Source organism: Patiria miniata, unplaced genomic scaffold (assembly GCF_015706575.1).
Source record: "Patiria miniata isolate m_02_andy unplaced genomic scaffold, ASM1570657v1 HiC_scaffold_16, whole genome shotgun sequence".
In the NCBI taxonomy this organism is placed as follows: Eukaryota; Metazoa; Echinodermata; class Asteroidea; order Valvatida; family Asterinidae; genus Patiria; species Patiria miniata.
The window spans coordinates 10884135-10987628 of record NW_024037054.1 but is presented as its reverse complement, the minus strand read 5'-3'; the positions used below and the strand labels follow the sequence as shown (position 1 = coordinate 10987628).

The following is a 103494-nucleotide window of genomic DNA, read 5'->3' as shown; positions in this document are numbered from 1 at the left end:
TTTTTTCAAAAATGTTCCGCGGTAGCTCCAACAGCACCCTCTATTGCCGCACCTCCTCAATTTTTTTTACCAAAGAGCACCAAGGAATGGGATATTGCACCAAGGCAAATGATCGAGAGCACCAAGGCAAATTATGGAGGAAACCAATGTACAGGAGGACACCAAAAAAGCAATATAGTACCCACCTTGTCTGTACAATCCAAGCTTGAAGAAAAAAAAAAGAAAAGCCGCATCGCCGCGTCAATTCCGTAACTTTGGTCTGACCAGAGACCGAATATTTTTTTGTTGGCCTTATCTACAGTTTGCTTATAAAAATGTCACAAACCAAATGCAGCCCTATTCATTAACCCATTTTAATAATTTGAATTTCCGTGGCCCTTGCAAGCATATTACGAGTGACTTATCAAACAAGCCTTTGGTTTTGTTCACTTTTTTATTGACCCTTTAACTACCAAAACTATTTTTTTTTCACTGAAACATGCCGGTATTCTGGAGGTAATGACAAATAAACAGAACAACCAAATAAATAACTCCATGAACAACACCTGATGTTCAAATACATGTATTGCACCTTAAACTATCAATCTGCAGCAACAAATTCTAGAAAAGTAAGTACGGTAAATCATTTGAATGCAGTCAAAGAACGTCAACAACTTCAATTCTACATAAACTCTTCAGTTAGGGCTTACATATATAATTGGAGATGTTAATCAAAGGTAAAAAGCTCACAAATGTTCAACATTCCATATATAAAAGTTAAAACAGAGGGGAAAATGCATGGAACTTTACACAGATGTAATTTCGCAAAGCTCATTAACAAATGCAATTTTTTATTTAATGAGAAAGTCATAAATTGGCTAACGGCCTCATTTCAAGTAACAAAATGTAATTTCCTGGAACAGAGGACTGAAAATATTTTCCATGCAAACACTGAAAACATTTGGAGACTTTGCAAGTTTTAAGAGTAGATAAATTATCTGCAAATCCACACTGCAACCACTTTCGAAGTCATAATCTGCTATTTGGAGGGGGAGGGGTGACTAAAGTTAAAGGCATAGTCCATCATTTGTAATTTGTGCATTTTGTTCGTTTGAAGCAACAACAGTGTTCAAAATGTAATGAAGGATACTGAACAACTAACCTGATGAAGTTTCAGCTCAGCTTCAGCTGTATATTCCCAGAAAAACAGCATTCTAGGATCTCAATTTCAAATCAAAAGTTGCTAAATCATGTTTTGAATTGTTTTGAATTGCAGCTATACGCGATGTCGCGCACTGATCCGACGAATTATAGCAACCGCGTGCGCCTGTGCGTCATGCCAATGCTTGCGCGCACTGCGCCGAATAACAAAACGAACTACTAATTTAAATTTTCCTACGGTGCAACTTAAGACGCACCGTTGGAAAGGCCTTCTTTCGTTGATCACTTCAAAATGATAGCTTGCCAGAAAGATTAATTTCACATGGAGTTTAGTACACTTACTATCTTTCAACCTAGTATGTTTTTCAACAATAATACGCCAGTTACTTTTTCGGATGGCTGCAAATGATGGACTATAGCTTTAACATAATTTATGCTAAGGTAATTACCATAATAGTCTCTCTCAAATGACGTCACTACCTACAGATTTTCACCCGCATTGGCATTTTTGTCATCGAATTCGTGACACTCATATGCTGCACCGTATCTAAATGGAAATTGCGAGTAAAATGCGTGTGTGTTTAGAACATTTTACACTACACGTACACTGCTCATGCCATATTAAGGTGCGTGAACACGTAGTTGATATTTTCCTTAAAGATATTGCTGTCTTGACACACAAATGATGTCATTATCATGGGGAAAGATATGCATTCAACATCAGAAATTCTTGAAATGTTTTCTCATGTGGCCACTCAGTTTTCTTTATGAATTGTTTTTTAACAAGATATTAATGTGACTTCTTCAAAAACTGAATCAGCCATTTTGTAAAAAAAAAAGAGTAAAATGCCTCTTAAATGACCTTCATAAATTTTTGGTTTATTTCAAAAAAAGTAATAAAAGATATCAATGCCAAAGTTAATATACAACATTTGCAAACATCAAAACAATACTTCAAAACTACCAAATTAGTATTAAATGCCTTTACTTTTGTAGTGAATAATAGTCTCAAGAATCCTGAGAAATAGTGGCACCTGGTATGCTGTCATCTTCAACTAAAAAAGTGGAATTTTTGAATCAATTTTCAACGATGGTCGTTTGAAAAACTGACTCTTTTGAAAAGTACTGCCCCCAAGTGTTATTTAGTTAGTCCACATTCTGTTTGCAATCCGTTTCACATCCCATGGGTGCCAAAACTGCTCCATTTCGTCTGAAGTAGGGTAAGGGAACCAGACTACAAGAACAGCATATTTGTTCTTGGCTTTCCCAGCATCTATAATTATATTTCCTATCTGAAATATTAATACTCCAGACTTGTGCAAAGTGAGTGGCCAAAGTTGAATGAGAACATGTTGGGTTTTCAGGTGCTTTTACTGGTTCCAATGCTAATTCCTAACATGCAAATTCTTCATAGGTTTACTACCAGGCATTTTATAGTACAGGTTTATACATATTGTAACAAGATAAATACAATAGCAGGTATCTTCACAGTTGATCTAAGAAGCACATAACTTTATTGTTTGATGGCTTGTATCTCTTGGATGACTCCCTCTACCACATCTGATGTAGCTGCGCTGCCTCCCAGATCGGCCGTATGTACCTGTTCGAAGGACAACAATACTCCATTACACAAAGTAATAAGCCATTAGCGAGAGACCTATCCCCTCCGTTCACAAGTACCCCCTCACTGGCAAAGAAAGTACAGTTGGGGGTGACCGACTGACGCCATCTTGCCTGACTGCATTTGCCGCGAAGCACGGCCACTGCGTGTACATAGTACAAATCCCCTGGTGTACATGCGTCACACACAAGGAACGGTGCGCGTCAACCAGCAAAATGTCTCGCCCATGGGACGTCGTTGCTAGGTAAAAGGGCGCCCTCTTTTGTCGGTGCACAGAGCCTATACACTTTGGGATTTACATTTGAAAAACATCTTTACACTGACTTGCTCAGAATGCTTGGCACATTTTAACTATCAATTCTCCAGACCAAAGATGCCGTTGCTAATCACATGATTCGGGGCAAGCTCTTGCATAGTTACGTAAGAGACGCTCAGCACCAATACATTGTACAGTGGGTGAGAATGGCAGCAAGACACCAGACCATGCCGGAGCCGGGGGTTGCTAGCATAAGGCTTGCCCCGAATCACGTGATATAGCAACAGTCTCTTTGGTCAGCGGAATGAAAAATAAAACGTGCAAAGCATTGGATTAAGTCAGTGTCCAGATTTTATAGAAATTTAACTCGCAAATGGCTTATTGACCCAAGTTGGATTTGAACTAGCGACTACCAAAACAATTCCAAGTGCTTTACTTCGGTCAGGCGCAGCTGTTTTTTCCTCGCCTTCCACTTCTATTGCGCGGGTTCGATTCCTGCCCTGGTCCACATGTGGATTGGGTTTTCAGTCCCTGCCTGCTTCCGTGGGTTTTCCCCGGAATATTCTTCTGGGGTTTTCCTCCCACCTCTAAAACTGAAACATCTTCTCATTGTTTTCTCACTACATGTTTCTTCAGCCTTGCGACCTACAGTACCATAGGCGCTTTGGAAGAATCCTTGGTTTTCACTACCAGAAATAAATATTCCTAGCGAACACACCTTGTTCTGTGTGACTGTTTTCATGACGGCAGCACTGATGAGTTCGGCGTGTTGGTTCAGGCCTAGATGTCTCAGGAGCAAGCAACCAGCCAGCAGCGTGGCAGTGGGATTGGCCACATTCTTTCCAGCGATGGTCTTCCCTGTGTTTCTAGTTGCCTTGTGGTTGATAACAGAAAACAAAATAACGTTAAGGCCCAAAAAAAAATCTCCGGTTTCTGGTATGCGCGCGCGTCGGCAAAATGAAAAAGTTTTTTTTTCAATGAAAGATGATGTCTCAAAACCACCAAACTCACTGGTTTGACTGGAATCCTGCTGCTGCTCAATTTTAACGTGTTTTTAGATGCGGTTATGATCGAGAATAAGCTTTATGTGGCCTCTCTGGTCTCCAATATATTTGCACTTAGTTTAGTCGGGCACCATTTGCAGTCATCAGCCGACATTTGAAGCAAAAAAATCAGGTAAAAAAAAAAAAAAAAAGCCGCGTCGCCGCACCACTTTTTGGGCAAGCACCATACCAGAAATCGGAGACTTTTTTTTTGGGCCTAAAGGAGTACTGTCCAATGCTCTTCAACAAATTCATTTTGTTTTCCTGACCATTTTTCAAATTAAATGTTTATAATGAAAACTACTATTTTGCACCCATATGAAAAAGGCTTGTTTTCCAGGCTGCTTTTGTGCACACACAGATCGAACCTGTGAGTAGACTGGTTCCTGGTACATACACTATCTATTCAGATAGGAGGCGGAAACCAGTCTATCCTGCTAGAACTGAATCATCACTGGGCTGCAATATATGTACATGTGTAAAAAGTTGAAATTATTCCAAACCGTCTTTTGTTCTTTTGTATTGCTAGAAAAAACTTTGAAAGTAAAATTTATTTTGCAGGGTGAAACACAAAAATAGCAAGGACAGTACGTGTACATCTTTAATCTAAGGTACCGCAACCATAAATTCGACAAGACTCTAAACAGACTACGTTTTGGCTGTCATGGTCACACAGTTATGATGAGCAGTTCAAGTTAACAAGACAGCTGTACATGTTCATGTATCAAACATAATAGAGGTTAAGTTAGAAGATTTTTCAAGAATGTGAACATCTTGTGTAAGTGACAGGTTGAGTGCGCGCGGGCTAACCTTTAAGCTTGCGCGCGGGCTTGCCTTCAAATATGCGCGCAGGTTGTTTTACGATGCGCACACTGAGCATTCTATATGATGCGCGTTCGTGTACGTTACTTTCACTTTCACTTCATAATCCTACATAAGAGTGTTACATAATCGCTAGCTGCTTATTTCTTCATCTAATCGACTGCGTTAGGTAAGAAAATGTTCCTTTCTGTTATGTTATACAAATGAGCCATATACCTTACGTTACTTCTTATTATTTCTTAGTCCTTTGCTGTTATAATAGATCTAGGACATTTAAGAGTTTTGTATTTGTATTCTCATTCAGCTTGGGCCACAGAGAGTCTCCTGCCGATTTACCACGGCCTCATATGCATGTAGTTAAGCTGGTCTGAAGGCGTAAACGGTACGATATTTGCTATTTCAATCATTTTATATTAGCTACTTTATATTAATGCCTTTCTCAGTATTTTGTTAGAGCGCAGACACGTCGTACTGGTTAAGAGAGTATATGCGCTCACATTTATTCATTTCATACGAGTGGTTGTTTATATAGTCAATTGATCTCATTGTTATTCTCTAATTAATTGGTGCTCATTGAACTCTATATCTGTATCTATCTTCTTTCAGTTTTCACGGTGATTCAAGATCAATAAATGCCTGTAATCATCAGTAAGAATCGTACGTCCGTTGCATCATTCATGACCAGCCCCCTAGAGCGCTTCAGCGCACCTACATCTAGGACTAACTTTATGATTTGGCTACGCCACAAAATGTATTGGCTACAACTGCTCAATCGCTGTGCGCAATATACATGTAGTGGTGTGCCCTAACGTGGCGCACTTCGACGTTTCCCCTGACTTTCCTCATGCAGTGTACTTTTTTATTCCTCACTGGTACTTTTATCTTACCCTTCTCTAGGATACTACAAAATACTACTGAGTAGTAACCTGTAGTATGCATTTCTGTCCATACAAGTGTGCACAGCACATGTGGTGCTTGCTGTTGAACCTTTGTGAACAATATCCGTGTCATGAAATTAAGTCCGAAATTCAAAAATGGTGGCGTCCGAAAATTGGGCACAAATCGGCTGAGTGCTCCCTAACGTGGCGCACTTGAAGAATGTCTTTAAAGTTGAAAATTCTTATAAACCATTATTATCTCTACTCACATACCCAACCAGAAGTTTGTCAGAAAACTATTTTCTTATTTTTTGGCGCATTTTTAAAGAGTTCACTTTGCAATTCAAAATAAAATTGTAAAATCACACCAAAATAAATGTCTCTGCTCACTTTGTTATGGGTGGATAAACTCACGATTTATGAACCAGACAGTTTAGAGTCTGATGAAATTTCTTTTTTAATACTGTGAAATTTCAGATAAACGTTTCCCTCTGGCAAGAGTTTAAAAATCAATGTACACACGTTAGGGGCCGCGCAACGTTAAGGTACATCAACAATACAGAAAGAGCGATGTTGCAGTTTCTTGTAAATTCAACAGAGGGGAAAACCTCATTTCTCACGCATTCAAAATGTTAAAATTTCCAATCCTTAGTTATTGTTCATTTCCTGTTGCTTGTTGCTGGACTTGTGGTTTACTTGTGACTTAAGTTGTAAACTGACTTTTTTATTTTATTGTGACGGGACCTGTGATGGACTACAGTCGTTTTCCTAGTTCCGGATAGCAAACATCATTCAGGCTGCATTCAGCTCAACTACTCCACGAATTCAAGTGAAATTGATTAAAAAGTTTACCTTGAGTGATGGAGAGACCAAATAATTTTCAAAACTTAAGCGCTTTTTATTTTGATTTTACGACGTCAAAAGTACCGATGTCACTTTTCCTAGTTCCGAATCGGTTCAATCAGTTCCGAATCGTTCAAAACTGCTTCACGCGAAAAAGCCAGCCAGAACCAACCAAATCAAGCATATTTTCTGATAAAGTATTATTTCATTTTCCAAAAATAGTTCATTCAAGAGAATTCCAGCAAATTTTAAAAAGAGAAAAAAACGTAAATGATTTTGAAACTTTTGTCTGCAGCGCAACAGCTCGAACTCACGCACGGACCGAAAATCTTTGACCCAGCACAGAAAACATCACACAAAATCGATTAACGCGCGTGCAGTTGGGTCATAAGTGCACGCACTATCCGGAACTAGGCAAAAGCATACGGTCATTCGTTGGCGAATTTTCTAAAATTAGAGACTTACAACTTATTTTGATTCAACAAGCATTCGATGGAAGAGTTTTAAGGACTGTAGTGTATGAACAAAATATTCGAAATCACACGGTACAAGTGATATACCGAAGAGAAAATTTATCGTCGATTCGCAGCTCCCGCGATTTTCTACAAACCATCGAAGTGCGAGTCGGAAATCTGTCCAAAATTCCTCTTCTAAAGATTTTATCGGAAAAATCTTTGTGTATCAAGGAGCTTACATTTTCCTTTTCAAAATGCACGTCATCCGAAAAAAATTTATTGGAGACTAATCCAAAAGAGGTAGGTTTTTATTTGAATCTCTCTGGAACTAGGAAAAATCCGGAACTAGGAAAACGACTGTACAACACTGAAATCTGATAAAGCTTCTCACCGTTTCAAAGACAGCGAATTCCTCTCCAATGTTCTGGCCTGGCACAATCCCCGGTCCCCCGACCAGACCGGCCCCGATGTTGCTGATGATGTTGCCATAGAGATTGGGCATCACCATGACGTCAAATTGATTGGGGTTGGACACGAGCTGTGTTGAATGAGACATAAAATGTTCAGAAATGTACGGTTAATGTTTCATTGAGAAAAAAATTAGAAAAAAATGCTAAAATGGGCATTTCCTGTCGGTGAGTCAGATTTGAATAATTATCCGCCAGCAAGTTTTGTGGTTGCATTACTTTAACCACCTACACATTCATTTTGTTTGATTATTTGTTCTGTTTCAGAATCAGAAGTACTTTTAACCCCTTAAGCACGGGTTATAATGGGGACATTCCTCCACACATAGAGCAAGTGGCCCGCATGACTGCACAGCCTTTGTGTGGTAGCGGGACTGCACAAAAGCAGCAGCTGTGGAACTACCCACTAGCCGTGTGCCACGGCATACCACAGCTGGCAACTGCATTCCAATGAGGATTAGCGGCTGCGGCCATGACCGCTTCCCAAGCGCATGGGGTTAAAAAGCATTACAGTTTGACCAGCATTCACAAAGGAACCAAAATCTTTACATAGGTTATATTTCAATCCACAGAAATCCTTGAATTTTAGCCATGGATTCTCAAAAGTAAAAAATAAGTTCCGATCCTAATTTTGACGTCAAAGCACCACGCGACCATCCAGTCTCCCCGTGAACGCCACCATTATAGTAGGCAAGCATTTGGTTAGCCATCACGTCATGTGTTGTCAACTGGACAGTAGGGCGTATTTTCGCCGAAAATAATTGCAATTTTTTAATCAAATGGCATAATGGTCACTACCTGTGCCGTGCACGGTTGTCATAAGCGTGCCGGCCCAGCACTGGGTGTTGGCTCTGCGTTTTTCTAACGGTTCTTGCCATCCATCACAGCCTTGAAGGCTTGATTACTACCTACTGCACGCGGTCCTAAATGATCTTTGCCTACTACAACGTGCAATGCTGACTTTCCGACACCCCCATGTAGTAAGACAGCCCTGTACTAATGACGCGATCAAGCTACATGTAAATGAGTCGTTTGTCGTCAATTTTGATTTTAAGATACAGCCCAATATAGGTCAGTGGGGGTGAACATTTCAAAATCGACTTTTTTGTAAAATCGGAAGGCTACATATGTCCCCTTTCTTGTCAATGATTTTTTTCTGAGAAAAACTCACGATTAAGACAAAGTAGTTAAAATGTGACATTTTTGCTGAGGAATTAATATTCAATAACCATGTTTATTGTTGCTCAATAAACACTTCAATTTTGAATTGTTGATTTCTCTGTTTGATTTCTCTATTTCTTCTTTCTGATCTGCCTGTGTTTAAGTCCCATAACTTCTGAACGGATGGTCGTATTGACATGAGGTTTTCACCAAATAAAAACTGAAAGATAGCTCTATTCACAAATGTAATAAACACCAAAATTTGATAAGGGCCAACAAACGACTCATTTAGCTTGATCGCATCACATATATCTCTCTTAACTTTTTTAAAGCATTAGAAAGAGCAGATTGAACCCTAAATTTATGTCAGTTCATATCGTGATGACTATCTGTGGGTGAAAATGTTGATAGTTGCTCAAAAAATAGTCTCATTTCTAAAATATCACTGTTTGGTATGAAGTATGTCATTGTCTCTTTGCTCAACACGTACCTGCATACAGCAATTGTCCACTATCATGTCATTGAATTCAATCTTTGGATATAGCTTAGACATGCTATGACAACTCTCCAGGAACAGACCATCGCCGAGTTTCCTGCAAGAAAAAGTATTGATGTAGTAAAGTCCTTTTCCAAATCCTTACATAAACTGAAATAAAAAGTTTTAACCCTAACTCCCTAGGCCTTTTTGCTAGGATGTAGCCTCAATCCTGCAAAATCCTCCAATTGGCCTCATGGAAAAATAGCATATAGCCTCAATCCTGCAAATTCCTCCATTATTTCTAAAATATGGTCCATGGAGGGGTGACCACTGCCTGAATCCTGCAAAATCCTCCGGCTATGACTGTCAATAGGCTGAGGCAGAGGCAGTGACATCCTGGAGCAGTGCTGAGGATGTCAAGTATAATCAAGGACTAAATTTATGCACGGCTGAGCATAAACAACACAAGGTCCGGTCCAAGACCTTGACACAGTGCGTACTCCGAAATCAGCAACGTACTTTGGCCATGTAACCTCAATCCTGCACATTCCTCCAATTTGCAAAAAGGATTTTGGAGGATTCAGGGCCGTTAGGGTTAAAATAGGAATCAAGCCAAGGTGCTAAGGCTGTGCTGGCTCAATATTTTGGAGGGTAGGAATGTGAATGTTTGGACATACAGCTAGCATACACATGCAAGAAGTCCATGAATATTTGTAAAGATGCTGCACTTTCAACTCATAATGAAATGCCCAAACACTCCAATCAATGCGACTAGTTACTCAGATTTAATTTTAACAGCACCAGCTTATATGTGACCTGTCATCACAAAATGAGCTTCAAGTCAGACTTTTTAAGAATTGAGATTTTTATATATCTGGATTCTGCAGGACAAGAGCTTTTCAATGGTATACAACATTAAGAGGTATCGAGTTCAGTAACGGAAATATAGACCACCAAGTTACTGGAAGTGGTGAAACTGAATCTTGAGAAAATGGCATTTAAATATCTTGCACAGTCAATGTAAAACAGGATGAAATAGGTTTTAACCCTAACCGCCCTGAATCCTTCAAAATCGTCTTTTGCCAAAGTGGAGGAATTTGGAGGATTGGGGTTACATGGCAAAAGTGTGTTACTGATTTCGTAGGATGCACTTTGTCAAAGGTGTTGGGCCGGACCTTGTGTTGTTTTTGCTCAGCCATGCATATATATAGGCCTGGATTATGCTTGAAATCCTCCGTACTGCTCCAGGATGTCACTGGCCAAGCCTCAACATATTGACAGTCACTGCCGCAGGATGTTGCAGGATTCAGGCAGTGGTCACACCTCCACAGACCATAGGCATGAAATAGTGGAGGAATTTGTAGGATTGAGGCTATATGCTATTTTTCCATGAGGCCAATTGGAGGATTTTGCAGGATTGAGGCTACATCCTAGCAAAAAGGCCTAGGGAGTTAAGGTAACAGATCTTTGACAGAACAACAACAAAAAATGGAGAAAGGTCGCACAGGACTTACAGATTAAGGTTCACCCAAAAAATTGATCACCCTTTCAAATTGTGGCTTTTCCCCACTGTACTGCAAAATGGCAATTTCCAACTTTAACCCTAACAACCCTGAGCCCATCAAGCTCCAACAGCGGGTTTTGCTTGATTTTGGCAGGGTTAGTACCGAACACTGGCCAGCTGGTGTTGGACTTTGATTGACTGGGTACCAAAGGCCCAGGGAGACCCTGTTGAATTTTGTGAGGTTCGGGGCAGAAGGGCATGAGATTTGTGAACACGTTGGAGTTTGAGGGAGTTCACTGGCACTTCTTCGTGGGTATGCTCACCCACGGTCCTCAGCACAGTTTGTGGTCAAATGTGCATGTACATGGGAGTTCACAGGCATTTCTTCGTGGGTACGCTCACCCACGGTCCCCAGTACAGTTCCTGGTCAAATATATTGCTTTATTTTGTTAGGTTTGGTACCATCCCTATCCAATCACTCGACAATGCATAGGCCCATCCATACCAAGTCAATCAAACTCCAACAGTTGGAGTTTGGCAGGTTTAGTACTGTTCCCCGTACAAGGCCTGTTGGAGTTTGGCAGTTTTGGTACCAGTGCTTACAGACCTGTATGCAGCTGTTGAAATTTGTTAGGTTTGGTATCCTTTCTAGTGCAAGAGCCTAGGGGGTTAGGGTTAAGCTCATTTCGTGACGACAGGTCACATATTTCAGTATTTGTGTCTGACTCATGAAGGACTTGACTGTTACATAGATCAAACACATTCACAAACATGAATTTGTTATGCCACAGCAAGAATTCGCATTACAAATTCACAAAAAAGGGAGCAAAATTATAAAGCTTGGCAAATTTCACTGCATGCTAACACTTATTACGTCAAATTCACATTGCATCACAAAGCGTGAGAGGGCCTTAAACCCTTTAAACTCAGCCCTAATTTTGAGGTTTTTTTGACTAAGTTAAATTCTTGGACTATTTTCATTAGTATTCTTTATTATGTCTGGGTAAGTTACCGGTATATGCCAACTGAAAGCTTGTCAGCTAGGCAATAACACATTGTGAAAAAAATATCAAAATATGACACCCCCCTCTCAATGGCGGCCATTTTGAAAAGTGAAATTTTGGGTTGTTTTAATCTTTTTTTGAAAGCGTAACGTTCAGATACAAAAACGAATGACACCACTGGGTAGCCAGTCAATAAAGCTAAAAAATGGTATCAAACATGAGTCAAAAGAGGGCGGCAAACACAAAATACAATACTCTGAAATTTTCGGTTGTCGGCGATCAATTTTACACAGGGCTGAGTTGATAGGGCTAACATGGCTAAGGCTGAACATCAATAACTTCCTTGTTGATTTTACATAAAGAATGCATAGCTGCCAACTTTTCAAAATCCAAATTAGTAATCCTCCCGCGCGGTCATTTTCAACTGCGCGTACACTAATAACAGTGTATGTACCAGCTTTACCAACATCGAGTATAGGTTCATGGTTTACATGTACACATACATGTGCATACCCTTCTTGTTGTGATTAACAATGTACTGTAGGCCATAGGATAATTAAAAAAAAAATAATTTAGTAATAAAAAAAAATCTTGTTTTACTGTCTAAGGTATTTGTTTGTTGAAGTCAAATAAATAATAACAATAATAACGTGTACTCATATTTTTCTGAGATGCATGCTATGAGTTTCGAGTTTGTATGTTTGTACACACATTGATTTAGGGCCACCGTATGCAATAGAATTTAAAAATATCCCGCCAACATACCTTGCAAACGCATGCTGATTTATCTTTTCTGGACGTTGAGATAAACTTAAACTCTATTACCAATTCTTCCAACCATACTGTTATTAAATTCCATGATCAAAATCTTGCACTGATAGGTCTTATCCCGGTAAATAAGCGACCAATGTGCTCACGACCATCACTGAAAAGTAGTCAGTACACACATCCACACATCCACGAAGTGCACACAAAATGACACACCACTGAAAAATATTTTTAGTCTGGTCCTCAAGTACTCCACTGCGCACATAGCAATGGTGTCTATCAGGTGCTTGACTGCATTGCTTATTAGACTTGTCACCAGTCAATCCATTATCGAAGCATTTCGCCAGAAGTTTTCGGGCAAAAACGATACATTACACATATTTTTTTTTGTTAGGTAGAAAGTGGGAAATTCGTAATTTTTTAGTGGCAATTCGTATTTTCGTAATTTAACAAAATATTCGTAATAATTACGAAAAATTCTTAATAGTTGGCAGCTATGAGAATGAACTAAATACGGTAAAGAAAGGAACATTTTCTCACATGATATTGGCCTTGTGAATGGCAGTCACCTTCTTACGATTGTGCCTGGTTGCGTAGTCAAATGCATACTTGGCGATGCGCTCTGACCGTTCGGCTGTTATGATCTTGAGGCTTTCCACCACACCATTTGCACTCTGCCCAAAAAAACCAAACCAAACAAACAAACAAAATAAGGAGTTAAACACTTTTTATGTGTTTATAAACCATCTAATGAGCAAACTAAAACAAACTTAAATGGATTCAGGGATGTAAAAGACATATTTTGAAAAGAAAATGCTTGTAACTGATCGATTTAACAAACAGAAATGAAACTTGTATCGTTTCGGTTTGCGGTAACACCATGTGGTAATAACTACTGCTTAGAAGATATTAGTTCTGAAAAGAACTTGTCCTGCTTAGTATCAACTTTCGCTAAGTACTTTTTGTTCTGATAAGAACAGTCCTGCTTTGAGTTCTAAAAGACTGAAATAAAACCCTTCTGCAAAAGTCTTTCAAAATTATACTTTGAATGTGTATTTTAGAACTATGACGAATATACCGAATATTCGATCATCATTCAAATGGCATTTTCCATTTTGAACATTCATCCCCTTATAGGGGATTTTGGCTAGAATGCCTGCTAAACGCAACAACATACAACACTTGTCAAAGCAAGAATCCTGCCCAATTAAGCAAGATCCATCAGGTTAAAAAAGTCTCAAGGCCAAACTGCCTCAGAGTCTGTGGTCACCAACTGCAGCAGTATACAACTGTGGCATTGTTCAATGGGACTAGCTCTCATCATCTCAGAATTGGCCATTTATGCACTGGTGTTGATGGCTCTATGCAGCAAGGCTCCACAGACTTTTACATCTGATGCACTGTGTTGCGTCTGGCAGGATAAGGGCTCGAACCCTGACAGGGAGCATTGTGCTTGTGTTCTTGGGCATGACATTTCACTACAATTGCCTCTCTCCACCCAGGAGAATACATGGCTACCTGTGAGGGTAGAGACCTAATTGCGCTGACCTCAAGCTGCTGCAGAAAAATGATCTCATGGCCTGATGAACAGGGATAATTGTTTTTAATAGTGCTTTGTTTCCTTTGGCAAAAGTAGTTTTGTAGATACCACCCTCCTACTGATATAACTGTCACAAACCGTCAAAAAATATACCCACTTCCTCTCCCATAGCTTTTGTACAGGCTGGTCACCACCTACCAGATCCCCTATGGATTAAAGATAAAGTCCATCATTTGCAATTTGTGCATTTTGTTCGTTTGGAGCAACAAAAGTGTTCAAAATCTAATGAAGGATACTGAACAACTAACCTGATGAAGTTTCAGCTTAGCTTCAGCTGTATATTCCGAGAAAAACAGCATTCTAGGATCTCAATTTCAAATCAAAAGTTGCTGAATCATGTTTTGAATTCGTTTTGAATTGTAGCTATACGCGATGTCGCGAACTGATCGGACGAATGATAGCAACCGCGCGCACCTGTGCGTCGTGCCCATGCTTGCGCGTGCTGCGCCGAATAACAAAACGAACTACTAATTTAAATTTTCCTACGGTGCGTCTTAAGACGCACCGTTGGAAAGGCCTTCTTTCGTTGATTACTTCAAAATGACAGCTTGCCAGAAAGAATAATTTCACAGGGAGTTTAGTCCCCTTGCTATCTTTCAACCAAGTATGTTTTTCAACAATAATTATGCCAGTTACTTTTCGGATAGCTGCAAATGATGGACTATAGCTTAAAACCGTATATTTGTCAAAGCCTGTTGAAGGGGTTTGATAGATAGGGTGACCATTAATACTTGTTTAGCAGCCATTTCACAGGCATGCAAATGGACTTTAGAAAAAACAAGGAAATTCTAAACCACACAAGACTTTGTACAGTGATTTTCAATTTGTAATGGCATTCATGAGAAGTGAAAAACGAGGAAATTAGCGGATCCGAGGAAAAAATGTATGCCTGATTTTAAAGGCCGATGCCTTTGTTAGGCTGGAATGCATTAGCGAACCTTTTGTGCCTTCATGGTTACTGAGCTAAATCCATCATTGACGGGCACTCACCACCACTGACCCACCACACGTATCAATGTCAGTCAAGGCATGGTACCTTCAGTTAACATACCTACCACAGCCTGTCAATTGTACCAATATGAGGCCAGTTTACAGACCTGTTAAAACCTGTCAAATGATAGCGTTTGACGTACAAAGATTGTCACTGAGAGAGAGGGGGGGGGTGTAAGAATTGCTCAGTGTGTTTCAGACCTCGTGTTCCAAGCTGGAGTATTCACCCTCCGTGTTTTCTCTGATAATGGTGATGTCAATGTTGCTGTGTTTGGTCTTCAGGCCCGGCAGGCTCTTGCAGTGGATCACGTTGGCAAACAGGTCCAGCCCAACCCTGTGAATCATCAACACAAATGTCGTAACAAGAGGTGGTACCAGGAACGTACTGGTAAACTCAACTAGGCTTGTGCAGTATTGGATTCCCAGAGTCTATGGTATAACGTCACAGAAATATCGAGCAGTGTTCGGTATTATCAGGTACTTTTCTGGACGGACTATTATGTCGTCGCGTCAGTGCAACAAGGTCGTAACTTCATTCTGCAACAAAGTCGTATCTCGCGCGAATACGCTCAGTGCAACAAGGTCGTATCTCGACGTCCATTGACTTTGCGTGTACATCCGGGTTATTTTAAGCGAGATACGACCTTTTGACATTCTAAAACTCGCGTTTTCGTCGTTCATGCCATTTTAGGAGATAACGACCTTGTTGCACTGACGCGACGATGTTATTAAAATACAATCACACAGGTGGTATTAGGAAACTGCAAATAGGCAGCACGGGCAGAAATCCAAAGGCCCTGCTGGATGACTAGTGAGCACAATTTCCAATTTATCTAGATACCGTGGTCACAAGAATTTATACAATTGTGACCTGTTCTGTCAAAAGCAGACGCTTCTGGGCAGAGGTTGAAATTGAGATAGGGCCAAAAAACGCTGTGGGGTGATTTTTATCGATTTTCAAATGTTTGCATATTTGTAATCCTGAACATGTCTAAAATATATTATAAAAGTTTGAAACCCTAATTTGAACTCTACATATACTATTTTTGATGATTTTGATAAGGTATATCAGTTAAAGAAATAACTGTTTTGTGACGTACGTGGCCATTTTCTCCGTTTTCTACTTTTCGACACAATGAACTTCAAAATAGCATAACTCTGCCCAGAAATGACCAGTTTCAAAAATTAAACCACCTATTAAAAGGAAAAAGAACATATGTTAACAATATGTAAAAATATCATTTTTGACCTTACGCCCAGAAAAGTCTGATTTTGACAGAACAGGTCACAATTATCCATATACATGTAGTGCAGGCCCGACCAAGTTATTTCCGTCACTTTTTGTTTAATGGGATTTTGCAAGCATGTGGTCACATTCAAGAAGGAAACCCATGGTAATGAGATTCCATAAGGAGGTCGTACGCATTTCGGTATATTGACATCATTTGGTTTTGCTTGGTATAAAAAAACAATTATCACTATACAACATTATTGATATAAAGTCCAAACCTACACCAGGCATGCAACTGAGATTTTAGAAAAAACAAGGAAATTCGAAACCACACAAGACTTTGTACAGTGTTTTTCAATTTGTAATGGCATTCACGAGAAGTAAAAAAACGAGGAAATCAGCGGATCCGAGGAAAAGTTGCATGCCTGCTACACGCATAGCTTGTTTGGCCAGTAGGATCGATGTTGACAAACTTGCCCAAATGTACGCACCTGAGACGAACGTTGTCCGATTTACAGACAGCAAATCGGTTGACATCCGTGTGGATGTTTCCTTTCAGCGCCGTCCCGTTCCTCTTGATGGCTACTATTGCGTCTTCTACTCCTTCTCCTTCGACTGATTCTCTCTCCCCACTCAACGTGAACTCCTCAAAATCAATCGGAGCATCGGCATGCCTAGAAAAACAGTCAATCAAAAGGAAAACCGACCATGTTGACTTTAATCAACCCATTAGCACCCGTTAAAGCTATAGTCCACCATTTGCAGCCATCCGAAAAAGTATCTGGAGTATTATTGTTGAAAAACATACTTGGTTGAAAGATAGTAAGAGGACTAAACTCCCTGTGAAATTAATCTTTCTGGCAAGCTATCATTTTGAAGTAATCAACGAAAGAAGGCCTTTCCAACGGTGCGTCTTAAGACGCACCGTAGGAAAATTTAAATTAGTTCGTTTTGTTATTCGGCGCAGCGCGCGCAAGCATTGGAACGACGCACAGGCGCGCGCGGTTGCTATAATTCGTCGGATCAGTGTGCGACATCGCGTATAGCTGCAATTCAAAACATGATTCAGCAACTTTTGATTTGAAATTGAGATCCTAGAATGCTGTTTTTCTCGGAATATACAGCTGAAGCTGAGCTGAAACTTCATCAGGTTAGTTGTTCAGTATCCTTCATTAGATTTTGAACACTTTTGTTGCTTCAAACGAACAAAATGCACAAATTACAAATGATGGACTATATCTTTAAACATTGTATTATGTTGTATTTGTTGGGCGCAATTGGTGGATCTGGGGTATCGTCCAATTGGCATGATCAGTTGATCGTGCCACCACTGGCTGATTATGCTGCTATGGGCCTTATGCACGAGTCGGTAAAATATACGAAAACGAGGTAAAATCTTAATATTTGGAACTTGCGAAGAGAAACGAAAGCACGTTAATTACTAATTAATTCCAGTCTGCTTCAATTAATAATTTAAAATTTGTAATAAACATTCCCTTATGTTTAAAGCCAGATTTTAAAAAAAAATGACAGAAAAATAAGGCTGCATTATGCCTGCATAAATAGTCTGGCGCCATCCCATTCAACAGTTAACAATTAAAGAAATACATTTAGGGAACTCGACAAAAAAAACCAACTCGTGCATAAGACCCATTGATCGATCACACTTTCTGTCAATATCACAGCTCTGGAGATTGGTTTAAAAGAAGGGAAGTAATTAAAGTCTGAGATTTTGTACAAGATCGACCGAATCACATTTCTACACAAGCGATAGCACAAATCAAGCAAAAGCGCAAATCCACTGATCGCAGCCAACATATCTACTTCCCGATGAAACTATAGGAACAGTACAGTGCTAGGGCTGTTTGGGATGGTACAGGGAGTAACAGGCAGGACAGATGGGGACAGTACAGTGACTAACATGACTAATGGGTTAATATAAAGAAATTGTTTGGGATAGGATTTGAACCTGTGACCTCTGCTGCCGAGTGTTTCTGGTAGCTGTCCGTGGTAGTTATTTGGGGTTTTTTGGGGGGAGGGGGCATGTTAGCCTTCCACTTTTGGGGTCCAGGTTCAAATCCCACCATGGTAAACATGTGGATGATTTGCTACATCTGTGGATTTCTTTTGAGCATTATTCAGACTTTTCCTTTCACCTAGAAAAACTGACCATTTTAACAAATTCTCTCTTTGGTATTTTTCATAAAGCTTTTTAGCTACAGTGTCTAAAGTGTACTTTTGAGGAATCCTTCGTTGAGAACTAGATCACAACGACTGCACTGACAATACTCACCTGAAAACCTCCTTCACGTGAGACATTAACTCTGGGCCGATTCCATCGCCAGGAATTAACGTCACGGTGTGCCAACCCCCATACCGAGCTGGTATGTGCTGTCAAAAAGAAGCACAAAATCCCTCAATTAAAGGGAATATACAACATTTGCAAACATCGAACAATAAAACTACCAAGTTTTTACGAAATACCTTACTAGGATGTTGGTAAATGACAGTCTGAAGCATCCTGTCAAATTATGGCACCAGGTGTGAAGTCATTTTTAAGAAAATTGTATTTTTGTATACATTTCCAACGGTGGTCGGCCGATCACCGTTGGAAAAACCTAACTATTTTTCAACTACTGCTCCAAATTTACCTTTATTTTCCCAGTCCAAATTGTGTTTGCTATTAGTTACATGTTCATGAACGGGTGCAGGCCGGCTAGACTGGTTCCCTTACTTCCCTTACCTTACAATTTTCTGGCATCTATAAATTGATCCATTTTATGTTTAGTGGAGTCAGGGAACCAGACTACTTGATTTTTTTTGTTTTTCTTGGTTTTTCCAGCATTTTCGAACACAACATTTCAAACATGTCAGTGTAACAATATTTGATCTATGACACTAACCCCTCAAATACATGTAGTTCATTTCTGAAAATTACAGCAAAAGCCAATGATGTACATTCCCTTTAACTATATGCTGACTGGATAGAACATGGCCATTACACCGTACAGTAAGTTATGTCGCTTTTTGACCACAGAGCCCCCGGTCTTCAAACTATGGCAGCCAATATATGAACGTTCTATGAGTACAATAAAGAAAGCACTGTTTCAAGATTTGGCGCACGCTGTATCAAGATTTGACACCCATTTTTGTATTATGATGCTCTGAAAAAGGACAATTTTTCCAACGTGATTATATTTAAAATCGTTGAAAAAGGTGAATTTATGTGATACCCAAAAGTGAACCTTGACATATGAAACACTGTAAACCGTCGCAGACAAAAGGTAAAGAAAAAAACCCACCAGATCTACGACAGCAAGCTTTCCTTTTCATTTGTAACCGACACAGTCTTCCTTATATGGCTTCAACCGACCTTGACTAGCCAGATACTGTACAGAGATCCAAAAGCAGAAAACCCACTGGAAGTGGGTGCAACTAATGCAATGCTTTCATTTTGTACTGGTTGCTAGCCTTTTGCTTAATAATGAAAGGTTTGCGGAAACACCATGTGCGAATAATTTCTCAACTAAGAGAATGGTTCTGAAAAGAACCAGAGATATAAACACGACGTTCCGGTCAGTATGCTCTGACCGTCTTCAGGAGAGTGCCTAAGGGTTCTTCAGTGATCTAGTTCTTCAGGAGAGTGCCTTCCTGAAGACGGTCAGAGCATACTGACCAGAACGTCGAGTTTATACCTCTGGTTCTTTTCAGAACCATTCTCTTAGTTGAGAAATTATTCGCACATGGTGTTTCCGCAAACCTTTCATTATTTAGTATCTCCACCATGCAAAGCCTCAAATCTTACTTAGCCTTTTGCTTGCAGATTCCCGTGTGGCAGGTATTTGGAGTAGTTATGAAACGATTCCGTTCTTTGAATCAAGCCTAGGCGGACTAGGGCTATGAAAAAACTCAAAGCTCCTATATGCAAAACTCAATGGCATCATTTGCTTACATTTGCCCCCCCCCCCCAAAAAAACCCCACTTAACAAGGGTTCTAATCAGTTTTAAACAACTTTCCTGAACCTATTTCAACTTCTCATTCATGTCCAAAAACAGGATATGATTGCTGCACTTTGTCAATTGAAATACACCAACAAAAGTGTATCTCCAAAATTGCTGCACTTTGTCAATTGAAATACACCAACAAAACTGTCCCCAAAACGGGATATGATTACTGCACGCTGTCAATCAAAATACCGGTACAACAACAAAAGCTAGAAAAGCGCCAAATAAAATTGAAAGACTTGATCAAGTTAGAATTGAAATACTCACACCAGATGACTGATGTCGTCTTGTGCAACTTGTCTGCAGTCCAGCTATGAGCAGAGGCTGTCAATAAAGGAAAAATGAGGTTAAAAGGGTGATTGTGTAGCTATGGCCCCTCTTGCATGTTAATAGTTCTAAAACATAGTTTTGATTTATATGGCAGTGTATATTTGCAATTATAACACCTCACCCGCAGATTCTGTGTCTTGATTGGCCGAGAGCGAGTCACATGATACTTTCTATTTTTGCTATCTTTCTGTGCACGGCCAAAAGTACTATACCCGTAGCAACCAAAGTACTATACCATTAGCAACCAAAGTACTATTTCCACGGCGCGGCATTTGTGTGCAAATGCATGCTGGTGTGCGCGTTTTGTTCCAAAGAGAGCGCGCCACAGAGTTGGGTTCAAACATTTCGCGAAGGGGTAGTTTGGAAGAGAGAAATACATTTTCCACCAATTTTGTATTGAAATTGAAGTTTATTTCAACTGTGTTCAGATTTAAATAATTTAAAATATTATAACCAAGCAGAATCTGTGGGTGAAGTGTTATAAAACAAATATTGAATGCTTTATCTCGTGGTGAAGTAAAACTAGCCTCCCTCGGTGATCCATGGAGCATTCTATTTTCCCTCGGCTTCGCCTCGGGAAAATAGAATGTCTATGGATCACCTCTGGAGGCTAGTTTTACTACACCAACCGAAGCAGTCAATATTTGTATACTGTGAATCGGTGTCCAATTTAAAAAACTTATTTTACCGGCACGACACTGAAGATGTACAGCGACTATTTCTTGGGACTTTTTTTACTGCGACAAGATCTGGTTTGTCCATGGTTTCATTGTCGTTGTAACTTCAATCATACAAACAGTTCAAATTGTCCTCTGGGCAATTCCACGGTAACTCACATTACATTTTCGTAACGTGAGTACGTCTTGTTTATCATACATAACACATTTTTCTGGAAGTCATCTTTGGTGCTTAGGTAGGTCTAGGTCTACTGCATTTATCGTCTGGGGGCCACGTGCACTGATCTCTATTCAGGATCTATGGCACAGGAAACAGCCGTCGTATTTGCAACTCGCGCCCTCGCTCGACAAGCAATTTGCATAAACGCGACGTCACAGCTTGAGGTCATCTCTTGTCACATTCAAAATGGCTGCCATCACCGAACGTTTCACGAGTGCATATGGGCTCCAGAAAGATTCAAGAATATCTCGGAAAATTGAACATCATTACAGTACACCTAAGCATCCCAGAAGTGATAGATGGGACATCGTAGAATACAACCATATGTAAGAAATTCCCTGCAATTTTTATGAAAACGTCCTCAGTAGTGCGCGGACCACGGTGTGTGGCCTTAGGTTCAGCGCAGCATTATGCATACCGACGGCCACACTAGTCATGCTAGTGGGGCTAGCTAGCACTCAGCTCAAACCAAAAAGTAAGTCAGTTAACATTGGCCAGCGCCGGCAAATTCCAAACCATGACCATGTCTTGCAGTGTTGTCTACTCGACTTACCTTTTTAACTGCATCGGGAATTCTGGACTCTCCATATAACCAAAACTGAATCTTCAAAAACTGTGGGATTCTTCGAAGTAACATGGGCGCAGCCATCTTGTTATATTGCAGTCTGGCGCATGCGCATCATAGCCGCGCTACGTTTGAAACACGAACTACACGGCATTTTGTTTTCGAACAAGTACGTTACTTTTTTATTTCCAACCGTGTAGTTGATGTTCTCCCTTAGAACACGTACTTCAAGTATTGTGTAGTTGGTGGTTTTGTATTTTCAAATGTGCATTTGGCATTATTTTAGAAGCGTAGATCGTGTTTTTCTTTCAAACAGGTTGTATGGCAGTTTGTAGTGTTACTCTGCACATGCGCGTGCACATCCTGAGACTAAAACATTTTAGGTAAAAAAATATCAGTTGATTTTCCGGATTTTCATCAAAAAGGACGAAGATGAGGGGCTCGCAGGGGGTGCATACCTATTTTACCCAATACCGATGTTCCCCAATACCGAAGTTTGCATGATAAAAAAAATAGCTTTTTGAGGCGAGAAAAAAAATGAAAGGATGCGGCGTCGAAAAAGGATGCAGGCGGTAACGATCGACAGGCCTTTTTTTTTTACTGGGCCTTATTCACCTTCTCCCCCCCCCCGATTACATCCATATATTTATTTAAGTTAGATCGTATTGCAAGAGAGCTGATCTTTCAATTTTGTTGGGAACACACCACAATAAACAGATTTTGTTCAAGCACTGAAGAATTGATCGATACAGACAAACACAATGTGAAGTCAACGTACATTAGTGGTTTTAATTTCAATACTGAAAGAAACATCATTGATAAAATGGTAAATTATCCCCCTGTATTCTCAACAGCCTGGATTAACTTTGGTAATCATGAAACAGTGGTCGTGCATGGAAAAAGTACAGAACTTCACTGAAAGTATCTAGTCAGATGTGAAGCAGTAATACCAAGATTTTCTAGCAATATTTTCTGGGTGTGTACAAACTGAAAATGCAAGGTATTTGACAATGAAAGAATGCAAACCATATTCCACAGTAGAAACCCGTTTTAGAAAACAAAAAAGTAGTAAGAATGCTGAGGTAAATAAACTACATACAATACGATAAAAGATTTAACTTCAATAAATACAAGAGTATCGGAAATGCCTACCAAGCACTTCTGATTATAGAGTAAACGTAAAACTTTAAAGACTGATATACCAACTGTCAATATACAAAATATAGTACTTAATACAAGAGTATAAGTTGATTAATTGACTAGATTATTAGTACTGGGTACTCATTAACAAAAAAAAGACGTTTTTCTTTGGGTTTCTATAAGTACTTAACTTGGCTTTCAAAGACGTTCATGAAAATCGGTTCCCTATGGATACTGAATAGCCAGCTTTTCAATGATACTCTATCAGCTGCTGCCTAATTGTTCAATCTGCCAGTTACAACATTCAATGGGATTTTGTGTCAACTGAAAACCCATTAATTTCACATCCTGCTTTTAATTCATCGTGGAAACTATTCCCTGAAACCCTGTGGGCAATAATTAGAAGAAGAAAAAAAAGTACAAATCTAGCGTTTAATTCTAACATGGCACATCGATTACATCATCTATACATTTGACACGATCTACATGCATAAAAAACAAACTGGTCTACGAGTACATTTACATAGTCTACATGTTTATCTGGTGATTTTTTTTTTTATCCGATTAAAAATGCTAGATCTTCATCACAGTGTTGTCTGGCTAAACTAACACAGCACCTATGTAAGTAACTACATCTCACCGACGTCACAACAATCATGTGTACAATGTACAATTTTCGAAACCCTTACAAATTTCCCGACGAGAAAACAGTCAATGGGGTGGGGTGTAGTCCTATGAGAACATGGAGAAATTAAGGTGCAATATTGTATTGCTCATGATTTTGGTCATCGCTCGACTCCAATAGACCAACCCACTAATCTCCGCCTACTGCAACAACGCATGCTCTTCTCCAATGTCAAACTACATGATGTGCATCATGTACAAGTGAATGCATGTCGGACATAAATCACAGCTTGGATTGCTCAGAGCATTAGGGGGAGGTCCATTGGCAACTAGGTCAACTACTTCCTACTAATGTGTACATTCGTTCGAACCCTAGCACTACCGATGAAATTTAAAGACAGTGTGCAACTAGAAACATCCGATTCTACAATCTCCATGCTACAAGAGTACTCAGAAATTTGTCATAAAAAGGACACATGAAAAACCACCAATGTCACGCAGTGCACCTATAGTGCTGGATTACTCCTTGGTTCGTGTACTACCTCCATAACACAATCTGGAATTCAAAGCAATAATGCTACACCCGTCTACTTATAGTGGTGCTGGACTCTGATCTCCTCCGTGTGTGCAAAAAGTGCCTTCAAACTGTGCCTACCACTCAGAAGATTATTTGTCTTCAACTATTACTCACTGTCCCTGGTGCAGCTAGGTATACTTCGATTGGCTGCAGGGCTAAGGTACCTCACTCGTGCTGAGTACAAATGTATTGCTTTTCAATCATTCTGATCCCGTAACCCCCCCTCCCCCAATGAAACTTTGAAACATGCTTGTATTTCATACCCTTGCAATTGTTCATACCACATATCACTTTGACTAATTCTACTCACTACAACGACACTACAAGACATCTATCAACAGACACCACTCTTTTTGTTTTTTTTACAACCAACTAATATTTTACAAGTCCTTTCACAAGAAGATTCTACTAAACTCAGGAAATGTACCCTGTCACTGGTGTCCACTTTGGCAACTACATGTATTTGGCTTCATGTACTAACCGGTAACCAGACAAACAAAACCCTGTCAAGCTAGCTGCCTTATTTTGTTAAAAGTTGGCCCTCAGCAGCAGCAAGGAAATGGCAGGCAAAAGTGACCCAAGTTAAAGCCGGAGTCCATCATTTGCAGCTATCCAAAAAAGTAACTGGCGTAACTATTGTTGAAAAACATACTGGTTGAAAGATAGTAAGGGGACTAAACTCCCTGTGAAATGATTCTTTCTGGCAAGCTGTCATTTTGAAGAAATCAATGAAAGAAGGCATTTCCAATGGTGCGTCTTAAGAAGCACCGTAGGAAAATTTAAATTAGTAGTTCGTTTTGTTATTCGGCGCAGCGCACGCAAGCATTGGCACGACGCACAGGCGCGCGCGGTTGCTATAATTCGACAGATCAGTGCGCGACATCGCGTAAAGCTGCAATTCAAAACAAGATTTAGTAACTTTTGATTTGAAATTGAGATCCTAGAATGCTGTTTTTCTCAGAATTTACAGCTGAAGCTGAGCTGAAACTTCATCAGGTTAGCTGTTCAGTATCCTTCATCAGATTTTGAACACTTTTGTTGCTTCAAACGAACAAAATGCACAAATTACAAATGATGGACTATGTCTTTAAGGATCACACACCTGTTCTGTTCAGGATTTGTCTGTTTACATCTGCGATCTGTTCTTATGACTAGAATGACAACAACCAGACACTAAATAATCTTCATATCACTACCCAATGATTTCACAATCTATTTTATGTCGAGTACACATTTAAATAAAAAAGCCTCTTTCTGAACAGTCACAAAACAATTTCAAGCAGATTTTTTTTCTTCAAACCTTTGTACAAATGTAGCAGTTTGTTAATCCATTAATAGGATGGTGCTTTGATTAGCAACATACACCTTCAACACTGTGAGGGAAAGGGAACCAGACGACACAAGTGTCTGTAAATATTTTTCAATATCATTTGTGACATTGGGAGTTACGCCGTTCAGTTGCTGAAATCCTTTTTGAAATTGTTTTTCACTGTACATGTCATCAAGGCCTGGAAACGCAAGAGTTTAAAGATTAAATTGCATAACTTGAGACATTCAACAGATGCTACTTTTGACAATACTGTTAAAATTAAAAAAGCCTCAATAAACACTTCACTTTTACATGTATAGCAGCAGCCATTAATACAATCAAAACTAGCCTCTGTCTCAGCCTGACCATGGCCAATTTCGCTCTAGAATAAGCAGCCAGTAATAATTTTCAATAGTCTAAACTTCGGCATCAATAAGTCTCGATGTTTGGAAAGTGATTTTGAAGTCCCCCAACTCAGGGATACTAAAATCATGAAGATGTAGGCCTAGGATTGGAAATCCATTTTGAAACTGTTTTCCCATTTTTACTTGGTAATCTTGAAAATCTTGGGATATCTTTATTACTGCATGCATAGAACGGCAGACCAACTAGTATCACAATGTTGAATGTAAATATCAAATTCTTGTTTGTGAAGATCTGGCCAATTTCATCGACTGCCTCAGAGTGAAAAGCCAAACCACGTGATTTTTTTGTGTTTATTCGTTTGTGTACAATCATCTCTTTAGTTATTTAATTCCATTGCTTGAAACGTGAAATTGTTACGATTGAAAATTACATCTGAGCTACCATAGGTCGAGACAGAGGTACACATCACACGCAATGATACATTTTTTTTTTTTTCTTAAATACAAAACACAGGAAGTTTACATATTAATATTCACAAACTCATAAAAAAGTAAAAATGTCTCTCTGGTAATACACGAAAAGGGAATTTTTTTAAGAATAAAATGTAATTTACACAAAAAAAAGCATGTCAGTAACGGTGGTACTTGTAACATTTAAAAATAAAAAGACATACTTCTCTGAAAGTACAGCTTTTTTTTAAGCATGTGAGCAGAAATTTGAGTATGGAAGAAAGCACACAAATTCAAACATCTTACACAAGTGCTAAGAGTTGAAGTCTTTGAACAATCATTTGTCAAAATTGCAAGTACGTTCTAGTACTTTTAGGCCACAAATTGATGGAATCACACCACTTGCAACTTGGCACCACAAACTGAGTTCAGTTTGGAAAGCTCACTTCACGATAACCTCCAAATATACTTTCAAAGAAAATCACTCCAGAGAAACATTATCGATATATCGATTAATTCTAAACACAGATGACCTCGTGCAGCACAGACGGGCTAATGTCAAAAAAACAACGTGTATACAGTACACATGATCTCTGTGGTCCAGAAAAGACACTGGGCGGTACCACTTCAATGTAGGTGAAAGGCAATGAGGAGGGGGAGGAGTATAACCAGAGCAGACTGTGCGACGATTGATGATGCACCACCCTCATCGCCACGTGCTGACGGCTCGCCTTCGGCACCTACACACACGAACAAAATACAAGCTTAGTAAGTACAGGTATTGACAGACATTTTACATACAGTAAACTCCGGCTGAACTGGCACTCTTGGGACCCGAGAATTTGAGACGACTTACGCGATTGCCGATATCTGCTGTAAGTCGTCATTTTGCCGACTTACATGAATGGTCTTTTGCACACATGATCCATTGCACTAATTGGCTTCGATTTACCCTGGATTATCTCCGAAGTGCTTGAGTTGAATCCAGCAAATTAATCCTCGAATTGTATCATCACGTTTGGGGTACTGATAGTGGAGACCACGATACATATGTGGTGTACAGTAACAAATTAAATGCGTGCGTGGTCCAGTATATACCACGCACGTGAGTAACCGATTTTGTACGTCTTGTTTATCATACATAACACATTTTTCTGGATGTCATCTTTGGTGCTTAGGTACATGTAGGTCTAGGTCTACTCTATCTACCAGGGGGATAACAGTTATTAAAATCTTTTCAGTAAGGTAATTACAGCCCAAGGAAACTCAAAAGTACATCAAAAATGTAACGTCAGTAACCGTGGAATTGCCCAACACGATCTCTCCTGTTTAAAATGAAAAAGTCGTGCAATTTTCAAAAATAGTTTTGTTTGTGCTAGCCTGGCATGCCAGTATGAAGCGAGTGTTACAGTTTTATGTGTGAAAAAAGTCAACACAACTACACCAATTCTATGAAGATAAATAATAATAATAATAATAATCGGCATTTAAGAACGCTCTTATTAGTAAACTAAATCACAGCGCTTACAGTATTATTATTACCCCTGATCATTGGGCCAATTAAACATTCCAAATACCATCTCAGCTCCCCGGGGAGTACACAGCTCGATGCTGCCTGTTAGGCGCAAGCAAGCTTATTCAATCACAATAACCATCTCTGCTCTCACAGGTACCCATTTACTCCTGTGTGGAGAGAAGCAATGTGTGACAAAGTGCCTTGCCCAAGGGCACACGCACCATGACCCTTTGCTGGACTCGAACCCACAACCCGCAGCATTACCCACAGACCACGAATCCAGTGCCCTTAACCACGAGGCCACAGCACTCGTGGTTAAACCTCTTCTTCTGAATACTTTCGGGAAGAAAAGCTTGTAAGGATGTTTAAACATTGCCCTATGAACAGTAGTATTTGTAGCCAATGCCCACAGGTACTAGGTCATGCTGTCACTTTTTTTTGGTCATAATCAAAGTTTGATCTTTATCTTACCTATTTCGATGGACTGTTGTTGACTGGTCACACCGTCGCCCCCTGAACTATAACCCATGACCTTGACGTAGTACGTAGTGCCCTTCGTCAGGCCCTCGATGGTGATCGTGTTGGTGTTCTTGTCAACCTGCTTATCAGAGGCTTCGGCTTCAAATTCTCCCTGCTTCCAGTACAGGATCTAAAAAGTCAAAGAAAAGCAAAAAACAGATTTTTGTTAACAAAATTTGGTACGCTTTAATTTTCCCTTTTGCAGAAAAGCAACCCGTGTTTTTACTGGAATCTTACAAATCAAGGACCTAAAATCGGGAAGCTTAGAGGAAATATACAACATTTGCTTTTGCTGTTATTTCCAGAAACGGATGGATTTGGGGGTTGAGTATTTTATAGCAAATATTGTTACGTTGACTTGTTTGAAGTTTTGTGTTCGTAGATGCTGGAAAAACCAAGAAAAACAATCATGTTCTCGTAGTCTGGTTCCCTGACCCAACTTTAGATGAAACAGAGCATTTAATAGAGGTCGGGGAATCATAAGGTCAGGGAACTAGCCTAGCTGACTTGTACCCGTTCAAACAAAATGCGGACTAACTAAATGTGATAAATTTGGGGCAGTATTTGAAGAAAAAAAACCCAGTTTATTCCCAATGCTCAGCATTGGAAATTGATAAAAATTAAAACAACACTTTTCTGGAAAATGTCAGCACACCAGGTGCCATGATTTTAAATGCTTTAGACTGTTATTTACTAACAGTCCAATAAGGTTTTTCACAATAATTTGGCAGTTTTGTTTTTTTGATGTTTGCAAATGTTGCATACATTTATTCCCTTAAAGCCGTTAGCCGAACCTGGAGAAGAATCCTATGTTTCAGAAATGGAACTAGGAATGCAACTTATGGGAAAACGGATCTTAAAGGGGCACCCCATTACCTTGTATCCTGTCAAGGGCTCCTCATTATCAGATGTGGTGATGCCATCCCACGTGATTGTCATGCCAGTGGTTCCTTTAAGCGCGACCTTGACATTTCCTGGTGCCTGTTGGGGTGCTGTTGCCAAAAAAAAATCAGAAGACAATTTTTTTTTTACAAAGCTTCTTTTATTTTTGTGTTACCATGGATGCATGGCGTCACTTGCCTTAGGATAATGTTAACACTGATGCGTGGAAAGAAGGTGTTCGGGTTTCTGAAAATGTTTAAGTTAAAACAAAAAAATGTGAAATTCTGTTGTTATTATCACACTTGAAAATGATATCGTGCAAATGCATGAGATAGTGAAAACAATTCATCTTGAGCAATAATCTGTGTCTTTTTAAGAACCTTTTATTAATGACTTTTTTGGATGAAAAAAAGGAAAAGAAAAAAAGAAACCTCTAAGAAAATGAAAATAAGTATAATGACATAAATTAGAATGAGAAAATAAACAAAATAATGGTTCCTGCGTTAGTGACCGTTGAGGTACAAAAATTCAGGTTTTTCTTTAACAGAAGCTATGCACATGCATTTTGTGGTCAAAGCAATTCTTGCGCTTTTCGAGAAATTTTCAAGCAGTAGTGTCATACCTTGAAAAGCAAGCAAAAGCTACAATCCTGGCCAAATCTCGCTGGGCCCCCAACCCCTCCGGCCCCCGCTCAATGTTGTCTCTCACTGCGCGGTGTGTGCTCCATCAGCTGGAGAGAACAACATTGACCGGGGGAGTGGGGGAGCGGGTGACCATGGGAGGCTAAGGAAGTGTCCCAACCATTTTGGCCGGGACTGTAGTTTTCACATTATTTTTTTTAAAATTTGGTACTCAAAAGTAAAGTAAAATAACTCAAATTAATAAAATGCAAAAATAATCATGTCTGCTGTTTAAATGCAAGAGATGTCTCAATGTTGTACTTGCAATGTGGAAATCATTTCGTAAAATGAGGTTAGAATACAGGAAGAGGCTTGTGTGTTCTTGAGCAAGCTACTTTATCACAATTACTTCTCTCCACCCAGGAGAGATAAGGGAACCGGTTTAGGGAACAGTCAATCGTTGTGTTACATTGTGATGCGAGTTGTTTTCTGACTTGTATCTATTTTGCTCTCCAAAGGATTTGGATGTATCCAAGATTATACGCTTGCCAATCAGGGGTAACGGTAGCTGCGATACCATGTACATGTAAACGCTTCATTCCTCCCGTACGCAAATGACTACATGTATTATCAATCATTTGATAAATTTAAAACGTTCACAATCGAGAAACAATGGTGAAATGTTTACATTTTAAACTTTTCTTTCAATCTAGCAAAAGCAGTAACCTTACAGGAGACCTGTTTCCATGGAAACCCAGAAAAAGTCTGGAGTTCAGAAGTTGTTCATCTCATAAACCTGCACTGTCCGGTAACTTGAGGTCGAGCATTGCTTTAAATACAAAAGCAACTTGTTCAAAAGCTCAAAACAATGGATGTAACATTCACAGGCCATTTTCCAGGTTTTTTTTAATGAAAACTGGTCTCGTGAAACGTTTTTTTTTTAAAATATGTTCTGTCAAATATTTGTTCCGTGAGAATTGAGCAATCTGTGAGGCGTTTTGGCAAAAGGAGACCAAACAGGGTACAGGCCTTAGTGGAGAAAAATGCAAAAAAAAAAAAACCCCAAAAACAATGAAATTATATAAAAATCATAGATTAAAAGTGTTTTTAAGAAAAAAAAACAACTGGCATCTTTCACTTTGACGAGTACAAAACTCAAGACTTTTTTGCAAGTATTTTGCCGTTTTGACGTGTCAATAAATTTGAACTTTATTAAACAGCGATAACTTGTCCATGGAAAGTCCGATCGAAGTGCAACAAACAGTATTGTAAGGAGAATTTTATTCTCTTTCCTAATACCCGCAAACTCTTATTTAACTCCAGCCCAGTTTTGTCTCATTTTGTGAGAACGCCTCACATTTAAGAGACACACTTAATTAAAGACGTAGACTGTCGGCTATCGATGACAACAGTCATTCCTGAAATGAAACACAAGGCACTTGCGGTAATGGTACATGAAAGTGGGTTGCGGGAGGGGGTAGCATGGATCATTCAGTAAGAAGGGGGGGGGTGGGGTTGGGTGGGGGGAACAGAACACAGTGCGAGCATGAGGAATGGGAGTGACATCAACAAAACAAAAGCATTCTCCGGTTATTTTTAACGTTGTCTGGGCATGCTGGACACTTGCAAAAACATTTTTTTTAAGTGTTGGGATTTAGACCTGCCATCTGTGGCAGCGTAAATCCTTTTTAAAAAAAAATTATTTTAAACAAAAAGGTTAAAAACCAAATCTTTTTAAGCCCCTGATTTGTGAATGGCTCATGCATCAGAAACCATCGATGATTTGAAATGTTTTCAAAACAAATGCTTCAAAAAGGTAACAGAAAAACAAACAAAATAGTTTTGAAAGCCTGTTTACAGTCACATTTCAGGAGGTTAATAATAGTTCCTTTTTTCCCCCATTCTTTTCAAACAAAAATCAACTCAAACGAAAGCTGTTAGAAATCATCGTTGTGCCGTGATGTGCATTTTTTTTTTATTAATTGGTTCCATTTTTTTCCTGGAGATTGGGATGTTATCCATGTCATTTTTACAACTCACATTGCCTTCTTTTTAAGTTCTCTTTTGTTTTATAGTTAAGGTAAACATTCAGAAATTTGGGAATTTTCCAAATTTTGAATATTGGCAGCTCCTATTTTGTAACACAAATTGTTCTCAGTTAAGTCTAAAGCCTGGTTCATACTTCATGCAAAAGCGAATGCGAAGCGAATTTTACGTCATGAAACATTCGCTGCGAAATTCGCCCGAGTTGAAATGTGTTCAACTTTTACGAATTCGCATCGCGAATACTCTCCATGACGTCACAAATTCACGTTCGCTTTCGCGCCGAGTATGAATTGGGCTTAACAATGTAGCAAGGCTTGATTTGACTCATGCTGGAAGCCAGGGGAAACATGACCAAACTGCTAATTGATTGAATTCCCTGTAAGGCTGTTACTGAAAGCAGTCAAGAAGTGACATGGACCCACCCCATAGGTGACCTTAAAGCTTATTTACATTAGATGACTTGTCAAAAAAAGCAGGTGAAAAAGCAGGGCCATGCAGTCAAAACGGTCCAGAAAGATTCTCTTTTTGCGGCTTTTAACTTTTCAGTCATCTCAAAACGAATGACATTTGTTATAAAAAGGAAAAGGCAACACAGCTCCTTTCTTTTAACCAGTTCGCGCCGGGTGACGTGTGTTTACGCGAAGGTTTTGCGGTATTCAGAATGGATGATGGATAAACACGCAGGGAGCGTGGCTGGAAATATCTGTCAGCGACCCACTCGCAGCGAGCGAGGCCGGAAATATGAGTGTGCTGCCCGAGGGTGATGGCTTCAACCCTGCCTAGCATTGAGGTCGAGTGAAAAGTCATCCTGCGCCTCGTTCCGTTCTTGTCAAAATATTCCCGGCGCGAACTGGTTAATAAGAAGCCGTTCCATCTTAGCATAACCAGTCAAAATTATTGACTTGATTTGAGTTTCCAAAAAAAAAAAAAAATATGAGTAAACCCTGTTTCAAAAAAATTACACTGAGATGTACAAGAAGGAAGAAAGCAAATTTTAATCAAAAGAAAATTTGCTGGAGTCTGGTTGACAGTGATCTGTGTCAATCTGTCGATTGTTTTTTTTTTTCCTTTTTCGTTTTTTTTCCCCCCCAAGAAAATCTCTCTGGACGCAAGGAGGGAGGCAAATAGGGAGAAATATACTGTACTACCAATCAGCATTGTACTTGGAGTTTGCGTCGGCATCTCGACTGTGGTCACTTGATAATAACAGGGAGGAGAACAATTATAATGAAAACAACATCGGTCAAACTATCGCTACCGACGCACACATTGCTACCGTACTCGGTTGGACAAGTGCAGGCAAGCCTGGGCATATATGGAGACTCTGAGGAGCAGCAGAGAAGGCCAACAGTTTCATTAGACATTGGTGGCCTGCAAGTTTGTTGCTGCCACTTGTGCAGTAAGGCCATTCATTCCATGTGGCCACCTCAAGATTGTGGCCACCTCTAGTTTGCGGCCACCAGTTTTGTAGTGTCCGCCAGTCATTTTAACATTGTAAGTTTTTCTTTAATTAAGGTCATTTCACTGTGGCCACTCTTCTTTTGTGGCCAATTTTGGCCACTAAGTTATATTTGCCTCATATCCCATACGACCACCAGTTTATTGTCATTGTGGCCGCCAGTTCAATGTGGCCAAGATTTCATTGTGGCAACCAGTTCATATAGTGATAAGGTTATCCATTAATGTTGGCCACTTCCCCATTGTGGCAACCAGTTCATATAGTGCTAAGGTTATCCATTAATGTTGGCCACTTCCCAATTTCGACCACCTCTCCACTGTGACAACTACCAGTCAAAGTGGCCACCATCAGTTCAGTTTGGCCACCTCCATCCTGGCCACCAGATCAATGTGGCCACCATTTCACTATGGCCACCGACAAATTTAGGTATGTATATATTGTGGCCAACTGCCCATTTTGGCCACTACTTTCTAGTAGCCAACTCTGTGTTTTGGATTGGACTGCCCCCTCTTAGCGCCCTGCTAGCTTGACTGCACTTGTGAAACCCTGGCACATACACATACATGTCATTGTACAATCTAGATGTAGCTCAGCACTCTAATCAAGCTGCCTACATGTACGCATACACAGCACATAAAAAAGCAGACACCACACAATCATTATTCTACACATCAATTCACAACTCGATAAAAAATGATTACTAAAACATGGTTTTCTAATCTGAGTGAAACAAATATGCCACCGTACAAACTAAAACAACAGGGGACTCAACACACACTGGTACCTGGATTAATTGGTAAGGGCGTACATTTGATTGAAAACCAGACAAATTTGCTCATGATGAGCACCTACGTGTACAGGCAAAACAGACCTGTCACCTTTTCCCATTTCAAGTTGAGTAATGCTGTACTGATCTACGAAAGCAACCCAACGTTGGTCTGGGGGAGCGGGGAAGTTGGAGACCCAATCTGAGCACCGAATCACTGTACAACACTCACAGACGCCACCGGTAATAGCAAAAGAACTGCGCCATCTATTGAACAAAACAAGTACCCCATGATGGTAATTGACCTGTCGCAGTAGAATCGCGTTAGAATCGCGCCAACGCAGCTTGTGAAATATTGTCCAATTACATGATATACAAATGGACGCGAAACGCGCACAATCTGAGACAAACAAAACTTAGCGTTCAAAAACTCCACATGGTTGTCTAAGGGGCGTGGCTAACTCGCAAACGGCAATAGGTCAATTTACAATGCTTCCGCCATTACAGGAGGCCTCCATGAGTGTACAGTGATTGCTTTGCTGGACTGGTCTGTGAAAAAGCAGAAGTCTGCTTAACCTAACCCCCACGGGGTATTCTCGAGGCACCCTGCCAAATGCAACAGAATGCAGTGCTAGCCTTGGTACCAAGTACCTACCCTGCCAAATGCAACGGAATGCAGGGGTGCACTGCATCAGATCAGGAGACTGCTAAATGCAATAACTTTGTACCACTGGTGCATTTTGTTGCATTTAGCAGGGTTATTCTCTAGGCACCCTGCCAAATGCAACAGAATGCAGTGAACTAATACACACCAGCCTTGGTACCAAGTACCTACTGGTACCCTGCCAAATGCAACGGGATGCAGGGGTGCACTGCATCAGATCAGGAGACTGCTAAATGCAACAACTTTTTACCACTGGTGCATTTTGTTGCATTTAGCAGGGTTATTCTCTAGGCACCCTGCCAAATACAACAGTATGCAGTGAACTAATACATACCAGCCTTGGTACCGGTACCAAGTACCTACCCTGCCAAATGCAACGGAATGCAGGGGTGCAACGCATCAGATCAGGAGACTGCTAAATGCAACAACTTTTTACCACCGTTGCATTCTGTTGCATTTTATAGCAGGGTTAGGATTAATCAAGAAATAACTGGCATTTTAAAGGGCTATGGGAAAACCTATACGATCTTCAAAACAACAAATGCCAAGATATTTGAAAGGTACAATTAGCTTGAGTGTATAAGAGCAAGAGGAATTTAAAACAAGTAAATAAAATATTGGAAAGAGATTCTTTTAATGATTTTAATAAATTTCCCAGAATTTCAAATTGCCAAATGACTCTCCCGTTGAAAATCAAAATTGAAAATCAATATGAAGGGTTTGGTTCCAAAACGCGATATATCCGTTTAAAAAAAAAAGTGAAAAATTGTGCACGGTTATGAAACTTTAAACAATGAAAAACAGTATTGTAACAGTTGTTTCTGAACTTCATTTTTCACTTAAGTGTATTCTTAGGTTGTATCCTAGTACGTAACAGCAATCGAAATTGACTTTGGAAAGCCAGGAGAGAATGGGTTTCTAAAAGGGAAAAAAAATGGCGTATATCGCGTTTTGTTTCAGAACTCTACCTGCAGTAAATTTTGAAATTAGAAAATGCTTACTTTGAGTATATGAATTGCGTTGGTTTCTCCCAACCACCCACTGTACAAAATTCTAAAAATCATGCTTGACAAGATTGCGTTGCAATATATCAGTGCAAGGGTGAAGGGGAATTTATATTGGTAAGTGCATCTACAAGAAGTTGTAGGGAGAATGAATTACTCATTTCTATAACTGTGCATGTACTACTGTAATATTTTGCTGAACATAACCACTACCGGGTAGTTGTGGACGCATAAAATGGGGCCCGTGTTTACGAAGCTGCAACGCAGAAATGTACTTCTTGTAGTACTGAGCTTAGCAAAAATCCAGTGAGTAGCAGTCTTGGGCAGTAAATGTCACGCCATGTGAAAGACTGGCTGATAGCATAAGTTCAATTTTGTGAGTGCTGCTAAGCAGGTACTTTTTCACTGGGAGAGCAATTGTCCATTTGAGAGACTGTAAGTAAGCACAACAAAGAGCATGCTTAACTCGATGTGACAAATCAGCTTAAATTTGTTACCCTAAAGCTTTAGCATGTCCACGCCATCTAAGTTCAGGTAAGCACATTTGTTTCTATGGACGATGTGACATTTGTTTACAATTTGGATGTTGTGGTCACGTGACGCCAACTTTCAGCAAACGGTTCTCTTCTGCACTGCATGGATATCTCTGAAAATATGCATGGTTTAAAAGTATTGGGTTGCCCATGGGTTGCCCTTGGGTTGCCCATGGGTTGCCCTTGGGTTGCCCATGGGTTGCCCTTGGGTTGCCCATGGGTTGCCATTGGGTTGCCCTTGGGTTGCCCCTGGGTTGCCCTTGGGTTGCCCATGGGTTGCCATTGGGTTGCCCATGGGTTGCCCTTGGGTTGCCCTTGGGTTGCCCATGGGTTGCCCTTGGGTTGCCCTTGGGTTGCCCATGGGTTGCCCTTGGGTTGCCCATGGGTTGCCATTGGGTTGCCTATAGGTTGCCATTGGGTTGAATTGGGTTGCCCTTGGGTTGCCTATGGGTTGCCCTTGGGTTGCCCATGGGTTGCCCGTGGGTTGCCCATGGGTTGCCCATGGGTTGCCCATGGGTTGCCCTTGGGTTGCCCATGGGTTGCCCTTGGGTTGCCATTGGGTTGCCTATAGGTTGCCATTGGGTTGAATTGGGTTGCCCTTGGGTTGCACTTGGGTTGCCCTTGGGTTGCCCTTGGGTTGTCTATGGGTTGCCCGTGGGTTGCCCATGGGTTGCCGTTAGGGTGCCTGGTGCTATGACGGCACAGGGCAGTGAGGCCTTAATTTAACATAACTTTCTGCTGACCATTCAACTGCATCAAAAAAATAAGCTCCATTTGCTGATAGAAAAAAAAATTGTCCGTACTGGGCACATTTCAGTTTTGCAGCTTCAGAAGCTTGGGCCCCAGCACCTTTTTTTTTTCATTTTTAATACAAAAAAGCAAAAATGATCGAAACCTAATTTTGTTTTTGACTTACGGGCTTTGAGTGTCGTGACTTGGGCAACTTCAGTGCTGGGGGGTCCGTCCCCGCCCCCACTGAACGCCATGACGTTGATATTGTACATAGTGTTAGGATCTAGGTCCACGATAGTAGCTTCTGTTCCTGGGCCGGGACTCCTGACGATGTTTCCCAGCTCCTCCGTGGAACCTTCCTCCCAGTATTTGAGCTACAAAGACAACCCCCAAAATATGAACCTCGGTGAGGGTCTTGCATTGGCAAAGTGTTACTTTTGATGTGTACACCTCGGAACAGATTACGGATTAACACCCAGGGGGCAAGGCCAGAAATATCTGTCAGCGACCCGCTCGCAGCGAGCGAGGCCAGAAATATTGAGTGTGCTGCCCGAGGGTGATGGCTTTAACACGCCTGGCTTGAGGTAGAGTGAAAAGTAATCCGTCCCTCGTTCCGTTTTTGTCAAATAATACCTGCGCTAACTGGTTAATAACTGTTGGCGCTCTAGTAATCTAACACAGCTCTATGCCTGGTATAAAGTATGAACTTCAGAGAAATATGCTCGTGAAGCTATGATGCCACAAAATATCTTCAAGAAAATTCGCGAAATACTTGTCTTGATCATGACGTCATTAAGTTGAGGTCAAAATTTACCGTCACATATGAACCCGAGTGATGGTGGAAGAGGGAAGGCACTTGCCCACATGAATTTCAAGGGGATGTCAGTAGGAGCTACGGCTTACTTTGTATCCATCCAGGACTCCTATGATTTGCTCTGCATCAATGCCTGTCCATGAGACCTGGACACTGGTTGCTGATGCGGCTGTGGCTGTGACTGCAGTGGGTGCCTCTTCTGGACCTTGAGGGATTGGATGAAAACAAAGGGTCAATTCAATGGAACTAGTTAGCACAGAAATATGCTTACCACGTTGGGCTTTAGTATGGGGTGGGGTTTTGGGGTGGGGTTTTGGGGTGGGGTTTTGGGGTGGGATTTCGGGGAGGAGTTTGGGGTGGGGTAGGGGGTGCGATTGGGAATGTTGGGTTTGGGGGTGGGGTTTGGGGATGGGGTTTGAGGGTGGGAAACGAAGTGGGGTTATGGATGGGGGTGGGGATTTCACTCACTTCTCTGTTAGCCAGGGACGTCCATGAGGTCAATGGATGATTACTATTATAAGGTGTACACTTCCGAAAAAGCGGTTCTTGGAGGTAGGTGGTGGGTTGAGAGTGTGGGCAGGGTATGGAGTTTGGTGGAGAACTGGGTGGAGAGTTGGGTGGGGTGTTGGATGGGGTGTGGAGTTGGTTGTGGAGTAGGGTGTGGAGTTGGGTGGGGTGTGATGTTGGTGGTGAGTTGGGTAGGGTGTGGGATGGGGTGTGGAGTTGGTTGTGGAGTAGGGTGTGGAGTTGGGTGGAGAGTTGGTTGGGGTGTGGGGAGTTGGGTGGGGTGTGGAGTTGGGTGGAGAGTTGGGTGGGGTGTGGAGTTGGGTGGAGAGTTGGGTGAGGTGTGGAGTTGGGTGTGGAGTTGGGTGAAGAGTTGGGTGGGTGTGGGGAGTTGGGTGGGTGTGGAGAGTTGGGTGGGGTGTGGGGAGTTGGGTGGGGTTTGGAGTTGGGTGGAGAGTTGGGTGGGGTGTGGAGTTGGGTGGAGAGTTGGGTGGGGTGTGGAGTTGGGTGGAGAGTTGGGTGGGGTTTGGAGTTGGGTGGAGAGTTGGGTGGGGTGTGGAGTTGGGTGGAGAGTTGGGTGGGGTGTGGAGTTGGGTGGAGAGTTGGGTGGGGTGTGGAGTTGGATGGAGAGTTGGGTGGGGTGTGGAGTTGGGTGGAGAGTTGGGTAGGGTGTGGAGTTGGGTGGAGAGTTGGGTGGGGTGTGGAGTTGGGTGGAGAGTTGGGTGGGGTGTGGAGTTGGGTGGAGAGTTGGGTGGGGTGTGGAGTTGGGTGGAGAGTTGGGTGGGGTGTGGAGTTGGGTGGAGAGTTGGGTGGGGTGTGGAGTTGGGTGGAGAGTTGGGTGGGGTGTGGAGTTGGGTGGAGAGTTGGGTGGGGTGTGGAGTTGGGTGGAGAGTTGGGTGGGGTGTGGAGTTGGGTGGAGAGTTGGGTGGGGTGTGGAGTTGGGTGGAGAGTTGGGTGGGGTGTGGAGTTGGGTGGAGAGTTGGGTGGGGTGTGGAGTTGGGTGGAGAGTTGGGTGGGGTGTGGTGTTGGGTGGAGAGTTGGGTGGGGTGTGGAGAGTTGGGTGGGGTGTGGAGTTGGGTGAAGAGTTGGGTAAAGAGTTGGGTGTGGTGTTGGGTGGGGTGTGGTGTTGGGTGGAGAGTTGGTTGGGGTGTGGGGAGTTGGGTAGGGTGTGGGGTGTGGAGTTGGGTGAAGAGTTGGGTGAAGAGTTGGGAGGGGTGTGGGGAGTTGGGAAGGATGTGGGAATTGGGTGGGGTGTGGGGAGTTGAGTGGCATTTTGAGTTGGAGTGGGTTTGGCATGGATCGGGTATGGTAGTTTGAGAGGACTTTCACCCATTCCTCTAGAAGGGGTAAACTTAAAGAAAAATTGGTTTCAGAGGTAGGAGGCATTCAGAGGTAGGAGGTGGGTTGAGATTGAGGGTGGGGTAGGGTGTGGGGGAGAGGCTTCAAGGCTTTCACTCACTTCTCTGGAAGGAGTAAACTTCCGAGACTTGGCTCATGGGTCCTTCCCCTTCGGAGTTGATAGCCTGGACCTTGACATCAAACGGCGTGTAGGCAGGCACCCCCGAGGCCACATACTCCCCAGCCTCTGGGTCCATGACATCATGATCAACAAACTCGGCTCCCGAGTCCTTCTGCCGCCAGTAGACCTTGTAATATAGGTCTGGGGCATTCCATTCCTGCCTTGGCAGTGGCTGGGAGTCAAAAACAACAGAAAATATAAGATTGTATGGCTTTAAAGGGAATATACATCATTTGCTTTTGCTGTAATTTTCAGAAATGGATGGAATTGGGGGGTTGGAAATATATAGCAAATATAGTTACACTGACTTTTTTGAGGTTTTGGGTTCGAAAATGCTATAAAAACCAAGAAAAACAATCATTGTCCTGTAGTCTGGTTCCCCGACTCCATATAGGAAGAAACAGAGCAGTTTACATACATTGGGGAATTGTAAGGTCAGGGAACCAGTCTAGCTGGCTCGTACCCGTTCATAGGCTTGTAATCGATTGCAAACAAGTGCGATGGTCAATTGGGGCCAGTATTTGGAAAAAAAAGCCAGTTTTTTCCAACGCTGATCAGCCGATCAGCGTTGGAAATTGATACAAAAATACCACTTTTCTTGAAAATGACAGTATACCAGGTGCCATGATTTTACAGGATGCTTTACACTGTCATTCACTAACAGTCCAGCAAGGTATTTCAAAATGATTTGGTAGTTGTATTTTTTGATGTTTGCAAATGTTGTATTTTCCCTTTAATAAAGGGCCCATGTAATTTTTTTTTTAAATGCAATCCTTGAAAATGCACCTTTGTGCCCATTTAACCATATTTTCAATTTTTGTTGTAGCCATTTTTTAACGGATATTTTGGTGCCTTTTTGTTTTTATGCTAATGAAAATGTCTATATTCATGTATTGGCAAATTTTGTGTTCACAATTTGAACACAAAACCCCTAAACTGAACGAAGTCTTCCTGGAATGACATCACAGCAACAGCGCCCTCACTAGTCCGGAAAAGCATGGAATTTTTTTTAATGTTTTAAAGAAGTGCACTTTTCAATAAAAATTAACCAAAAAGGGATGTCAAATAATTTTCACACATACATGTAAGAGTAGCACGTTGCTCAAAATGTGGTCCTAAGAAAAATTCAATGCATGGCCCCTTAAAGCCCGAGTCCATCATTTGCAGCTATCCAAAAAAGTAACTGGCGTAATTATTGTTGAAAAACATACTGGTTGAAAGATAGTAAGGGGACTAAACTCCCTGTGAAATTATCCTTTCTGGCAAGCTCTCATTTTGAAGAAATCAACGAAAGAAGGCATTTCCAACGGTGCTTCTTAAGAAGCACCGTAGGAAAATTTAAATTAGTTGTTCGTTTTGTTATTCGGCGCAGCGCGCACAAGCATTGGAACGACGCACAGGCGCGCGCGGTTGCTATAATTCGTCGGATCAGTGCGCGACATCGCGTAAAGCTGCAATTCAAAATAATTCGAAACATGATTGAGCAACTTTTGATTTTAAATTGAGATCCTAGAATGCTGTTTTTCTCGGAATATGAAGCTGAAGCTGAGCTGAAACTTCATCAAGTAAGTTGTTCAGTATCCTTCATTAGATTTTGAACACTTTTGTTGCTTCAAACGAACAAAATGCACTAATTACAAATGATGGACTATAGCTGTAAATTTACTTCGTAGTTTTGTTGCTATTTAAAAAAATATTTAGATGGACACTTTTTTTTGCATCCTTGTCTTTCTTTCACCTACCTCCCATATCATTCTGAGGTCCCCATCGTTTCCTCCTCCGCCCCCAACATTACCTGGCTCCATGGTCGGACCTGGGAAATCAATTTTTTAGAAAGGATGATTTCGATCAATGTTGGCATGGGTGGCTAGTGTGTAAAGTGCTCGCCTCTCACTGCTGTGGCCCTGGTTCGATTCCCGGCTAGGACTATAAGTGAGTAGAGTTGTGCGTTGGTATTCCCCTGTGCCATGACAAAATGTTCACCCTCTCAACGTTGAGCGGGCCATTACACGATAATGCACAGCATGACTTAATATCGTTATTTTATGGAGTGGGTCACATATGATGATAATATATAGAGTTTCATTTGGGCCAAACTCACGGTCTTGTGCTGTCTGCTGCTCGTCGGACTCCTCGCTGGGTTCACCTTGGCCGACGTCGTTGACTGCAATGACCCTGAACTTGTACATGCTCCACGCTGACAAGCCGGTCAGACGGATGTGAGTGCTGGCCGCAGGGATATCTGAGACAAGACCACAGTGATGCAATGAGTAAGTAAAGAAATTGAAGATAAACGCGGATCAAGTTGCAGCAGGGACTGTGGTTAACGATAGTTTGACTAGCTTCACTCGAACGCAGGATGGTTGGTTGGACTACTCTTAGTGGACTATTTGGAACTGGAGCTAGGGACATGGATCCATCACTGGTTACCAATAGCTGCGGGTATCATACTAAACAGCAGGCGACCGCGATCAAGAAATTTTGATAGGTGTTCGCGTGTTGCTATTTTTTGTGCAGGCTTAGGTTACGTCACAAATCGACCACTAGTAGACTCACGGTCCTCGCTCAAACTTGCTATTACTTTACATTAAAAAAAATATAGCATTGGTGACAACAGTAACAAATGGAACGATTATTTTTTAATCCTCATTCCCTTGGAAACATTTCTTGGAATTGCTCCTGAATTTTCCGAATCCACCACTTTGTAGGAAATCCATGGCATCCTCTCTTGTAGTGCTATGGATGGGCTATACCTTATATGCCAAAAATGTATACAAATCCTAACGGTACCACTGGACTTGTAAGGGATATTGAATGATAAGGGTGCACAGAAAGAACTAGTTCTGCTGGGCAAATAGAGAAAGCCTAGATTGTCTTCTGACTGACTGACTAAGTCACACTCACTGACTCCCCAAGTTACACTATTATAAGGTGTCTCTGACTGACTAAGTCACTGACTGAGTCACTGCCCGACTTACCGAGTCACTGACTGACTGATTGAGTGTCTGAGTCACTGACTGACTACGTGACTGACTGAGTCAATGACTGACTGAGTCACTAACAGACTAACCAACTGACAGGGCAAGTTTGATCAAGGACCGTAGTCAACCATAGTTCTCTGATCAAACGCATGCTAGTCGACGATAGTTGGACTTGTCTAGTCGACTATTCAGGACCTCCCTACTATGGTCTGTCGCACAATGATTTATAGCTGGTTATCAATAGCAATGTTCATTGCAAAGTGCAGAGGGGACCAACTATCAACAAAAATGGCGGAACAACGAAACTGCGAGTGTTAACTTTCATTTTCATTGCATACTTTTTCCATGTTATACACTTCTGTCATTGTCATACTTTTCTTAGCATTGTACAATAATTATGGCGATCATGTATGATGTCCTAAACTACACAATCACTAGTTTTGTGTAAATAAACAGAAACATCAAGTGTTGAAAAATTGTGCGACCGTCATTTCGTTGACATGGCAATAGTTTACCCAGAGTCGTCCGCACTTCAACTTCAGTGTGCATGCGCTAGGTACGACACAAACCAACCGCTAGTTAACCATTGGTCCTTGATCAAATGTTCTCATTACTTTGAACTGAGAATTTCAGGTGCAGCTCAATTACGCAAGCCTAGTCTTGTTTATGAAAAATCAAAACAAAAATTTAAAAACTAGCTTGGTACCAATTCGGAGAACGGCGAACTCCGGCACGTGGTTGGTGCTTCCCTCGATGATGTAAGACAGGATTGGGCTGTTGTTGTCGGCACCATGGCTCCAGCTCACGTTGGCCGCTACGCCGTTGACCTCCACGCTGATGCCTGCTGGGGGGCCCGGCCTACCCCTGATGGTGACCATCGCTGAGGCGGTCACGTCGTCGATGGCGGTGACGGCCTGGCAGGTGTACTCCCCGCCCAGCTCCAGAGTAGCGTCCTTGATGTGCAGCTCGCTCACCTCACCCGTGCTAATCTGTGACAAATGGAGATGAGAGCGTTCTTAAACGTTATTCATAAATACTTAAGACAGTTTACCCATACCTATTGGTCGAGAGCCCGCCACATGGCCGGTCTTAAACGGATGATTAAGACATGGTTGGCTGGTCTTAAACACTTTTCCAGTGCCACATGACTTATTAGGACTTTCATGAAATTTCATAGTCCGAAATTCACACTACATCAGCCCAGCTGCATTTTGCGCAACATCGCCTAGCCATGCGCGTCAGCAAAATGAAAAAGTTTATTTTTTCAATGAAAGATGATGTCTTAAAACCGCCATACTCACTGGTTTGACTGGAATCCTGCTGCTGCACAATTTTAACGTGTTTTTAGATGGAGTAACGATAGAGAATAAGCTTTATGTGGCCTCTCTGGACTCCCATATATATATTTGCACTAAGTTTAGTCGCGCACCATTTGCAGTCATCAGCCGACATTTGAAGAAGACAAAAAAAAAAAATAAACCTGCGTCACCACACCACTTTTTCGGCAAGCTCCATACCAGAAACCGGAGACTTCTTTTTTTTGGCCTTATCAGGGGGTACTTGTGCATGGAGCCCATAGGAGGAAATGAGAACCAGGGTTTAAATATTCCGCAGTTGACAATGAGTCTCTGATCACAAACACAGAACTATACCTACCTCAGGTTGCTCGTAGTTGGGTGAATTTATGTCAATCTGCTGGTCGTCCTTCGTCCAGACGTACCGCAAGTCAAAGTAGGGATCGTATGACGCTTGGCACCTCAGTATGCCCGTTTGTCCTTCGTCGATCGTCAGGTCAGTAGGCGCTTCAGTGATGCTTGTTCCATCTGAGAGGGTTATGACGACAAATAAGACCAGGCTTTGATAAGGTGAACACTAAATTAAAGCCTGTAGAATCCTTCAAAACCTAACACTGTGTACTATGGGCTCGGTGCACCAACAAAGAGGGCGCGTTTTTACCTCTTTTGAGAGCTCTGTGGACGGGAAGCACAGCGTGCCCACACTGTACTGTATTTGTTCGTTGCGCGAAGTACGTACGACTTCCTGAATGTGCAAAAGCTATAGCCACTGCGTCTTCGCGTGAATGTCGGGCAGCGTCGGCGCGCAAATACATTCGAATTCAACTTGCGATAGTCTCCGAGACTAATCCCCGCCTCCTGCAACTTTGGATACATTCGAAATACGCAGTGTATGGATCGGGACCAGTCTAGGTCACCCCCAACTTTCTGGCCGTTGATGGGGTTTCTTGTGCCCGGAGCACATAGTTAGTCAAAGTAAAAAGTCAAGTTTGTCATGAAGCTAATACGGCTCTTCAGGCTGGCATTTATCTCCGGTTTCCACGACATTTATTGGCAGTGTAATCAACAGCTAATGCAGGTATCCATTTACAGTTCTGGGCGGAGAGAGAAATGGGGTGAGGCAGGCAGCTTTACCCAAGGACACAACACATGGCCAGCAGCAGGATTCAAACCCCCGACCTTCTGATCGCGAGTCATGAATCCTAACCACTAGCCACACAACTGCATCTTTAGGTAAAGATTTACAAGCAATACAAAACAACTGGGACTATTTCAAATTCGCCCCTGGATGGAATGCCAGTCCATTGCAGGTTACTCCCAGCTAATGCTGGTACCCATTTACACCCCTGGGTGGAGAGAGGCAAATGGACGTGAAGTAGCTTGCTGAAGGACACAGCATATGGCCAGCAGCTGGATTCGAACCCCTGATGACCCCCGAGCCCAATTTCATGGCTCTGCTAAACAAAGAATTCCCTGCTAATTCCATTTTGTGCTAACTGTGCTAGCATTAAAAATTAGGTGCTAACCCCATAAGCAGAGAATCCTTAGTTTAGTTACGGAGTATACGCATGCGCATATAGTCAAAATACCTCGCTGATCTGTGAAATACGCTTAACCCTTTCCTTATCATGGGCGACTTTTGTCGACAAGAAGAACCCCCCTGCTGGTTCCCACGGGTGACTTTAGTCGACCAGGAAACCACACACAGAACACCCTCAACACAGATATATTCACTACTTTTCAGAAAGGCGGCATGTTGATATGTTTGCCGCCCATACATCAACCATATACCAGCTGAAAGAGTGTTTTCGGATCGTTCTAATGGTGTAGTTTATTCATAGTGTGGCCATTACAAAAAAATGAGAAAAGTGCTTCAGAAGTATCCACTCACAAATTGAGGTATGGAGTGCCATTCAGTCATGTGGTGAAATGGCTTGCAGTTTGATAAATGGAACCTGATGATAACTTTCTTATATTTACACATATGGACTTCATTTTTACATCACATAAAAGAGTAAGGTTCGAGGAACAAACTTTACACACAACACCTATGATTTAAATCACTCCTTGGCAGTGAAAATCTAGGTTGAAAAAAGTGAGTTTTGGACGTGTGGCCATTTTGTTCACGCTCTAGTGATTTCCGCATGACTGAGCAAACAATTTGGTCCTGGGGAGAGCCAAGTCAATAAACAATGTGGTAATGAAAGGGTTAACGTAAGCACTGAATTTTCTGCTATAGTAAGCAGAGATTTTTCATTAACGGTAAGCAGAGACAAGAAATCTGGCCTTGATCATGAGTAACACACCCTAATCTCATGGCCACGCTCTCCTTATACAATAGACAAAAAAATGGGGTATCAAGCAGCAAGCAGCCATGTAAATAATAAAAGGGGGAGTCAGGTTGGCGTAGCGGTACTTTCCTCGCCTTCCACCGCTGTGTCCCAGGTTCGAATCCCGCCCGGGCCAATATATGGATTGGGTTTGTCAGTCCCTACCTGATTCCGTGGGTTTTCCTCGGAATATTCCTCTGGGCTTTTCCTCCCACCTCTAAAACTGTAATTTCTTTTCATTGTATTCTCTCTACAGGTTTCTTCAGGCTTTCGAGCTACAGTGCTTAGGGTGCTTTTGAGGAATCCTTGGTTTCATTACCAGAAAGAAATAAAATAAAGACGAATTGACCAATGTGCACTGCTCACCTCTTACAACAATACTTCCAGTACTGGAGCCCACGCCTATGCTGTTGGTCGCTTCGCACGTATACTCCCCAGCGTCCGAATCCACCACGTCCGTGATCAAGAGATTACCGTCGTCCTGGACGGTGTAGTGACCGTCGCTAGTGATCCGCTGGTCACCCTTGAACCACCTGATGGTCGGGGTTGGTGCGGCCTCGGGCTGGCATAGGATGGTGACTGTGCCGTCGCGGGGTGCTGCCTGGTTCTGCTCCAGCCCGGTGCTGAACCAAGGCTTCATGGCTGTCAAGGAAGATCCAAGTAATAATTTATTTCGTCCCTTGCTTAGTACATTGGAATGCAAGCCACGTGGCTAAATCCCAACTAACAATTAGTACCTGTACTACAATGTATTACATTGTATTTCTTACGTGATGAATCCTTATTGAGGTTGTGGAATGCTCAACGACATTTCCGTCATTTTTCGGGTATATGTAGCCTAAGGTGTGATGAAACAAAAACGACTATTGTTTCTGTCATAAGATGAGTACAAAAGGTACTTTTGAGAGCTATTTTTCAGGTCCTGTTTCGACCCGAACGTGCAATTTGTGTAAAAGTCGTCGTTACGGGCAGCAAACAAAACACACTAAATCGTGACGTATTAAACAGGACTCGTTTATGCTACTCTGCATCGGGAGTCCTGTTTATTACGTCACGATTTACTGTGTTTTGTTTGCTGCCCGCAACGACGACTTTTACACAAATTGCACGTTCGGGTCGAAACAGGCATGACAGGACTTGAAAAACAGCTCTCAAAAGTACCTTTTGTACTCATCTTATGACAGAAACAATAGTCGTTTTTATTTCATCACACCTTAGGCTACATATACCCGAAAAATGACGGAAATGTCTTCGAGCATTCCACAACCTCTTTAAAACCAAAGAGTGCTCAGGCATGCAACTGGGAATTTAGAAAAAAAAACGAGGAAACTCCAAACCACACAAGACTTTGTACAGTGTTTTTCAATTTGTAATGGCATTCATGAGAAGTAAAAAAAACGAGGAAATCGGCGGATCCGAAGAAAAATTGCATGCCTGAGTGCTCTGGCAGTTTTGGCTTTCAGTCCCTACCTGATTCAGTGGGTTTTCTCCAGAGATAGTTCTCAGGAGTATTCCTTCCACCTTGAACACTTAACAGAGATGAAACTGGCATATGGCCAAAAAATCGGAAAATATGCCGAAGAAAAATATGTGTCCGAAATCCGGGCCGCGCTGCATTACACACAATCGTACATCCATGTACAATACACTTCATGCCCAATTTCCGGACATCTTTTCCTGCTTTATTTTCGATTCAAGCAAAATTTTACGATGAAAAAAATGGTCTGTTTTCATTGCATAAAATGCCCAAATTACAGTTAGAGTAATGGAGTCATCAATACAGAATTACTTGAGAAAGTCTAGGGAAAAGTCCGAAAGACAAGGGCACCGTCCATGGTTCCTTCCTCCATGGTCCATTCAACCACACACCACCACTAGGCCTACTCCACTTGCATTCATACGTGGGGAAAAATCAGGAATTGTCGTCTTTCTCTTCTAACAAATGGCAAATGCCTGTGAAATGTTTCGCTAATGCTCTCTTCGCTATCCTCGAGATAATCATCACGATTTTTAAAGCATTGCATTTTGTATAACTATATTTGAAACCTCCGAAAATCGCACAACACAATGATTTTATCCACTGGATCGTTCACAAGGCTACCCGTTCCCGACCGGCCATGTGCTAGCGGACGGCACGGTGCGGTACGTACGCTGGTACCATTGCATATTCGCACGCACGTGCGACACAGTGATTTTCCCATGTCGCCTGTCAATGTTTAACCTTTTGTCCAGCCGGAGAAGGCGCCGATTAGTATTATACCCTGTGTTTCTACCGTTGAAACACTCCAATAACGACTGGTGAAAGAGATTAAAACTACGTTCTCGATGATTTTAACGTGCCATTTCCATCAACTTTTCAAAAACTTTTCTTCGAAATTATGATTGAAATAAAATGACATTTTGTGAGAAAAATCCTTACAAAATCAAATTTTGTGGGACACACTGTAAAAAAATCGGAAATTTCGTTGGAAAATTCAAAAAGTCGGTTTTCCGATTAAAATCGGAAAAGTTTCATCTCTGACTTAACTTCCTTTCTTATCTTCTACTAAAGACTAAAAAAAAGTTGACACTTTTTGTCAGCTTTCTCAGCTGAAAGCCAAATAAAATCAATGTTCTTTTCTGCAACTGCTTCGAACAGTATAGTTGGTAAAAATTCTTGAAAAAAAAATAAGGCCCCTAATCTCAGAAAACTAGTGAGGCATTTACCGAGTACAGTCAGCTGTCCAGTGGTGTAGATTTCCCCATGATCGTTGCTGGCCACACACTGGTACATCCCTGTATCTGCCACCGTCAGGTTCTTGATAGTCAGCGTCTTCAGACCGTTGCTGAGCTGGTGTCTGGGCAAGTCCACGATCTCCACAACGTTGCGATACCACTTGTAGGTCAGGTCGTCGGGGCTTTCGGCTTCGCACTCCCAGATCGCGTCCTCGTAGATATTTCCCTCCGTGTCTGCGATTTCCTGGACCCACAAAGGCGGCACTGGAACAAGATAAACAGAGCGCAATGTTCATCCAAAATAGTAGTATGGTCTGGTCCAAGCATAGAACTAGATTAAATTACTAGAGCGTTAACTCTTCATTCTTGCGCGCGGATACGCTTTGAAGCCGTCCTGGGCGCAGACATTTTGAAGTCATGTGCGTGTTTGTAGAACACAATGAAATTAGATGGATTGAACTTTGAAAGCCTACTCTACATGCAAAGCGCTAGTAGAACGTATACGCAAACAACTTAAAGTGCGTCACGACGGTTTAAAGAACAGTCACGGTGAATCATCTGCAGCGGATACGCGCACGCGTTTCGCTGCATGCGTAGAGCAAAATGAAAGGCTTGTTTGCTGATTGTGCATTTCGTTTTTGGGCTTATTGGCTTCGATGACGCACTGGTATGGAATACAAATGCAGATATGCAAACAGCCGTACAAAAAAAACATACACAATTTGGAGTTCTCCAATTTGGAGTTCTCCATAGGCATGACTTTGTACACGAGTCAGTGCTCTAGTTATTTAATATAACTCTATGGTTCCAAGCCAATATGGATCATCAAGCCGGCATTTATCTCTGGTTTCTGTGGCATGAAACGAGTGAGAGTATACTGGACACAACACAAGGCTAGCAGCTGGATTAGAACCCCAGACCCTCTGACCACGAGTCACAAACCCTAACCACTAGGCCGCGTTCTCTCTGTTAGGCCAAAAAAAAAAATAAGTCGGCCTCTGGTCAGCGCGTGCGTCGATTTTAATCATGCGCGTCAATCTTTTTTTTCCCAAAATGTTCCGCGGTAGCTCCAACAGCGCCCTCTATTTCCGCACCTCCTCAATTTTTTTTTACCAAAGAGCAGCACCAAGGAATGGGAAATTGCACCAAGGCAATTGATCGAAAGCACCAAGGCAAATTATGGAGGACACCAATGTACATGAGGACACCAAAAAAGCAAAATAGTACCCCCTTGTCTGTACAATCCAAGCTTGGAAAAAAAAAAAAAAAGCCGCGTGGCCGCGTCAATTCCGGAACTTTGGTCTGACCAGAGACCTAAAAATTTTTTTTTTTTGGCCTTAAACTCAAATCCCTGAGGGAAAACTTGCAAGGAACCGGTAAAGTGTAGGAACTTCAATTATTTGAGGTTCTCACCACTGTTTTTTTTTGTTGCTTTAACCCTAATTCCCTTATATCTTTTTACTAAGTACTGAACCAACTCCACCAAAATCTTGTCTTCAAAATGACCCACCGTTCACTACGACATTTCCCGATGAGCTGCCGCCACCCTCTTCAGTGTAGCACTCATACTCCCCTGCATCGCCAACCTGGATGTTCTTGAGCACCAGCAGCTGGTTATCCTTCTTGAGCTCGTACAGGGCCGGCAGCCCAGCACCTTGTGGGGTCTTTCTGCGCCACTGGATGCTCGGGGCAGGACTTGGGGGATAAAAGGTCAAAAGTCAAAGGTCAACAGGGTCATGAAGATACATCCAAAGTGTGGTTACGGATCGACTGTCTGTGCTTTTACTCTTCCGACAAATTTTGACTGTTGAGAGCTTTACATCAACAGAAAAATTATTTGTTGTATTAACCCTAACCCCTTGGGTTTTTTTAACAAGAAAATATCCCGAATCTGCCAAAATCCATCAATTGTGCCATGCAAAAAATTTTTCGGTGGCCAGTGAGTCCTTTAGAATCCACCATTTAGCCGGAAGAATCTGTTGAGATCCTGAATCTATCAAAGTCCCCCAACTGCTCAATATGGAGGTATCCTGAATCCATCAAGACCCTGAGGTACCGCTAGGCTTACTGTCCTGAATCCATCAAAATCCCCCAGCTTTTTCAATGTGGAGGTATCCTGATTCCGCCGAAATCCTCCCAAACAGGAGTGAGGATTTTGATGGATTTAGGTACGTTAGGGTTAAAGGGAACGTACATCATTGGCTTTTGCTGTAATTTTCAGAAATGAACTATTTGAGGGGTTAGTATAAGAGATCAAACATTGTTACACTGACATGTTTGAAATTTTGTGTCCGAAAATACTGGAAAAACCAAGAAAAACAAAAACGTTCAAGAAGTCTGGTTCCCTGACTCCACTAAAGATAAAATGGAACAATTTATTAATGCCGGAAAATTGTAAGGTAAGGGAACCAGTCTAGCTGGCCTGCACCCGTTCATGAACATGTAACCATTAGCAAACAAAATTTGGACTGAAAAAGGGTAAATTTGGAGCAGTAGTTGAAAAATAGTTAGGTTTTTCCAACGGTGGTTGGCCGACCACCGTTGGAAATGTATACAAATATACAATTTTCTTGAAAATGACTTCACACCAGGTGCCATAATTTTACAGGATGCTTTAGACTGTCATTTACCAACATCCTAGTAAGGTATTTCGTAAAAACTTGGTAGTTTTATTTTTCAATGTTTGCAACTGTTGTATATTCCCTTTAAGGTGGTGGAACTGATTTGTAACTGATTGAGATTAGTGGACATCAACATATAATCATGGCAACACTACTTGAGGAAATTCGGCCAAAAAGTTAGGTTGCTTTTGCCTAGCTAGTAGACTGGCTCCTAGTCCCCGCATTTTTTATTCTAAAATGGGGCGGACACCGGTCTAGTCGTTGTCCTTTGGACTTCAAAAATGGGGTCCGGCAACTAGCGGTGAAGCTGGCATACATTGCCCGGAATTCCGGGTAATGTACATTAACTATATGCATCACGAGCGTAGGTCTGAAACCCGCCTCGCCTCGTGAATTCTAAAATCACAACGGTAGTGTTTCACCTGCATTGCAACTAGCCTGTTGCAAATGGCAATAGGCCTGGCCACGATTGTGAAATTTTGTGAGCAAAGTAGCTCACTATCCACTCCATTCACAAGTACCCCCTCACCGGCAAACAAAGTACAGTTGGGGGTGACCAACCGACGCCATCTTGCCTGACTGCAATTTTGCCGCGACGCGCAGCCGTACCTCTGCGTGTATACAGTACAAATCCCATGGTGTACGTGCGTCACACACAAGGAACGGTGCGCGACAACCAGCTAAATGTCCCGCCCATGGGATGTCGTCGCTAGGTAAAAGGGCGCCCTCTTTCGTTGGCGCTCCGAGCTCATGGAGTGAAAGATGTGCCTTTACTGCACATTTCCAATAATGCACCCAATACCAGTCCATCCACGAAAAAGTATGTTTCTCAAAACAAAATTAACTAAATACACCGACTACTCACTTGCCGAAGAAGAAGCAACTGAGTGTAGTTTCTTCCGTGTTGACTAGCACCGATTGGTCCTCCACCGCGATGGCAGGATCAGGACCAAACTCGGCTTCCCCAGCTACAAAAAACAAATCAAGACATGAAATCAAATCATTGAAAACATGATATGACATCAGATAATGACCAATTTTTTTTTACTGGACTGTGGTAAAGTGAGAACGTGATAACATGCACTGGCTGTTTTTATACACAGGCACAGCTGACGGGTTAAAACGTCAAGATTGCTCGACTCACCTCCGGGTGACGTCTAAACATGCTAATCCCTCGTACATACACACACACAGTCAGGTTTACGTTACATACCTTGTGTGGACATTCCTTTGTTTTCGTGTAGTTGAGAAAACTCGGTACAAAAAATAACTTTACTTAAACTGTGAAAACTCTTTTAACCCAATTTATTTTCTATGATTCCCTATAGTGTTTCTCTTCATTCTGCTACAAATAAAACTAACCCAAAAATGCCTCTAAACCTGTTTTCCAGAAAGGGCAAAACGTTATGTGGACACGGCTTAGTCCACATAACGTTAACACAACCTGCATTATGTGGACCTCTTTTGTTCACAAGTCCACATAGGGAATGTAAGACAAACTCACACACCCACGTGTGTAAATGCCGGCAATCGTGGACGCCCCATTGTCCCTAATCCTCTTTCCTTTGTTTGTACTCAAACTTTTTAGCGACAGCTCTCATTGGTTTTGTACACGATTTGAGATCGTGGACGTTCGGTCAATCGTGGACGTATTGTTTGCGCCCCAATTCTTTTGTCCTACGTCCACGATTGCCAGTGTTTACATACTCACAATGTCACGCAAGTCTGCGGAGGCAGACCGTGTGTTGTTCTATAACAGGCCGTTGTGCAAGGCCTGTTGTACAATTTACGCTCCAGTGCACACTCCTGAGTACTGTAACATATGAGGTTTCGGCAAGAAATACAGTACAAATACTGTTGATATGACTCTTGCGAATAGGTATTTCTGGTGTTAGGTTGTATATATATCAGAAGTTAGCTGGATAGAAACTTTTGCCTTTTGCGAAAAATAATGCCAGCCCTAAGTGGCTAACACCTACTTGCAGGCCCGGCTGTGACCTGGAACGAGTCGCTGAACTTTTGGGCTGAGGAACCACCGCCGGTGTCGATGGTGTTGAGAGCGAAGCATTTGTACTCCCCGCCATCAGATTCCTGGAAGTTGGCAAAGCAGAGCTGTCCGTCCATTGTCGTGTGGGTGCGCGACGTCTGCAGAATGGGGAACGGACCGTTGTACCAGAAAACGTTGACTCCTGTGGGTATCAACACCAGACAACGGGTGAGCAACACACAGTACAGCCAACAGAAATATTTGTCACCTTTCAGAGTCTGTTTTATGAGATTTGAAGGTTTGCATGGTGGAAAGATACTAAGACAAGATAAGTTTGCTGTAGCACCACGTGAGTAAATCTCTTTTGTGAGTATGTGTGGTTCTAAAACCGCACCGCACCCATCCTTATAACATCGCATCATCGTTGGAATCCCTCATTCTCCTGACGACGGGCAGAGCATTCTGTTCGAAACGTTGAGTCCCTCCGGTTCTTTTCAGAACCACACATACTCACAAAAGAGATTTATTCACATGGTGCTACCGCAAACTTATCTTGTCTTAGAGTCTGTTCTGTTAGGCATGACATAGCTTGCGAGGTCGTCGAGACCTCTTCATTCAGTGTTGTGGCTAAACTCCTCCACTCAGAGTACAACCAATGACTGTGAATTTATAAAAGCACCAACAAGGTTTGAGGGGATGAAGTGCGAAATTACAGGTCCCGAGGGATTGATCAATGTGAAATATCAGGAACTAGTCACAGCTAAGGCCAAAAAAAAAAGTCTCCGGTTTCTGGTATGGAGCTTGCCCAAAAAGTGGTGTGGCGACGCGGCTTTTTTTTTTTTTTTTACCTGATTTTTTTGCTTCAAATGTCGGCTGATGACTGCAAATGGTGCCCGACTAAACTTAGTGCAAATATATGGGAGTCCAGAGAGGCCACATAAAGCTTATTCTCGACCATAACCCAATCTAAAAACACGTTAAAATTGTGCAGCAGCAGGATTCAGGTCAAACCAGTGAGTTTGGCGGTTTTGAGACATCATCTTTCATTGAAAAAAAAACTTTTTCATTTTGCCGACGCGCATGGCTACGGCGACGTGCGCGCATACCAGAAACCGGAGACTTTTTTTTTGGCCTAAGATCTTAGTAATTTTGCACTTCTTCTCTGCAATACGTAACGATTTGCTATTTTACTCCTCGGAGGCTCACACTTAATAAGATAAATGCTCACCTGGGAAGTGAGCTGGTACGTCACACGATATACACATCCCCGTGTTGAGTGGTATTGTCATGTCTGGTGGGCCTGCCTCCGGAAAATAGTTAAGGACTGTAAAAAAGAAAAGAATTAAAAAGACCAATAAGATGAATTGTAAAAAATTATGCAGACATGATCACAGCACATTCCGATTTGCACTTTTGCACTTCTAAATGAAGACAGCTAAATTTTAACATTAATCCTAGCTTGCTACTGAGTTTTATCAAAGGGAATGTACATCATTGGCTTTTGCTGTCATTTTCAGAAATGAACTATTTGAGGGGTTAGTATAATAGATCAAATATTGTTACACTGACATTTTTGAAGTTTTGTGTTCGAAAAGGTTGGAAAAACCAAGAAAAACAAAAATGTTCAAGTAGTCTGGTTCCCTGACTCCACAAAAGATAAAATGGGTCAATTTATAGATGCCAGAAAATTGTAAGGTAAGGGAACCAGTCTAGCTGGCCTGCACCTGTTCGTGAACATGTAACCAATAGCAAACAAAACTTGGACTAGAAAAAAATGGTAAATTTGGAGCAGTAGTGGAAAAATAGTCAGGTTTTTCCAACGGTGGTCGGCCGACCACCGTTGGAAAAATGTATACAAAAATATCATTTTCTTGAAAATGACTTCACACCAGGTGCGATAATTTTACAGGATGCTTTCGACTGTCATTTACCAACATCCTAGAAAGGTATTTCTTAAAAACTTGATAGTTTCATTTTTCGATGTTTGCAAATGTTGTACCGTATATTCCCTTTAAGAAGAATACCAAGTCCATCAAAAAATCCATCACTGACTCTGCTTTGAACACACAGTGCCTCGGAACCAAATCTGTCGAATCCCACCACTGGCGGATTTTCATGGACTTGGCACACACGGGCTTTACTGCCACGGTTCCCCCAAATGGCAGAATGGATTTTGATGGAGTTGACCTTTGTGACCTTTGACCTCTTGATTTCTCTAAACTTTATCCACTGCCACTTTCTAAGTTTTTTGACAAGGCATTCAAAGAAGACTTTTTTGGGGTTACAAATCATCACTGGGAAGTCAGGTTGGCGTAGCGGTGCTTTCCTCGCCTTCCACATTTGTGACCCGGGTTCGAATCCCGCCTGGGCCAATATGTGGATTGGGTTTTCAGTCCCTACCTGATTCCGTGGGTTTTCCTCAGAACATTCCCCTGGGATTTTCCTCCCACATCTAAAACTGTCATTTCTTCTCATTGTCTTCTCTCTACAGGTTTCTTCCGGCTTTTGAGCTACAGTGCTTAGGACACTTTTGAGGAATCCTTGGTTTCATTACCGGAAAGCAATGAAATAAATAAATAAATAAATAAAATCACCATTTTCAACATGAGATGGGACTCGTCAAGAACGAGGTTACATCTTTCCGAACCAGCCAACCGATCCCGTAAGCTCGGCGGTCAAGTGGTAAGACCTCTGCGCTAGAAAGCAGGAGGTCGTGGGTTCGAGTCCCACACAAGTTTTTTTTTTTCCAACTTTCACTCGGGGGTAACACACTGAGTATACAGTGTATATACGTCAGTGAAGGGCAAAACTAAAATTGAATTTCCATCGTTCTGTGAGCAATCCTTTCTAAATTATTCAGCTACCGGTAGGCACATTTACTCACAAGCAAATTCCAATTTGGCCTTCTTGCTCATGACGGTTCCGATCTGGTTGGAGGGAAAACACTGGTAGCTGCCCATGTCCACCGTCCTGTCCGGCTCCGTGATGGTCAGCCTGCCTCGGGACAGCTGGTACCTGGGCTCAGCGTCGGTGTCAACTTCTTGGCCGTCGCGTCGCCAGGTGTAGGTGGGTCTCTCGTCTCCGTCCGCCTCGCAGTCCAGGTACAAGGAATCGATGTTGCTGTCCTCATTGAAGACTGTGTCAAGGGGCTCCTTCACTATGTGAGGCCCAGAGCCAGCCAGTCCCGTGTATTCTGAAATTCAGGGGGAAACTTGGTCACGTCATTGGAGAATTTTTCTAACCATTTGTAGACCGGTTCATACAAAGCCAATTTGATGTAACAAAACGTTCTCGGAAAGGGGTTGGAGTCGAACCCCTAACCCTCCCAATGGATCCGAGTTGGCCCTACCTTACCCAGATACAACACAAGAAAAGGGGCTAGCTTCGAACCCATAACCGTCAGATCTCAATGGATGGGGTGAGTTGGCCTTACCTAAAGATAAAAACAACACATTCTTGGACGAGGGGTGGGTTCGAACCTGTAACCCTCCCAATGGTTAGGCGAGTTGGCCCTGCCTTACCCACCACAGACACACCACAAGGAAAGAGGCTAGCTTCGAACCCATAACCCTCAGATCTCAATGGATGGGGGGCGTTGGCCCTAAAGATAGAAACAACACATTCTTGGACAAGGGGTGGGTTCGAACCTGTAACCCTCCCAATGGTTAGGCGAGTTGGCCCTGCCTTACCCACCACAGACACACCACAAGGAAAGGGGTGAGATTCGAACCCATAACCTTCCGATCTAATTGGATGGGGTGAGTTGGCCTGGTCTTACCTATAGAAAAAACACATTCTTGGACGGGGGTGGATTCGAACCCGTAACCCTCCCATTCCAATAAGATAGAATGGGTTGGCCCTGGTTTACTCACAGACACTTAACAAGGAAAGGCATTGCATTCAAACCTATAACCCTCCAATCTAAATAGATGGGGTGAGTTGCCCAGCTTTGCCCACAGACACAACACAAGGAACATGGTTGGAATCGAACCATAACCCTCAATTCACAGCACCAACACGTCACGCACAACAAACTCACCCTGTGCATTGCATCCAATGACTGCAACAAGGAGAAGCAGTAGTCGCCTCATGTTGCCACGCCAACGTACACTACAAACTGAAGACGATCGGAGATTATTGCTCAATGCCTGCAATAAGGAAAACAAAATCGAATAACACAGTTACGTTATGTAAATTGCAACTTTCCACATACAGGTACCGTACCCTACATCGAGGCTGAGGTTTTGCAAGCAAACATTAGGCCAAAAAAAAAGTCTCCGGTTTCTGGTATGCGCGCGCGTCGCCGTAGCCATGCGCGTCGGCAAAATGAAAAAATTTTTTTTTCAATGAAAGATGATGTCTCAAAACCGCCAAACTCACTGGTTTGACTGGAATCCTGCTGCTGCACAATTTTAACGTGTTTTTGGATGGGGTTATGATCGAGAATAAGCTTTATGTGGCCTCTCTGGACTCCCATATATCTGCAGTAAGTTTAGTCGGGCACCATTTGCAGTCATCAGCCGACATTTGAGGCAAAAAAAATCAGGTAAAAAAAACCAAAAAGCCGCGTCGCCGCACCACTTTTTGGGCAAGCTCCAAACCAGAAACCCGAGACTTTTTTTTTTTGGCCTTGGACTAGTTTTTGCAATCGGAGAATCTAGTTATTTTACATAATTTGTAAATGTTTTCAAACCAAATAACAGTTATCTGATATCAGAGGAAGTTCCTACTCAGCTCACAGTCATGCCAATAATAAGTGAGAAGTGATCAGGTGTCACATGCAACACCCTCCCAATGACTGGGTATAGTTTGCAGAATTCAATGACCATTCGGCCTGTACGAAAACACTTCAGAGCTGTTGAAAAAAGTGTGTAGGAATTTTCTTTAATAAGTTGAATGGGCAGGCTTTTACCAAGAAGACCACTAGCAAGTGAATATAGTTATATTCAGAGACCTTGGAGCAAGTCGAAGGATGTTTCAGTGTCACAAAAAAATGGAAGACCTAATTTTTTTAAGGATGGTTTCGAATACCCAGGTTTCCAAAATTAAAATCGAAAAATGGAAAATTCAAACTGAATTTTAAAAACATCTGGACTTGATCTGGTCTATTGTTACAAAAAAATATGGAATAAACAGGATTCATTATAATTGTTTTTTAAGGAATTTTTTATCTATTATAAGATGGAATTTTTGCGCCGGGGTGATATAAACCAAATTAGGTTTTGCCCTTCACCGACGTTTTTAAACACTGTATACTCAGTGTGTTACCTCCCGAGTGAAAGTTGAAAAAATATCACTCGGGTGAGACTCGAACCCACGAACTCCTGCTTTCTAGTGCAGATGTCTTACCACTCGACCACCGAGCTAACGGGATCGGTTGGCCGGTTCGAATCTGATGTACATAGCAGCTGAGTATGTTTAAAAACGTCGGTGAAGAGCAAAACCTAATTTGAAATTTTTATCAAAACTGCTGGAGGCTTCCTGAGTTCTAAGAAAAAAAAATAAGCAGGAACTTGAAATCTTGACTATGCTTCAATTTTTGTTGCTGTTGTTGGTTGATTTTAATTATTTTTATTTACATGCATTTATTTTGTTTTTGTATAATTAAACAAAGATCAATTGCGCTAGTCCTTGCTTTGCTACACTCTCAAAACCACTTCAATATTTGCATATTTTGCTTTTAAAGTCAAAGGCCTGTAGCTAGGGTTAATACATTTACTCTTAACCACTTCGCACCGGGATTATTTTTGCCGAAAAATCCGTTTTTCGCAAAAGGCAAAATATCTGATACCGGTATATACACGTACAGCCAAACGCCACAAATACCGATTCGCAAGAGTCGTTTCAACAGTATTTGTACCATACATTGTATTTCTTGCCGAAAACTCATATTTTTCAATACTCCGGGTGTGCACTGGAGCGTAAATTGTAGAATAGGCCATAAACACAACGGCCAATTCAAGACAGTCTCCACAGACTTCACGGACTTTGTGTGTGTACAAAAGGAACAAGGGATTAGCGTGTTTAGACATCACCCCCGAGGCCAGTCGAGGCAATCTTGACGTTTAACCCACCATCATGTGCCTTTGTATAAAAACAGCCAGTGCGTGTTATCACGTCCTCCGACGCGAACTGGTTAAACACATTACTTCCTGCCCCAAACCATCCTGCCCGTAATTCTTAATTTTGCCCAAAAACTGCCACATGTAATGCACTGTACATGTACAATTTGTGTAGCACACTATAAATACAGGTTGTAATGGATAGATACAAAGTTTGGTTCGGCATTCTAGATACAAAATGTACACGTTCTTTGCATACTCACAATTATAGCAAAGAATACCCAAGATGTTGGATTTGAAGAAAATAAAGGTACAAAAAGTGTTCAATACAAAAATTGGTAATTTCAACCGTTTCAACTGAAAAAATTACCTACCAAAAAAAACCCCAAATAAATAAAAATAAACCTTTTTTAAAGTTTAAAACATAAAATCCATTTCACAATATTTCCACTTACAGACAATCCAAACAGTAAGTCTAGACTTCTGACATTTTTATTTTCCGTCTCAGCTAACACGTGAAAAAAAAAAATTGGGCAAAACAGAAGCATGCTGCAATTCCCATCTCAAGAGACATGTCTGGTCCCGGACTCGGTGTCCCAATGCGTACGCATATCTGAATGGACTCCGTACTGGTTTATTAAATGGGCCTAGGGAAATTGATTGCGCAAAGGCGAGGCCAGAGTCGGCATAAAGGCTAGCTGCATGTTTATTTTCTCTTGCCAAACTGCACTGGCTGAGGACAGCATGGCCTTAGGGCGAATATATTATGAAGACGGCCAAATGGCATTTTACATGTTAAGCATAGAAACCAGTTTACATGAAGTAAAGGGGGAAAATATAATTTTGGGGGATGCTCAGGATGGTCAATATGTGCAGAAATTAGCATGTTTGTTAAAATCAGGGTAGTAATAAACAAAACACCGGCCACTGAATCTGTCATGTCAGAAAACATAAAATTGGACACCAAAAGCATTCAAATATTGCATTTGCTGGACCATGTTGATAAAGTTGACCACAGAGGTCAAATTCATGTGACCTTTCCATGTTTCTGTCCATAGTGACATTTGTTTGGAGATAGGTATGGCAAACGATACAATTTTTTTATATTTCTAATGACCAGGGGCCAATTTCATAGAGCTGCTTAAGCACAAAATTTGCTTAAGCACAAAAACGTCTTGCTTAATAAAATCAGGTTACCGGCCAAAACTCCATGCGATTGTTATGCTAAGTAAACAACAGCTAAATACCAGTCACAAGCAATGTACATCACATGGAGTTTTGGCCGGTAACCTAATTTTACTAAGCAATGTTTTTTCGTGCTTAAGCAAATTTTCTGCTTAAGCAGCTCTATGAAATTGGGTCCTGACGAGTAATTTGATTTACTTCTTGAAAGAATTGGGATAATTTATAAGTTTGACCCCTGCGTGATCCTGGTTTGACCTTAGTTGGCCCCTAAGAAAGAAACAAAGGGGTAGGTACATATATTAGGAGAACAGAATGTTTTTGTGCTTTGTATATTGTGGGTTTTGACTTCTGCAAAGAAGAAAACTAAGAAACAACATCCTAGACCGGCTTGCCCCACTGTCTATTATTCACTATTCGTTTCATTTTTCAGATGTTTGCAAATGTTGTATACTATATAGTACCACACAAAACTGCAATAGTTTTGGAGCAAATTAAGATTTCTACAGCACCCGAGTTACTTCCATGATGTATTTTCCAACATTTTCCTAGACACAGATTGTTGCATTATGCATGGGCATGGATCAAGTCAAGTTTATAGCACCAAGTGACTGTGTCATATTTTGATGAAAGTGTGCTTTATGGAGTGCCATCATTCTGCAGGTCAACTGCTGTCAGTGGGTGGATGTTTATCCCTAATGGAGGTCCGTCAGTGATTTATGGCGCACTCTGCTGACTCCACATTTCCTGCTACAACTGTCATGACTCCTTGCCCAAATACCACAATGCAACTTCTGTTTTCCATGTAACCCTAGCAGGGTTTTCTCTACTGTTTGTACTTTTTGTTTGTTATTTAACGGGAATGTACATGTACATTTGTACATCATTGGCTTTTGCTGTAATTTTCAGAAATGAACTAATTGAAGAGTTAGTATAATAGATCAAATATTGTTACACTGACATGTTTGAAGTTTTGTGTTTGAAAATGCTGGAAAAACCAAGAACAACAAAAATGTTCAAGTAGTCTGGTTCCCTGACTCCACTAAAGATGAAACGGATCAATTTATTGATGCCGGAAAATTATAAGGTAAGGGAACCAGTCTAGCTGGCCTGCAACCGTTCATGAACATGTAACCAATAGCAAACAAAATTTGAACTGAAAAAAAAAAAATGGTAAATTTGGGGCAGTAGTTGAAAAATACAAAGTATAGTTAGGTTTTTCCAACAGTGGTCGGCCTACAGGTACCGGTACCACCGTTGGAAATTAATACAAAAATACAACTTTTCTTGAAAATGATTTCACACATTTTCTTGAAAATGATTTTTTTGAAAAAAAAAAAATGGTAAATTTGGGGCAGTAGTTGAAAAATACAAAGTATAGTTAGGTTTTTCCAACAGTGGTCGGCCTACAGGTACCGGTACCACCGTTGGAAATTAATACAAAAATACAACTTTTCTTGAAAATGATTTCACACCAGGTGCCATAATTTTACGGGCTGCTTCTTATACTGTCATTTACCAACATCCTAGTAAGGTATTTCGTAAAATTGGGTAGTTTTGTTTTTCGATGTCTGCAAATGTTGTATTCTCTTTAAACGCTGAAGAATTAATTGGAAACCAAATTCAAATTTATCATATTTCAACATTCAACAATGACAACATCTCCCCCTCCCTCCCCCCCCCCAAAAAAAACGGGCTAAAGAGAAATAACTTACTTACATGTAAATTACAATTAGGAGCAAGGATATTCCAAATCAAGAGGGGGAGCAATAGATTGATTTGTAGTCATGTTCTTACTCACGTTCACGTGAACAAAAACAAAAAAAACAGTACGCAAAAACTACAGGGAGGTTAGGTTCATCATTCGTTGAGAGGTGAAATCTATTTTCCGGGAAAATCTGTTCTCCAGGACATGGGCGTCGCCAGGATTTTTTCTAGAGGGGGGCAAAAAAATGTTTTGCCAAAAAATGCTTGTATTTCTCAACACATTCTCGATTTATCAGTTTTAGAGGGGGGCAGGGACATTTTGCCCCCCCCCCCCAACTCATTAAATTTACACCACTTTGTCTTCGCGCCTCTTTTTTTTCTCTTTTTTTTTGGCTTTTCCAGGGGGCGGGGGGGGGGGGGGGGAGGAAGTGCCTCCCTTTGCCCCCCCTCGCGACGCCCATGCTCCAGGAGAACGGAAAAAGTCCCATTAGAACACTCATCCTTCCGTACAATGTAGAAAGCATAGCCTTCAACACTATCATCATTATATGTAACTGGAATACTACAGTACATGAGCTTATTGAGGCGGGAATCCAGACACCTACCTATTACTTCACCCAGCACAGTCCCCCAGCCTGGGGCTAAATCTGTTCGATATACCGTACATGTATATATTTCACATCCCTTGGATCATCTGTTTACGACTGGAAGAAGTAAACAAGATGGAGTGGGGAACTGGATAATTCCATTGAGAGTTATGAGCGAGGGATTCAGACATACGCCTGGAGACATGAGCAGCAATAGCAAGAGAGTGCATGCACCAGAACATATTTTGGGTAGTGAAAGCACCGATAGTAATTTTTTAGGTGAACATATTTTAAACCCTAATGTTATCTACATGTATAATATTATGGCAGTTGTGCGATTAAAATCAAGATTTTTTTTTTTTTTTTTTAATTTCAAGTTTAAATTTTACTATTCGGTTTGGATTATGGAAACTGGATTTACAATGTACATGTACCCAACCTTTCAAAAAAATTACACCTTTCATTTTTTTTTGTGACACGACCTGTAATGAAAATATTTTTCTAAGGCCAAAAAAAAAAAAATATTCGGTCTCTGGTCAGACCAAAGTTCCGAAATTGATGGGGCGACGCGGCTTTTTTTTAACTTTTTTTTTTGCTTTTTTTTCTTTTTTCAAGCTTGGATTGTACAGACAAGGTGGGGTACTATGTTGCTTTTTTTGGTGTCCTCACGAACATTGGTGTCCTCCATAATTTGCCTTGGTGCCCTCGATCATTTGCCTTGGTGCAATTTCCCAATCCTTGGTGCTCTTTGGTAAAAAAAAAAATTGAGGAGGTGCAGCAATAGAGGGCGCTGTTGGATCTACCGCGGAACATTTTGGGAAAAAAAAGGATTGACGCGCATGATTAAGATCGACGCGCGCGCTGACCAGAGACCGACTATTTTTGGGGGGGGGCCTTATCTATAATAATTAATATTAGTTGTGGGATTAAAACCAACATTTTTTTTAAAATTCAGTTTAAATTCCACTATTCGGTTTGGATTATGGTAAATGGATATTTACCAACCTTTCAAAAAAATCACACCTTTCATTTTTCTGTGACACGACCTTTAATGAAAATATCTTTCAAATCCTCTAATTTTGTAAATAGTCTCTCATTGTATTCAGCATTCACTCAGTTCTCTTCTTGGTTCATACATACGGTAGCCTGCCCATTGGACTGATCAGAGAGTTCCCGCCCATGTTTCAACATGACTGACAGGTCCAGAGTGTTTTTGTAAAGGCCCAGTGGTCACTGATTACCTCAAACTACAGGGCACAGTCCATGCGGCACCTCACTCTTCACTTTTTGTTGGAATGACTGTGAGCTGAATGGGAAGCTTCTGGTAAAACCAGATTAATTTGAACCATTATTCGGTTTGAATAAACTTAGGATTTCATAACCGGATTTTTGAAATCTCTGCTTTCTCCCACCACATCATACATGTAATATCCAATGAAATTTCAGTCACTGGATTATTGTGACAGTTAATTAATAATTCAGTTTGACTTTCAGAATATACTGAATATATGAATTTACACACATGAATGCTGTAGCTCTTTTTAGGTGTCAAAGTGGTTCAATATGGTTTTTTTTAAAAGGCAACTTAGCATAACAGCCCGGGGCTCAAAATACCCACCGAATTGATGGAGCAAGTACCGAGATTTAAGTGGTTGTACATAAGTTATCTGTTAATGGACAACTGGGGTGATCTAGTGGGGGTTTTTCACAGACAGCCGACCACATTTTTGGCATCGGATACTCCCATGCATGTATTAAAAATTCAACTGTGATCTTAAATTTTGTTTGCCATTTTTTCCCCCAATTGTCTTGGTTTTCAAATTTTCTAAAAACTCCTTCTGCAATTCAGATTGCAAAACTTGTTTGGCACCATTCTCATTTAAGGCCAAAAAAATAATAAGTCGGTCTCTGGTCAGCGCGCGCGTCAATCTTTTTTTTCTTCAAAATGTTCCGCGGTAGCTCCAACAGCACCCTCTATTGCCGCACCTCCTCAATTTTTTTTACCAAAGAGCACCAAGGAATGGGAAATTGCACCAAGGCAAATGATCGAGAGCACCAAGGCAAATTCATCATTTGGCTCGTGATGTCGTCACAACCCAGGCGACCCCGACATGATGATGATGATGAAGGCAAATTATGGAGGACACCAGTGTACATGATGAGGACACCAAAAAAAGCAAAATAGTACCCCACCTTGTCTGTACAATCAAAGCTTGAAGAAAAAAAAAAAGCCAAAAAAAAAAAAAAAAAAAGCCGCGTCCCTGCGTCAATTCCGGAACTTTGGTCTGACCAGAGACCGAATATTTTTTTTTTTGGCCTAAACTGCCGTACATGTATTTGTTTTGAGCTACTGTAGGCCAGTACTCTGGAAAATATTTACCTAAAATGTGAGCGCTGCAGACTTTGTATTAGAATGAATACATACATGTACAGTACTACATTTATACCTTACACATGCACAGCAGTTAGGGATAGCAGTTGTTTAAACAGGCTTCACTGTAGCCAAGAGTTCTAATTGCCGCTTGCCACGCCCTCACAGACAGGCGGGCAATGAACACTGTTCGTGCACATGTGTCCTCTAATCTACATTTGGTTTGTCATATTGTCAGCCTCATAATATTAGCAGTATGAACTGTTATAATCTCAATGCAGGCACTTGCTCTGGGAACGCATCCAATATTCATCAGAAAGCTCAAATGATCATCACTGGTAATGCTCAGGGGATGATCATAGAAATCGCCACGGCAACTATTACATATTTTCTCACAATTGTGATTCCATGATGAAGTGGGCCTGGGTCATTACATTTTTCATATCGATATCAACTCTTGGCTTGAGGATCACAGAAATGTATTGTTCAATGCAAGAGAATTGAAAAGGGAAAATTCTGAGTCAATCACTCCAGAAACAAAACAGCATGCATTCTGCAACCTAAAATAATTTTTAAAAATCAAAATAATTTGTTGAAACGTCGTAAAGACGCATTTCTTTCTATAGGCTTCATGCGCAAACTTGTACCCCCTCAATGGTAAGGAAGGGAGAGTTAGGGGAGAGCACTCGGAGTGACATTCAAACGCATTGCCGATGACAGGATGACACCTGAGCGCGATGTGGACACGCTACGGCTTTGTGCACATTCAGTATAAAATTGAGTCTTTACTGGTACCGTACGCACGCAAACCAGTACGTGCACGCAGTGTGTCCTGTCCACTGGGTCTCGAAGGTGAGCGCCCTCTCTTGTTGGCGCACTGCGCCCATACTGGTATGAATTATCCATATCATTCTCTAATATTCTCTCAAAAGTCTGGTTTCAGGCAAAAATTAGCCTTTAGTCAAGTCCCACGCGCCTTTACCCGGACCATCTGGACACGTAATTACGGTACGCATCCCGGATGCTGGCACGTAAAAAGACTAGCACGAGCGGCGGAGCTGCGAGGGCCTTTACTATCTCGTGGAACTAATCACTTATTCATTTATTCACGTAATATAAATCAAGCAATATGAACCAATCATCTAGCAGTGGTTTGCGGTTACCAGCAACAGCAAGCGCGCCATGGCGCGCGTGCTGTCTGGCGCCAGACGACGGCTGATTTATGTTGGTAATTCTGCATTTTCATTGGTCAATTCACAACGGGTAATGCATTATGCATGTCTACCAAATCAGTAGACAAATGTAAAGAAAAAGATAAGCGTTCTCCACGAGATGGTGGAGAACGGTGGAGAACGCTCGTGCTAGTCTTTTTACGTGTCAGCATCCGTTGTGCATCACGTGTCCGGGTAAGCGCGTGGGACTTGACTAAAGGCTAGGCAAAAGTCTGATTGTCTGAATCTCATGTGTCTGAAAAAAACAAATGCAACACAATTACACTGCCCATGATAATGAGTTTCAAGACCTACATGTACATGTACATACGCCCATAATAAAGACATGTATACATACATGTACATGTACACGTACAACATGTATGTACATGTATCCTGTACATGTACATATCCTGTTCATGCTCAAATACCCATTGGTAGTTCAGGTGATAGTCTTCAATCAGTTCAAGAAACAAGTTGACACCTTGACAAATTGGCCCACTGGTCCAGACCAGATGGATGAGCTGGGCCAGTTACATTGTACATGTGCTGTAGACTCATCATGGCTCAATCACCTTCAGGCGTTTCTTCTCTTTCAGTGCATTATCAATGTACCGGTAACTGATTCAAGTCCTTATGGTCATTACAGATCATTACGGAACATTGAGGCCTACCAGAACATTTTTGTTCAACAAACATGTCGTGTAGTATTCTCGTTTTTTTTTATTAAAGGGAATGTACAACATTTGCTTTTGCTGCAATTTTTGGAAATACCGGTAGATGGATTTTGAGGATTTGTTATAGCAAATAATGTTGAAATGACTTGTTTCACGTTTTGGGCTTGTACATGTACATGTAGATGCTTGGAAAAACCATGAAAACCAATCGTGTTCTTGTAGTCTGGCTTCCTGACCCACTTTAGATGAAAAGGAGCAATCATGACTTTGGGAAATTGTAACTTGGTCAGAGAATCAGTCTAGCAGGCTTGTACCCCTTCACATGTGTGCAAACAATTGCAAAGAAAACGTGGAATAACTAATTATGAAAAATTAGGAGCAGTTTTTGAAAAAAAAGCCAGTTTTCTCCAACGCTGATCGGCCGACCAGCGTTGGAAAAATACAACTTTTTTGAAAATGACAGAACACCAGGAGTCACAATATTACAGGATGCTTTAGACTGTCAGTCCCTAACAATCTAGTGAGGTATTTCGTGATAATTTGATCGTTTCCTTTTGTGATGTTTGCAAATGTTGTACACGTATCTTCCCTTTAAGAGAGAATTCACAGATACATGTAAATGACGTTAGTGAACATGTGGGTTACACTTCATATGGTGGAAGCGTGTATGTACATGTACATGTACAAATACATGTCAACAACTTTTGTGCATGCATACAGATCAGGTGGGCATTGCTGTACTTTCCTCGCCTTCCACCGCTGTGTCCCTGGTTCGAATCCCACCTGGGCAAATATGTGGATTGGGTTTTCAGTCCCTGCCTGATTCCATGGGTTTTCCCTAGAATATCATTCCGAGTTTTTTCTCCCAGCACTAAAACTGTAATTTCCTTCCACATCTTCTACCAAGGGACCCCACTGGAAGTACCTTGTCAGTCGAGAGATTTTTGTGGGCTATCCTTGCCTAAAACGTTGTGTACAAATGTATACAAGTGTACAAGTACATATACATACATTTTACGGTACATACATGTATACATGTACATGTACATGTACTGCACCAATACCAGACCATGGAGCTACAGAACATATGTGACCTGTTCTGTCCAAATCAGACTTTTCTGGGCATAAGGTCAAAAATGAGATTTTTGCATATTGTTAAAATATGTTCTTTTTCCTTTTAATAGGTGGTTTAATTTTTGAAACCGGTCATTCCTGGGCAGAGTTATGCTATTTTGAAGTTCATTGTGTCGAAAAGTAGAAAACGGAGAAAATGGCCGCGAACGTCACAAAATAGTAATTTCTTTAAATGATATCTTAACAAATCATCAAAAATACTATATTTAGCGTTCAAATTAGGGTTTCAAACTATTATAGTATATTTTAGACATGTTCAGGATTACAAATATGCAAAAATTTGAAAATCGAAAAAATCACCCCCACGGCAATTTTTGGCCCCATCTTAATTTCAACCTCTGCCCAGAAGCGTCTGCTTTTGGCAGAACAGGTCACATATGGCCCGAGTGCTTAGAAGAAGAATAAAAGCACAAATCTGTGCCAAACAAAAATCAGGAGAAAGTTTGCCCGAAAAGACTGCAGAGTTTTTACAAGGTACACGGTACATGAACATGTACGTACAACTGGACGCCTTAACAGTGTACATTGTTGTAGGACCAGAAATTTGGCAATGGCAAAGATAGTGCCACACATACCGGTTCATGTGTACATAGGTACATGTACACCGGTATGTACCACATCTCAGAAGATACAACCCTCAAAATCTTCAAATTTTAACTGAAAAAAGAAAGAAAAAATACTTAAAAACAAATATTCTAAAAAAAAAAACCACTCACCAGAATGATCCACTTTCAGTTCACTATACATACATGTACATGTACTCCTACTACTGTCCAAAGCCGAATGAACAGACCGAGAAAACCCACGTGAGAATCCCTTGACATTTTGGCTACACAGTCAGAAGCAATTGATGTGTCATCATACAGACAGACATGCACAGTGCAGGATGAATCATCAGTTATATGTAAGTCATTGCTAGCCTAATGAAACATCTTCCAAAAATTGAAATGTACATGTGAGGCACATACATGTATGTATTACAAGTAGGTAGAAGTACATGTATGTACATTACAATAACATGTACATGTACCGTAGTACATATTAGCCACCAACTCAAAGACATTTACTGTCTGTGGTATTTTTGAGTTTCACACCCCCCCCCCCCAAAGATTTTTTTTTTTTAAATTGCTACTTTTAGGCCAAAAAAAAAAAATACTCGGTCTCTGGTCAGGCCAAAGTTCCAGAATTGATGCGGCGACGCGGCTTTTTTTTTTTTTTTTTTTTTTTCAAGCTTGGATTGTACAGACAAGGTGGGGTACTATTTTGCTTTTTTTGGTGTCCTCTATAATTTGCCTTGGTGCCCTCGATCATTTGCCTTGGTGCAATTTCCCATTCCTTGGTGCTCTTTGGTAAAAAAAAATTGAGGAGGTGCAGCAATAGAGGACGCTGTTGGAGCTACCGCGGAACATTTTGGAAAAAAAAGAAAGGTTGACACGCATGATTAAAATCGACGCGCGCGCTGACCAGAGACCGACTTATTATTTTTTTTGGCCTTAGAGCAATACAAAAGTTCTTAACTTTGAATGAGACACCACCATAAAAAAACAGGCCAACATATGCTCAGGAAAAAATCTGTACAAATTTTGAATTATTGGTTGCCTGATAATAATAACTCAGGCTGGTTCCCTTATCCCTTTTAGATTTGATAACGTGGTGACTACAGAAGAAACCAGTCTACTTGCAAGGCTGATCTTGCGCAAAAGCAACCAAAGGTACAAGCTCAAATTGTCAGTGGGTTGCAGTCATCAAAAAATAGATTGAAGCACTTTTTCATTTAAATAACACACTAAAAAATTGAAATTTGTTAGTGAGGAAAAAAAGTGATTTTTTTCAAAGAATTTTATGTTTGAAATTAAAGGGAATGTACATCATTGGCTTTTGCTGTAATTTTCAGAAATGAACTATTTTGAGGGGTTAGTATAACAGATCAAATATTGTTACACTGACATGTTTGAAGTTTTGTGTCCGAAAATGCTTAAAAAACCAAGAAAAACTAAAATGTTCAAGTAGTCTGGTTCCCTGACTCCACTCAAAATGAAATGGATCAATTTATAGATGCCGGAAAATTGTAAGGTAAGGGAACAAGTCTAGCTGGCCTGCATCCGTTCATGAACATGTAACCAATAGCAAACAAAATTTGGACTGAAAAAAGGGTAAATTTGGAGCAGTAGTTGAAAAATAGTAAGGTTTTTTCCAACGGTGGTCGGCCGACCACCGTTGGAAATGCATACAAAAATACCATTTTCTTGGAAATGACTTCACACCAGGTGCCATAATTTTACAGAATGCTTCAGACTGTCATTTACCAACATCCTAGTAAGGTATTTCGTAAAAACTTGGTAGTTTTATTTTTCGATGTTTGCAAATGTTGTATTTTCCCTTTAAGGTCTGAAAAAATAAAGTATTATGTATTGTATACCGGTACATGTACATGTACATGTACCGTATGTTCATGTGTAACTGGGATGCAGTTTTACATAACATCAAAACTGCAAAAATAAATGTGCAGTACATAGGTGCAGGTAGGTGTATACATGTAAGTATATGGGAATACATGTACAGTATGTACATTTGTGGGTCAAGTAAACTATTATATGGTACAATATACACATTTTTTTTTCTCTCTCTAGATCTAAATTCCCAAAAGACCAGCAAATATTTTCACTATGACTCACACCAGGGTATATTTCTTTACCGAGTGTGCCCTGACAAAAGAAATAAACAGCCCATAAAATTTGGCTTTTCACAATTTCTCGGTACAATACAACCACAGCAGGTCCATAAGTCACAAAAAGGAATCGCAACTGGAGTTTATGGATGGGAATGTCCGAAAATTTATTTGCCTTGTAATAATGTAAATAAACAACAGGTGTTCAAATGTGTGAATCTGAACAACAAACCAAGAACCACTGCTGTGTACTTAAATATTTAGAACACGACCAATTGTAAGCCCCCCCCTCCCCAAGTAAATAAATAATACCAAACACAAAATCAGTAATAAAAAAAAAAAAAACAATATGTCAATTATTTTTTGTTTAAAGGGAAAATACAACATTTGCAAACATCAAAAAATAAAACTACCAAATCATTTTGAAATACCTTGCTGGACTGTTAGTGAATGACAGTGTAAAGCATCCTGTAAAATCATGGCATTTTCAAGAAAAGTGGTATTTTTGTATCAATTTCCAACGCTGATCGGCCGACCAGCGTTGGAAAAAACTGGCTTTTTTTCAAGTACTGGCCCCAGTTGACCATCGCACTTGTTTGCAATCAATTACACACCTACGAACGGGTACAAGCCAGCTAGACTGGTTCCCTGACCTTACAATTCCCCAATATATCATGTAAACTGCTCTGTTTCTTCTTATATGGAGTCAGGGAACCAGACTACAGGAAAATGATTGTTTTTCTTGGTTTTTATAGCATTTTCGAACCCAAAACCTCAAAAAAGTCACTGTAAGGGTGTAACTATATTTGCTATATATTTCCAACCCCCAATTCCATCCATTTCTGAAAATTACAGCAAAAGCAAATAATGTCTATTCCCTTTAAATGAAACATTAACTTTGATGTACAATTCTGTTTATTTTTTTATTTTTTTAATCTCAATTACGATGAATTTCAAAAACGAAAGGGAATATTAAATTTAAAACAGGAGGATATATACATGTATGTATTATGGAAGTTTTATAAATTAACCCTAACTGCCCTGAATCCTCCAAAATCCTTTTTGCAAATTGGAGGAATTTGCAGGATTGAGGTTACATGGCCAAAGTGTGTTGCTGATTTCGGAGTACGCACTGTGTCAAGGTCTTGGGCCGGACCTTGTGTTGTTTATGCTCAGCCGTGCATAAATTTAGTCCTTGATTATACTTGACATCCTCCGCACTGCTAAAGGATGTCACTGCCTCTGCCTCAGCCTATTGACAGTCATAGCCGGAGGATTTTGCAGGATTCAGGCAGTGGTCACCCCTCCATGGACCATATTCAAGAAACAACGGAGGAATTTGCAGGATTGAGGCTATTCCATGAGGCCAATTGGAGGATTTTGCAGGATTGAGGCTACATCCTAGCAAAAAGGCCTAGGGAGTTTGGTTAGGGTTAAAGCAGGAAATAAAACAGAAACTAAAACTAACTAAAAAAAAAAAAAACTATGCGTACAATGTACATGTACATGGGGAATTCCATGGGCAAGTTCTGTTTCACACTTGAAATCAATGCAAATTGATCTCAGGTAAATGGGTTAGGAATGCAATTGGCAGGAAAACAATTTAATATTCATTGCTAAGCATGTGTACCAAAACAATCTCCCACACGGACTCAATGCATAATGCTCCATGTAATTAAGTCTGCCGTCTAGTGAGGTGTTCTGTGAGCTGTGAAAAGCAAAGGTCGCCTGCCACATAAGTGTGTTATTATCTTTTTCTCCTAGATTACAAAATGCCTCAAAAAAAATGTTTCAAAATATGTGCGGTGTCCGTGCCTTGAAAAGGCGAAGTAAAAAAACAAACATGTTTCTCGTCCCCGCCCACTTCCTTTTGGAGGGCGCCTGGATTTTTTTTATTATATTTTATTTTTTAAAAATGCAGTGAAAAAAACACCGAAAAGTCCACAAAATCATCGGAAAATAAATTGTAGATCAAAACAAGTCTAAATGACATGTTCAGTTCTCTTGTCCAACTTATCTTTCATTTTAAAAATGTCTTTGAACAGTGGAAACACCAACGGTTGCAGGAATTTTTTAAATGGCGGTCATCTTGAAAAAAAAAAAGAAAAAAAAAAGCCCCGCTTCTTCCTTGTTTTCAAAAACCCGGACGAGAAACATGGTTTTTTTTATTCGGCCTAATGCCTTGATAATGCCGGCTGAAACCCATGTGTACATGTGCACTGTTTTGATATTGAATTGTCAGAAAAATATATGGTACCGGTACATGTAATACAACTAAAATATTTACAGATGAAAACAATTTGCAAAACATGTTTAAAAATATATATTAAAAAATGTAAAAATAAAAATTCAAAAATTAATTTTACAAATCATGCACAACACAAAGGTAAAATGTATGTGGGTTTTTAGCCTTACCAATATCTTTGATGTTAAATACATGTAAACACATTGCACAATGAGGCTAATGCAAATGCACAAGTACATGTACTTTGTTGGTCTCTCTTTTACTTTAGCCACTTACCGGTATGTATGCAACTTCTAGGGATTTTCTGTGAGAAAATCCACCCTAAATGCTTTGATGTTAAATAGAACAACAGCTTAGAGTTGACAGAAGACACCCAAATAACTCGAGTTGCCCATATTTGATTTCCAAGAGTGCAAATACTGAATGTTGTCAACAAAATCCTCAAAATTCATGAACTTCCCCATAAGGCCTGAACAGCAATTCCTTGATCGCTATCCTACACGGAGAAGTGTTTCCTAAAACGGAGCCGGATCAGCCGTGCCCACCGGCCCAGAGGTCCATAGACTTGCAGGTAGCTTACCCTTTGCGCAGGCAGTGTAGGCTGATGCTGCACGATCCTGCTTAACGCTAGTAGGCAAGTCCGATCAATAGATCTCGGTTATTAGCCAGATAGTTGGGTACCTGTTTGTCATTGAGGAAATTGGATGCACTACGGGGGCTGGCCTGGCTGCGCTGTAGCTGGGACCATTAGAAATGATGCGAGTGCAGGAGATGTGTACACATGTAATGTGGCTCAGGGGAAAAAAAATTGCCAATTACTGTACATCACCATTTGGAGTTGTTGTACATGATCATCAAGCACACTGTCGCCAATGTGCATCTCGTGTCAAAATCTGAAGGTGAGCCCATGTGAGCTATGGGCCTGGTGAAATTACCACAAACTACAATGTACATGTACTTTAAAATGTAATCAGCAACATTTTCATACAGTGTAGCTGCATCCATATTACTTGCAATATTTCTCAACTGTTTCACAGCTTATTTGTAGCATCTACAAGCCCAAAAAAAGAAACATGTCAATTTAACAATATTTGCTATAACACACTAATCCTCCAAATCTATTTATTTCTAAAAATTGCAGAATATTTAAGCAAATGTTGTACATTCCCTTTAAAGGGAAAATACAACATTTTGCAAACATCAAAAAATAAAACTACCAAATCATTTTGAAATACCTTGCTGGACTGTTAGTGAATGACAGTGTAAAGCATCCTGTAAAATCATGGCACCTGGTATACTGTCATTTTCAAGAAAAGTGGTATTTTTGTATCAATTTCCAACGCTGATCGGCCGATCAGCGTTGGAAAAAACTGGGTTTTTTTTCAAATACTGGCCCCAGTTGACCATCGCACTTGTTTGCAATCGATTACACACCTATGAACGGGTACAAGCCAGCTAGACTGGTTCCCCGACCTTACAATTCCCCAATATATACGTATGTAAACTGCTCTGTTTCTTCTTAAATGGAGTCAGGGAACCAGACTACAGGAAAATGGTTGTTTTTCTTGGTTTTTATAGCATTTTCGAACCCAAAACCTCAAAAAAGTCAGTGTAACTATATTTGCTATATATTTCCAACCCCCCGAATTCCATCCATTTCTGAAAATTACAGCAAAAGCAAATGATGTCTATTCCCTTTAAATAGTAGGAGGGTTAATCAATCATCAAGATGCAAGGCAGGATATATTAACTGTTGTACCGGATTTCGTTCCTATCAGATCACCCACGCATTGGCTGATCATCAAAAGCCACATGTCAGATAGTTGACATTTTCATTTGATTACGCATAGTTTATAATCTATGCGAATCAATAACAGGCTGCCCTGTAATTGTTTATTGGTGGTCAAGGGAAAAAATGTATTGTGTACAAAAATGCAGTTAAGGAGCATGCCTTTACCCAGAAATATCAGAAAAATGCAGGTACATACATGTACAATTACAATAATGGTGGGATTTAAATCCTGATGTTTCAACATTTGGTTAGCCTTGGTCAAGGTGCTAGTTGTTACTCATCTGGCCGTAGCGCGGTAAACGATATCTTCGCTAGCACTATGCATGCAGTCATAATGCAGTGCATTAAAAATACAGCGCGAACAGCGACCTCACGCGGCCACTATTTTTATGATAATTAGTTGGACCCAATCTAGCGCCTTGGTTCAATCGTCGGCAAAAGCTTATGTTTTTCTTTATTTTGCGCTGGATTTCTAGCGCACGACCTCGTATGCGAATACAGATAAGTGTAGGCGAGGCTAATATGTGGAGTGTCCAATCACTCCTTGGTAAATCTACACATCATCAAATTATTCGCAGCTATTCGCCTTTTGCGGACGTGACAGGAACCACAGTTTTTGTGCATGAGTGCCGTGTGCAGAGACACACAACGTGTACGTGTATGGATTATGTACGGTGCCATGTTTCACTATGCAAGTTTCCGCGCAATGATCGACCAATAAGAAAACGACATTTAAGGTCAGCTAAGGCTATTAACATAATGAGCACCACCCCCAAAACCTCACATGGACGATTGAACCAAGGCGCTAGATTGGGTCCAACTGATTTTCATAGAAATGGTGGCCGTGTGAGGTCGCTTTTCGCGCTGTATTTTTAATGCACCGCATGCATAGCGCTAGCGAGGATATCGTTTACCGCGCTACGGCCGGGATGAATAACAACTAGCGCCTTGACCAAGGCTAACATTTGGTTTGAATTTTACTATTCGGTTTCGATGTTAGAAACCAGATATTCAAAACCGACCATGGCAAAAAATCAAGCCTGCCAATGTTTTGTGACACAAGCTAAAGAAAGCATGCATCCCCAAGTTTGCTCCATGGTCTCTGACTGTCACTGCATTGGTACTAGGCTTGGGCGAATCCAGCATTTTTGGAATTGATTCCAATTCCGTCTTCGAATCACGATTCCATTCGGAATCGATTCCATAATTTTGCAAAAAAAATAATACAAAAAAAAACAATAAAAAATAAAAAATAAAAAAAAATAAAAAAATAAAAAATTAAAAAAAACCCAACAAAATCGTCCAGCGTAGACTGGAATTGACGCTCGGGGAACTAAAATCGGCTACATCAGAGAATCGATTCCTCATAAAAGTGGAATCGCGATTCCGATTCCAAATTTGGAGTCGATTCTATTCGATTCCGGCGTGGATTCGCCCAAGCCTGATTGGTACTAGGCTTGGGCAAATCCAGCATTTTTGGAATCGATTCCGATTCTGTCTTCGAATCACGAAAAAACTCAGAGGAAAAACCCAGAAGAATATTCTGGGGAAAACCCACAGAATCAGGTAGGGACTGAAAACCCAATCCACATATTGGCCCAGGCGGGATTCGAACCCGGGTCACAGCGGTGGAAGGCGAGGAAAGTACCGCTACGCCAACCTGACTTTTTTTGAAAAAAATTAGGATAAACGGATTTAGAAATCTCTGATATCGCCGTGCACTAAATTACAAAAGAACTTTTGACACCTGAAAAAAATAACTACTGTAGCAGTGTATACATGTATACTGACTTGACATTCGCAGGTATGAAACCTCATAAAAAAATTCATTTGGACAGGCAAAGGTTATCAAAATGCCAAGATAAATAGCAGACATACTGAATTATGACAATCATCTCAACGAGCATCCATCAAACAGACACCTTGGGTACCATGCACCAATGCCCACTATGGGAATTGAAAAAATTCCAACACAGCTTTTCCCGAGGACGGTGATTTTTTTACCTACAGGGGACTGTATGAAAAATGACAATGTTGAGATGTATGAGGATGACCTTCAGGTCTATCACCAAGACACCAATTGACCCTAACTCCCTGAAGTGTTTGCTAGGAACCTGTCTCAATCCCCGATGTTCAAATCCTCCACAGAGCAGAAGTTAAAGAAGCACTGTCATGGTTCAGCAACTTCAGTTTTCCCTCTGTTGTACTGTACATGTTGTCTTCAAGTTCAACTACTGTAGTAAACTGTGCGCATCCTGACTTTGGGTGTGATCCCTGGCTGCATGGCAAAAACACGGGGTTATGGTTTCTGAATAGCGTCCCTTAAACAAAGACATTGATGAATTGAGGAACCAGCAACATACATGTATGTATAGGGCTGGATAGCTCTGTTGTATTGTAAGAGCACTGGAACGGTAATCGGAGGAAAACGGAGGTTGCAGGTTCAAACCCTCTCAGGTCAATTTCTATGTTTCAACTTTTAACAACCTAATTTTATTGTAAAAAAAAACAACTTCAGCTCCATATAAGGCTTCATCAACCCTGTCCCTCTACCAAAAGTGCATAAATGGGTTACTTTTTTCAGACTGATCCACTCTACGAGTAGTCTGGTCCTGGTACCTACAATTACATGTACATTACAAATCAGGGACGGCATGGACAAGAACCAGACTACTCTTGTCAGAACTGATATATTTTGGGCGATAAATACCGGTAACTGGAAATTTGAGGAGTCATTATTCCACAACTAATCGTATTCGTGGGCAACTTTTTTCCTTTCTACGTCTCATTCAAAAGTGATGATAACTTTTGTAGTGCTACCCTGGAGAATAACAAGCAAATCAAAACAAAGATACTGGTACTGGTAGGTCTACTTTTCGAGGTGAAACACCAAAAAAAAAAAAACCAAGGGCTGTAATAAACACAGTACATCTTTAAGGTTATGTAAATAAATTTATGATCAGACAAGCAGGTAGTGGTTCTGTTTTGACACCTGGATTTTCTGGAAAACACCAGCCAAAAAATGCCATAAATCTTCAGAGCAGTTCAGCAAAAACCGTTTTACAGAAGGGCCCCAGAGTACATACATGTAGGGTTTGGGTTACCGATGTTTACATACAATGCACTACAAAACAAACAATGTAAAGTGCATTGCCCAGGTGCTATTTCAAACAATGAAGGAAAAGTGTCAGCTGAGAAGTTTTATCTTGAAGAGGGGATGATCCAAGTGCATTGTAAAGTACATAACACCTCGATAAGATAACAAAAAGGATAAATATAGGCCAGGAAGCGCAAGTGTGGAAGTTGTGCAATATATCCTTCCTACATAGTGTACTGTGAACACATGTTTCCATCAAGTGTTTCCCCAATCCATCAACTAGTTTCCTGAATATAATAGAAAACCAGGTACTACAATAACTGGGGCAAACTTGGCCTTATCAATTGTGTACAGAGTATACAATCAGTGTACCACTTGACTGAGTAAACAATGTATTACAATGTGTACCAACTTTTTGCCATTGATGAACTGTTAAATTGTATTACATTGTATTCACCAGATGGGCAATGTAAATGTAGGTCACCGGGTCACATACTGAATCAAATTCAAGCTTGTTGGAGAATTTGTGTTCCTTCCTCCATGATTCAACATACTCTTATGTAAATAAACATGCAAATTATGTACAGAAAAAGTAGCCAACACAAGGCTGAAAAACCCAAGCACCATTCAAAACAATGTTAGCAAGAGTTACAATGTACTTCTTTATTTTTTGTGCTGAACATGTTTATGTTTAAAGGTAGGGTAGATCATTTGCCATTGTGCATTTTTTTCATCTGAAGCATCGTTTGATTTCACAGAGAGTTTGTTGCCATTGCTATCTTTTAACCATTTATAGCTTTTCAACAATAATTTTGTCAGTTACTTTTTGGATAGCTGCAAATGATCTACCGGTACATGTACTCTACCCTTAAAAACTACAATTAAGAAATATCAAAAATGTACTTCCTTAACCCTAACCCACCTCACTCCTCCACAATCCTCCTGGCGGTTTTGGAGGATTCTAGAGGATTGAGGATGAATGGTAATTGAATCAAATGAGGATTCTGGAAGATTGAGGATAAATGGTGATTGAATCAAATGAGGATTCTGGAGGATTGAGGATGAATGGTGATTGAATCAAATGAGGATTTTGGAGGATTGAGGATGAATGGTGAATGAAGCACAGGAGGATTTTGGAGGATTGAGGATAAATGCATTTTGAGGCAGGACTGTCTGGTGATTTTGAAGGATTTGCCATTGGTTATCCTTCATTTAAACACGAGTGCAAAGTTTTGGGTTGAGGAGGATTTTAGAGCATTGAAGATGAATGCATTTTGAGGCAGGGCTGTCTGACAATTTTGAAAAATTTAGGCGGAGTTGAAAAATTTTGGAGGATTTTGGAGGATTGAGGATGGTTGTAAGCAACAAGGGCCTAGGGAGTTAGGGTTAAATGTATGCAATTTTTTATTGTAAAAAGTCTGTACGCATGTACTGTAAATATAAAACTAAATGACATAGAGTTTCCAACCAAATTTATGTACGTGTACATGGATTATGTATTCACAATTTACATGCACCAAACAGAAAAGAAATAACACCCGTAGGAAGATTAATTTCAACGAAGATTTATCTGAAGACAAAAAAAAAAAATTGCCACTCAAAGACTTTTCTGCCGGCGCCGAACAAGGTAATTTCATTTGTTAATGACGGGGTGGGGAATCACTCAGATGACATTCATGACCCATGTAATCAACTGACTGCAGATACAGCTGCTGTTATTTCTGTACGGATATCGGGTAATACACTTAACGCTTCAATCGGAACATGGGCGGATCACAAGATGGAAGAGTCTTTTCGCTGCGGCCTGTGGGCACAATGGGGCCCAAGTAATCCGTGTACAGCTAGCATGACGCAAGCTTAAAATGACAAAATAAAAAATTGATTAAAGCTCTCGTAAAACATGATGAAATGTTTAGCGGAATTATTTAGTTGCACAGCTAATGATTGCAGTGTTGCAGTTGAGTACATGTGTTACCATGACTATGAGTACAAGTACGAGTAATTTGCCGCAAGCACGAGCATTCATGAGCACAATACACGAACTGGTACTTTATCATGCGTACGAGTACCTGTACAAAGCAATATTTTCCGTGTGTGGGTCATTCCGTGTCAGATCACCAAAAAAGGTTAAATCCCACCCCCTTCAAATTGGCTCATACCGGGTATTTAGTATGTTGGATAATTAACCCTAACCCACCTCACTCCTCCAAAATCCTCCTGGCGGTTTTGGAGGATTCTAGAGGATTGAGGATGAATGGTGATTGAATCAAATGAGGATTCTGGAGGATTGAGGATGAATGGTGATTGAAGCACATGAGGATTTTGGAGGATTGAGGATGAATGGTGATTGAAGCACAAGAGGATTTTGGAGGATTGAGGATGAATGCATTTTGAGGCAGGACTGTCTGATGATTTTGAAGGATTTGGCGTCGGTTATCCTTCATTTAAACACGAGTGCAAAGTTTTGGGATGAGGAGGATTTTGGAAGATTGAGGATGAATGCATTTTGAGGCAGGACTGTCTGACAATTTTGAAAATTTAGGCGGAGTTGCAAAATTTTGGAAAATTTTGGAGGATTTTGGAGGATTGAGGATGGTTGTGAGCAACAAGGGCCTAGGGGGTTAGGGTTAAGGCTAAAAAAGCTGAAATTTTAAGTTTTAGCGCCATCGGGCAAAGAGCTTTTGCGCTACGGCGCGCCATTGTTTGGCACTTGCCACTGTTTGGCACTTTTGGTCAAAATGGGCGTGGCCGCCAATTTTCAAATGATCATATCTCCATAAACTGCTGGCCAAATTTGTTATCTTGGTTGCTTTGGAAAGGTAACATCATAAGGAATCCAAATTTACCATTACTTTTCATCATTTTTTCGCATCCAGACTCCAACCTGTCTTAAACATAGTGACTGTGTTGAATACCGGCCAAACACACATTTATTCCCATTAATAAACACCTTTTCTGTCAAACAAATCAAAACTGTTCGGTCCAAAAAGTCAAAACAAGTAAAAAAATATTAATTTTTCAAAACTTTTTTCAACAATTTTACTTTATGTCTTTCGAACACCCCTGTAGCTGTATCAATGTCAGCACACCAGGAGACACGATTTTACAGGGTGCTTTAGACTATCGTTCCCTTACAATCCAATTAGGTACATGTATTTTGTGATAATTTGATCATTTCGTTTTTTGATGTTTGCAAATGTATGTATCTTCCCTTTAAAAGCTTATTTTCTTCTCTGAAAATTGCATTCCCTGTGCTATTTTTGAGGTTCATCCCAAAAAAAGGGGAACCAGTCTGCACATACTGTTACATGTCATGTTTGTGCCCCCATTTTTTTTGTCAGAAGGTTGCAGACACCCAGAAAAAAGGTGAATTTTTAGGTTGGAATAAAACATACCGGGTACAAATTGAAAAAATTTTAAGAGAAAAAAAAAAACAATTTGTTAAAGAGCATGAGTCTAGCGATGCACCTGTGAAACAATGTGCTCTTTAAACATCATTTGCTTAAATTGCTGTAATTTTCAGAAATGTATGGAATTGGGGGGTTGGAAATACATGTATCGGTATATAGCAAATATAGTTACACTGACTTTTTTGAGGTTTTGGGTTCGAAAATGCTATAAAAACCAAGAAAAACAATCATTTTCCTGTAGTCTGGTTCCCTGACTTCATATAAGAAGAAACAGAGCAGTTTACATACATTGGGGAATTGTAAGGTCAGGGAACCAGTCTAGCTGGCTTGTACCCGTTCATAGGTGTGTAATCGATTGCAAACAAGTGCGATGGTCAATTGGGGCCAGTATTTGAAGAAAAAAAACAAGTTTTTTTCCAACGCTGGTCTGCAGACCAGCGTTGGAAATTGATACAAAAATACCACTGTTCTTGAAAATGACAGTATACCAGGTGCCATGATTTTACAGGATGCTTTACACTGTCATTCACTAAAACAGTCCAGCAAGGTATTTCAAAATGATTTGGTAGTTTTATTTTTTGATGTTTGCAAATGTTGTATTTTCCCTTTAAATGCAAACATGGCAAATGTTTAACATTATCTCAATGGAAATATCAGGCAGCCTTGCATCAACCACTGAACCAGCGGTTTCTGATCCCCTTAGTACCCCTCAGGGATCATGCCACAGTTACCGCTATCTCTTTTTCCCATCAATTTTTCCTTCTTGGAGGATAAATTGGATTCCGGCCCACATGTAGCCACTGGCTTATTTCCAAGGGTTTTCCTTTTCTTTTCCGTGTTTTCTCCAAACAATATTATCGCATTAAGATCAGACATGCTAGCAGGACTTTGGCGCGACGACTGTGAGAGATAATCATTTTTTATTTTTTGTTCGACTACTGTGGTGAAAAAAATATGCATCCATGTACATAAATGTACAATCGAAAATGCTAGTTGGTCATTCAAAGATGAACACAATTAGCATTTGCACAAAAACACCAACGACATCCAATTGTGCTGATTGTGAAACATCTTTGGGCAGGATTTCCTTAAATGAAACACAACTTCTCAAATTACAGAAATCAAATCCGTTCCTATTCAATGCACATGCACACAGTTTCGTGAATTGCAGACAAAGAACGCCCTTGGACGAATGAATTACAGCTCAGACATCCGAAATTTCACACAATTTCACCTTCAGATGACACATTTTGGTGAACAAAAACACAACTGTTTATTCAAAATGCAGTCTTAAAGGGAATGTACAACATTTGCTTTTGCTGCAATTTTAAGCAATAAATGGATTTGGAAGATTAGTACATGTTATAGAAAACTGACTTGTTTCACGCTTTGGGCTTGTAGATGCTGGAAAAACCAAGAAAACGTATCGTGCTCTTGTAGTCTGGCTCCCTGACCCCACTTAAGATGGAACGGAGCAATTAATACACTTTGGGGATTTTTAGGTCAGAGAATCAGTCTAGCAGGCTTGTACCCCTTCACAGGTGTGTAAATCAATTGCAAAGAAATGTCTGAATAACTAAATATGAAAAATCAGAAAATGATTTTGAAAAAAGCCAGTTTTCTCCAACGCTGGTCAGCCGACCAGCGCTGAAAAAAATACACTTTTTCTTGAAAATGTCAGCACACCAGGAGCCACAATTTTAAAGGATGTTTTAGACCATCAGTCCCTAACAATTCAGTAAGGTATTTCGTGATAATTTGATCATTTCGTTTTTTGATGTTTGCAAATGATGTATCTTCCCTTTAAACTAGAATAGTGTATAAGTATACAAAGCAAGCAAAGTATAGACAAAAGCTTAAGCTGGGTATTATGACAATAACTGTTAAGCTTTATTAAAGTTTTGTAGTGTTTTGCTGAAATTTCTGAAAGACTTTCTTCCTCCATGCACTTTCCAAATTCAAAAAAAAAAAAGGAATTTTTTTTTTTTTTTTTACCAACATCCTCAATGCAAGTCACATCTGTTCAGGCTCACAACAACAAAAACTTTCACACTGGTCAAAACATGCGCCATTTTTCATTTGTTGTGTTGTTATTTTATAAAAAGACTTTCAATTGAGTCATGTTGTTTGCCATTAAGCCCAAACCACCAGCACAAATTCAATAGGCTTACCAGAGATGTACCATAATGTACAGTATTACATAACCACTGAACACAATGAATAAAGCTCCTTGAAGTGATCATTCATTAGGCCACACAAAACAAATGTTCTGTTTCCAGTACCATTAGGCAAATAAAAAAAAAGGTTCCGGTTTCTGGTCTGCGAGCACGTCGCAGTCGCTGGCAAAATTATAATTTTTTTTTTTCAATGTAAGATGATGGCTCAAAACCGCCAAACTCACTGGTTTGACTGGAATCCTGCTGCTACACAATTTGAATGTGTTTTTAGATGGGGTTATGATCGAGTTTAAGCTTTATATGGCCTTTTGGGCTCCCATATATTTTGCAATTAATTTAGTCAGCACCATTTGCCGTCATCAGCCGACATTTTGAGGGACAAAAAAATATTAAAAAAAGTAAAAAGCCGCGTCGCGTCGCCACACCACTTTTATGGCAAGCTCCATACCAGAAACCGAAGCCTTGGGGGGGGGGGGGGGGGGGGGGGCCTTACTAAAAATAAAAATGTATGATTTTTTTTTCAAATACTATTTTCCAGTAATCAGTGTGTAATTAAACCATATTGTGCACAATGTATCAGTTCTATGCTTATTTGAAAACTGTGAAGGTACATGTTGTAATAATTAGCACTTGTATTCAATTGTACTACTTTTTAATCCTTGGTGAATACATACAAAGCCACAAAGTGTTGGGGCGGTAAGGGGCGGTATAAGGAGTAACAGGCACTCAGGCTGGGTGCTTTGGGGCAGAGTACAGGGACTAATAATAATAATAATAATTTGGGAGGTTAATCATCCTTACTGGCAGCTGGTATGCTGAATTGCGAAGGACGCGGCTACAATGTGGTCGGGCCGCTGGCACGTAAAGGCGCCTATGGCTGCCGGCCACATCGACCCATATATGACCACGGAGCACAGCCTGAGATCGAAAGTTTTTGATTTCTAATGGTCCATTGCATACTTAAGACAGTCTCCAATGCCTTTTTTTCACAATAACACCACCCCTACCCCCCCCCCCCCCCCCCCATTTAAAAAAAATAATAAACTGCCAATCCGATCCCCAGCAAATTTTTTATTTGGGTTACAAGAAAACACAACATTATTTTTCTTTGGCCTTATTTTAGGCAGGGCGCCCTGTTATTTACATGATCATCTTCTGAACAACAATGCAAGGGACTGGGAGTGAAACACTCTATATGCAAATCAGAAGTTAATCTTGTTTATGGGGCAGTGGTCATTGGTCAGTAAGTGGCTAGACATCGCTTTAAAGGCTTTGTGTTGAAGTTAGCGTCCCTGTCTAACATGGTCTGACATAATGACGGATTGAAGGACATGACTTGAATAATGACGGTTGGTTTGAATGCTTTGAACATTGTCGCCTGGGGCTGCTGAATTGCAAGGGGTTCTTGATGGACAAACACACTTAGCTATTGAGTATTTCAGTGTTGTAGTCGAGTCACCAACGTCGAGTCCGAGTCCCGAGTCACAAGCCTCAATCCGAGTTGAGTCTCGAGTCACAAGCCTCGAGTCTGAGTCTCGATTCACAAGTCTCGAGTCCGAGTCGGAGTCACGAGTCGCTTGTTCTTACATGTATTTGTTCACCATTGAACTAATCTAATTTTTTTTTTTATAATTTTTTCAATCATCCATTGTCTTTTAAGTAAATCCCAGTGTGTTTTCCTTTTAATTCCCATCCCTAAAAAACCTCCTCCATCCCTTCCCTCCATGTTTTATCACCCAAACAATAATCCTCAATGATCCTTTCCTATCCCTACCCGTGTGCGGCCCCTGGATACGATTTTCCGTGGCACCGTGATTTGTCTATGGAGTAATAAAAGAATACTTATGAATACGTAACGTTGTGTTTTTCTTTTGATGAAAATACGTGACTCCAGTCAAGAGTCACCAAGCTCGAGTCCGAGTCATTATGGTCAAGTCCAAGTCCGAGTCCAATGTGACTCGAGTCGAGTCACAAAAAATGTGACTCGAGTCCGACTCGAGTCCGAGTCCTGGACTTGAGTCCTACAACACTGCAGTATTTTAGTAGTCGCCAAAAAAAAAAACATCTTTACAGTATTTGTAAAGAACAAAAAAATGACTCCTTAACTGCTGGAACCCACACAAAAATAGCTGCCCCTGCAATATGCTAATAAAAAAATGATTGAACTCGCATTAAGACTAACATTCCCAAATCCTCCAAAATGCTCTTTGCAAAATGGAGGATTTTGCAGGATTGAGGCTATAAATGGCAAAAGTGTGTGGCTGTTTTTGGAGGATGCACTGTGTCAAGGTCTTGGGCTGGACCTTGTCTTGTTTATGCTCAGCCGAGCATTAAATTAGGCCTAGATTATACTTGAAATCCTCCGCACTGCTCCGGGATGTCACTGGCTCTGCCTCAACATACCGACAGTGATTGCACGAGGACCAAATTAAAAAAAAATTACAGAGGATTGTGCTGGTGTGAAGCTGTATGCAATTTTTGCATGGAGGCAGTTGGAGGATTTTGCAGGATTGAGGTTGCATTGTAGCAAAAATGCCCAGGGAGTTAGGGTTAAACAATATGTCAATAAAATTACATTGGAAACTCGCATTAAAATTTAATATCATGGCAATCCATAAGGTCTCCCACAAATTTTCCAAAATGCTGTAAATGCAGGTCTGGATACAATGCAGTCACACGCACACAAATAAATATTAAAACTTGCAAAATTTCAGAGAATCAAATTTTTTTTTTACAAAGTAAACATTACGTGTAACATTCATAGAACATAATGTACGGTAAGTACAAGGTAGAACCGGCATCAAATTATATTTTAAAACCATATATTGTATGTTAAATGATATGCTCCATATTTCCAGAGCTCTACGGTACATGTACACACGCCCTACGTGTTCGTAAGGCAAGTATGCAAATTCAGACCCGGTCACACGAGGAGCTGTGAAGACCCTGGCGCAAGCAATCAGAGAATTGGTTTTGTGTGGCTGTGACCAGCCTTCTCACCTGTCTGTGTATTGTAGGGTGTATAATCACAGGGATTGGATGGTGGATGGCGAGGAAAAGAAATATGATTTCCTCAGCGACGTGATCAATCGTCACCTCGCCGAATATCTTAAAGGTGCACTGCCTACAACTGAAGATGTTTAAGATTTCTTAGTGAGATTTTTACAGTGAGAGTTAGTGAGATTTTACAGCCTTTTTTCATCAAACGTTTTTCAGCCAACATATTACAATTTTAATATTTTATTTATTTAATTTTTTTTTTTTGGAAGAATTTTGGTGAAGGTTTAGTACTGGTATTCGAAGTACAAATTCTGTACAAATGTGAATCATTTTCCTGCAAGGCAATTGTACATTCGGCAGGATAAAAATGGGGAAAAACAGGGTATCAATACAGGTAACTACAATTTTGGGTCTTGAGCAAAAGAACTACCAACACAAAGTACTTGCTTATAGTTAGGCCAAAAAAAAAAAAAAAGTCGGTCTCTGGTCAGCGCGCGCGTTGATTTTAATCATGCGCGTCAATCTTTGTTTTTATCCAAAATGTTCCGCGGTAGCTCCAACAATGCCCTCTATTGCCGCACCTCCTCAATTTTTTTCACCAAAGAGCACCAAGGAATGGGAAATTGCACCAAGGCAAATGATCGAGAGCACCAAGGCAAATTATGGAGGACACCAATGTACATGAGGACACCAAAAAAGCAAAATAGTACCCCACCTTGTCTGTACAATCCAAGCTTGAAGAAAGAAAAAAAAAAAGCAAAAAAAAAAAAAAAAAAAAAGCCGCGTCGCCGCGTCCATTCCGGAACTTTGGTCTGACCAGAGACCGAATTTTTTTTTTTTGGCCTTATAATACATGTATAGTATCATTTAAAATTTTCAAACTTCAACTTACTAATGATCTAACATACAACGTTCAGAAACATTAATTTAATTGGACACAAGCTGTTTTTACATCTCCCTCAGCATGCTACACATCTGTTTCTGTATGTTACCGGTAATTGTCGTGTCCATTACAGTGTATACAACTACGTGTACAAGTACATGTACACCGTTACGCAGAGATCTATGATCTAGTCCATGTACATGTACCAAACTCATCCAGGCAGCAGCCAGTATACATGTACATGTACACGCATGCCCAGTCACCGGTCTTAGTCACACCCCTTTCCATAGACTAGAGACGAGACCCGTAATTAATTCTGACGGACCATAAAGCATAATGTTCCTGAGATGGACGCAGCGAGGGGGTTCATTTTTCACTTAAGCAGACACGGACCAACGATAATTGAAACTGGTCGCATGCTGGCCGGGAGTACCCGGTTACACAAAGCAGCAAGGGGTTGTGTGCACTTTAAAGCAACCCTCATTTTTATTCGATCCCATGGAAAGAAATGAAAATATGTTTTCAGATAAAAAATGAAGGATTGAGGTCAATTTCGTAAAATCCAATTTACTGCGTACGTCCACTCGAACCACGTGATGTGCAAGGATTGTTAAGGTGGTGGTATGTACATGTACATATACTGGTAGTTTGGTCTGTAAGCTAATTATTTTCTACTCGTAAAATGTCACATGTACATGTAATAGTGATGTATCACATTCCCTTAAAGGGAAAATACAACATTTGCAAACATCAAAAAATAAAATGACCAACTTTTTACGAAATACCTTACAGGATGTTGGTAAATGACAGTCTAAAGCATCCGGTAAAATTATGGCACCTGATGTGAAGTCATTTTCAAGAAAATTTTATTTTTGTATATACATTTCCAACGGTGGTCGGCCGACCACCGTTGGAAAAACCTAACTATTTTTCAACTACTGCTCCAACTTTACACTTTTTTTCAGTCCAAATTTTGATTGCTATTGGTTACATGTTCATGAACGGGTGCAGGCCAGCTAGACTGGTTCCCTTACCTTACAATTTTCTGGCATCTATAAATTGATCCATTTTATCTTTAGCGGAGTCAAGGAACCAGACTACTTGAACATTTTTGTTTTTCTTGGTTTTTCCAGCATTTTCGAACACAAAACTTCAAACATGCCAGTGTAACAATATTTGATCTATTATACTAACCCCTCAAATAGTTCATTTCTGAAAATTATAGCAAAAGCCAATGATGTACATTCCCTTTAAATTCCAACAGCAGCTCATTATTTGAAGTGTATGACATGGTTGTCCGAATTTACGGAAAAGCCAATGAAGAAAAAGGTTAATATTCCAGGTGCAATCATTCCATGTACCGGTACACGCGCATAACTTACAGAATTTAAGAACCAAAAAAATATTGGTCATTTGCCATATTGGTCATTGTCCAATATGGCAAACGCCAAACTGACTGTGTACTGAGTGGATCGCAGAAATTTTAAATGGGCCTATTTGATTCAGAAAAAAAAATAACAATTAAAAAATAAATTGAAACAGCATAATCACCGAAAACAAAACCCAAAATTGAAATTAACATTGATAATGGTATGATTGTAAAGTCTGTAAGTGTAACCAACATGACACATTTGATAGATTTTTTTCCCCATCAAGCCAGAATTCATGGCAATGCTACAATTTGTATGTACATGTATCTGTACAGCAAAGCTACAGTAAATTCTTCAATCTGTCAAATGACTTTTGCAATTTATCCATTGAACATTCGTGCCTGTAGTGCTATCTCTATGGCATCACGCACCCCCTAAGGTTTGCACCAAAACATTGCCAGATGGCACAATAGCCTGACAAATAATTTGATTTCACGCACCATCACTTTCTTAACTGTACTCTCCTGATTCTCTGTTTTGCACTGTGTCCGCGGCAAGTCTACATGTAAACTTGTATGCCCACAAAATTTCACAAGCAGAATTAGGCATCTATCTCATATGGCTTCACATAAAATTCTATCGTGTCTAACAACAAAAATCTTGAAACCATTTTTAAAGCTATAGTCCATCATATGCAGCCATCCGAAAAGTATTACTGGCCTAATTATTGTTGAAAAACATACTTGGTTGAAAGATAGTAAGGGAACTAAACTCCCTGTGAAATTATTCTTTCTGGCAAGCTGTCATTTTGAAGCAATCAACGAAAGAAGGCGTTTCCAACGGTGCGTCTTAAAACGCACCGTAGGAAAATTTAAATTAGTAGTTCGTTTTGTTATTTGGCGAAGCGCGCGCAAGCATTGGCACGACGCACACGCGCTTGCTATAATTCGTCGGATCAGTGCGCGACATCGCGTATGTAGACTCTGCAATCTGCTCAGTGAGAACGTGTCTCGGACGCTGAATTTAGGCCCAATTCAAAACATGATTCAGCAACTTTTGATTTGAAATTTAAATCCTAGAATGCTGTTTTTCTCGGAATATACAGCTGAAGCTGAGCTGAAACTTCATCAGGTTAGTTGTTCAGTATCCTTCATTAGATTTTGAACACTTTTGTTGCTTCAAACGAACAAAATGCACAAATTACAAATGATGGACTATATCTTTAAGGCAGTGCTTTGAATTCAGATGAGATAACCCTCTTGTTATCCTACACCACCACATAGCTCAGGATCAACCTCTACAAGATATTGCTGCTGTCGTGCATTGGAAACCCATATTTGGCAGCCTTTTTTGTTCTCTATATACTTTTAATATTCTAAGCAGTAAAGCATAGAGGGCCAGGGGTGTTGACAGAAAAGAGTTAGTGCTACAGGCTGCGCCTTCATAGATGTAGACAGTATGCTGAGGCTCACAGAAGGTTGTACCGTAAACACTCAAGGGAAAATACAACATTTGCAAACATCAAAAAATAAAACTACCACATCATTTTGAAATACCTTGCTGGACTGTTAGTGAATGACAGTGTAAAGCATCCTGTAAAATCATGGCACCTGGTATACTGTCATTTTCAAGAAAAGTGGTATTTTTGTATCAATTTCCAACGCTGGTCGGCCGACCAGCGTTGGAAAAAACTGGTTTTTTTTTTCAAATACTGGCCCCAATTGACCATCGCACTTTTGTTTGCAATCGATTACACACCTATGAACGGGTACAAGCCAGCTAGACTGGTTCCCTGACCTTACAATTCCCCAATGTATGTAAACTGCTCTGTTTCTTCTTACATGTATATTATATTTTCAAACCCAAAACCTCAAAAAAGTCAGTGTACATGTCTATATTTGCTATATTTCCAACCCCCCAATTCCATCCATTTCTGAAAATTACAGCAAAAGCAAATGATGTACAATGTATATATTCCCTTTGAACATAGGCCTAATTGTACAAAAAAGCTGAATGAATGGTGTAACATTTAGCTCAATCAACATTGTGTGGTACATTTGTGGGGCTAATAGTAATACATTGGGCGTGCAGTATTCACCGAGTAAATACTCTCTAAATGAGTACAAACATGTACCTAGTCAGCCAAATCAGTGTACAGTTTCATATACATGTATACATATACCAGGCATCAAATTTCAGGAAAAAAATCTACTAGAATACAGGGCTAGTGGCTCACAAATCAGAAAGACCTGGGAAAAAAAGTCACAAGACTAACCCTTACCCTGAAGGGTTCATTTGAATTATGCAGAATCTTCTTGAATTGAGCATGGATAGGGCTTTAATAGTGCAAAATTCAGAAAAATCATATCACAGTTGGAATTTATAACATACCGGGTAGGTGCTCCTTTACTATGGGAAATTTACTTCCATGGGAAACAAAAATGAAGATGGGCATTAAAAAAAATAACATTCATATTGATCAAATGCGAATTCAAGGGGAGCTAGCATTTGAAATAAATAATAACTGTCAATACATACATGTACATGTACAATGTATCAAAGACAAAGTTACATTTAATGTAGTCTACATGTAGTCTGCTAGCACTATTGAGGGCTGGCATTTAAATCACTTGACTTGGTCATGTGGACCAGATGGTATTTTCAGCATAATGTGTATTTTGGCATTTGATGAAAATAATTCTTACGATGCAGTGCTAACCATGTACACAAATGTACAGGCCTTCTCGTACGTGGAACAATCCACAGGTTAAGTGCAGTAGGCTACCCAATGTAAACTCTGTAAATGTCAAGTCATCAAATTTCAACAACATTTGGAATGTCCTTTCAATTTTCATATGATTGCGAATTCTTATACTGCCTAACATTTTTTTAGATCAAGCACTCACATGTTTTCAATGACAGGGTACTGGGTCGCATGGTACCGGTACATGAGTAACACTAGAACATTTGGAAAATTTGGAAAATTAGATTTCAAGACAAAAGTCGTCTCAGGGGAAATTATGCAATGTGAAGAATATGGCCTAACATTTTTTTAGATCAAGCACTCACATGTTTTCAATGACAGGGTACTGGGTCGCATGGTACCGGTACATGAGTAACACTAGAACATTTGGAAAATTTGGAAAATTAGATTTCAAGACAAAAGTCGTCTCAGGGGAAATTATGCAATGTGAAGAATATGGCCATGTTGTCCAACAACTTGTTATGTGCCTCACTGGTTAGGCCATGGGTTTAATGCAAAAATAAACCACACCGTAAATTTCCTTTCCACCAAATTTCGGAGCAGTTGTAAAATGCAGTCGAAATGATGACGCCCTGGACTGGAGACAATGCACAATGTACATAAAATATATTTATTGATGACTGAATAGAAATTACTATTGCTCAAAATGCATTCTAGTGGTGATTCAGTGTGCAAACAGTAATTTCCATATGGTTAATCTGTGCAGTCAGATCCACATGTACATTGTACAGTACAGTACCAGTACATGTACATATCCTGTACATGTACCCACACACAACCATACATGTGTACATGTACAGTGTACCAATTGTACATAAAATGTACAACCTCAAACAGAATCACACACAAACACATTTGTACAATGTATGTGAATGTATGTACTGTACCATACGGTACATGTACATGTACATGTACCCTTCAATGTAGATGTACTTGTTGAAGACCTTGGCGCAACATTTTTTATCTGCCATAGATCAAAACCCTAGCAACTGTGAGCACCAACCAGGGAGTCTTCTGGGTTATACAACATCCCATCAGACAATACTAGCAGAAAATGGCCTTGGGTCATTCAACATCAAGCAGGCATGCAACTGGGAATTCAGAAAAAAACGAGGAAACTCCAAACCATACAAGACTAGTTACACTGTACAGTATTTTTCAATTTGTAATGGCATTCATGAGAAGTAAAAAAACGAGGAAAGCAGCAGATCCGAGGAGAAGTTGCAAGCCTGATCAAGTCTGCACTGCATGTAGACAATTTGCCCCCCTCTCCAACCCTTTAGGGTGATGAGACAGATAAAACACATACATACACAAATTTTACTACTTTTAAGCTACATTTTGTAAATCAATATTTAGGTGTCACATACCCGGTACATACTTTTACTCGGAATGCACTTACTGTACAAAATGTAACTGAACATGAATATTTTTGCCCACACAAATTTGGTGAATTGTCGATAAGGTCAAAAAAATTTAAAAGGTCGGTCTCTGGTCAGCGCGCGCGTTGATTTTAATCATGCGCGTCAACCTTTTTATTTCTTCAAATTGTCCGCGGTAGCTACAGCAGCGCCCTCTATTGCCGCGCCCTCTATTTTGTACCAAGGAATGGGGAAATTGCACCCAGGCAAATTATGGAGGTCCCCAATTTATATGAGGACACAACAAAAGCAAAATAGTACCCACCTTGTCTGTACAATCCAAGCTTCCAAAAAAAAAAAAAACAGGCCAAAAAAAAAAAAAAAAAAAAAACCCGCATCGCCGCATCAATTCTGGAACTTTGGTCTGACCAGAGACCGAATGTTTTTTTGGGGGGCCTAAATGTCCTCTATAAACATACTTTTGCCCTCTTGCCACCCTCCCCCATCCCCTGCTTCCACCCTTGCCCCCTCCCCTCCTGTTGCACTTGTGTACCCGTTAGATATATCCATTCTCTTTCTGCATATCTACCCAAAGACTACTCCCCCGCTTTCCGTCCACATTAACAAGATACAAGGAGTCAAAAACTAATTGCGGCTGAAATTGGCCACTGAACACAAGCCCACTCATTCTGGGAGGTGAATCAGCGCGGCCGACCGTGGGCAGCCAAGCTAGATAAACTGGGCATGAATCACGAATCGTTCTTTCATCGCTGGCTCTAGGTCTCCGGGATGCAACAACTCGTCCCTGCATAATGCTGTAAACCTGATCTGGGCTACGCGCGCACGCTACCACAAACACTTTGCAGTATCGGCCATTACGTCTTGTTTAAGATGACTCATGTTACATATTTTTTTTCCCTCGAATTACTTTCTTCTGCCAAATCCTTACATCATCAGTATCTACACATGTGGAAGCGATGAGAGAATAAAAAAAATTGTTAAGGAAAATAAAAGCTGCACTAGTTTCGATCAACATGTATTAGTACAATGTACGTACCATATGTACATGTACGTGTACATTGTACACTGGCTTGATGCATAAAAATGTACGTGTAGGATTGGGAAATTGGGTTATAAATTTGGGGTCCGATTTTGTGTGTTCTGTTACATCTGACATACTGTATAGGATTTTGTATTTCTGGACACATTCTTTAAGGCCCAAAAAAAAGTCTCCGGTTTCTGGTATGCGTGCGCGTCGCCGTAGCCATGCGCGTCAGCAAAATGAAAAAGGTTTTTTTTTCAATGAAAGATGATGTCTCAAAACCGCCAAACTCACTGGTTTGACTGGAATCCTGCTGCTGCACAATTTTAACGTGTTTTTAGATTGGGTTATGGTCGAGCATTTAGCTTTATGCCTTGCTGGACTCCCATATATTTGCACTAAGTTTAGTCGGGCACCATTTGCAGTCATCAGCCGACATTTGAAGCAAAAAAATCAGGTAACAAAACAAAAAAGCCGTGTCGCCGCACCACTTTTTGGGCAAGCTCCATACCAGAAACCGGAGACTTTTTTTTTTGGCCTAATGCCTTCTATCTCCAAGAGTGATTTCATGTTAGTACACCTGCTAAACAAATAAAACAGTGTGATATCAATTTTTTATTTAATGATACTGAATGGCAAATTACATGTACATTTATACGCAGTCCGGTGCCACAGGGACACCAAAAAAAGTCACACTTTTGGACCACACATTGATGGAATAAATTGGAAGTGTCGATGTGATGAAATGGACAAGTACTAGTTTCTCATTCATATCGTACTTCATTTGTAGATTTAATCTGTGTACAGTGTATTGTATGCAGATTCTATTAGATTTTTTATTTCAAATGAAAATAGATTGCAAATTTTCACAGCTGCAATCTATATTCATGTCACAAAAGAAAAGTACTTTTTCACAAAATCTACTTTGTGTTAAAATTACAAATAGCTTCTTTAGTAAAGCAGAAATTGAAACAAAAAATACTAAAATAATTTATGATCTTTTTTTTTCAAAAATTAGGGGGCCTACTGCATGCAAAAGTGGACATTTTGCCGAGATTTTTTACTCCCTTCCAGTGGTTAAACAAATGACATTTGACATCTATTCAACCGGTATGTCCTCATCAGAGACAATAGGCCTACCCATCACAGACGTGCATACATGTGCATTTACAAAACAACCCACTTTTATTTGCTCAGAATCAAAACAGCATCATCTAACCACGACTGAAACAGATCAGCCACAACCACCAACCCTAGCCTGGATCCCCAGCCCCCCACCCCCCACCCTTCACTCCCCCCAACCATTCCTTCTGGGAAAATTAAGAAACCTGACCCACACTAATTCCCACACGAGCCATTTCGGCCATCCACCGAAGACAAGCGGCCCAGCGGGATGCTGGTGTTGGGTGAAATCAGATCGGATGTACACAGTAAGACACTGGGGGGGGGGGGGGGGGGGGTGGAGGGGTGGCTGGGGAGAGGAGACAGAAGGCTTCTGGCAAGAGGACAATGTCAAGTGGTGCAGTCTTCTAGGATTCATTCAGTCAGTTGCCATGTGAGTCATCACGCAGATGCAGAGTATGGAATTACTGTATAGTACAGTGTACATGTACACACTCTGGTAGGCCGATCCATGGCCCATCAGACCGTCACCATATTGCTTGGGTGTGTAGTTCGTAGAGGGAAAAAAAAACCCACTACCGGTAACTAGAGACCTACCGGTACCGTATGTACAATGTATGTCTGTTCAAGAACAGAACATACAGGTAGAGCTTTTCGGTATCAAAAATCCATATAAAGTCATGATGATGTCAACGTCACATGACACATGATTTATGTCACATGACACATCATTTTAAAGGTGACGTCACCCTGCGGTACACACATTTGCTATGGGGACTATGGCTACAGATGATAACTTTGAATGACGTAAGGAAAAGATGAATGCCGCTAGGGAACGGGTGAAAAATTATGCACTAAGTCTATGGGACTAGTGCCTGTAGGACAAAAAGAAGAGGAAAAAGACAGAACAGAAATCAGAACAAAAACAAAGGCTTTTCCGAAACTTTGCGGAAAAGCCCCCTTTTTTTTTTACAAAGCACATAAGAAGTGCATACTGACTCCAACAATTTTTTTATAGAGTCAGTTTCTGTGAGAATGATTGTTTATTTTATAGGCATTTTCATTTTCATTTTACGCTTATACGGTATACGAATATGTTGATTGCCTACACTTAGGGTTTGCTCCCACATCACACAAAAGCAAAAGGTATTTCATTACTTACATGACTGTTCATGTATAGTTTCACAAATGTTCCTGTTAGCCATTACCTAAACATATTGGTTTCCTTTTAAAATTTCTACTACTGTGTTAGTATGAACTGCGCCTGAGGTTTTTATTCGAATTATGGATAATTTATAAAAAGATTAAGGATTAAATTTGTGTCTCTATGGCACTATTTGAGTGCGCACCAGCATCATCATGCAAAATGTCACTTTGATGAAATAAATTTAACAAATTGAGAAGGAAATTGTAAACTTGTTATGAAATTAATATAAATTGATGACCACTTACAAAACAATGTACTATCAGCACAGACCTGTTGGCATCGAAATTCAAAAGACACAGCGATAAGAAAGTGAATTTATCCCAAACCAATCATTCTTCGTAACAGGTACCATCACATCTGACCATGCATGACGTGAGACCACATTTGTGTAAATTCTCAGACATCTTTCAGACCATAAATTGCATCCTCTTACATTTAAGTGGATGCAGGGACCTTGGGAATTGTAAGGCATCAATGCATACATGTCACCCTGCGTAATGATAAAGATTGACTAGGCATTAGTCAGGTGCCAGTTCATCAATGACTCATGCTGGGCTTAGAATGCTTAGCCGAGCCTGGCCTTCTTTACATATTTCAATGCCAGTTTGAATTTTAAGTGAACCTCCCCGGGGAGGACTACGCTATTTACACAGCAAACGATGCAATGACACGAGTTATGACATTATAATTAAGACACTGGAATAATTTAGCAAGAAGACAAACAGGATTAATGCTTGACAGTTTGTCTTCACAGTTGAGTGAACGAACAATTTGTAAGGCAATTTCTGTTGACTATTACAGCGATAATGCGAACATGCATTTCATACTCGCATACATTTGTGCAACACGTTACACTTACATTTTGTACATGTATGCATGTACAAAATACTGAAAATAGGCCTTTTCGCAATTCAATGTACATATTGTACATGTACATGTACATGTACTATCATACCTAATGATTGACGATTTTGTGAAGAAGAGATGAACAGTTCGCGACACACACGTGCAAAATCATAGCTGGGTAGAAACAAAATAAAAGAAAGTCCACCTGAATCTTAAATTTTGAATATTTTTTTTTTACGGCGTGCTCCAACATTTGTGAACAAAAAGTTTTCCATTGTGGAAAATGAAAAATTGCAGAATGCAGATATATTCATGACTCCATAGACTTGTGTGCATTCGTCCGCTAAATCGTTGAAGTTGCACAGTGGAAATTGTGAAAAAAACTTACATATTATGTACGTGTACATGTTTACACTAATTTCTTAATTAATTTGTAAAACATAAAACAAACCAAAATTCACTTTCTGGAGAGCATTTCTAACCACAATTTCCAATGAAATGGAAAAGGATAGGCCTACAACTGAATTTAGACTCTCTAAAATTATCTACATTGAACAAATTGATTGACCATAACAACAACCAGCCTACATTTGCTAAAATCTTGTACAGATGGACCACAGGGAATACAGGGTCAATCTCATGGCCCAAGCATACAAATTTTCTTAGCACAGAAATTGTTACCTGCACAACAGGTCCAGCAAAAATGCTGAATGTAAATCATTCCTACTTCTCTTGGTGATTTTAGTTAGCAATTTTTTTTTAGAACATTCATAGGCAGAACATTTCCCGCAATTGGGCCCAGATTACCAGTATTTGCACAACTGTGCGCACATTTGTGATATCAATCACAAGACCGCCACGTTTTGGCTTTTATAATGTAAGTGAATCCGTACATACTTCATTGTGGATATAATTCAATTGCTTCCTGAACACAAACTCAATTTACAGCATGAACAGATTTACCACAATAAACTGCTGGGCCAGTGGGGAAAACCAATAACTTCCTTTGAGGAAATAAGAGACATCGTACAAAAACCAAATGCCAATTTTAATTTGCCAACTTTCACTCCTTGACATCCTGGTTTTATTTGATAGCGACAGGCTATTTAACCACAATTGTGCCCAGAAATCTTTAATTTCTGCAATTAGCCTACTTGATAAGGCCAAAAAAAAAAATCCGCTTTCGATTTCATGGCATTCAAAAATAGGGTAGGTAGGAAGGGAATATTTTTTTTTTTGGCCAATTTTTTGTGTGTACGATCATATGGAGGCATCTGCGTGTAGTCAAGGGTAAAAGGTATAAAGTGATGGTTTTTGGTGTTTTTTCCTCATTTTTCCAATACAAAAAATTAGGGTAGGGGCTGTCAGAATAGGGTAGGTAGGGAAACCGGAAGCAGAACTAGTATTTTTTTTGGCCTAATAATACGTAACGTATGTGGGCAATTTCATGCAAAAGTGAGCATGACTGAAAAGTGGAACATTTATGAAATCTTCAAAAACTACATGCATGGAACAAGCATCACAATGACAAATGTGGTATCAAATTAAAGGTGACAACAAGACCTTTCAATTGAGTATTGTGCCAAAGAGATGGACTGTAGTAATTGTAAGTTTTGGTAAAAAAACCTTGATGATCTTCTTTTTTGGGGGGGGGGGGGGGCTAAAATCATGGATTTTTGGTAGTCATTTTTTTTGGGGGGGGGGGCTAAAATCATGGATTTTTAGTAGTCATTTTGGCACCTTGTTTTAACAAATAAAATGGGAGTATTATTGTGAGTTTTTGTGTTAAAGGCAGAGAGAAAAATTCATGAGAAGAGAGTTTTATTATATTGCAGTTTATCGACAGTTTGAGGAGACTTTAACAACAAAACTGCACTAAAATGTCCATAGGCCTATCTTTTTTTTTTTGTAATGTGAGTGAAACTCTTACTTTTCACACCAATTTTCACACCAATTCCAAGATCAGATTTCATTTTTCAGCAGAGTGCATTAATCATTAGCGGGAACAGGTACAACGTACACATACTATTGTGCTATGGTATTGAACGTACATTGTACACGTAATCAGACTGAACTCAGACGTAACCAAAATAAATCACGGGCAGCAAAATAAGCAGCGCGCCCTTAAAATAAACAAGTCTGCATTGCTGGAAAATTAACATTCACTGCTATGCACGAATCTCATAGACAGCCAGGCACAGCTCCACGACAAGTACGTAAATTTACGCATAATTGCGGCCCGCACCAATTATTCCAAGATTCTATTTCTTGAAACTTCAATATATTGTAATAATCACTTTGATGCATCCGGAAGATAATTGTTTCAAGCGTGTGCATCAATGCATTCAATTTCATGAAGCAGAAAAAATAGGCGGGGCAAACTGCGACCCTTGACCCCGAAACGCACATCAGATCTCACACCGGAGACAGACGTAACCACATGGAATGTAAATCATCGCTGTCATTATAATGAACGCTTTCAGAGTCAGACAAGCTAAGAAAGAGGCCTGCATATTTTGCTGTCATCAATCAATATCGCGGCAGGTCTATATCTTGTCGGCTTTGCCGAATGATGACAAGCGCCGGGCGCCGTACCGGTTCCCTTCAATAATAATACCATCTGCCAATACGCTAAGAAATTGATCCGTACAACATTAATGTCGTACATGTGTACACAGGACAACAGGCTTACACAAACCTTTGGGTGAACAGAATTTGCGCAATTTACTTTGAAACAATTTTAAGACTGTGCAAGAACATGTACATGTTTGTATGTAATTAGAAGCTACCGTACATTTAAAGGGAATATACATCATTGGCTTTTGCTGTCATTATCAGAAATGAACTATTTGAGGGGTTAGTACATAATAGATCAAATATTGTTACACTGACAGCGTTTGAAGTTTTGTGTTAAAAAATGCTGGAAAAACCAAGAAAAACAAAACTGTTCAAGTAGTCTGGCTCCCTGACTCCACTAAATATAAAATAGATCAATTTACAGATGCAGGAAAATTGTAAGGTAAGGGTACCAGTCTAGTTGGCCTGCACCTGTTCATGAACATGTAACCAATAGCAAACAAAATTTGGACTGAATTAATGGTAAATTTGGAGCAGTAGTTGAAAAATAGTTAGGTTTTTCCAATGGTGGTCGGCCGACCACCGCTGGAAATTTTTACAAAAATACCATTTTCTTGAAAATGACTGCACACCAGGTGCCATCATTTTACAGGATGCTTGAGACTGTCATTTACCAACATCCTAGTAAGGTATTTTGTAAAAACTTGGTAGTTTTATTTTTCGATGTTTGCAAATGTTGTATATTCCCTTTAAGTTCTTTTCATTTTCTGCTGGCATCCCATCAATCTGATTTGTTTTGAACTGATCAAAGAAACCAAGTGGCATTAAACCCAATGGACCCTTCCACGAGTTCCGGTACCAGTGTTGCATAACTGTACATTTGTATTGCACAATTCTTGCTACATATTCTTTCCCCGATTATATTTCTCTTTTGCTTTCACTTTTTATCACTGTTTTTTTAGCACTGTAAAGTGCCGACCAGTATAATTACCAAGGGCCTTGGTAGGCCTATAGTTTGCAGAAAGTGAAACTTACATAATAAATGTTGCCCTAAGTATGTAATCTCGGAAAGAAATGGCAAGAAGGAAAACTAATAAATTGTGTGGAAAGAGTGCGAACAGATGACAGGAAGAATTAAAATTCAGTTGTGAAAGCAAGATACATGTACCGGTTCATGGGATATTGGGAGCGAGATTGTTTATTCCAATTCTATAAACGAGCATCATCCCAAAATCCCATGATTAACATTGCAAACAAAATTATAAGACCAAATTTATATATAAAATAAAACATGTTGAGCGTCCCGCCTTTTTGAAAAAAAGGAAGGAGGCCCTTTTTCCCCCCCTCAAAAATGGCCACCTGACCGGGCTATTTTTCAAGACGATCGACCGCCAGCTTTTTTTTTTTTAAATGGTTCGCACTGGAACTCGGGAAATGACATACCAGCTTTATATGGGCTAGCTAGCAACAGACAGAGGGGCCAAAATGATGTCACTGTTTAAAATTCATATTTGTTTCTTTTTTTTAAAGAAAAAAAGAGGCGGCCTCCAAAAAGGAAGCGGGTGGGGACGCTTAACACGTTTGTTTGTTTTTTTGCCTAATGCATCAAGATATTACAATGTATGTATTGTAACAGTACATCATGTGCATGCACTTTTCAACCTACATGTAAAAGAATTACTGTAATTTCCAATGCGCAGGACTGGCCTTTTTAATGTCCCTAATGTGCATGCCTTGGCTGTATTATGGGCCTGCTAAACGCATACGCACCCACAAGGCAACGGTTAGCTGATTATTAAGTTAATGTATTACATGCAGTAATCTGGTTAGTCCTGCATAAGGAATGTATTATGTACATCGTGTAGGCTTGGCATCAGTAACAACTTCAAATATGTAGGCATTAGTCTGGGTACTTATGTTACAATAATATTACCAGAGGTGTTTCTGTCAAAAGGAAAAACATAATATGCAGGCAGGATTCCCGGTACTTATGTTACAATAATATTACCAGCGGTGTTTCTGTCAAAAGGAAAAAAACAAACAGTGCTCTTAATTCAGTGGTTCAATTTGCAATGTGATACTTACATGTACATGTACTGTGTGAGCAATAGGCCTATAAACCACCAAGTAAAAAACAGGCCCAGCTGTTTACTATTAACACCTCACTTTGGCAATCCAAATTTTTGAGGAAGCTGAAATTGCACTTATGTTGAACTGTATTCAGTTGTATGTTTCCTGCATGCACACTCTACGCTAACCCTAACCCCCTAGGCCTTTTTGACTGGGAGCCATCCTCAATCCTGCAAAAGTCCTCCAATTGGATGCAGTCTCTATCCTCCAAAATCATCCTTCTGGAATTGTATACTGGTGGGGTGATCGCTGCCACCATCCTTCCAATACAGTTTTGCACACGTTGGAGTAGCCTTTAGTCAAGTCCCACGCGCCTATACCCGGACCATCCGGACACGTAACGCACCCCGGATGCTGGCACGTAAAAAGACTAGCACGAGCGGCGAAGCCGCGAAAGCCTTTACCATCTCATGGAGAACGCTTATATTTTTCTTTACATTTGTCTACCGATTTGGTAGACATGCATAATGCATTACCCGTTGTGAATTGAGCAATGAAAATGCACAATTACTCACGTAAATCAGCCGTCGTCTGCCGCCAGACAGCATGCGCGCTATGGCGCGCGTGCTGTTGCTGGTAACCGCAAACCACCGTTAGATGATTGGTTCATATTGCTTGATTTATATTACGTGAATAAATGAATAAGTGATTAGTTCCACGAGATAGTAAAGGCCCTTGCGGCTTCGCCGCTCGTGCTAGTCTTTTTACATGCCAGCATCCGGGATAAGTTACGTGTCCGGGTGCGCGGGACTTGACTGAAGCCTAACGCTGGAGCAGTGAGGATAATATTCTAGATGCAGTACAAATGATATTTCAAGAAGCGGCAGGCCCTTTTTTCCCAT

The 103494-nt window shown here is 40.5% G+C and overlaps 2 protein-coding genes across 2 annotated transcripts; both read right to left on the bottom strand.

Moving 5' to 3' along the window:
- Positions 1-2394: 2394 nt before the first annotated feature.
- Positions 2395-22191, bottom strand: LOC119722976 (isocitrate dehydrogenase [NAD] subunit gamma, mitochondrial-like). The gene is made up of 10 exons (XM_038193412.1): positions 22047-22191; positions 20534-20590; positions 18555-18652; positions 16753-16935; positions 15232-15364; positions 12981-13114; positions 9177-9279; positions 7450-7596; positions 3736-3891; positions 2395-2740 (listed from the first exon to the last, which is right to left on the bottom strand). The coding sequence occupies exons 1-10, from the start codon at positions 22140-22142 to the stop codon at positions 2654-2656; spliced, it is 1194 nt and encodes a 397-aa protein (XP_038049340.1). The 5' UTR covers positions 22143-22191; the 3' UTR covers positions 2395-2653.
- Positions 22192-25582: 3391 nt separating this feature from the next.
- Positions 25583-63599, bottom strand: LOC119722975 (contactin-2-like). The gene is made up of 20 exons (XM_038193410.1): positions 63594-63599; positions 61744-61747; positions 58070-58178; positions 56915-57223; positions 55259-55354; positions 54023-54232; positions 52909-53011; positions 50933-51117; positions 49414-49686; positions 47074-47349; positions 44739-44905; positions 43789-44071; positions 42203-42343; positions 41844-41914; positions 40042-40273; positions 38168-38283; positions 37449-37638; positions 29435-29550; positions 28511-28688; positions 25583-27263 (listed from the first exon to the last, which is right to left on the bottom strand). Exons 3-20 carry the CDS (start codon positions 58119-58121, stop codon positions 27151-27153), a joined length of 3111 nt encoding a protein of 1036 aa, XP_038049338.1. The 5' UTR covers positions 58122-58178; positions 61744-61747; positions 63594-63599; the 3' UTR covers positions 25583-27150.
- Between the last annotated feature and the right edge of the window lie 39895 nt (positions 63600-103494).

Coding starts and splice junctions, on each gene's coding strand:
- LOC119722976 (XM_038193412.1), bottom strand. CDS start 22,142: ATGGCTGCGCCCATGTTACTTCGAAGAATCCCACAGTTTTTGAAGATT. Junction 20,591..22,046: donor TTCCCGATGCAGTTAAAAAG/GTAAGTCGAGTA, acceptor CTTTATTGACAG/CCTCTGCTCATAGCTGGACT. Junction 2,741..3,735: donor AAACAGTCACACAGAACAAG/GTGTGTTCGCTA, acceptor TCCTTCGAACAG/GTACATACGGCCGATCTGGG.
- LOC119722975 (XM_038193410.1), bottom strand. CDS start 58,121: ATGAGGCGACTACTGCTTCTCCTTGTTGCAGTCATTGGATGCAATGCA. Junction 57,224..58,069: donor CATTGGATGCAATGCACAGG/GTGAGTTTGTTG, acceptor CCTGAATTTCAG/AATACACGGGACTGGCTGGC. Junction 54,233..55,258: donor CGTACCAGCTCACTTCCCAG/GTGAGCATTTAT, acceptor TGATACCCACAG/GAGTCAACGTTTTCTGGTAC.